This window comes from Capra hircus, chromosome 6 (assembly GCF_001704415.2).
Source record: "Capra hircus breed San Clemente chromosome 6, ASM170441v1, whole genome shotgun sequence".
NCBI classification, from domain to species: Eukaryota; Metazoa; Chordata; class Mammalia; order Artiodactyla; family Bovidae; genus Capra; species Capra hircus.
The window spans coordinates 94336760-94480938 of NC_030813.1; positions in this window are offsets into that span (position 1 = coordinate 94336760).

Below are 144179 nucleotides of genomic sequence, written 5' to 3' on the forward strand. Positions count from 1 at the left end.
GCCATGATCTTAGTTTTCTGAATGTCGAGTTTTAAGCCAACTTTTTCACTCTCCTCTTTCACTTTCATCAAGAGGCTCTTTAGTTCTTTTTCATTTTCTGAAACAAGGGTGGTGTCATCTGCATATCTGAGGTTATTGATATTTCTCCCAGTAATCTTGATTCCAGCTTGCACTTCATCCAGTCCAGCATGTCTCAAAATGTACTTGACAGATAAGTTAAATAAGCAGGGTGACAATATACAGCCTTGATATACTCCTTTCCCGGTTTGAAACCAGTCTATTGCTCCATGTCCAGTTCTAACTGTTGTTTCTTGACCTCATACAGATTTCTCAGGAGGCAGGTCAGGTAATCTGGTATTCCAATCTCTTGAAGAATTTCCCACAGTTTGTTGTGATCCACATAGTCAAAGGCTTTGGCATAGTCAATAAAGCAGAAGTAGATGTTTTTCTGGAACTCTCTTGTTTTTTCAATAATCCACTGGATGTTGACAGTTTGATCTCTGGTTCCCTTGCCTTTTATAAATCCAGCTTGAACATCTGGAAGTTCATGGTTCATGTACCACTGACACACACACAGTTCAAAAGCACCCATTCTTCAGCACTCAGCCTTCTTTATAGTCCAACTCTCACATGACGCCTGGAAAAGCCTTAGCTTTGATTATATGCACCTTTGTTAGCAAAGTAATGTCTCTGCTTTTTAATATGCTGTTTAGGTTTATCAAAGCTTTTCTGGCAAAGAGCAAGCATCTTTTAATTTCATGCCTGCAGTCACTATCTACAGTGATTTCAGGGTCCAAGAAAAGAAAATCTGTCTTTGTTTCCATTTTCTCCCTTCTATTTGCCGTTAAGTGAAGTAAAGTCGTTCAGTCGTGTCCGACTTTTTGCAACCCCATGGACTGTAGCCTACCAGGCTCCTCTGTCCCTGGGATTTTCCAGGCAATAGTACTCAAGTGGATTGCCATTTCCTTCTCCAGGGGATCATCCTGACCCAGGGATTGAACCCAGGTCTCCCGCATTGTAGACAGACGCTTTACCATCTGAGTCACCAGGGAAGTCCTTTGCCATGAAGTTTTTCTTAATGTTGAGTTGCAAGCTGTCTCCTCTTTCACCCTTATCAAGAGGCTCTTTAGGTTCCTCTTCACTTTATGCTATTAAGTTCAGTTCAGTTCAGTTCAGTTCAGTCGCTCAGTCATGTCTGACTCTTTGCAACCCCATGAATCACAGCACGCCAGGCCTCCCTGTCCATCACCAACTCCCAGAGTTCACTCAAACTCATGTCCATTGAGTCAGTGATGCCATCCAGCCATCTCATCCTCTGTTGTCCTCTTCTCCTCCTCCCCCCAATCCCTCCCAGCATCAGAGTCTTTTCCAATGAGTCAACTCTTCGCATGAAGTGGCCAAAGTACTGGAATTTCAGCTTTAGCATCATTCCTTCCAAAGAAATCCCAGGGCTGATCTCCTTCAGAATGGACTGGTTGGATCTCCTTGCAGTCCAAGGGACTCTCAAGAGTCTTCTCCAACACTACAGTTCAAACGCATCACTTCTTTGGTGCTCAGCCTTCTTAACAGTCCAACTCTCACATCCATAACATGACCACTGGAAAAACCATAGCCTTGACTAGACAGACCTTTGTTGGCAAAGTAATGTCTCTGCTTTTGAATATGCTATCTAGGTTGGTCATAACTTTTCTTCCAAGGAGTAAGTGTCTTCTAATTTCATGGCTGCAATCACCATCTGCAGTGATTTTGGAGCCCCCCAAAATAAAGTCTGACACTGTTTCCACTGTTTCCCCATCTATTTCCCATGAAGTGATGGGACCGGGTGCCATGATCTTCGTTTTCTGAATGTTGAGCTTTAAGCCAACTTTTTCACTCTCCTCTTTCACTTTCATCAAGAGGCTTTTTAGTTCCTCTTCACTTTCTGCCATAAGGGTTTTGTCACCTGCATATCTGAGGTTATTGATATTTCTCCCGGCAATCTTGATTCCAGCTTGTGTTTCTTCCAGTCCAGCGTTTCTCATGATGTACTCTGCATATAATTTAAATAAGCAGGGTGACAATATACAGCTTTGATGTACTTCTTTCCTATTTGGAACCAGTCTGTTGTTCCATGTCCAGTTCTAACTGTTGCTTCCCAACCTGCATACAGATTTCTCAAGAGGCAGGTCAGGTGATCTGGTATTCCCATCTCTTTGGGAATTTTCCACAGTTTATTGTGATCCACATTAGAGCAGTATTATCTGCATATCTGAGGTTGTTAATATTTCTCCTGGCAATCTTGATTCCAGTTTGTTCTGTAAAGTAATAGTTAAATAGTACAACATTCGATGAAATCCAAGCTAAGAAGCATTCTTCTGGAGTTGATTGATTTATTCAGTCAATAAATATCTATAATGTTCTTAGTATGTGGCTGGTGTAATACTTGGCACTGGAAATAGTCTCTGCATCTTGATATCTAAATATCTAGATATTTATAATCTAGAATCAAGATTGTAGATAAAATGTGAGCAAGTAGACAAGCAGTAATTATAGTCATCATGTAGTATAGTCTATAAAGGAGGAGACGCTGAGGCATCTAATAAGAATTTGGGAAAAAACAAGGATTACTTTAATGTAAACATGTAGCATCATTATTAGATGAGGTAACATAGATCTTACACTTTTAGTGAAAATTTACTGTCCACTCATGGATTATTTACTTTGTGGCTTATGCATGATCAGTGATTAATCTTAGACTGCCTCTCTTCTGGTTCTGGGATGTGTATTTAGAAATACTTTGCAAATGGAACCTGGAATGTTAGGTCCATATATCAAGGCAAATTGGAAGTGGTCAAACAGGAGATGGCAAGGGTGAATGTCGACATTCTAGGAATCAGCAAACTAAAATGGACTGGGATGGGTGAATTTAACTCAGATGACCATTATATCTACTACTGTGGGCAGGAATCCCTTAGAAGAAATGGAGTAGCTGTTATGGTCAACAAAAGAGTCCATAATGCAGTACTTGGATGCAATCTCAAAAACGACAGAATGATTAATGCTTGTTTCCAAGGCAAACCATTCAATATCACCATAATCCAAGTCTATGCCCCAACCAGTAACACTGAAGAAGCTGATGTTGAATGGTTCTGTGAAGACCTACAAGACCTTTTAGAACCAACACCCCCAAAAGATGTCCTTTTCATTATAGGGGACTGGAATGCAAAAGTAGGAAGTCAAGAAACACCTGGAGTAACAGGCAAATTTGGCCTTGGAATACGGAATGAAGCAGGGCAAAAGCTAATAGAGTTTTGCCAAGAGAACTCACTGGTCATAGCAAATACCCTCTTCCAACAACACAAGAGAAGACTCTACACATGGACATCACCAGATGGTCAACACTGAAATCAGATTGATTATATTCTTTGCAGACAAAGATGGAGAAGCTCTATACAGTCAGCAAAAACAAGATCGGGAGCTGACTTGGCTCAGATCACGAACTCCTTATTGCGAAATTCAGACTTAAATTGAAGAAAGTAGGGAAAACCGCTAGACCATTCAGGTATGATCTAAATCAAATCCCTTATGATTATACAGTGGAAGTGAGAAATAGATTTAAGGGCCTAGATCTGATAGACAGAGTGCATAATGAACTATGGACAGAGGTTTGTGACCTTATACGGGAGACAGGGATCAAGACCATCCCCATGGAAAAGAAATGCAAAAAACCAAAATGGCTGTCTGGGGAGGCCTTACAAATAGCTGTGAAAAGAAGAGAAGTGAAAACAAAGGAGAAAAGGAAAGATATAAGCATCTGAATGCAGAGTTCCAAAGAATAGCAAGGAGAGATAAGAAAGCCTTCTTCAGTGATCAATGCAAAGAAATAGAGGAAAACAACAGAATGAGAAAGACTAGAGATCTCTTCAATAAAATTAGAGATACCAAGGGAACATTTCTTGCAAAGATGGGATCAATAAAGCACAGAAATGGTATGGACCTAACAGAAACAGAAGATATTAAGAAGAGGTTGCAAGAATACACAGAAGAACTGTACAAAAGAGATCTTCATGACCCAGATAATCATGATGGTGTGATCACTCACCTAGAGCCAAACACCCTGGAATGTGAAGTCAAGTGGGCCTTAGGAAGCATCACTATGAACAAAGCTAGTGGAGGTGATGGCATTCCAGTTGAGCTGTTTCAAATCCTGAAAGATGATACTGTGAAAGTGCTGCACTCAATATGCCAGCAAATTTGGAAAACTCAGCAGTGGCCACAGGACTGGAAAAGGTCAGTGTTCATTCCAATCCCAAAGAAAGGCAATGCCAAAGAATGCTCAAAGTACTGCACAATTGCACTCATCTCACACACTAGTAAAGTAATGCTCAAAATTCTCCAAGCCAGGCTTCAGCAATACGTGAACCATGAACTTCCAGGTATTCAAAATGGTTTTAGAAAAGGCAGAAGAACCAGAGATCAAATTGCCAACATCTGCTGGGATCATGGAAAAAGCAAGAGAGTTCCAGAAAAACATCTATTTCTGCTTTATTGACTATGCCAAAGCCTTTGACTGTGTGGATCACAATAATCTGTGGAAAATTCTTCAAGAGATGGGAATACCAGACCACCTGACCTGCCTCTTGAGAAATCTGTATGCAGGTCAGGAAGCAACAGTTAGAAATGGACATGGAACAACAGACTGGTTCCAAATAGGAAAAGGAGTACCTCAAGGCTGTATATTTTCGCCCTGATATTTAACTTCTATGCAGAGTACATCATGAGAAACACTGGGCTGGAAGAAGCACAAGCTGGAATCAAGAATGCCGGGAGAAATATCAATAACCTCAGATATGCAGGTGACAAAACCCTTATGGCAGAAAGTGAAGAGGAACTAAAAAGCCTCTTGATGAAAGTGAAAGAGGACAGTGAAAAAGTTGGCTTGAAACTCTACATTCAGAAAACGAAGATCATGACACCCGGTCCCATCACTTCATGGGAAATAGATGGGGAAACAATGGAAACAGTGTCAGATTTTATTTTGGGGGGCTCCAAAATCACTGCAGATGGTGATTGCAGCCATGAAATTAGAAGACACTTACTCCTTGGAAGGAAAGTTATGACCAACCTAGATAGTATATTCAAAAGCAGAGACATTACTTTGCCAACAAAGGTCTGTCTAGTCAAGGCTATGGTTTTTCCAGTGGTCATGTATGGATGTGAGAGCTGGACTGTGAAGAAAGCTGAGCGCTGAAGAATTGATGGTTTTGAACTGTGGTGTTGGAGAAGACCCTTGGGAGTCCCTTGGACTGCAAGGAGATCTATCCTGTCCATTCTAAAGGAGATTAGTCCTGGGTGTTCTTTGGAAGGACTGATGTTAAGCTGAAACTCTAATACTTTGGCCACCTCATGCAAAGAGTTGACTCATTGGAAAAGACCTTGACGCTGGGAGGGATTGGGGGCAAGAGAAGGGGACAACAGAGCATGAGATGGCTGGATGGCATCACCAACTCGATGCACATGACTTTGGGTGAACTCCGGGAGTTGGTGATGCACAGGGAGACCTGGCATGCTACGATTCATGGGGTTGCAAAGAGTAGGACACAACTGAGCTACTGCATTGAACTGAACTGAATATAAATAACATTTGTTGATCTGTTGTTTGGAGATTCGGTGTGAGGCTAGTAAGAGTCTAGTAAGTATGCATTAATTATTTGTTTCTTTATTTCTGTTTTTCATTTATGGATGTAGAAAGTTGATTAGGTTCAGAAAGTAGGATCCTGGAAGAATGTGAACACTACAAAACCTGTAAAGGAATAATTGTCAGGAAAAGATATGAAATCAGCAGCTTGAGAGTTTTGTCTTGAGTTTTTAATTCCTTCATCTGAGTCATAATCTATGGTTTTATTTGAACATTGGGAAAGTAGTGTTTTTAATGATTTCATAACTGTCCTGTATAATATAAAATGAAGTTAATTAGTGGGACAATGCTATTTCTTAATAATAAAAATTTTTCTTTCACAGGATACCATTTGTCTGACATTGGAACAATTTCACTGAATCACTTTTTTTTAAAATTTGTTTTTTATTGAAGGGTAATTGCTTTATAGAATTTTGTTGTTTTCCGTCAAACCTCAACATGAATCAACCATAGGTATACATATATCCCCTCCCTTTTGAACCTCCCTCCCATCTCGCTCCCCATCCCACCCCTCTAGTTTGATACAGAGCTCCTGTTTGAGTTTCCTGAGCCATACAGCAGGTTCTGTTTTACATATGGTAATATAAGTTTCCACGTTTTTCTTTCCATACATCTCGCCCTCTCCTGCCCTTTCCCCATGTCCATGTGTCTAGTCTCTATGTCTGTTTCTCCAGTGCTGCCCTGCAAATAAGTTCTTCAGTACCATCCTTCTAGATTCTGTATATGTATGTTAGAATACGGTATTTATCTTTCTCTTTCTAACTCACTTCACCCTGTGTAATAGGTTCTAGATTCATCCACCTCATCAGAACTCACTCAAAGGCATTCCTTTTTACTGCTGAATACTATTGCATTGTGTATCTGTACCACGACTTCTTTATCCATTCATCTGTTCTAGCTATTGTAAATAATGCTGCAATGAACAGTGGAATACATGTGTCTTTTTCAATTTTGGTTTCCTCTATATGCCTATGAGTGGGATTGCTGGGTCATATGGTGGTTTTATTCCTAGCTTTTAAAGGAATCTCCATACCGTCTTCCATGGTGGCTTGTATCAGTTTACATTCCCACCAAAAGTGCAAGAGTGTTCCCTTTTCTCCACATTCTCTCCAGCACTTATTGTTTTAGACTTTTTGATGATGGCTGTTCTGACCCGTGTGAGGTGATATCTCATTGTAGTTTTGCCTTGCATTTCTCTAATAATGAGTGATGTTGAACATCTTTTCATGTGTTTGTTAGCCATCTGTATGTCTTCTTTGGAGAAATGTCTGTTTAGGTTTTTTCCAACTTTTTGATTGTTTTTTTTTTTTTTCTGGTATTGAGATGAATTAGCTACTTGTTTATTTTGGAAATTAATCCTTTGTCTGTTGTTTCATTTGCTATTATTTTTTTCTCCCATTCTGAAGGTTGTCTTTTCACCTTGCTTATAGTTTCCTTTGCTGTGCAAAAGCTTTTAAGTTTAATCAGGTCCCACTTGTTTACTTTTGTTTTATTTCCATTCATCTAGGAGGTGGGTCATAGAGGCTCTTGCTTTGATTTATGTCATCAAATGTTCAGCCTATGTTTTCCTCTAAGAGTTTTATAGTTTCTGGTCTTACACTTAGGTCTTTAATCCATTTTGAGTTTATCTTTGTGTGTGGTGTTAGGAAGTATTCTAATTTCATTCTTTTACATGTAGCTGTCCAATTTTCCCAGAACCATTTATTGAAGAGGCTGTCTTTGCCCCATTATATAATCTTGCCTTTGTCAAAAATAAGGTACCCACAGGTGCATGGGTTTATTTCTGGGCTTTCTATCTTGTTCCATTGGTCTATATTTCTGTTTTTGTGCCAGTACCATACTGTCTTGATGACTGTAGATTTGTAGTATAATTTGAAATCAGGAAGGTGAAGTCAGGAGATGAAGTCCAGCTCCATTCTTCTTTCTCAAGACAGCTTTGGCTATTCAGGGTCTTTTGTGTTTCCATATGAATTGTGAAATTTTTTGTTCTAGTTCTGTGAAAAATGACATTGGTAATTTGATAGGGATTGCATTAAATCTGTAGACTGCATTTGGCAGTATAGTGATTTTCACAATATTGATTCTTCCTACCCAGGAACATGGAATATCTCTCCATCTGTTTATGTCATCTTTGATTTCTTTCATCAGTGTCTTATAATTTTCTGTGTACAGTTCTTTTGTCTCCTTAGGTAAGTTTATTCTTGGATATTTAATTCTTTTTGTTGCAGTGGTGAATGTGACTAATTCCTTAATTTATCTTTCTGATTTTTCATTGTTAGTATATAGAAATGCAAGTGATTTCTGTGTATTTATTTTGTATCCTGTGACTTTGCCAAATTCACTGATTAGCTCTAGTAATACTGATACTATCTTTAGGGTTTTCTATATACAGTATCATGTCATCTGCAAACCGTGAGAGCTCTGCTTCTTCTTTTCTGATCTGGATTCCTTTTATTTCTTTTTCTTCTCTGATTGCTGTAGCTAGGACTTCCAAAATTATGTTGAATAATAGTGGTGAAAATGGACACCCTGTCATGTTCCTGATCTTAGGGGGAATGCTTTCAGCTTCTCACCATTGAGAATAATGTTTGCTGTAGGCTTATCATATATGGTCTTTACTATGTTGAGGTAGGTTCCTTCTATGCCCATTTTTTGAAGAGTTTTGATCATAAATGGGTGCTGAATTTTGTCAAAGGCTTTTTCTACATCTTTTGAGATTATCATATGATTTTTATCTTTCAATTTGTTGATATGGTATATCACATTGATTAATTTACATATATTGAAGAATCCTTGCATTCCTGGAATAAACCCAACTTGATCATGGTGTATGAGCTTTTTGATGTGTTGCTGCATTCTGTTTGCTGAAATAGTTTTGAGGATTTTTGCATCTATGTTCATCACTGTTCATCAGTGATATTGGCCTGTAGTTTTCTTTTTTGTGTGTTGTCTTTGTCTGGTTTTGGTATCAGGGTGATGGTGGCCTCGTAGAATGAGTTTGGAAGTGTTCCTTCCTCTGAACTTTTTTGAAAGAGTTTTAGAAGGATAGGCATTAGCTCTTCTCTAAGTGTTTGATAGAATTCTCCTGTGAAGCAGTCTGGTCCTGGGCTTTTGTTTTTTGGGAGGTTTTTGATCACAGCTTCAATTTCAGTGCTTGTAATTAGGTTGGTCATAATTCCTATTTCTTCCTGGTTGAGTCTTGGAAGATTGAACTTTTCTAAGAATCAGTCCATTTCTTACAGGTTATTAATTTTATTGCCATATAGTTGTTCATAATAGTCTCTTATAATCCTTTGTATTTCCACATTGTCTGTTGTAACCTCTCCTTTTTCATTTTTAATTTTGTGGATTCAATTCTTCTCTCTTTTTTTCTTGATGAATCTGTCTAAAGATTTGTCAATTTTGTTTATCTTCTCAAAAAGCCAGCTTTTAGTTTCATTAATCTTTATTATTGTTTCATTTCTTTTTCATTTATTCTGCTCGGATCTTTACAATTTATTTCCCTCTGCTAATTTTGGGGTATTTTTTTGTTCTTCTTTTTCCAGTTGTTTTAGGTGTAAAATTAGGTTGTCTGTTCGATGTTTTTCTTGTTTCTTGAGGTAGGATTGCATTGCTATAAGCTTCCCTCTTAGAACTGCTTTTGCTGCATCCCATAGGTTTTGAGTTGTTTTCAATTGTCATTTGTTTCTAGAAATTTTTTTCCCTTTTGATTTCTTCAGTAACTTGTTGGTTATTTAGAAACATGTCATTTACTCTCCATGTGTTTCTGTTTCTTACAGTTTTTTTTTTTTCCTTGTAATTGATATCTAGTCTTATAGCACTGTGGCTGGAACAGATGTTTGATATGATTTCAATTTTCTTAAATTTACTGAGGCTTGATTTGTGACTCAAGATGTGGTCTATCATGGAGAATGTTCCATGTGCACTTGAGAAGAAGTTGTATTTTTCTGCATTTGGATGGAATGTTCTGAAGATATCAGTGAGATCCATCTCATCTAATGTATCATTTAAGACTTGTGTTTCCTTATTAATTTTCTGTTTTGATGAGCTGTCCATTGGTTTAAGGGTGGTGTTAAAGTCTCCCACTATTGTGTTACTGTCAATTTCTCCTTTTATGTCTGTTAGTGTTTGTCTTATGTATTGAGGTGCTCCTATGTTGGGTGCATAGATATTTACAATTGTTATGTTTTCCTCTTGGATTGATCCCTTGATCATTATATAGTGTCCTTTCTTATCTCTTGTAATATTCTTTATTTTAAGATCTATTTTGTCTGATATGAGGATTGCTACTCCAGCCTTCTTTTGCTTCCATTTGCATGCAATATATTTTTCCATCCTCTCATTTTCAGTCTATATGTATCTTTAGGTCTGAAGTGGGTTTCTTGTAGACTCATTGAATCACTCTTGAAACTACATATATATAAATTAATAAGACCCCTTGTTATGTTGTAAAGCTATATATTAAACTATTTTAGGGAAAAGAGTAGTTTTATCTTAGAATACATTTGGCTGTTTAATTAAATGTTTAAACACTTTCCTACAGAGGCCAAGGGTTTCTCAGGTGGCTAAATGGTAAAGAATCTTCCTACCAATTCAGGAGATGTGGGTTCGATCCCTGAGTCAGGAAGATCCCCTGGAGAAGGAAAGGCAACCCACTCAAGTATACTTGCCTGGGAAGTCCCATGGAGAGAAGAGCCTGGTGGGCTACAGTCCATGGGGTTGTAAGAGAGTCAGATATGACTTAACAATTGAACAACAACAACAGAGGCCAAGGAGCTACTTATGTGGTGGATTTTTCCCCCAAGTGTTAGTTGTCCACACAGATGACAGATGATTTTAACATATGACTAAAACCAACAACATCCAAAGCTTATTTCCAGAATGTTCCCTTGACAAATTCTCATTCATCTATACAAGAGAATCTCATCTCTGATGGGGGACAAATCTTGTCTAATTACCTGTGGCGGCCTTGTCCAGCCATGCATGTCTTTGCCCTACCCTCAACTTAGAAGCACTAGTGAATAATGACCCCTGGCTCTTCCAGCTTCCACCCAAAGACTGTTTATTTAACTTCAGAATGAAAGACTAGAAATGTCTCTAGGTGGCTACTTCTCAGATATTCCTGATTCCACATTCCATTCTTCTTCATCCACAGGACCAAATTTCTTGCTCTGCTAGTTCCCATTAGATGTGCAAGCTATACCAGTATAGAGAATTTAGGTGGATATACTTTTGTGGGTGAAAAGAAGACAATGGCTATCCTATCCATTATCCATTTTGAAGAGAGTTGGCTTTTTTTTCCCACAGTAAGAGGTAGAACAAGGTATTGTATTTTTGGTTGGTGTAATTAAGTGAGCCTAAGGGGTAGATGAGAAGGCAAAGAGAAACAGTTCTAAGAAGAACAGGACAAGAAGTATGAGGAGTACAGACATCATTGGTGTGCTGCAGTGCCTGTCTCCCACACTTCAGTCCACTATGAATTGAACTGCATTCCGTCTGAGCTAATACAAGGGTCATGTGATACTCCTTGGCCAGTCTTACAATTTATAATATCACTGGGAGAATTATAAATGCATGTGAGGTTTATTGGAACTGGGTAAGTTTATCTGGTTTGTTCACAGTTTCATCTCTAAGACCTAGAATGTGTGTGTGCGCGTTTGTGCATACTTAGTCACTCAGTTGTGTCTGACTCTTTGTTTCCCTATGGACTGTAGCCTGACAGGCTCCTCTTGTCTATTGGGTTCTCCAGGCAAACGTACTGGAGTGGATTGCCATTTCCTCCTCCAGGGGATCTTCCTGACCAGGGACCAAACCCGTACCTCCTACGTTTCCTGCATTGGCGTGCAGATTCTTTATCACTGAGCCGACTAGAAACCCCACTACTATATAGTAGATGTTCAGGAAATATTTATCTAATAAATTACTGCATATATGATTCGAGTAGAACTGAAAATTAAGTGTCCAGGAGTTTGGAAAGGGAAGAATCACAGTTGGCTGCAATCATTCAGGAAAACATCACAGAAAATGAGAGCTTGAAGTCATAAGGGGAAGGAGACAACTGAGACTATGTAGGAAAAAGGAAAAGGAATCCAAGTGGAGGAGGGAAGGGAGCAGGGAAAAAGGCAAGATGTAGGCATTAGTAAGACTGCTTTGAGGACAATGAGAAGATAAGCTTAACTTTCTTTATGTTACTTGGAATACAAAGAACTGTGTTATTTATATGATCAAGTGTGGTTTCTGTGATTGATGTCTAGGCTGGCCCTGAAGCTAGAAAGAGTTGTTGAAGTTTAGGAAGTTGGAAATGACAATAATGCCCTTGAGCTACGCTGGAGCTGGTCTCCTAGGGTCACAACACTTACAGGAAATAGAAGGGTAAGGAGACCCAGGATATGCAGGAGGAGAAAGGCTCCCCACCCCCTGATCTGTCTTGCTAACTCCTGGGCACTCTTTACAGATTGAGAGAATCTCTGATGGTTACTATCAATTAGATAGATATGATTTTGAAATAAAATCATCAGGTGTTTTAAAAAGTTGAAATTTTTACAAAGAAAATGAATTGGGGCTATTTCTCTGAGAATGAGACTTTCTGAAACTGTCTATTGCTATCTACTTACACATTCCTTAAATGTAACACACTCCTGATGCTAAGTATTTGTTTCAAAGATGGAAAAGAGTTTTCTAGTGATAGTAATACTTTGGCCACTTAATGCAAAGAGCTGATTCATTGGGAAAGACAGTGATGATGGGAAAGACTGAGGACAGGAGAAGGGGACAACAGAAGGTGAGATGGTTGGATGGCACCATCTACTCAGTGGATATGACTTTGAACAGACTCCCAGGGATAGTGGACGGGGAAGCCTGGCATGCTATAGCCTACGGGGTCACAAAAAGTCAGACACAATTTAGCGACTGAACAATGACAGCAACAACAATGCTATTAATACACTCCCTGGGTCTCTACATCTTTGAGGATCTGTATAAGGATCTTATGTTGTAGATTACTGGGAAGAGTTTAAAGTTTTAGGTAGAAAGTCTGAAGGTTGATCCCTGCTATGATTCCTTTCCTTGCAATATGTCAGCCAATGCTACATAAAGACCAGAGGAAGCAATGGAAATGTTTGTATTTTAAGAGTCCAGACTGCTTTAGGAGCAAAATTACCATGACCGAGTTACAACTGATACATCAGCTCATTTAGCTGTTGCCTCCTTAATTTTGAAACATCAAGTATGACATAAATCAAAATGTACATTAACAAAGACGGTATAAAACATCTGTGGATTCTATAAAAGGGAAAATCACATTAGTCATCATGCTAACAATGTGTGTGTTATAATTTCTATAAAAGCAGAAGGTATCCAGGAACTCAACAGACAAACGAGTTGAAATAAACCTCTTATCCCAATGCAAACAGTATAGAAAAGGAACTTTATGTTGTCTTCCCTCTGCTTTGCCCCAGGATGTAAGGAGTATTTGCTGGAATGGATAGCCATTCTCTGCTCTAGGGGATCTTCCTGACCCAGGGATTGAACCTGGGTCTCCTCCACTGCAGGCAGATTCTTTACCATCTGAGTCACCAGAAAAGCCCATTTAAACAGAATGACTCAATTTCTTTAAATTAAGACAAATAGATTCTTCTTGAAAGAAAGGGAAAATAATTTCTTATTGAAGCATGTAATTGCTGGCAAACAATCTTCCTGGTATTAAGAACTCATGCACTGCTTGTTAGAGTTTGCTGGGACAGTTTGCTGCTTAATTCTGGACACAGATTCTGCCTTTAAAAGTATTAGCTATAATCTGTTTTGGAGAAAGATGAGTCCTGAATACCCTATAACAAAAATACATGCACATACTTATCTCATCATCAATGACTTTTGGCATCAAATAACTTACACACCCAATTACATAGTATTCTCAACTGATGCATTTCTATAGGAGAAAAAAAGAACCAAAGATGGTTGATTGTGCACATCAAGAGGCATTAGGAGAAATTCTCAAGTTATTCTGCTCTTTCCTTTTCCCTTTCTAATGACACCTGACATTAATTAAGGAGACTTAGAAAGCATGGCTGTGGAGCTGTTGGGATAAGAGGCAGGCTTCGTGTGTCCTTACAATCGTAAAACTTCTTATTTCAATGGCCAATGTACCTGAAGTTAGCAGTTTGTTTCGTCTGTAATTTGTGCTGTATAACAATGAGAATGATGTTTTCATTATTCGTGATATATCAGTCTGTTCCTTTCCTTGGCCCCATTAACAATAAAATACCCATGCAGTTTTCAGCCATTATCATTTTTCTCCTGATAAACCATCTGTGACATGGAGACCTTGGAGCTGGGAGTTCTGGCCACAATGCTCAATAGACTGTGCCTGCAGCTTTTTCAGAGGTAACTGCTGTAGAAAATCAGCTCTGCTGTTATTCCTCTCTGTTAGGACTTTTTTTTTTCGTTCCTTTTTATTCTTCAAATGTAATGCGAGTCCACAAGAATTCAGCCAAGGGCATTTTGCCTGACAACAGAAACCACATCTAAAGCTCTTTACTGGGTACCAGAGTTGTCCTTTCACATAATTCCAGCTGCTTTTGCTGTTATATTTAGTTAAGGAGCTAGAAGGAAAATGTTCTCACTGTAGAACTGCTTTGTCCATCCTTTAAGGTGCAGGAGCCCTCTGCCTTTGGATTGTTGTCATTGTTGTTGTTTAGTCACTAAGTTGTGTCCAGCTCTTTGTGACCCTATGGACTGTAGCCTGTCAGGCTCTTCTGTCCATGGGATTTCCTAGGCAAGAATGCTGGAATGGGTTGCCATTTCCTTCTCTAGGGGATCTTCCCAACCCAGAGATTGAACCTAGGTCTCTTGCATTGGCAGGTGGATTCTTTACCCCTGAGCCACCAGGGAAACCCTGCCTTTTGAACAGATTTTCACAAATAAAATGATTTTAACAGAAATGAAAAGGAATTAGATGAAAAAGTCTTGCCTCCCCCAACTGGTTTCATAAATAAACAAGCCCAAGTAGTTCTCCAGAGCCTTCTGGTTTTGACTTCAAATCTTTGTGAAGCTGAAGTGATATTAAATGGTAAAATGGTGGTAATGTCTGAAAATAAGTCATAAAAGTAATTCTAAAATAGATGTTAATGGATCACTTTTTGTGCTGGTGTGTGTATTATGCAGGATTCGCCAGAGAAACAGAACCAACAATATGTGTGCATATAGAGAGATTTCGTTTAAGGAATTAGCACACGAGATTGTGCATGCATGCTCAGTCATGTCAGACTCTTTTGCGACCCCCATGGACTGCAGCCCACCAGGCTCCTCTGTCCATAGATTATTCCAGGCAAGAATACTAGAATGAGTTGCCATTGCCTACTCCAGGGTATCTTCCTGACTCAGGGATCAAACCTGCATCTCCTGAGTCTCCTGCATAGGCAGACAGATTCTCTACCACTGTGCCACCTGGGAAGCCCCGGCACATGTGATGGTAGAACCCCAGATCTGGATAGAGGCTGGAAGGCTGGAGATTCAGGAAAGAGCTGTAGTTTGAGTCCAAAGGCAGTCTGATGGTAGAATTCCTTCTTTCTATGAAGAGGTCCATCTTTCTTCTATTCAGGCCTTCAACTGCTTGGATGAAGCCCACATGCATAACAAGGAGTAATCTACTTGACCCCAAAGTCACCATTTTAAATGTTCATCTCATCCAAAAGCATCTTCACAGAAATATCCAAGTAATGTTTGACCGGTTATCTGGGTACTGTGGCCCAGAGAAGTTGATCCATAACACTGTAGTTGTAGTTGATACATAGCATCGTAGCACTTGTATTAATGTTATATAAACATCATTTCTAATTAGATATCACTTGGAACGTTTACAAAAGCTCAGAAAGTCATCTGAACCAGACAGTTATTTTATTTCCCATAAATATCCCAAGGTCAAGAGTTTACATTTTTATTTTGGTTATAGACTGTTACTATACCTATAAGATCAGGAAGCTTGTACAGTCAGGAAGTTCTCTGCTGAGTTACCCTAGGTTGTGGTACCTAGTATTCTATTGTACTTTGGAGGGAGTCTTCCTCTATTAATGGACATCTGTAAGGCCTATTATATAGTCCATTGAACAGTAATTTTAATCTCTATCTTTGAGTAATAAATTAGGCTGTTGTATCAAAGAGAGAGTTTATTTAAAATTTTTGAATTACAAAATATGAACACTGTATGCATGTGTATGTGCATGAATTTTCATTTTTTAACCAAGTTATTTCATTGAGTGTCTATAATTGGAATAAACTTTGTCCTCAGCTCATAATGCTTTGAGGATGAACCGCATTTTATCTCTTTTTTGTTGTTCAGTTGCTAAGTTGTATCTAACTCTGCGACTCCAGGAACTACAATATGCCAGGTTTCCTCTCTCCTAGAGTTTGCTCAGACTCATATCCATTGAGTCTGTGATGCCCTCCAACCATCTCATTCTCTCTGTCCTCTTCTCCTCCTGCCTTTAATCGTTCCCAGTATCAGGGTCTTTTCCAATGAGTTGGTTCTTTGCATCAGGTGGCCAAAGTATTGGAGCTTCAACTTCAGCATCAGTCCTTCCAATGAATGCTCAGGGTTGATTTCCTTTAGGACTGACAAGTTTGATCTCCTTTCTGTCCAATCTCTTTGGTTGAATTTTATTTTTCCTTTGAGAGTATATGAACCAGTGATGGAACTGGGTCTAGGGAAGGGTCCCTCACTGATTACCTCTTGGGTCTCCCTTTGTTCTCTTCTTAACTGAGCAGCAGAAACCTCTTCTTTTCCTACTTTAAACCAAAGAAGGATGACACAAATGTGGAGAGAAATAATCAAGCTGTTCTTAGAGAATGAACAGCCATGAGCTCATTTGAGGAGTACAGTTAATAATATGAAATTTGAAGTTAACATAATTGTTTCTCTTAAGTGGGTTTGTACCAAGTTTAATTCTGTTTTTTATCCAATAGCATTTTTATATTTTTTAGTAATAATGAGAACAGGTCAGATTGTATTATTGAAAGTTGAGATTTAGGATGTATTTTCTTGAAAGTATTTTCTTCTTTGAAATAAGTTATTTCTTAGAAGTAGCTTAGCTTCTTGGGAAAAATAATTTCCCACAAATGAGATGAGAGCAAAAGTTTATTACTTGTTTTATTCTTCTTGGGACCAGGTTTTATAATATCTGTGCTAATAACCAGATTAAAGCACTACATATGTAGATGCTAATATCATGGGGGAATGATTAATAATGTTTGGAGACATTTCTCATCTAGTCTAATCTGATTATCCTTATAGATGGGAGATGTTATCAGCATCTGAGTTGAGCATGAGAAGTAAAATTGAGCAAAACTAGAGAAAAATGAATCAATAAATCTTTTGAACAATAATATTTAGAAATATTAACAATGTAAAGTTTCCAGTGAATTTTAAATCCCCTTTGCTAGCTGTCATGGCTCAGAAATTTGATTATAGTTAAAGCTTATTTTATTCTTAATTTTGTCCTTATTTAGTGGTTAGGCATTGGTTTCTGGTCTGTGTGTTTGAATCATGGACATTTTCCACTTGCAAACTGGATGATATGAATTGAATTTATGTTTTAGGTATGTGGCAAGTACTATTTATCAATTGTGTGTTTTGGGAAAACTTCATGATAGAGATGTTAAATTTGAGATATTTGACTTCTTCATAGAATATGAGTATTAATAAGTCAGTTATTGTTGTTCGTTCACTCATCCATGTCCATCTCTTTGCGACCCCATGGTCTGGCAGCATACCAGGCTTCCTGTCCTTCACTATCTTCACTATTTTGCTCAAACTAATGTCCATTGAGTCGGTGATGCCATCCAAACATCTCGTCCTCTGTTGCACCCTTCTCTTCTTGTCCTCAATCTTTCCCAGCATAAGGGTCTTTCCTAATGAGATGGCTCTTCACGTCAGGTGGCCAAAGGATTGGAGCTTCAGCTTCAGCATCAGTCCTTCCAATGAATACTCAGGGTTGATTTCCTTTACGATTGACTGGTTTGATCTCCTTACAGTTCAAGGGACTCTCAAGAGTCTTCTCCAATACCACAGTTGGAAAGCATCAGTTCTTCAGCACTCACCCTTCTTTATGGTCCAACTGTCACATCCATACAGGACTACTGGAGAAGCCATAGCTTTGACTATACAGATCTTTGCTGTAAAGTGATGTCTCTGTTTTTAATACACTGTCCAGACTTGTCATAGCTTTTCTTCCAAGGAGAGTCTTCTGTTTTCATTGCTGTAGTCACCATCTGCAGGGCTTCCCTGGTGGCTCAGACAGGAAAGAATCTGCCTGCAATGCAGGAGACATGGGTTTGATCCCTGGGTTGGGAAGATCCTCTGTAGGAGGAAATGGAAACCCACTCCAGTATTCTTGCCTGGGAAATGCCATGGACAGAGGAGCCTGGTGGGCTGCAGTCCATGGTATCACAAAGATTCAGACATGACTGCTTGACTAACACACAGTAACTGTCTGCAGTGATTTTGGAGCCCAAGAAAATAACATATTACTTTTCCCACTTTTGGAGAAGGCAGTGGCACCCCAATCCAGTACTCTTGCCTGGAAAATCTCATTGGCAGAGGAGCCTGGTGGGCTGCAGACCATGGGGTCGCAAAGAGTCGGACACGACTGAACAACTTCACTTCACTTTCCCACTTTTTCCCCATCTATTTGCTGTGATTGGATATTTTCAAATGTTCATTGTATTAATTCAATAAAAGGCTTAGAAGGCAGTTCAAATGATGACCTATATCAAATACTCTGGAGAAATATATTAGGAAAGATAAACATATGTAATGGAGAGCTTCTATTTATCTAACACATATTAATATTTATTGAGTGTTTGCCATGTACTTTACATACTGTGCTAGGTACTGGGCATATTGCTTTATACACAGAAGCATGGTCCTTGCTCCCAGGGCACTTTAAGACAAGTAGGGGCGATGTGCCATAACAATACCCACAAATGCACACATGCATAGACTTTGTAATGAGTACTATGAAAGAAAAGAACCAAGCATTGAGAGAAAGAAAAACTTTTGAGGTAGTTGTGATGATGGAGGTTTGTTTACTTTAGACTGGAAGATCTGGAAAGGTCTTTCTGACTTGACATCTCTGCTGGATTCTGAAGGTTGAAGACACTGCCGTGGGAAGGATAAAAAATCATTCCAGGAAGAGTGTGTGTGAAAGCCCTAAGCAGAAAAGACCTTTGGAAATTCCTAAAAGTGAAAGAAAGACAAAGAGATTAGAGCATAGAGAACTCCATAGAGGGGAAGAGATTGGGCTTGCAGTGTTCAGATTGTTATGACCGTGGCAGGCATTAGGAGCTTACTCTAAACACAAATGGAAACCGCTAGCACGTTCTATACAAAAGTAAGTATGATATGATCATTCAAACAAATTAAAAAACTCATAGTATTTATTTCATGGTTTTAAAAGTATGAGATTTTGATTTTTCCACATATAACATTCCATATTCTTCGGTTTTTGCTTGCGTTTTGCTTTAGTGTCATTTTTGGTAGAGAAATAGCAGTCATCTATAACAATTACTTAGGAGAAGAGAAAAATTCTCCAGCTTGACATTGGGAAGGTTGTTTAGCTACTCCTTTCTATGCCAGAACTCTGAATGTTAAAAATAAAATTTGGTAAAGTAATTTTAAGACTGTGATCCAAGTCTATTTGTCATGAAGTGCATTTAGATTTTGTCCTGTTACTGACTACATTCAGTAATCAATAACACATTCTTTCTAAAGTTATATTACATTCTTTGTAGAACTCTGGTAAGGGGTGTTACTCTTCAAAGGTGGTTCAGAAATATAAACAGTGGTTTCAAACACCATTTTATAAAAACCAAGCCATTGTTTACTAATCTCTGTATAAGCCCATGGTGGTCTAAATCTTTTAGATTCTCTTGAGTAAGGTAGGGGAATGAGAGAAGATACTGAGGTTTTCATAATTCAAAAATGCTTCTCAGGAAGTGGAAAGAAACATTTCTTTTGTTCTGTACCAAGCAGAAACCTAGGGCAAATGCAAACAAACAAACAAAAAACCAACAACAACAACAAAAATACAATTTCCCCATAAAACATGCAGAAATATTTCATGGTGATTTTTGAGTGTGTGTATGTTCTTTAACTTGCTGAAAATGAAAGAATGGAGTTTGTTGCTTCTGGGGAAAGAATAAAAATATAAACTTGACTCTTTAAAAAGAAGTGAGGTGTGCTATATTAATAAAGGAATATAAAATTTGATAAAGGAATAGATATGGACCACATATGTTTCTCTATGTGGATGACAGAGGATGAGATGGTTGGATGGTATCGGCGACTCTATGGACATGAGTTTGAGTCAGCTTCAGGAGTTGGTGATGGACAGGGAAGCCTGGTGTGCTGCAGTCCTTGGGGTTGCAAATACTCGGACACGACTGAGTGACTGAACTGAACTGAACTAATGCTTTATCTAAAGGTGCAACATATAATGAGTTCATAAATTTAAAATTTTTATAACTGAGTTTACCCCATATTAGTGGTGAATGAAATCAGAATTCTTTCCTGCTTCCCTGCAGTGTATTCCTACTTACAATGGAGGATGTGGGCTTCCTTTGTGGCTTAGCTGGTAAAGAATCTGCCTGCAGTACAGGAGACTTGGGTTTGATCCCTGGATTTGGAAGATCCCCTGGAGAAGGGAAAGGCTACCCACTCCAGTATTCTGGCCTGGAGAGTTCCACAGACTATAGTGTCAAATGATGCTGTGAAAGTGCTTCATTCAATATGCCAGCAAATTTGGAAAACTCAGCAGTGGCCACAGGACTGGAAAAGGTCAATTTTCCTTCCAATCACTAAGAAAGGCAATGCCAAAGAATGCTCAAACTACCGCACAATTGCACTCATCTCACATGCTAGTAAAGTAATGCTCAAAATTCTCCAAGACAGGCTTCAGCAATACGTGAACCATAAACTTCCTGATGTTCAAAATGGTTTTAGAAAAGGCAGAGGAACCAGAGATCAAATTGCCAACATCCGCTGGATCATAGAAAAAGCAAGAGAGTTCCAGAAAAACATCTATTTCTGCTTTATTGACTATGCCAAAGCCTTTGACTGTGTGGATCACAATAAACTGTGGAAAATTCTTCAAGAGATGGAAATACCAGACTACCTGACCTGCCTCTTGAGAAACCTATATGCAGGTCAGGAAGCAACAGTTAGAACTGGACATGGAACAGGACTGGTTCCAAATAGGAAAAGGAGTACGTCAAGGTTGTATATTCTCACCCTGCTTATTTAACTTATATGCAGAGTTAAAACACTTAGGATAATAACCAATATTAACACAATAAAATGTAGAGTTGAAGTTGGTATAAGTGACTTGGCCACTTTAAGCTGTGCCTAGTACAGGATTTATTTTCTAAAATGCACTTCTTTTGTTAAGGCTTATTTGCTGATACTCTCACAAGTTTGTCACATATTCCAAAAGCTCTGAATAGAAGTACTTAAACATATCTTAGTGAGGTAATTTCATATATTTTCTGAATTAATCCTTAAAGAAATGCCATAAGCTAGGTAGTATCCCATTTTTAGAGACAAAATCAAGGTTCAGAGGAATTAAAGGATGTATCCAGAGTTACAAGCAATAACTTCTGCGACAGAACTTGTCCTCCGGGTAAAGGAAATTAGCAATCACAGACCTATTGGTTTTCCCTTGCTTCACCAGCATGTTAAATTCATCATTTCTGCAATATTAAATATAAAGATAATGAGGGCATAGTACAATCAGAATAGTAGCATAAATGCTTATTTTAAAGGTATTAAAATATCCGTTGTGTATTCATGGCAACAATTAAGCTCTTGGTAAGGCCAAAGGGTGAAAATGTTTCAATGAGTCTTTTTCTGCCATCCATTATCAACTTGGAAAATCAATACTAATAGGGGAAGAACAAGAGCAAAGACTAAGTTTGTTACACGTGATCAGAAAATGAAACACATCTACCATGTTAGTGTTGCTTTCAATTTATGCTGACATTTACTGAAAATATTCTGCAATATTTGGCAAAGTTAAAAGAGAGATTGCTCCCCAATTAGCCAGAGGATCAAAAAGGGAAGATTAGGGAGGGAAATGTTGTCTATTTTTTTTCAAGAAGCAAAATGTTTGGAAAGGTCAGGCTTTGAGTGAGCTAGCCTCCACCACTTTTAGTATTCGGGTTGACTAATGAGCACTTCACTCATCATTCTAATGGAGGTATTTGTGCTGAGAAAGAATAATAGAGTGCTTTTCAATAACTGATGCCTACTCTACAGACAGAAGCTAAATAATTTCTCTGTTCTCTACTTAACTGCCAAAAAATCTTAGAGCCTAATATAGACTATGATTTTATAGTATAATTTTTATTAAATACTTTCAATTCATTTATTTGATCAGTATCCAGTAAATATTTATTGAGCTTCTACTTTGTGCCAGGCCCTATTCCAGGCTCTCTAGAAACAGTGGTGTACAAACTACTCTATAGACAGAAGCTAAATACTTTCTCTGTTATCTGCTTAACTGCCAAAAATTCTTAGAGCCAAATATAAGCTATGATTTTATAGTATCATATCTTTATGAAATCCTTTGTTCAGTTGTTTGATCAATATTCAACAAATACTTATTGAGCTTCTACTTTGTACCAAGCCCTGTTCTTGACTCTGTAGAAACAGTGGTGTATAAAGTTTTTACTTTCACAGCTTAAAATCCACTCTAGTTAGACAACACTTACTTGTCAGTATCCAAAATACTGGACTTTCACATTCTCTGTATCTTCTGCTTTCCTATTAAGAGCCACAGAGATACCTTTTTTCATTTAAAGACCTGGTGCTTCTTTAACAACCAAAACATATCCAAAGTCTACCATTCCTGGCAAACTAAAGTCGTCTGCAGAACACTTTCAAATAGGCAGTGGAATATGGCAACTTCTTTTGATGAAGTCCATATTGTATTGAGAGAAGTGCTAATTTTCAGGTAGTCCTGTGGTGATTTCCTTAAATAGTTAAGTGAAGATTGAAGAAACAGCCCTTTTTTAATGGCAGAGAGGTTTTTAAAAGATGACTAAAAAGAATTCCTAAAATAAAAGATAATCAGATGAAAAACAAGGAACATCAGATAACAAGACCAGTTTCTGCCTCAAAGAAATTGAAGTTACAGGTAAATCCTTCGGTGAATAATGTGGAAGTTGGGATTTGGTCTGTTCTATTCTTGCCTGGAGAATCCCAGGGATGGAGGAGCCTGGTGGGCTCTGTCCGCACAGAGTCAGAGACGACTGAAGCGACTTAGCAGCAGCAGCAGCATTCACCCATTTATCTGTGGTCCTGAACACTTGAGAATCCCTGGCTTTAATTGCTGGATGCCTGGTAGTGAAAAGAGATTCATTTTGCTTTTTCAGGGTCTTAGTCTATGCATTGGTTGGCTTGCTCAGGTTCCATGAGTCTAGGGGCGCAGAGTGGTCTTCTGGAAGAAGACCAGGTGTTTCCTAGCAAATGCTGAATGTTGTTTTTTGCTAAGAATTTTTCTGCCAGCACCTTTGGCACTGAAAAATGTCTTTTGTGGGAATGAGTACATGTATTTCTAGAAGACAAATAGAAGCTGATATATGTTTACTTCCTGTATATAATGTAGACACTTAGATTTACCTGAAACTAGCAAGTTAATTCTATCAAGTGAAATCAGTTAATTGGTAATAAATGAAAACAACTTCTTTTTATATTATGTAGACCCATATAATGATTTTATTGATTATATCTTTTTAAAAATTTGCTTTGGGACTTCTGAATGGATATTTGTTACACTGAAAAACTGTAGAGAAAATTTCTTTGTAGAGCTTAGTTTTTGGAATTGAATTTTATATGCCTAGGTTTGTTTTTAAATTGAAAGATTAGGGAACATATTCCATTTGACATAGTTTTTCTTTCATTTTGGGTTCTCTCTTTTTATTTTCTTTCTTGCCCAATAGGCAGTATTGTATGCTTTTCATGCTTTTATACATGAGCTACCATGTTAGGCAAAACATCAGTTCTATTTTATTTCCTCATGAAAAGAACCAGCTCAATACTCTAACAGACTTGCAAATCTTTCAAAGAATGCACCATGCCAAGACAGTGGTCTCCTCTACATCTTCTCTTAGCATCTCTCTTCCTATAGCTTACTTGCAGAAGTCTTTCTCTGGGATTTTGAAATTTAATGACTAGGGAAGTCGGGATGCAAAGACTGTATATATTTAGAAGATAGCTGAAGTGGCAAACTGATATTTTTCAGAGAACTGATTGAGAGGAGGCTGAGATGTTTGGGGACTGAGCTTGGAATCAGGAATCTTGTAGATGATCCTCAAACTCTTTGGGGGAGGTTGCTATTTTAATGGATAAATAATTCTTCTCGCTTAAAAAACAGACTTGCTATTTCTTTAAAAAGCCATTTCTACCGTTCCTAATTAAAAATCTCCTATTTTGTAGATGTGGCTTTAATTTGAAGCAATATGGTATTCTCCTCCCCCCCCCCCTCCATTCTAACTAAACAAACTCTGTAAGAATTAGCTTTGAGTTATTCCATCTGTGGACTTTTAATTTTGTCATAAAAACACAGAAGCCTGGCAGGGAACTGTTTCCAACTGGCTACATGTATCATCTTGTCTGAAAGCTGGTTAAGTAAGTATGGCATTTAAAATGAAATAAAAAACTCCATTTATGGAACTAGTTCACTCGAAGTGTTTGCCCACTTCTTTGACCATCTGTTTGTGTTGACAGCCACCGCCCCGCATTGTGCCAAAGTGCCCTTGGCTATTAAAACAGTGTTTTGTGTGTGAGCGGTGTGTGTCCTCACACATGTATGTGTTTCTGGGGTGCCATTTTCTTGAGAAATGTCTTGTTAAAGGTTTCATAGGATCCATGTGAAGATATTTCAGGTCATTGTCTGTTCAGGAAACACTGCGCTGAAAATGCTACAAGCCCACGCATTTTTAAAAAGGCTCTTCCCACCCCGCCCCCACACACCCCCACCCCCGCCACCCCCACCACCCCTTGAAGTAGTGAAATTTCTTTTAAAAGACTATGAAAAGTGGAAGTGTTAGTCACTCAGTCATGTCTGACTCTTTGCAACCCCATGGACTGCCTGCCAGCCTCCTCTGTCCATGGAATTCTTCAGGCAAGAATACTGGAGTGGGTTGCCATTTCCCTTCTCCAGGAGATCTTTCTGACCCAGGGATTTGAACCCAGGTCTCCCGCATTGCAAGCGGATTCTTTACCTTCTGAGCCACCAGGGAGGCCCTGAAAGACTATGAATATACTATGAAAATACCTGTTGAGTATGGCAAGTGTGGTACTGATATTATGTGTTGAAGATGAATGCAATTGGAATCTAAACATTTCTGAAGACAGAACACCTAAAGAATGACTCAGGAATTCTAAACTGTTGGCAAGATTCTTTCTGTTAACAGAAATGTCTGAGTCGATATTTAATTTACCCGATGCAAGGGTAACACTGCTTTTACATTTAGCAGTGAAAATAAAGTCTTTAGGGGCAAGATGGCCTCCTTGTAGAGGAAGAACTGTGGACACTGGGGTTGCCAATCTGGCATCACGTGGTTTTCCATACTTTGAACAACTATTTATTAAAGATTTTAAACAATTCTTTCTTTCTTTTTTTAATATAAATTTATTTATTTTAATTGGAGGTTAATTACTTTACAACATTGTATTGGTTTTGCCATACATCAACATGAATCCCCCGCAGGTATACATATGTTCCCCATCCTGAACCCCCCTCCCTCCTCCCTCCCCATACCATCCCTCTGGGTCATCCCAGTGCACCAGCCCCAAGCCTCCAGTATCATGCATTGAACCTGGACTGGCGATTCATTTCATATATGATATTATACATGTTTCAATGCCAGTCTCCCAAGTCATCCCATCCTCTCCCTCTCCCACAGAGTCCAAAAGACTCTTCTATACATCTGTGTCTCTTTTGCTGTCTCGCATACAGGGTTATCGTTACCATCTCCCTGTTTCTTACAAACCAATCAGTGCACAACACTATTTAAGCACCGAGCCAGAGAAGTGAAGAGTTGCATTGTCATGTGTACCAAAATTGTGATTCCAAGTGGGGAGGGGGAAATACAAATGGTAAGACAATGAAGAGAGAGATATTGTCAAGTGGAGATAAAAACTGTAGAGGAGTTCCAAGGATGGAGAGGTCTTGGTGGGCTACTGCATGCCAGGGACAAGTCAGCTTCTATTCTGTAAGGCTGTGTCTTCTCTTTCCTGTGCTGTGCTGAGTTGCTCAGTCGTGTCCAACTGGATGGTAGACCACCAGGCTCCTCTGTCTATGGGTATTCTCCAGGCAAGAATACTGGAGTGGGTTGCCATGCCATTCTTTAGGGGATCTTCCTAACCCAGGGATGGAACCAAGGTCTTCTGCTTTGCAGGCAGATTCTTTACCATCTGAGTCCCTAAATTATCTGGAATACATGGGAGTATCTGAGAGGCCTCTAATTTTCCCTGAATATAGACATACGTAAAATAATGCCCGAGGAGCATAATGAGAGCAGGGGTATTTACATACTGGAGTAAGTCATGAAGATACAGTACAGGCTTAGAAACAAATGTGTGAATTAGGGACTAGTATAGTAAACTGTCATGGAACTCTTTTAGGTAAAGTTGAATGTCTTTCCTTTGTCTGACTCTGATCTATAATTATTATTTAGTATTACATCTTAATCCTCTAAGAAGTATTGATATTTATTTATTTATGCCATTTGGTTTGTCAGCTTTTCAAGTAGGTTTGCTTTTTCTCAGATCATTTTCTGTGTTTTACCATCAATTGCCGTAGAAGTCTTTCTCAGAGCCTGGGTCGGGCTGAATAACAGATATCATTTCTGACAGTTGTAAAGTGAGGCTAACGAACGTCCCAATGAGGATGTCCTGTGCCAGGCTCATCCATCCGGCTGAATTTGCATTGTGAGTGTCATGGCCCACTGCTGCCCAGGGCTGCAGTCATTTATTTAATAACTCAGTTCATAGGCATTACAGGATAACTGCAGCATTTCATATTATTCAAGACAAATAAAGAATATGAAAATGCTGCATGGAGAAAAGTACCATTTTAGTTCTTCTTCTCACTGACCGTGGCTTGTTGAAATGCTGAGCTCATGCGACAGTTACTCTACTCGAGTTGTAAAATGTTAATCAGAGTCTATTAAGTATGGAAAGTCTGTATTTCCCGCTGTGTCACTGATGGCATGTGGTGTTTGCTTTGTGTTTACTGGCAAGGATTTTTAAGGTGTGTTTATTTTCCGAAACTCCAGTATTTAAAGTGCAGACCATTCATGCAGGAAGCAAATTGAACTTGCTTCTAGGAGTCGATACGAAGAAATAATTGTGAAAAAATGCATTAACCGAAAGAAACGTAGTGTTAAATATAGGTTTATGCCTTCTTTGTAATGAATTTTTCTTCCCTTTCTTTGGATCTGTTGACTTTTTTCCCTTTCATTCATCTAAAATTAGTCTAGGTATTCAGTCTTATTTTGAATGCTACAAAGCTGTCATTGAAACAGCAAGCTAGAACAATGAAAATGAGCTGTCTTTAAGGGGAAACAAAACGAGTGTTAAAATAGCAATATAAAGGCACAAACTTCTAGTTAAAATCAACCACAATTGTTAATGATGAAAATGTTTGCCCTTCAAAGATGTAAAACTGGTGAAAGCAATTTATTATTGTTCCTATGATTAGTCTCTTGGTATAGTTTATTTTGCATAGTAGATCCTCAAATGTTTATCGAATGAAGGTGTAAATGATTTTCCTTGGTAATGAAGTCACACTGATGGAAGAAAACACAGAAAAAAAAAGTCTGGATTCATAAAATGAGCCTTAGAGAGTAACCATAAAAATCATAGTTAAGACAACCCAACAAGTCTTTTTTTTTTTTTTAACCTAAATAAAGATATTTTCTTCCATGGAACTTTTGAGTATTTAAGAGCAAGTCAAAATTGGAAAAAATCCTAGATAGGTACTATTTGGGAGAGTTAAAACTTATTGCCACAAGTCGTCTTTCCCTACTATGAACTCCTATAATTGTGTAGCTGCATCTCATTTATAAAATGTGTAGCTCTGCACCTGGTTTTAAAATTGCCTGTATTTAACCCACTCCAGTATTTTTGCCTAGAGAATCCCATGGACGGAGAGGCTTGGTGGGCTACAGTCCACGGGTCGCAAACAGTCGGACACGACTGAACGACTTCACTTCACTTTCATACTGCTGGGGAGCACGATACGCATCCCAGAATGTGCCGCTTGAGTGTGGGGATTATCTCAAGCTAAAGACAGTCAAGGCCCGGCAACTTCCCTAGTGGTCCTGTGGTTAAAAATCTTCCTTCCAGTGCAAAGGATGTTGGTTTGATCCCTGATCAGGGAACTAAGATCCCACATGCTGTGGGGCAACTGGAGGACTTGTGCTCTGCATCTAGAGAGAAGCCCACGTGCCACAGCGAAGGCCTAACACAGCCCAAAAAGAATAAAAAGAAAGATAGGCAAGGCCCAACAGATTCAGGAAGAGCTGTTTACCTCTCCCTTAATATCTAAAATAATTTAGATGGGGAATCTGTACCGAAAGAGAGCTTTTACCAGAGATAACTTTTTATATCAGAAAGGCTTCTCTGCATGGCACAGCAAACAGTTGTTTACAATGTTTACTCTCTTCATCTTCCCATGAATTGCCTTCCTCCCATCTGAAGCCCCAGACCTCTCCCCTCCTCTTCAGTCAGGATGGTATATAAGCCTCAATTACCAGATTATAAGGGGAGTATCATATTTTTATGGGGCTTCTGTAAGTAGGAAGTTTGGTTTTCTTCTGATCTGTCTCATGTTAAATTATTTCTTAGGCAAGCTAAAGAAACTAACGACTTCCCTGGTAGCTCAGATGGTAAAGCGTCTGTCTACAATGCAGGAGACCCGGGTTTGATCCCTGGGTCAGGAAGATCCCCTGGAGAAGGAAATGGCAATCCACTCCAGTACTATTGCCTGGAAAATCCCATGGACAGAGGAGCTTGGTAGGCTACAGTCCACGGGGTTGCAAAGAGTTGGACACAACTGAGCGACTTCTCTATAAAGAAACTAAAAAGGAAGAAGGGAAAACTTTTCTGCCCCCAAAATACTTTACTTCCAAAATAAAAGCTCTTTGAGACAGGCCTATGTCCTCTTCATCCTTGTAGCTGTGCACTTGTAGTAGCTCAGTTAATTGTTAAAGGAAAGCTTGTTTTCATGGGCTGGTTTACAATATTGAGGTTGGGAGATGTATAACACATAGACCTGGGATAAACAATAACAATGCCATGGGCTTGAGCTGGAGTTTTAAGTGTGGTGGGGACTGATCATAAGTTGATCTAGAGAAGTTTGAAGAAGTAGGGGAAATAAAAGACTATTGCAAACTTGAAAATTTGTGTTAGAGTCCACTTGTAGGAGGAGATAAGAACACAGACAAATGTTCATATAAGAATGCATGGCTTGTTAGAGAGCTGCCGTATACCTTGATGAGAAAGTAGCAAGACATACAACTGGAAAGACAGGCAGAGATAGGTTGGGAAGGGTCTTTCAGATCAGCTTCACTTACACCTGGTGAGTGATGGGAAACATGGAAGCTATTGTGCAGGAGATGATGAAACATTTTAGAAAGATTATTCTGATAGTAGTGAGAACAACCGATGGGAGGGACTCAAGACCAGAATCAAGAAGACCAGTTATTGAGTGCCCTATGAAAAGGGCCACATTGCCATTCCCCTCTCTGTTTCCTGGGATTACCTCCCAAATAAAATACTTGCAGTTGATTCCTTGTTTAAGATTCCAAACCAAGACAAAATTTGTTGAGAAGTAGGAGTTAATGGAAAGGATAAGTTTGAAGGTACAGAAAAGAGGAGAAATAATCAATGGAGCAAGGAATTTATGAATTGAAGAGAGGAGGTGGGGGTGATATGGAAGCCTTGATGAGAGCAATAGCAGTAGCTATAAATGGGAAAATTATAGAAGACTGGCAGAGAACCTTTTTATAAAAAAAAAACCTTTCATAATAAGGTTTCAAGTGAGCTGGATACTGTGATTGACATGGCAAAGCACATCAAACAAAGTACTTAGTAAATATACTCAAACATAAAGTATTTATCGTTTGCCGTGTTGATACTGGTATTTTATAATTTGAGGAAAAACCTAGTTTTAAATATAAAAGACACTTGAAAGTTATTCCTCTCTGAATTGCAAAACTAAAGAACAAAACTGAATTTGTTCATAAGGGTAAAGGTCTTATTCTTTTTGAATTACAAAGATGAGATTTTGCAAAAATATTTCAAAGTAAACATCTTATTCATGTTTTGCCTAATATATTAAATCATTAAAAAAAACACACGCAACAACCTGTATTTGAAGAGATGTTCAAATACAGGAATAAAATTTCAGATAACAAAAGGGATATGGTAATTTAAAACGTTGACCACATTGTGCTTTCTTCATATTTTTACTGTAAAAGCATAGACTAAACTGTTAATAATCTAATCCTAATGACCTGAAGGCAAGAATCAGAACAGTGATGCCTTCATTCATTCAACATTTATTCATAAATTAATCATGCTGCTGCAGTTCTGTACAGACATTGAAAATAAGCCCCAAAGACACCTCTAAAGAAATCATTGCAACATAGTGTGATGAGTGAGTTAAGAAAGTCTTTCTGCATGATGTGACATTGAAGGGGCAGAGTGGGTCTCTAAGGATAAATGGGCAATTTAATAGTGTGATTCTGGAAACTTGGGCAAAAGGAGTGGAGAGAGGGATGAGGAATGAGCTTAGAAAGGAAGTAAAAGGCCAGGTTTTGAAAGGCCTTAGGTGGCGCATGTATTAATTAAGATTATGTTCTGCTCTAAGGATCAGAAAATCATACTCTAGCAGCTTAAGGAAGTATGGAGTTAGTATTTCTCACATACCTGACAATCTGGGATATCTCTTTGATAAATACTTACATGATGCCTGTTTTCTAAGCCTTTTGCAAATAATAACTCATCAGATGCTTATAACAATCCTTTAGTGTGTATTATTTTTATCCTTATTGTACAGATGGAGAAACTAAGACATGGAGTAGTTAAGGACCTTAATAGTGCACAAGTAAGTGATAAAGTCATCTTTGAGTCCAATCGGCTTGTCTCAAGAGGGTCCTGAGTGACTCCATCCTGGACACCACTCTGCTGTCAGTTGAGAGAGAAATAGCAGGGTGAACCTCCCCTCCCCCCACTGCCCCGAAGTGGGAGCAAGATTGGCCCATTGGAGAACTACAAGGAAGGAGAGACAAGGAATAAAAGGACACATCATACCTGAACGTTTCTTTAGTAAAGTGAGAAATTCAATAGGAATAGCACATTCTGATCATTCAAGATCTCAGTGCTTCTGATGAGGAGATGAAGTTAATTAAATTGGCAATTAAATATCCCAGAGCTTTAGATTCTGCTAACTTACTAAATAGCAGGGAATAAACAGGAACCTATAGTATTAGAGGACTTTCCTGATGGCTCAGAGGGTCAAGAATCCACCTGCAAAGCAGGAGACACAGTTTTGATTCCTGGGTTGGGAAAATCCCCTGGAGAAGGAAATGGCAACCCTTCTCGCCTAAAGATCCCACTCCTGTATTCTTGCCTGAAAAATCCCATGGACAGAGGAGCCTGGTGGGCTACAGTACAAAGGCCTGCAAAGAATCGGACACGACTGAGTGACTAAGCACATGCAGCAAGGACACAGTTATAGGATTAGACTCTCAAGAAAGATTTGTCAGTAAGAGCTTGGCAAATACAGCCAGTGGCCACTTTTGAGTGGGGTAGAAAGTTTACTTCTCTAAACCTTATTTATATGGTTAATCTTACTTTGTTTATGTAATCTGTTTTTAAATGGTAAGTTTGAAATGTTTTTATTCTAAACAAATGAGTGTTTTACACATGAAAAACGATAGTAAGCTTAGACACAAAAAAAGTGTTATTCTTTCCCTCTTTTTTTTTTTTTTTTGGATTTTTAGATCTTTAAGAAAATCGTTCTTCCTGCATTATCTTTCTAAAACATACAAAACTTACTATGTTGCTGCTTTGCTGATTTTAAAAAAGTTACTGATATCTTTCCTTTGCCTACTGAAGTCACCGCAATCTGGCCTGACTCTAGACTTCCAGCCTCTTCTCCTGTACATTTATAGCTCTGTCCACATGGAATGTCTCCCCATTCTCCGCATACCCCATGTCTTACACAACTGATGCCCTTTCAATGCCTATGTCCTCCACATTGGTTTCCATGCCCAGATTGCCTTTGTTCTGACACTCCAAGGGCGTATAAGCTCAGATCTCATCTCCTCCATGAAATCCTCTATAGCCACCCAGAAAGTGAAAGTGAAGTCGCTCAGTCATGTCCGACTCTTTGTGACCCCATGGACTGTAGCCTACCAGGCTCCTCCCTCCATGGGATTCTCCATAGCCACCCAGAGAGAATTATTAATGACCCTCCTCTGTGTTCCCATAATGCTGCTAAGCTTTTACCTCTTTTTTTTATGATGATGAATTTGCCTTTAATATCTTCTAACACTCAAGTCTAATTAGATGTACTATAGTCATAGGATCAAGGGAATTTGAGTTGGGAGGAACATAGAGATCAGCTAGGGCAACCTTTTCATTCTGCCAGAAACAACCAAAATTTGAAGGGGCTTGTGCAATTTACTGGACTTCCCAGGTGGCTCAGTGGTAAAGAACCCGCCTGCCAATGCAGGAGATGTGGGAGACGTAGGTTTGATCCCTGGGTCAGGAAGATCCCCTGCAGGGAGAGCATAGAAACCCACTCCAACATTCTTGCGTGGAGAATCCCATGGACAGAGAAGCCTGGGTATGGCCCATAGGGTCATGGAGAGTCTGACACAATTGAAGCAACTCAGCTTGCACACACGTCCAATTTACTATTTCTGTCTAGTCTTAGGACTCAAACTAAAACTATTTCCTGGATCTGCGCTTTTTCTATTATAATATGTTGTGGCCATGTGGTAGATAAAATCATTCTTTTCGTGCCCCCTCCCCCGCCCCCACCTGAAGATGTCCATATTGTCTGCATGGAACTTGTGAATGTGTTGGTTACATATTGTGTGTGCCTGCTCAGTCACTCAGTCATGTCCAACTCTGCGACCCCATGGACTGTAGCCTGTCAAGCTCCTCTGTCCATGGAATTTTCCAGGCAAGAATACTGAAGTGGGTTAGCCTGTTTCTATTCCAGACAATCTTCACGACTCGGGGATCGAACCTAAGTCTCTAGTATCTCCTGCATTGGCAGGTGAATTCTTTATCACTGTACCAGCTGGGAATGGCAAAGGAAAATGAAGGTTGTAGGTTAAATTAAGGTTGCTAATTAGCTGAATTTAAAATTACGAGATTATTCTGGATTTTCTGATTGAGCCCACTGTAATCAAATGGCCTTTGACAATGGAAGAGGAAGGCAGAAAAGCATCTGAGTGATGCAATGTGAGAAAGACTTGATTGACATTTGCTGGCTTTAAAGATGGAAGGGGGCCATGAGCCAAGGAATGTGGGCAGCCTTTAGAAGCTGAAAAAGGCAAGAAAATGAATTCTCTCCCAGAGTCTCTGAAATGAATATATTCTTTCCAACACTTTGATTTTAGCCCAATGAGATCCATTTTATACTTCTGGTCTCATAACTGTGAGATAATATGTATCGTTTTAAGCCTCTATATTTGTGGCAATTATTATAGCAGAAATAGAAAACTAATAAGGCACTGAAGTCCAAATAAGTTTTAATGTATAACTCAAAGCTTAGTGAGGAGGATTTAAACACTTGAATACATATATATTTAAAGGTATATTTTATTTTGACAACTTTGGATTTGTTCTGAATATTTTCAGTTTGTTCATTCATTCAGTTCATCCAGCAAATCACTATTGAGTGTGTGACACTTGCCATACTAGCGTTGTGGCAGATTTAATTATTGGCCTCAGTGTTTTCACTCCCTCCCTGCATCCACATTTTCACCATGGTTTCATAATGCAGGGAGTGGACTCCTCTCTCTTCTGACTTTGGACTTGGCCACATGACTTGCCTTCGCCAAATATATATGGAAAAAGTGAGTTTTGAGCCAAGGTTTAAGAGTCCTCACGTAATTCCACTTGCTCTTTTATGCCTTTGTACTTCCATTACCTTAAGAAGAACTTCCCCTTGTCTTCTCCTACCTACCGTAGACAGCACGTAGAACACGTGAAACAGACCACCCAGCTGACCCATGGGTCTAGGAGTAAAATAAATGCTTATTGTTCTATGCCATTGGTATTTTGGGGTTTGCTCTATTGCTTTGTTAAGGCAGGAGTTGGTTGGCACTGTTGTACAAGCCAATGAGCTAAACACACTTTCGTAAGGACTTTGGTAGAGGAATATGCAGTATAATACAGGCATTTCAGAGTACAAAAGAAAGCTGTGTCAAAGTGCCTAATCTGGGAGAGACGAGGAAGACTTCATGGACGAAGTGACATTTGAACTGAGTCACCAAAGATGAATTTAATTTCTGTAGGCTTATAAAGAGTGTAGGGCATTAAGTAGGAAAGATTATGCAGTGTAATTACAATATCTTTAAGCAAATTTAAAGGGAATTTAGCTTCAGCTGAAGGAACTAGTAAATATGCTGCTGCTTTACTTTATCTTTGCTTTTTAAATAATTTTTCCATAGACCTGCAAAGTATTTCTCAGGCAGTTTGTTAAACAGATGTCATGTCTGCTTTCTGAAATGATAATCACAATCACTTCTTCAAGAGAGTAAGAGAGGAGAGAAATGAGAAATGAAAATGAACTTGCTTTAAGAGGCTCCTCACGGTCAAGGTATAATCTGTGCTCTTTCGTGGGTGGAGGGAGGGAGGATCAGTTTCCTGTCTCTCCTTTTATGTCTCAGAGAAGGCTACCAAAATTATCCTTTTTCTGAGGTGATTTTTAATGCGGAATTATTCTTTCCAGCTGAATTCCTCCTGACTCACTTTAATTATCAAGTGGTCTTAGCTGAACATGGAAGTCAACAACTATTATAGTAAGAAGAATCAATGGATTATGAAAAGATTATGACCATTATTTGTTAACTGTGTTGTGAATGGTGCTAATAATACCAAATCCATTGTTTTATTTCCCCTGTCTCTTGGTTTCTACTGAGCTCTGGGATATCCTACTATAGCCTGACGTTAGTTAGCCATTTCCCAAATGCACACTTTAAGCCACAGGGGGAAGAGAAGAAAGTACTGCATTCTTCTCTTCTAGGAAAAAACAGCATAACTTTCCAAATGATCCTGGGCCAGTAGTATTTTTGTCCAATAAAATATGCATATGTCATAGTCACCATTTCTACAGAGTTTTTAAATTTGTTCAAGAGCACTCTTGGGAATACTTGAAAGCATGTGCATGTTTCGATGTCTGTTGAACTTCCCTCTAACATATCTGAAATTTACAATTTTAATTCATATGTAAAGTATTTTGCTACTTAAAAAAAATCTCATATTCACGTACCCAGATTCTATGCAACCTGCAGGAAAACATGCATATTCTTTCTCTGTGGGAAATGGAATGCAATTCCAGGCATTAGCAGGGTTGAAGATGTTAATGAAGAGGGATCTGCAAGTGTAACTAATATGATCTTATATTTAAACAATTCACAGATAAATACCATGGTTGGATTTAGATACCAGATGTCAAAGCACATAGTAATGTGGATACAGTTGCTTGCCTCCCTGTCACTGGTCGCCAGAAAGAAACAGATGGTTAAAAAGATATGTAGCTGAGGCAAGGCATGGAAATAGGAAACCACAGAGCAGAAATTCTGCCATTTAAGCAACAGTAATTTTCTAGTCTGGAAAACCTGGCTGTTTTATACCTCTACTTATACACTTAAGTAGTTTAAATGTGAAACATAGCAAAAATAGGCCAAGCAAGGTTGGCAACTTGCAAATTTTGCAATGCATAATTGCATCTCAAAAATCTTGAAGGCAGATGCACCACAGTAGAAAGTAAACACTTGTATGCAGTTGAACACAATTATGTGGTGGTTATTACCTAAGCTCATTATAGTTTCAGAAGGGGCTCTGTGAACTTGTGCTCCAACTAGAGGGTCAGGCAAATGCAAATAAGAACCCAAATTTGAAAGCAAGTGACACACAAAAAAAGATACAATTTAGACTGGAATCTATAATTTGGCTTAAAAAAATAATCCTCAGCAAGAATCATCCTCATTACAATAATGGCTTGTTTATTCTGCACAACTTGTTTGCAATTACAGACCCTCTTTCAAAGCTGATTTCAACAGGAAATAAGAGCATGCAAAAAAGGGAGAGCTTTTTGGCTGGTCAGTTGTTATAATTAGAGTGGATGCATATATGTATCATAAAACCATTTACGCCTTTACTCCAAATCTTTTCGTTTCAGATTCCTATCGTTGAAATTGAAAGCCTCAAATAGTCTATTATTCTAAAGAAATCATTATAATTGAATTTCTAATGAGGATGTCTATGGAGCTTTGTTCTTGGTATTTCCATTATAGGATCAGAGTCGTATGCATCTATTATGGTCAGGTGACCATGAAATGATGAGCTACAGCTGTTACCGGACATGTCTCTGCTGGTGCTTAATTCACAGCAAATACACATTTTATTGCTATGTATTCCCTCATTCATTTCTCTAAATATTATTCAAATATTCATGGGGTACCTGTAACAAGGAGGCGTAGGTCATGGTTAAGGATGCCAGGCTGCCTGAACTTGAATCCTGACCCCCTCACTTACTAGCTGTGGATCTTGGGTCTTTGTGCCTCAGTTTCCACCTCTTTGTCTGCTCAAGTTGCTCAGTTGTGTCTGACCCTTTGCAACCCTGTGGACTGTAGCCCACAAGGCTCCTCTGTCCATAGAATTTTCCACGCAAGTATACTGCAGTGGGTTGCCGTTTCCTGCTCCAGGGGGTCTTCCTGACACCCCTGAGTGTCTCACGTCTCCTTTGTCTCCAGCATTGGCAGGCGAATTCTCTACCACTGAACTACCTCTTTTGATGACGATAATTTTATTATTTTCCTCAAAGGATTGTTGTGAAGATAAACTGAGTTAATATACTTAAAATGCTTGTGGATACCTGGCACATGGTATTGAATATTGAATACCCATTCCTTACTGGGCCTTGGGGAAAGAGTGGTGAACAAGATGAAGCTGGTCCCCACACTCATAGAACTTCTGTTCTGGGGAAGAAGGAAGAAGGCATTAAGCACCCAATCATCTACCTAATTGTTTAACTACATTTGTGATAAGGGCAATAAGAAAGTCCAGAAGTGTGATGATAGTGTATAAACAGGGGAATTGGCCTGTTCTGGGCAGAATTTTGGCTTCCAGAAGGAAGTGATTTTAAAGACCTGAAGCATAATTATGGGTTATTTGGGAGAACAGATATTAGGAGAATATTTGGGGAAGTTGTTATCCATATAAGAGCCATGTGTGTGTGCTAAGTGGCTTCAGTTGTGTGAAGCTACGGACTGTAGTCCATCAGGCTCCCGAGTCCATGGGATTCTCCAGGCAAGAATACTGGAGTAGGTTGCCATGCCCTCCTCCAGGGAATCTTTCTACCCAGGGATCCAACCCTCATCTCTTATGTCTCCTGCACTGGTGCTTTACCACTAGTGCCACCTGGGAAGCCCATATAAGAGCCAGCTGCTGCTGCTGCCAAGTCGCTTTAGTTGTGTCTGACTCTGTGCGACCCCATAGATGGCAGCCCACCAGGCTCCCCCGTCCCTGGGATTCTCCAGGCAAGAACACTGGAGTGGGTTGCTATGTCCTTCTCCAATGCATGAAAATGAAAAGTGAAAGTGAAGTCGCTCAGTCTTGTCCGACTCTTGCGACCCCATGGAACTGCAGCCTGTCAGGCTCCTCCATCCATGGGATTTTCCAGCAAGAGTACTGGAGTGGGGTGCCATTGCCTTCTCTGATAAAAGAGCCAGAGAAGAAATCAAATATTAAATATGAAGAAGTGCATAGAACTCATAATTAGAGACCCCATGACTGAGGCAACTCAAACAATTACGAAAATAGCTTGTCCATAAATTGAGTTTTCTTGTCATTGATTCCTCCTGTTCTTCCTGTTAAGAGTCTTGCATCTTTATAAACCTTTTATACATGCAACTCACTGTGAAAGTCTGTTTTTTGTTGGTACAGATGTTTTCTTTTTCTGGCTCATGAAAAAGTTGTTTTCCACTGTACTTTGTTTTTTTCAAGAAGTCTAAGTCCCAACTCAAAAATACCTGTAAATAGATTTGTAATAAGTATATGTGATAAATATATGTATATTTTTATGTATGTGTATACAATTTTGCATTAAATTTGAAACCTGTTTTTCTTTTTTTACAAATTGACTTCAAACCATATGTAGAATTTTATATACCTTCTTTAGGATTTCTTTCACTTTTTGGTACATTTCATAATATTGAAAATAAAGGTTTTAAACATTTTAAGGCCTAGTGCATCACCATTCTTTATTTACCCACTAGACATTTTCACTGTTACCAGATTTTAACCATTATAGGTAATGCTGTAAAAATACCTTACTAGAACAATTTGGACAAAGCTTATAGTAGATTCTTAGGAATAGTATTAATACATCAAGGACAACGGACTTCTTTTAAAGGTTCTTTGTACATGAAATAAAATTGTTTTATAGAAATATCATATGAAATTTATCAGCGGTGATTAAAATTGCTGATTTCAGTTTTTCAACAATATTGAGTGTCGTAAATAAAACACAGAATCTTGTTTTCACCGTTACTTTAATTCTCATTGTTTGCCTGTTCATATTTATTTAACTTTCCCCTTGAATCATCAGATTTTGTCTTTTGCCAGATTTTTTCTGTTAGGATACTAATGTTTTCACACTATTTGTTAGAGCACTTTTTTATATTAAAGTAATAATCCTTTGGTATATATGTGGAAGATTTTTTTTTTAGTTCTCCCCATTATTTCAGATGTTGTTTATATTTTTAGTGTTTGTGTGTCTGTGCGTCTGTCTCTCAGTCGTGTCTGACTCTGCAACCCTTTGGACTCTAGCCCACCAAGCTCCTCTGTCCATGGGATTTCCCAGGCAAGAATACTAGAGTGGGTTGACATTTTCTCCTTCAAGGAATCTTCTGGATCCAGGGATCAAACCTGCATCTCCCGAGTCTCCTGCATTCCAGGTGGAGTCTTTACCACTGAGGCACAAGGGAAGCTGAAATCTATAGATGATATTATTAGTTTTTTTCTTTTGTTTGCTTTTGTGGTTAAAATCCTTCTCACTGCCATCTTCAGCTAATTCATATAAATATTCCACCTAAGACTTTCATTTCTCTAAAACAACTTCTAATTCAGGCTTAAATTTATAGGCATAGAATAAATGATGAATACATAAACCACTGCCAAGTGGTTATTGAATTATTTAGAGGTATTTCTTAATGTCCAATATTGTGAGCCTATTAAAGTAGTAACTTTGGCCTATTGTGCCATTTCTACTATCTTTGTTCTTATTACATTTCAAACAGGTGAATCTTGTAATGTGTAGGTAGTATTTGCCCTTCCTTGAGTTCTATAATATTTTTCTCAACTGGACTTCAGCTTCCTGGTTTTAGGTGAGCATAAAATGGAATTCATCTTCACACTATCTCTTTATTGGCCACATAAATAAAACAAAAATAATCCAGAATTACAATGTGAACTGGTAAATAACTGGACCTGTTTATTAATATGTATGAATGTTTCTAAAGGATTTAGATTACAGAAGTGTGTGTGTAAACTGACGTATAACTGATCACATGGATTGCTGGCTTGTCTAACTCAGTGAAACTATGAGCCATGCTGTGTAGGACTCCCCAAGATGGATGGGTCATGAGAGTTCTGACAAATGTGGTCCACTGAAGAAGGGAATGGCAAACCACTTCAGTATTTTTGCCTTAAGAGCTCCATGAATAGTATGAAAAGGCAAAAAGATATGACACTGAAAGATGAACTCCCCAGGTTGGCAGATGCCCAATATGCTATTGGACAAAAGCAGAGAAATCACTGCAGAAGGAATGAAGAGGCTGAACCAAAGCAGAAGCAACACCCAGTTGTGGATGTGTCTGGTGGTGAAAGTAAAGCCTGATGCTGTAAGAACAATTTTGCATAGGAACCTGCAATGTTTGGTCCATGAATCAAGGTAAATTGGAAGTGATCAAACAGGAGATGGCAAGAGTGAACTGATTTTAAGCTCAGTGAACTAAAATGGACCAGAATGGGCAAATTTAATTCAGATGACCATTATATCTACTACTGTGGGTAAGAATCCCTGAAGACATACGGATGGCTAACAAACACATGAAAAGATGCTCAACATCACTCATTATTAGAGAAATGCAAATCAAAACCACAATGAGGTACCACTTCACACCAGTCAGAAGGAGAAAAGGGAACCCTCCTACACTGTTGGTGGGAATGCAAACTAGTACAACCACTATGGAGAACAGTGTGGAGATTCCTTAAAAAATTGCAAATAGAACTACCTTATGACCCAGCAATCCCACTGCTGGGCATACACACCGAGGAAACCAGAATTGAAAGAGACACATGTACCCCAATGTTCATCGCAGCACTGTTTATAATAGCCAGGACATAGGAAACAACCTAGATGTCCATCAGCCGATGAATGGATAAGAAAGCTGTGGTACATATACACAATGGAGTATTACTCAGCCGTTAAAAAGAATTCATTTGAATCAGTTCTGATGAGATGGATGAAACTGGAGCTGATTATACAGAGTGAAATAAGCCAGAAAGAAAAACACCAATACAGTATTCTAACACATATATATGGAATTTAGAAAGATGGCAATGACGACCCTGTATGCAAGACAGCAAAAAAGACACAGATGTATATAACGGACTTTTGGACTCAGAGGGAGAGGGAGAGGGTGGGATGATTTGGGAGAATGGCATTCTAACATGTATACTATCATGTAAGAATCGAATCGCCAGTCTATGTCTGACGCAGGATACAGCATGCTTGGGGCTGGTGCATGGGGATGACCCAGAGAGATGTTATGGGGAGGGAGGTGGGAGGGGGGTTCATGTTTGGGAACGCATGTAAGAATTAAAAAAAAAAGAGAGAATTCTGGAATGCTTGTATCACCAAAAAAATAAAATAAAAAATTAAAAAAAAAAAAAAGAAATGGAATAGCCCTCATAGTCAACAAAAGAGTCTGAAATGAAGTCCTTGGGTGCAATCTCAAAAACGACAGAATGATCTCAGTTCATTTCCTACGCAAACCATATAATATCACAGTAATCTAAGTCTATGCCCCAGCCATGAAAGCTGAAGTTCAATGGTTCTATGAAGACCTACAAGACCCCCTAGAACTAATACCAAAAAAAAGAAAAAAAAAAAAGTCAAGAGATACTGGAGTAACAGGCAAATTTGACAAAAAAGATCTTCAAGACCCAGATAACCTGATGGTGTGATCACTCACCTAGAGCCAGATATCCTGGAGTGTGAAGTCAAGTGGGCCTTAGGAAGCATCACTACAAACAAAGCTGGTGGAGATGATGGAATTCCAGTTGAGCTATTTTAAAGCCTAAAAGATGATGCTGTGAAAGTGCTGCACTCAATATGTCAGCAAATTTGGAAAACTCAACAGTGGCCACAGGACTGGAAAAGGTCAGTTTTCATTCCAATCCCAAAGAAAGGCAATGCAAAGAATGTTCAAGCTACTGCACAATTGCACTCATCTCACAGGTGAGCAAAGTAATGCTCAAAATTCTCCAAGCCAGACTTCAGCAATACATGAATCGTGAACTTCCAGATGTTCAAGCTGGATTTAGAAAAGGCAGAGAAACCAGAGATCAAATTGCCAACATCCGCTGGATCATGGGAAAAGCACGAGAGTTCCAGAAAAACATTTACTTCTGCTTTATTGACTACACCAAAGCCTTTGACTGTGTGGATAACAACAAACTGGAAAATTCTGAAAGAGATGGCAATACCAGACCACCTTACCTGCCTCCTGAGAAACCTGTATGCAGGTCAAGAAGCAACAATTAAAACTGGCCATGGAACAAGAGACTGGTTCTAAACTGGGAAAGGAGTACGTCAAGGTTGTATATTGTCATCCTGCTTGTTTAACTTATATGCAGAATACTTCATATGAAATGCCAGACTGGATGAAGCTGGAGTCAACATTGCCAGGAGAAATAACCTCAGATACTCAGATGATGTCGCTTTTATGGCAGAAAGTGAAGAACTAAAGAGCCTCTTGATGAAAGTGAAAGAGGAAAGTGAAAAAGTTGGCTTAAAACTCAGCATTCAGAAAACTAAGATCATGGCATCTGGTCCCATCACTTCATGGCAAATAAATGGGGAAACAATGGAAACAGTGACAGACATTATTGTTTTGGGCTCCAAAATCACCATGGATGGTGACTGCAGCCATGAAATTAAAAGTTGCTTGCTCCTTGGAAGAAAAGCTATGACCAACCTAGACATTTTATTAAAAAGTAGAGACATTACTTTGCCGACAAAGGTCCGTCTAGTCAAAGCTAAAGTTTTTCCAATAATCATGTATGGATGTGAGAGTTGGACTATAAAGAAAGCTGAGCACTGAAGAATTGATGCTTTTGAACTGTGTGTTGGAGAAGACTCTTGAGAGTCCCTTGGACTGCAAGGAGATCCAATGAGTCAATCCTAAAGGAAATAAGTCCTGAATATTCATTGTGAGGACTGATACTTTGTCCACCTGATGTGAACAACTGATTCCTTGGAGAAGACCCTGATGCTGGGCAAGATTGAAGGCAGGAAGAGAAGGGGATGATAGAGAATGAGATGGTTGGATGGCATTACCAACTCGATGGATGTGAGTTTGAGCAAGCTCCGGGAGTTGGTGATGGACAGGGAAGCCTGGCATGCTGCAGTCCATGGGGTTGCAAAGAGTCAGACATGACTGATAGACTGAATACTGAACTGAACTGAATACCTAACACATATTTTAAATATATTAGCAGATAAAATTAGCCAAGAAAGTCATATTCATTATGTATACCTATGACTGATTCATGTTGATGTTTGGCAGAAACCAACACAATTTTGTAAAGCAATTATCCTTCAATTAAAAAATAAACAAAGAAATAGAGTCATCATTATTGATCACTGAAAAGAAAGATAGCACTAAGTCATGTCTAACTCTTGTGATCCCATGAGCTGTAGTTTGCCAGGCTCCTCTCTCCATAGGATTCTCCAGGCAAGAATACTGGAGTGGGTTGCCATTTCCTTCTCCAGAGGAAATTTTCCACCCAGGAATAGAACCCAGGTCTCCTGCATTGTGGGCAGAAACTCTACCAGGTGAGCTATGCAGGAAGCCTATTGAGCACTGAGTGTTTTAAATGGCTTTCTTCTTTTTGCATTGGTCTTCTACTTTTTCTACATTGACATAGTATTTCCTAAAAAAATTTTTTTTAAACATAGCTTTCCGTTTAAAAAACAATCAGAAAAAGGATTCTCTTTTGGTGGGGCTGGTGATGTTTTCAACAACTTCTATACAATACAATAATGAATTTTATATGCCTGCTTCTAATAACGATCCTCAGCGTAGGTTGGTGTCAGATGTTAACACCTAATGCCTTTTCAAGTAACAGTACAAAGGTAAAATTGTAGCTTTTAATAACAATATACTGATCAAATTTGAAATCAGAATATATAAAGAAATAAAAGAACTGCATGACCAGTCCTTCAGGAATAATACACTTTGTAAAACCTGGCTTCCAGTAAAAATTGGACAGGAGTGCGAGAATATCAGGGTGATCAAAAGCTTCAGTTTTGGAATTAGAAACCGTGACTTTTATTCCCACTTGGCTTCTTACTGAGCCACTGCTAGAAAGCTATTTAAATACTCTTAAGCCTCAGTTTCCCCACCTGAAAAATAGTATAGTATTAACTGTCTCATAATACAGTTTTAAGAATTAGATGTGGTAATATTTTTTTTTTGACATCCTACTCATTTTTAAAAGATAAAAAGAAACTACTGTAAGGACTTTGGCCTAGATGGTTAAGTCTGCCTGCAATATGGGAGACTGAGGTTCAATTCCCGGGTCGGGAAGATCCCCTGGAGAAGGGAATGGCAACCCACTCAAGTATTCTTACCTGGAGAATTCCATGGACAGAAGAGCCTGATGGGCTATAGTCCATGGGGTCACAACGAGTCAGGCACAACTGAGTGACTAACACTTTCACCATAAGGACTTAACTGTAGCGTTCAGTTCAGTGATGGTTTGATCTCCCTGTAGTCCAAGGTATGGGGTGGAATGTAGTAAATAAATAATACATGTTAGTTTTAAAATAGTATTATTTGAGAGTTCAAGGTTCTATTTTCAGTGAAGGAAATATTCTGTGAGTGACGAAGTACAGCTATTCTGCTTTATATGTCTCTTGTTTTCAGCTTACATATAAAATTAGAGCCTCTAAAACCAGATTTGTTCTTTAGATTTCACTCTGCCTCCCTAGGAAAAAAGAAACAGAGATTAACCCCAGGAAGTAATTCTAGATTGTTTTTTTAAAATTCAGTTTTGTTCTTAAATCAATATAGTTTTATAACAGTGTTTTATAGCTAAAGTAATAAACATATATTCATAGCGTTATATATATTTCACATATTAGAATATTTTGGCTTTACAGGTTATACCTCTTTATAGAAATTATTTCTAAATTGTGAGCTTTCAAAAATGAAGGAATAATAGACAAAACTGGTGATTTGGATTTTATTTAACAACAATAGCAAGCCACCCAAAACTTGAGATATGTAAATTGTCAGTGACCTTAACAAATTATCTATATAACCTCTGCAAAACTGTCCTTTGCTTCTGGAACATAATTTTCAGGCTTGCATAAATTTTTCCTGATAATACTATACTTTATATAATTGCTAGGATTATGTACCAAATAGCTATATGTCTTACTTCCTGAAATTTGTAAATGGACAGGCTGGTGAGAAGTTTGTGGGTTGAACAATTTTTTGAAAATGTTGCCTGAATGTTACCTTTTCCTGAAATAGATTTTACAAGTGTTAATGGTACCAAGTAGCTTAAATGAGTTAGGATCCCTCCCCAAACCGTTAAATTAATATCAGGAAGCAATTTAGACACCAAGGAGAATTGAGCTCAGTATGTTAGCAAGATGAATAATTGAAGTCTTTGAAGTGGGTGATAGATCTTACTAAGTGATTACTTCCTTATAAATTCCTAAACAAGAAGTCTTCACTGAGAAATGGTTGGGGTAGCTGCCATTTGTCACTTGGCCTATGCATGCTTAATCACCAGCATTTTCAGGGTACTGAAGGCATATTCAGTGTATTGTATATTGATACATCCATTGAATATGCAATCTAACTGCCTGGAGAGTGATACAAGAACTAGAGAGGAATTTGGCTTATTGTTGTTTTTCTGAGTCAATAAACCATTATTATATTTTTTAAAGATTTTTTTTTTGATGAGGGATTTTCAAAATCTTACTGAAATTGTTCCAGTATTGCTTCTGTTTTTTATGTTTTGGATTTTTGGCCATGAGGCATGTGGGATCTTAACTCCTCTATAGGGATCAAACCCACACCCTCTGAACTAAAATGTGAAGTTTCAACCACCGGACCACCAGGAAAGTTCCGAGTAAACCATTATTGTCCTGATACATTTTAGTAGAATTTAATATATCATTAGGAAAAACTAGGGATTTTACTATTTCAATACTCGCTCAGTCGTGTCTGACTCTTCGCGACCCCGTGGACTGTAGCCCACCAGGCTCCTCTGTCCATGGGATTCTCCAGGCAAGAATACTGAAGTGGGTTGCCATTTCCTTCTCCAGGGGAATCTTCCCAACCCAGGGATCAAACCCAGGTCTCCCACATTGCAGGCAGACGCTTTAACCTCTGAGCTACCAGGGAAGCCCACTATTTAATGTACACACTTGAAATTATTTTTTAAACTAAGTTAAAATTTTATACCAGACTTATAACTGAATTCCTAACAATCCAGTTTAGATATTGTTGATTGGTCAAACCATGCATCATGTATTTTATCAGTTAACTTTGGCAAAGAAATGATATACAAAAATCTAAAAGGAAGGTTTAACTTCCACTACCCGGACTAGTATCATAAGCTTTCTATTCCCATATGCATAATGTCTGCTTGTGTATATGTGAGATGTTTTCATTTATCCTGGCCAGAGGCAGCCCAAAGTGACAATAAGAAAACAGGCTCTGGAGATAGACAAACTGTGGGCGAATCCTGGACTCTCAGGTCAGGAGAGAGAGCTTAATCTCTCTAAGCTCCACTTTCCTTATTTGTAGAATGGTAAGAGTAATGGGACCAAGGACACAGGGCCAACTGAGGATTAAATGACACAGTAATGTGCCAGGGGCTTCAGTCCCCGTGACTTTCACATAGTCTTCATTCCATACATTTATCTATTATTGAATCCTCTCATCTGTTTACCTGTTCACACTCACCTGTGCTTTCTGCTCATTCCACCACACAAGCCATCATACAAAGCTTTCAGTGTGTATTGTGCTTTTTTAAACCTCTTGACTATGTCAGTTGTCAGTCCAGGACCAGCACTATGACGTTGGCTGAGCAGTGTAAAACCTGAAATTTAGGACAAGGAAGTCTTTTGAGATGCTATATGCAATGCAAGGTAGTTTCTTAAGCTGTGTAAGCATGTTTTAATAAAGGCATCAGTCAGATGAGAATTTATAACAGCTAAGTTCCATATATTCTTGTTTCTGCTGGATGATTTGTCTTCGGTAAGCATGTAATTTTTTTTCACAGTAGTTATTCCCAGCTGCATATGTGTGCTGCAGAACGAAAGAGCATATGGAATATATACTGTGTATATATACATATAGATATTCTGGCACTGGCTGTGTGGATGCACATGCATATACATGCCCACACGCGTGCTCTCAGTCTATAGATGTCTATGTATAGAGAGACAAACGTATGTATAGATGTAGACCCTTCTGCTCTTTTCATTGTGTTACGCATGTCTGCGGCAGCATGAGTTCTGTTCTCCACCCCCCGTGCCCCGCCCCCCACAAGCTGGAGGGCCAGAAGGTGGGGCGGTACCTCAGGATAATGGCAGCAGAAGGCAAAGGGAGCAGACAGCTGGCAAGCTCTGTCCCAATATGCTTCCCTGAAAGAGGCGAGGAAATTTCAGAAGATGCAATGCCTGAATGGCTCACTTTGCAGAGAAAAAAAGAAGCAAGGTAAAAATTCCTTAGAAAGCCGTCCATTTTAATGGGTCTAGAATTGACCATCTTATCACCTCTTATCCCCAAAGAGGTGAGCTTTTAAGTACTTCATCTTAAGGAAAATAGTCTAAAAAGAAACATCAACTTTTTTTTTTTTTTCCAAGAGCTGTTCTCTCACAAGCCTAAATGACTGCCAATGCCAGGTGTCTCCCTGGAATTTTCTAGAACAAAAACGTACAGTGAAATCTTGCTATCTTAAGAGTGGGAGCATAAGAAATTCTCTATGGCAGATCCCCTGTCCTAAGCACTACAACTTAGCTATTGTGAATGAAACCTTTTCAAAGGTAATTTTATGTGCCTCCTTGCCATCTTCAGCAGATTTTTCTCATTTCACACTTTCTTGATGACTCAAGGTCATCATTATGAACATTAATTTTTATTAGTAAAACATGGTACTCTTAAGTGCTGCTCCAATGTGTAGGAATAGCCCCCTGTTATTACAGTTTTTCTTTTTTTGGTCTGGGCCCTTTTTTTCACTAAAGTCTATTTTGTCACTCTTAGATCAATTGTCAGCTTGAATTATGTAGTCTAATTTTTATGCTATTATACAAATAATCCCCAATGAGGGCTCGAGGCTTCCTTCTTGTAAAGGACTTGAAATGTACAATGTGATAAAAGCTTTTGGGGCTGCTTCCTGGGTTCTAAGAGGTAAGGATGATTATTAACTGAATTCTAGGTAAGCAAGCAGTTTCTGTAATTCTTGAATATTATGATTTGTAGAGTGTCTTGTAATGTTTTATTTTGTTTGTAAATCTTAATCTTACCTTCACTGTTAAATTATAAACTTGGAACAGAGACCACTTTGTATACTATTTTCTTCATTGTTTATAACATTGTATACAATACCCTATACAAAAATTAAACATTCCCTTATAGGTAGATTCCAGGATATTTAAAAAGTATTCTGGTTAATTATCATCACAGATAGAGAGGTATTGGGAGGGATTATCAAGCTAACTAATTTTGGCAACAGCCAAAAGCACAGGAGACAACTGGATTTGTGGAACAGACAGGAGTATTAATTAAATAAGAGCTTTGGGGTTCAGTTATTTAGCTCCATGCTGAAAATACTCACAGGGAGGCAATTTCTATGGGCCAAAAATATAGACGGTAGAAGTGTTCAGTATAGACAATTTGTGACAAATTTAGCTTTCTTTAGGATACCAGTGATCAGTGCTGATACCAACTCTAATGATTTGGGACTACAGTGTGGTCTGACTGCTATTTTGAGGTTACAGTTGACCCTTGAACAACGTGAGTTTGAACTGAGTGGTTCCTCTTACACGTGATTTTTTTTTTTTTTTTCAATATATGTGCTTCTTTGGTGGCTCAGATGGTAAGCAATCTGCCGGCAATGCAGGAAATCCAGGTTCAATCCCTGGGTCAGTAAGGTCCCCTGGAGGAGGAAATGACAACCCACTCCATTATTCTTGCCCGGGAAATCCCATGGAGAGAGGAGCCTGGCAGACTACAAGTCCATGCTGTTGCAAAGAGTTGGACATTACTGACAGACTAACACACACAAAGATGAATGGCCCAAAGATGCTATCAAGGGCTCATATTGTCTTGTTTCTCCTTGCCTTCTTCAGCTAGGTCCTGAATATCATTTCCATTTCTGGTTTCAAGATTGTTTGGCTTTAGTCATCAGACAAGTTATTATATTAATGTTTCTCTTTTCAAAGACAATAGGAGTATTAGAAGTATGTTTCTCAAAGTATGGAGTACATATCCATTTGTTTTTAATTGAAGTATAGTTGATTTGGGCTTCCTGGTGGCTCAGACAGTAAAGAATCTGTCTGCAATGCAGGAGACCCTGATTTGATCCGTAGGTTGGGAAGATCCCCTAGAGAAGGGAATGGCTTCCCACTCCAGTATTCCTGCCTGGAGAATCCCACGGACACAGGAGCCTGGTAGGCTATCGTCCATGAGGTCACAAAGGATCAAACATGACTGAGTGCCTAACACACACACGTAGTTGATTTACAGTACTGTGTTAGTTTCAGGTCGACAGCAAAGTGTTTCAGGTATATATATATCTTTTTCCGGTTATTTTCCATCATAAGTTATTAAAAGATATTGAATATAGTTCTCTGTGCTATTCTGTAAATCATTGTTGCTTATAATTTTTACATTATTAATTTGCATCTGTTAATACCATACTCCTAATTTATCCTTCCTTCCCTTCCCCTGTGATAACCATAAGTTTGTTTTCTAGGTCTGTGAGTCTATTTCTGTTTTATATATAAGTTCATTCATATCATGGTTTTTAGAGTTCACATACGAAAAATAACATAGGGTATTTATCTTTGGCTTACTTCACTTAGTATGATAATCTCTATGTCCATCCATGTTGTTGCAAATAGCATTATTTCATTCTTTTTTATGGTTGACTAATACTCCATTTCATATATTCATATATATATATATCACATCTTCTCTATTGACTCATCTATCAATAGACATTTAGGTTGCTTGCATTTCTTGGTTATTGTAAATAGTGCTGCAGTGAACATTAGGGAGCATATATCTTTCCGCATTATGATGTATTCCAGATATATGTCCAAGAGTAGGATTATAAGATCACGGAAGCTATACTGTTAGTTTAAGGAACCTCCACGCTGTTCTCCATAGTGGCTCTGCCAATTTACATTTCCACCCACACTGTAGGAGGGCTCCTTTTTCTCCACATTCTCTCCAGCAGTTTTATTTGTAGACTTCAGTGATGGCCATTCTGACTAGTATGAGGTGATACCTCATTGTAGTTTTGATTTGCATTTCTGTAATAATAAGCAGCAGTTGAACATCTTTTCATCTGTTTCTTAGCATTTGTATGTCGTCTTTGAAGAAATGTCTATTTAGATCTTCTGTCCATTTTTTGATTGGGTTACTTGGTTTTTTGGTCTCTAGCTGTGTGAGCTGTTTGTATGTTTTAGAGATTTACCCCTTGTTGGTTATATTGTTTGCAAATATTTTCTCCCATTCTGTAGGTTGTCTTTTTTATTTTGTTGATGGTTTCCTTTGCTGTGCATAAGCTTTTAATTTTGATTTAGTCCCATTTGTTTATTTTTTGCTTTCATTTCTTTTGCCTTAGGAAAGTGATCTAAGAAAATACTGCTATGATTTATGTCCTAGAATATTTTGCCTATGTTCTCTTCTAGGAGTTTTATGGTGTGATGTTATATTTTTCTATTTAGTCTGCTTAAGCCAGCCTTAATCACATACCCATTTTTTGACTAATAATATCATCACATAAAGGCTGAACTCTCTGTGGCTTAGATGCATCTTAGTGTCCCTTCTAGGGTGGAAAAGATCCGACATAATGCAAAATCAAGTTCTTTAGGAAGAAGAAATGGGGGAGAAAATAGGAGGTGGATATTGGAGGACAATCAATGGTGTCTAACACAACATAATTTTTGATGACATTATTTTAGAAACAGAGCGGTTGATGTTTCTGCTTGTTTATGGAGTGCCCAGCTCTGTAAACATGCAGATAGACCTTTAATCAGCAGTGATGTGTTGGAGCTGACTCCTATTGGTTTTCTTCAGCTGATAATTACATTTTCAGGAATTTTTCAACCTAGTTAATAAATCGTTGATAGCTTTAAACTGACTATGGTGGGATTATTTATATGAGTCCTTATTTCATAAGATTACTGAGTGAAGATTAAATGAGTGAGTATGTATAAATTTAGGACAATACCTGGCAAAGATCAAGTATTATACACATTAACTGTTGGTAACATTTTAAAAATTCACTTTAGGAAGAAAACTATCACTAACTTTGATAAACAATGAGTATTATTCATTCATTCATAGTCATCAAAATGAAATGTTGCTCAATCACTAAGTCATGTCCAACTCTGCAACGCCAGGGACTGCAACATGCCAGGCTGTCTGTTGTTCACTTCCTGCTGGGGTTTGCTCAAATTCATGTTCACTGAGTCAGTGATGCTATCTAACCATCTCATTCTCTGCCACCCCCTTTTCCCTTTGCCTTGAATCTTTCCTGGATCAAGGTCTTTTCCAGTGAGTCAGCTCTTCACATCAGGTGGCCAAAGTATGGGAGCTTCAACTTCAGCATCAAGTCCTTCCAACGAATATTCAGGGTTGATTTCCTTTAGGATTAACTGGTTTGATCTCCTTGCAGTCCAAGGAGCTCTCAAGAGTCTTCTCTAGCACCACAATGCAAAAGCATTGGTTCTTTGGTGCTCAGTCTTCTTTATGGTCCAACTCTCACATCTGTATGTGACTACAGAAAAAAACCATAGATTTGACAAAACAAACCTTTGTCAGCAGAGTGATGTCTCTGCTTTTTAATATGGTGTCTAGATTTATTACAACTTTCCTTCCAAGGAGCAGTTCAGTTCAGTTGCTCAGTCATGTCCAACTCTTTAGGAACCCATGGACTACAGCATGCAAAGTATCCCTGTTCATCACCAACTCCCAAAGCTTGCTCAAACCCATGTCCATTGATACCATCCAAACATCTCATCCTCTGTTGTCCCCTTCTCCTGCCTTCAATCTTTCCCAGCATCAGGGTCTTTTCCAGTGAGTCAACTCTTCGCATGAGGTGGCCAAAGTATTAGAATTTCAGCTTCAGCATCAGTCCTTCCAATGAATATTCAGTACTGATTTCCTTTAGGATTGACTGGTTTGATCTCCTTGCAGTCTAGGGGACTCTCAGGAGTCTTCTCCAACACCACAGTTCAAAAGCATCAATTTTTTGGTGCTCAGCTTTCTTTATAGTCCAACTTGCACATCCATACATGACTACTGGAAAAACCATAGCTTTGACTAGATGAACCTTTGTTGGCCAAGTAATGTTTCTGCTTTTTAATATGCCATCTCGGTTGGTCATAACTTTTCTTCCAAGGAGTAAGCGTCTTTTAATTTCATGGCTGCAGTCACAATCTGTGGTGATTTTGGAGTCCCCTCAAATAAAGTCTCTCACTGTTTTCATTGTTTCCCTATTTGCCATGAAGTGATGGGACCAGATGCCATGATCTTCGTTTTCTGAATATTGAGCTTTAAGCCAACTTTTCCCTCTCCTCTTTCACTGTCATCAAGAGGCTCTTTAGTTCTTACTCACTTTCTGCCATTAGGGTGGTGTCATCTGCATATCTGAGGTTATTGATATTTCTCCTGGCAATCTTGATTCCAGCTTGTGCTTCATCCAGCCTGGCATTTCATATGATGTACTCTGCATAAAAGTTAAATAAGCAGGGTGACCGTATACAGCCTTGATGTACTCTTTTCTCAGTTTGGAACCAGTCTTCTGTTTCATGTTCAGTTCTAACTGTTGTTTGTTGACCTGCATGCAGATTTCTCAAGGGCAGGTAAGGTGGTCTGGTATTACCATCTCTTGAAGAATTTTCCACAGTTTGTTCTGATCCACACAGTCAAAGGCTTTGGTATAGTCAGTAAAGCAGAAATTGATGTTTTTCTGGAACTCTCTTGCTTTTTCAGTGATCCAGTGGATATTGGCAATATGACCTCTGGTTCCTCTGCCTTTTCTAAATCCAGCTTGAACATCTGGAAGTTCTCAGTTCATGTACTGCTGAAGCCTGGCTTGGAGAATTTTGAGCATTACTTTTGCTCACCTGTGAGATGAGTGTAATTGTGTGGTAGTTTGAACATTCTTTGGCATTGCCTTTCTTTGGGATTAGAATGAACATTGACCTTTTCTAGTCCTGTGGCCACTACTGAGTTTTCCAAATTTGCTGTCATATTGAGTGCAGCACTTTCACAGCATCATCTTTCAGGATTTGAAACAGCTCAACTGGAATTCCATCACCTTCACTAGCTTTGTTCGTAGTGATGTTCCTGAGGCCCATTTGACTTTGCATCCCAGGATGTTTGGCTCTAGGTGAGCAATCACACCATCCAAGGAGCAAGTGTCTTTTAATTTCATAGCTACTGTCATCATCTGTAGCAATTTTGGAGCCTAAGAATGTAAAATCTGTCACCGCTTCCACTTTTTTCCCTTCTGTTTTTCATGGAGTGATGGGACTGGATGCCATGATCTTAATGTTTTGAATGCTGAATTTTAAGCCAGCTTTTTCACTGTCCTCTTTCTTTTTCATTAAAAGACTTGTTAGTTCCTCTTCACTTTCTGCCATTTGAGTGGTGTCATCTGCATATCTGAGGTTGCTGATATTTCTTCCAGCAATATTGGTTCCAGCTTGTGAGTCATTCATCCATTTCACATGATATACTCTGCACAGAAGTTAAATAAGCAGGGTAACAATATAAGCCTTGTCATACTCCTTTCCCAATTTTGAACCAGTCCATTGTTCCATGTCTGGTTCTAACGCTTACTTCTTGACTTGCATAAAGGTTTCTCAGGAGACAGGCTAGGTGTTGTGGTATTCCCTTCTACTAATCACATGTTCTTAACCTCTCTGCTTTACTACTTCTTTATATTCAATTATATATACAAAATAGGATACCTGTTAGCTCAATTATTTTTACTATTTAAGCTATGTTCAATCCTTTGCAGAGCAAGGTAAGAGATAAGTGAGTAAATTATTGAACAATACAGAAAAGTTGGAGAAATGAATAAGAATAATAAAGGAAAAAATTCATCCAGAATCCTATTATCTAGAATATTCATTAATACTATTTCAGTTTATTTATTTCTAATATTTTCCCTGAGTTTTTTTATATATTTGAGATCATAGTGTATCTTGTTTATTCATTTAATATCATATTCTAATTGTGTGACCTGGAACATTTCCTACAATATTTTAAGAAGTCGGTCGACTTTGAAAGGTTTTTGGGGAAGGTATCAGTTTATTTTTTAATTAATGCTATCAATTACAAAGCTCTTTTATCTTGGATAATCAATATAAGATTTTCTCGATTTATCCTTTTAAATTATATTACCAATCATTGAAAGCATACTATTATTATATTGGAAGCAAAACAGAAAATAATTTTTACATCTGTTATCATTTGTCTTTTGATAACTTCTGTGTTTCTTACCAGACTTTTTCTTCATACGTTTCATGTTCGCCTAAGGCCTGGTGAATGCTGGTGAAATTGAATATATGTCCATACCAGTACTGATGGAACAAAAATGACTTCAAAACAAAGCTTTTATTAACATGTATTCTGTTTTCCTTACAAATTTGGTTTTTTTTTCCCCTCCAAACATATGCATATCTGAAATTCAAATTGAGTGCTCCTTACCTCATGCTCTCCTCCGTACCTCTAATGAGGTGGAAAAATGTACATTAATGATGGAAAGTTATTTAGTGCTGAACAGAGTTAATTGCTTCTAATCACTGCTTACATCCATCTGGTTTTATGGTAGACAACAAACCTCTTCATTGGGCTTGCACACTGACATATTGTAAATCACAGAGATGCACTGGCATCTTGCGTATTGTGCTTCTATTAGTGAGGCTGCATGTTCGTAGAGCTCCAATGGCAGGCATTGGGATGCAGACCAACGTGTCCATGTTCTGTTAGAACTGCAGGGAGCCCTACTGAACTGGCCTCCCCAGGCTCACTTGGAAGGCGGTGGAAAGCTACTGCCTATCAAACTCTGGATGAAAAGCTGTGGAAGAGAGCCTGAGATTGAATAATAGGGTCCCTTGGCCATAAATTTGGAGCTGAGGTGATAGATAATATTGGTGATTGTCTAATTTTTTTTCCAAAAGCGTAGGATTAAGTCTTTCTTCTGCTACTATCATTTGGCAGAGTAAACAGAGAAAATATTGCGTGAACAAAGAACCAAGGCTTAGAACTAAGCTAGACATATCTTTTTCTGCACAGTCACTCAGTCATGTCCACTCACTCTTTGCAACTCTATGGACTGTAACCTGCCATGCTCCTTATTCATGGGATTTTTCAGGCAAGAATGCTAGTGGGTTGCCGTTTCCTCTTCCAGATGATCTTTCTGACCCAAGGATAGAACCTGCATTTCCTGGATTGGCAGGCAGATTCTTTACCACTGAGCCACCTGAGAAGCCCAGATACAATCTTTTGTCTTCCTTTTTATCTTGTGTCCAACAATAATAGCTTCTTAAGTTCATAGAGTTAAGCAATATTTTATCAGAACTTTAGGATGGTCAAAGGAAGCTCATTAGCATGTGAATTATGATAAGGAATAGCTTTGTTATAACATAATTACACTGGAAGTGAAGTGAAGTGAAGTGGCTCGGTCGTGTCCGACTCTTTGTGACCCCATGGACTGTAGCCTACCAGGCTCCTCTGTCCATGGGATTTTCCAGGCAATAGTACTGCAGTGGGTTGCCATTTCCTTCTCTAGGGGATCTTCCTGACCCAGGGATCGAACCCGGGTCTCCCGCATTGTAGACAGATGCTTTACCGTCTGAGCCACCATTAGGGCATCATTACAATGATGCCATTGGTCAATATCTATTGAAAATAGACTTAGGAAATTAACATGTGCTGAAATGTGACCTGCAAATTCCATAATAATATAGGAAATTTGACAGGATAGTGTAATTACCATAATATCCTACATTGTAGGTGATCTTATTAGTTAAATTAGGCATAGTGCCTAAACCTTAAAAAAGAGAAGCGAGGAGAAGGGAAGAGGAGGTGTGCATAAGACTCTGATACCACTTTTACTTTCTTTGGCCTCTGCCTATCTAATTCCTTCCTCTTAAGAGTGAATGACTTTAGAGGGAGGTAACTAAAAGTCATAAAAGGTACAAAATTTAAAGCTGAATAGTGATTTAGGTATATTTGGTAATATGTGCTATCTTCATTTCATAAATAATAAAACTGCGGCCCAGAAAAAGTCCCTTGGACAAGTGAATTGAGTCAGAGTTACTTACATGGCAGCACCAATGTCAGAAGACAGATCAATGTCATATATCTTCATTTATTTAGAAACTCATTAATTTGCAATCCAGACTTTGTGTTTCTTATTTTCCTATTTCCAATTTTGTATCCTATTTTTATGAAAGGAAAAAAAAACTGCTGAACAAGTTCTTGTCAGTTTTTTTCTTGGAAAAACAACTTGGATGCTGTTGTGATGATAATTCTGAATTTAGCTCAGTCTCTATATGTAAAGCTCTGAAATCCTTCAGACTTTCTGAATCATGAAAGGAGGATTGCATAGTTTGAAGTAATACTGAAGTATAATTTAAATATTAATAAATTTAATATTTATTTGTTGTTGTTGTTCAGTTGCTCAGTGGTGTCCAACTCTTTGCAAACCCATGGACTGCATCATGCCAGGCTTCCCTGTCCTTCACTGCCTCCTAGAGTTTGCTCAAACTCATGTCCATTGAGTTGAAGATGCCATCCCACCATCTCATCCTCTGTCACACCCTTCTCCTCCTGCCTTCAATCTTTCCCAGCATCAGGGTCTTTTCTAATGAGTCGTCTCTTCACATCAGGTGGCCAAAGGATTGGAGTTTCAGCTTCAGCATCAGTCCTTCCAATGAATAGTCAGGATTGATTTCCTTTAGGATTGGCTGGTTTGATCTCCTTGCAGTCCAAGGGACCCTCAAGAGTCTTCTCTAGCACCACAGTTGAAAAACATCAGTTCTTCAACAGTCAGCCTTCTTTATGGTCCAAATCTCACATCTGTATATGACTATTGGAAAAACCATAGCTTTGAATATACAGACCTTTGTCCGCAAAGTGATATTTCTGCTTTTTAATATGCTGTCTGAGTTTGTCATAGCTTTTCTTCTAAGAAGCTAGTGCCTTTTAATTTCATGACTGAAGTCATCATCCACAGTGATTTTGAAGTCCAAGAAAATAAAGTCTGTCCCTATTTCCATTGTTTCCCCGTCTATTGCCATGAATTGATGTGACCAGATGCCATGATCTTAGTTTTTTGAATGTTGAGTTTTAAGCCAGGTTTTCCACTCTCTTCTTTCACCTTTAGCAAGAGGCTCTTTAGTTTCTCTTTGCTTTTTGCTATAAGGGTGGTGTCATCTGCATATCTGAGACACTTTATATTTCTCCCAGCAGTCTTGATTCCAGCTTTTTATTTATCCAGCCTGGCATTTCATATGATGTATTCTGCATATAAGTTAAATAAACAGGGTTACAATATACAGTCTTTACGTACTCCTTTCCCAATTTTGAACCAGTTTGTTGTTCCATGTCTGTTTCTAACTGTTGTTTCTTGACCTGCATACAGATATCTCAGAAAACAGGTAAGGTCTTTAAGAATTTTCCACAGTTTGTTGTGATCCATACAATCAAAGACTTTAGTATAGTCAGTGAAGCAAAAGTCGATGTTTTTCTGTAATTCCCTTTCTTTTTCTATGATCCAGCGGATTTGGCAACTTGATTTCTGCTTCCTCTGCCTTTTCTAAATTCAGCTTGTACATCTGAAGTTCTCACTTCACATACTCTTGAAGCCTACCTTGAAGGACTTTGAGCATTACCTTGCCAGCATGTGGAATGAGTGCAATTGTATGATAGTTTGAACATTCTTTGGCATTGGCCTTCTTTGAGACTGGAATGAAAGTGACCTTTCCCAGTCCTGTGGCCAATGCTGAGTTTTCCAAATATGCTTGCATATAAGATTTATTAAAAATCGCTAATCCGTGTAACTATTGGTCCAAACTCCTCATTACCTACAAGGGTGTATAAATGAAATTTCACCGTAGTTCAATTTTTTGACTAATTATCCTGACCTCACTTGTGCTATTTTTAATATTTTAATTAAAAAAAGCTTGGTCACACCACATGGCATGTGGAATTCCAGTTACCTGACCAAGGATTGAACCTGTACCCCTGCAGTGGAAGCACAGAGACTCAACCACTAGACCACCAGGGAAACCCCCTGTTTCTTGATATTTTAGTGCCGAGACTAAATTGGATTTTTGTGTCTTCCATGCTTCCTTGTTCCTCTTACAACTGAAGTGAAATAATAAAATAAACCTGACTTAAATTTTTTAGAAAATTTGCAACATAGCCACAATTTTGGTCTTAAGTTTTTGCTTAGATTCTTCAAGGCTCAGGGGAGTTATATATGCTCAGTTCAACTCATGTGTCCTTAAAATGCTCTTTTTAAAATTCTAGACTACCTATGAAAATTTTTTGCCCTCTAGGAAAATAGTTACACACTGCCCCTCCTTCTCTTTTATTTTTTTCTGGTTGAGAATTAGGTATATATGCATACATACTTACATACCCATGATGTATAATATATACACATATGTATAGAATTAAATCACTAGGGAATGGATTTCCAAATGAATTGTGCCATTTTTAAAAATAAATACAATGATATATTCCAGTATATTTTATTTGTAACTCATCATCTCACTAGTGATTTGATTTGATTTGATGCCTGAAATGAGATTTTTAAAACTCTTGTTTTGGCAGTATTTTTCCCCTTCTTCCACATCCTTAGCATTCAACGTGAGTGGACGGCCAATATGGGCTTGGTTGATTGGATGAGGGTTAAATGAAGAGTAGCCATTACTTCCATTGCTTTAATTACGCCATCCTCACGCCATGATGAACCTTGCTCCATTTCACTCCGGTAGACCTGACAGACTATAACTGACCTAATTGATACCAGATGACAGCTCAAATAAGGCCTAATAAAGAAGTAATCACACTAATCTAATGAGCAAGCTGTTATGATATTGGCTTATAGGAAGCTGTTTTTTAATCCCTGTATTTTCCCTTTCTTCTCTATAACTACTACCTCCAATCTCTTTTTTTGTTGTTGTTATTGTAGAATCTGAAGAACCTTAGGGGAACGTCAGGTCCATCTCCTGTTCTTTGCTCTATAAGATATGCATTGACATCATTTTTTCCATCTTTTAAATGCAGACATGTCAAACATCCTGAAAAGTGGGAAGACAAGTACAGTGATTGCATATATAACCACTGTTCATGTTCAGTAACTGTAAATATTATTTTTTGCCATATGGGCTTTACCTGTATATTATTATGTATTATATATATATTTTCTAAATCAATTGGAAATTTCCCATGCATTATAACATTGCATTCCTGAGTATTTCATCCTGTGTTTTGAAAATAAGGTATTCTCCTAAATATGCACATCATTAGAAAATTAATGATAATATCCATTCTTTATTCAAATTTTTCTGATTGTTCCAGAGTAAATTTTTTCAAAGTTACATTTTCACAGAAAGAGATTTACAGACTTAAAAAATGAACTTCTGGTTGCCAGGAGGAGAAGACAGTTAGGGAGTTTGGGATGGTCATGTATACACTGCTATATTTAAAATGGAAACCAGCAAGGACGTATTGTACAGCCCATGGAACTCTGCTCAATGATATGTGGCAGGCTGAATGGGAGGAGAGTTTGGGGAAGAATGGATACCTGTATATGTATGGCTGAGTCTCTTCACTGTTCACCTGAAACTATCACAGCATTAATAATTGGCTATACCCCAAAACAAAATTAAAATTAAAAAACAAAAGTTCTGTTTTCAAGCCATATCTAATCAAAGTCTCATTAGTTTTTGAACATTTCCTTGCTCTCTGGCATAATAAAATGTGTTAGGCTCACTTTGTACTTTACTTGTCCTAGATCTGAAATTGACCATTATTCCAAGGAGCCTAAGACAAAGATCTGGGCTATTATGTTCATTGCTTCAGGAATGTTATTACTTCTGTGACTTTTCAGTGGAATAGCTGGGATGTATATGGTATAAGTGCATACACACAGTTGAATTCAGTTTTAATAATAGTGTTTCTTAGCTTTTTAGACTATTATAGATGATATACATATATATATATATTTGCAGTAAGTCTTGTTACCTAATAGCATTCACATATTTAACTGTTTTTTTGTATAATATACTTACAATGGTTTCTAGATTATCTAAATTAAGTTAAATAATTCTTTGTGAGTGCTGTTTTCTTTTTAGACTGCATCCCATTCAGCAGGTATAGTCAGAGTATTACACACAGAAGTTACTTGGAATAATATTCTGCATGATTAGGCTATTCATTTGAGTACATGAACTATATAAGATTTCTTTGCTACTAGTTTAGGGGATTGCTTTTTTATTTAAATTTATGTTTTGATTGTGTAAAAATATTTATGTGGGTCAAAAATCTATATATAAAAATCTATATACATTATATATATATCTGTTTAGTTGCTCAGTCGTGTCCATCTCTTTGCGACCCCATGAACTGCAACACGCCAGGCCTCCCTGTCCATCACCAACTCCCAGAGTCCACCCAAACCCATGTCCATTGAGTCGGTGATGCCATCCAACCATCTCACCCTCTGTTGTCCCCTTCTCCTCCTGCCCTCAATCTTTCCCAGCATCAGGGTTTTTTCAAATGAGTCAGCTCTTCACATCAGGTGGCCAAAGTATTGGAGTTTCAGCTTCAACATCAGTCCTTCTAATGAACACCCAGGACTGATCTCCTTAAGGATGGACTGGTTGGATCTCCTTGCAGTCCAAGGGACTCTCAAGAGCCTTCTCCAACACCACAGTTCAAAAGCATCAATTCTTCAGCACTCAGCTTTCTGTATAGTCCAACTCTCACATCCATACATGACCACTGGAAAAACTATAGCCTTGACTAGATAGACCTTTGTTGACAAAGTAATGTCTCTGCTTTATATTTATATATAAAATATGAATTAAATTAAATGTAAAATTAAATATATATACTACATATGTCTATATAAAAGCCTTACATATAAAAAAGTCTATATATAAGTTTACTTATATATAAAAGTCTATATATAAAATAGTTTTCATAGAATTCTCACTTCTGTCCTTATATGTCTATGTTTCTCCCAATTCCACCCAATTCAGATAACAATTTTAGTTTCTGATTTATTCTTTCAGTATTTTCTTTTGTAAAAAAAAAAGAAAGAAGAAGAAGAAGCAAACCACTGATCATGGGGTGTCAATTCTTTCTGCACTTTGAGGTTGCATATGCATATAGGAGAGGCATGTTCCATATCTGAGAATCTAGAAAAACCACAGGGCAGTAGGCAAGCAATCTCTAGTGCAGGTGTGAAATGAAAGGCAAAGCATATTCAGGAGGCCAGAATGAAAGAATGTGATTCCAGGTTATGTGACGATTAGTGGATGATCCTGCATCCTGCTGTGGACCAGCTAGCATCACTTTGGTCAAAAGGTAGGTCACAAGACTCTGCTACTGCTAAGTCATGTCAGTCGTGTCCAACTCTGTGACCCCATAGACAGCACCCAACAGGCTCTTCTGTCCCTAGGATTCTCCAGGCAAGAACCCTAGAGTGGGTTGCCATTTCCTTCTCCAATGCATGAAAGTGAAAAGTGAAAGTGAAGTCACTCAGTCATGTCTGACTCTTAGTGACCCCATGGACTGCAGCCTATCATACTCCTCCATCCATGGGGTTCTCCAGGCAAGAGTACTGGAGTGGGGTGCCATTGCCTTTTCCAGGTCACAAGACTCAGTCCGCTATAAATCTCAAAGGTCTTCAGTATAGAATTGGGAGAGTAGCATGGAAACATATACATGACCGTATGTGAAATAGATAGCCAGTGGGATTTTGCTGCATGATGCAAGGAAGTCAAACCCAGTGCTCTCTGACAACCTAGAAGGGTGGGCTGGGGCAGAAGATGGGAGGGAGGTTCAAGAAGAAGGGACATATGTATACCTGTGGCTGATTCATGCTGATTGTATGGCAGAAATCAACACAATATTGTAAAGCAATTACCTTCTAATTAAAAATAAATAAAATTTAAAAAATCTTTAGTATAGACAACATAAGCTCTTTTTCTGTTCATTTATTTGGTTTTTCATTCCAATCCCTTTGTTTATTTATGTTTGGCTTTGCTGGGCCTTTGTTACTCCGTGCGATCATTATCTAGTTTTGGCAAGCAGGGGCAACTCTCTAGTTGCACTGTGTGGGCATCTCATTGCCATGGTTTCTCTTGTTGTAGAGTATGGGCTCTAGGGTATAGGGATGGAACCTGTGTCTCCTGCATTGACAGGCAAATTCTTAGCGACTGGATTACCCAGGAAGGCCAAGATCCCTTTATTTCTATTCCAATGGTGCATATGCTGAACATTTGAGCCTCATCATGGACATTATTCTTCTTAGGTTTGTAGATCTCTTACTTCCTAACAAGTACATTTTTTTCAAATCTAGTTATTATCAGTATCATTTGAATCTTTTCCTTGTTTCTTTTCCCTTGAAAGGTTAAATATTTACTCTTAATAAATACCTAACATCAATACTTACTTTTTTATATTTAAACATTTGAGGAAAGAATTCTTATTGCTGATTTACATTTAACACATATGGATTGTCTCCCAGATCCTTTTTAATTCTATTCTAAAAAATCAGATATTTGTGCAATTTTATTTTTTGTGTAAATCACTACCTTTACGATTCCAAATTTTCTTTGTTCTTTCATTTTATCTCCACCTTTAAAAAACTTTTATTATGCAAATATTATATACCACTTGTATATATCTATAAGAAAATTAGAGATACCAAGGGAACATTTCATGCAAAGATGTGCTCAATAAAAGACAGAAATGGTATGGACCTAATAGAAGCAGAAGACATTAAGAAGAGGTGGCAAGAATACACAGAACTGTACAAAAAGACCTTCATGACCCAGATAATCATGACGGTGTGATCACTCACCTAGAGCCAGACATCCTGAAATGTGAAGTCAAGTGGGCCTTAGGAAGCATCACTATGAACAAAGCTAGTGGAGGTGATGGAATTCCAGCTATTTCAAATCCTGGATGATGGTGCTGTGAAAGTACTGCACTCAATATGCCAGCAAATTTGGAAAACTCAGTAGTGGCCACAGGACTGGAAAAGGTCAGTTTTCATTCCAATCCTAAAGAAAGGCAATGCCAAAGAATGCTCAAACTACCACACAATTGCACTCATCTCACATGCTAGTAAAGTAATGCTCAAAATTCTCCAAGCCAGGCTTCAGCAATATGTGAACCATGAACTTCCAGATGTTCAAGGTGGATTTAGAAAAGGCAGAGGAACCAGAGATCAAATTGCCAATATCTGCCAGATCATGGAAAAAGCAAGAGAGTTCCAGAAAAACATCTATTTCTGCTTTATTGACTATGCCAAAGTCTTTGACTGTGTGGATCACAATAAACTGTGGAAAATTCTTCAAGAGAAGGGAATACCAGACTACCTGACTTTCCTCTTGAGAAATCTGTATTAAGGTCAGGAAGCAACAGTTAGAACTGGATATGGAATAAGAGACTGGTTCCAAATAGGAAAAGGAGTATGTCAAGGTTGTATATTGTCACCCTGCTTATTTAACTTATATGCAGAGTACATTGGAGAAGGCAATGGCAGCCCACTCCAGTACTCTTGCCTGGAAAATCCCATGGATGGAGGAGCCTAGTAGGCTGCAGTCCATGGGGTTGCGAAGAGTCGGACACGACTGGGCGACTTCACTTTCACTTTTCACTTTCATGAATTGGAGAAGGAAATGGCAACCCATTCCAGTGTTCTTGCCTGGAGAATCCCAGGGACGGCGGAGTCTGGTGGGCTGTCATCTATGGAGTCGCACAGAGTCAAACATGACTGAAGCGATTTAGCAGTAGCAGCAGAAGCAGCAGAGTACATTATGAGAAAGGCTGGGCTTGATGAAGCACAAGCTGGAATCAAGATTGCTGGGAGAAATATCTATAACCTCAGATATGCAGATGACACCACCCTTATGGCAGAAAGTAAAGAAGAACTAAGGAACCTCTTGATGAAAGTGAAAGAGGAGAGTAAAAAATTGTCTTAAAGCTTACATTCAGAAAACTAAGATCATGGCATCCAGTCCCATCACTTCATGGCAAATAGATGGGGAAACAGTGGAAACAGTGGCTGACTTTATTTTTTGGGGCTCCAAAATCACTGCAGATGGTGACTGCAGCCATGAAATTAAAGACACTTGCTCCTTGGAAGAAAACTTATGACTAACCTAGACAACATATTCAAAAGCAGAGACATTACTTGGCCAACAAAGGTTCATCTAGTCAAGGCTATTGTTTTTCCAGTGGTCATTTATGGATGTGAGAGTTGGACTATAAAGAAAGCTGAGCACTGAAGAATTGGTGCTTTTGAACTATGGTGTTGGAGAAGACTCTTGAGAGGCCCTTGGACTGTAAGGAGATCCAACCATTCCATCCTAAAGGAGATCAGTCCTGAGTGTTCATTGGAAGGACTGATGTTAAGCTGAAACTCCAATACTTTGGCCACCTGATGCAAAGAACTGACTCATTTGAAAAGTCCCTGATGCTGGGAAAGATTGAGGGCAGGAGGAGAAGGGGACAACAGAGGGTGAGATGGTTGGATGGCATCACCAACACAATGGACATGAGTTTGAGTAAACTCTGGGAGTTGGTGATGGACAGGGAGGCCTGGAGTGCTGCAGTTCATGGGGTCTCAAAGAGTTGAACATGATTGAGCAACTGAACTGAACTGAACTGAACTGATACATCTTTAAAAGATATATAAAGAGGGGGAGAATCTCTCCCTTGTAGCCCTGTAATTCTGAGAGATGACATAAACTCTTTGCTATTTATGCTGCCATATTTTTATCTGCTTATAGAAACATGCTGCTGCTGCTGCTGCTAAGTCACTTCAGTCGTTCTGACTCTGTGTGACCCCATAGATGGCAGCCCACCAGGCTCCCCCTTTCCTGGGGTTCTCCAGGCAAGAACACTGGAGTTGGTTGCCATTTCCTTCTCCAATGCATGAAAGGAAAAGTGAAAGTGAAGTCGCTCAGTCGTGTGACTCTTAGCGCCCCCATGGACTGCAGCCCACCAGGCTCCTCCATCCATGGGATTTTCCAGGCAAGAGTACTGGAGTGGGGTGCCATTAAACACACATATATAGTTAAATGTATCTACCATTTTCTAAAATATGGAATCATATTTACACTTACCTTGGTGATTTTTCCCACTTGATAATAACATCTTCCCAGGTCTATAAGTTCAGATATAACTTAACATATTTAAATGGCTATATGACATTCATTATTATGGATGTATATTTTTCAAACATTCTCCTCTTTTTATATATCCATGTTGTTTCCAGGTTTTGTGATTGTAAATAATTTTACAATAAAACTCCTACACATATGCCCTACATTCTCATTTTCTTATTTTTGTACAACAGATTCCTGTGATTGAGAACGCTGGGTCCAAAGATATAGATATTTAGTACCTTAATAAATATTCCCAGATTAACTTTTGTTTTGATATCTAAGATGAACTGGACACATGGATGTTATCTTATTTCCCCTGAAAAGATACCCTGAGATTTAGAATTGTGTGCAAGTAGTTGGCTTGCAATAACTGATGTGAGGGAGACATTCACTCAATCACTTTCAAGTCCAGTATCTCTGGCTTTATATGCTGCCCTCTCCATCAGCTCCAGGCGTGGCTCCTCATGGTCCAGCAGGATGCAGGGTACTTCCACCAGAACTGCATTAAAATTAGTGGGGCTAAGGAATTGTTTTAAAATGTCTTGTTTCATTAATATTTTATTCAACAACTATTTCTTGAGCATCCACTTTGAGCCAAGGACTGCATTAATTGGGCTTCCCTGGTAGCTCAGCTGGTAAAGAATCCACATGCAATGCAGGAGACCCTGGTTCAATTCCTCGGTTGGGAAGTTCCCCTGGAGAAGGGATAGGCTACCCACTCCAGTATTCTTGGGCTTCCCTGGTGGCTCAGATGGTAAAGAATCTGCCTGCAATGCGGAATACCTGAGTTCAGTCCCTGGGTTCAATACCTGAGTTCATGTCCTGAAGGAGGGCATGGCGACCCACTCCAGTATTCTTCCCTGGAGAATTGCCACAGACAGAGGAGCCTGGGGGCTACAGTCCATGAGGTCACAAAGAGTCGGACATGACTGAGTGACTAAGAGCAGCAGAGTACAAAGGAAAGGAACATGATTCTATAAAAGCCTAAGACCAGCCTCCAGATCCTGACCTGGACTTCGAGTCTCTGAGAAGCATTTGCTGAGAAAGTACCTTGAGCAAAGTTCTGAAGTATGAGTGAGTGTTAATTATGTGAAAGCAGAGGGTGATAGTGAGAAATCAGTGTTCCAGACAGGAGGAGTGGTATATTTTAGGGGACCATGGTGAGTTTGAAGAACTTAATAGAAGGTTGGTGTGGCTAGAATTTTGCAAGTGAGATAAAGAATGGAACAAAATAACTCTGGGACCAGTTGATCAAGGTCAACATCAACAGAGACAAGTCATGTTGCTGATATGTACCCTTGATGTTATGTGATGAGTGTGACACTTTACCTTCCTGGTCTTCCTCTCCAAACCTTATAACCCCAAACTAATCATGATAAAAACATCAGATAATCCAAACTGAGAGACATTCTACAAACTACCTGACCAGTACACTTCAGAACTATCAGAGAAACTGTTATAGCCAGGAAGAACATATGGAGACATGATAACTAAATGCATTGTGGTATCCTGGATGGGATCCTGGAACAGAAAAAGGATATTAGGTAAAAATTAAGGAAACCTGAAAAAAAAGTATAGGCTTCAGTTAAAAACACTGTGTTAATATTAGTTCTTCAGTTGTACAAATTTATCATACTACTATTAATAATAGGAGTATATGAACACTCTGCATTTAAAATTTTTCTATATACAGAAAACTGTTCTAAAAATAAGTTTATTAAAAAGTAATTCTGGAGAGGTAGTGGTTAAGGGGTTCGCTGGTGGTTCGATGGTAAAGAATCTGCCTGCTATTGCAGGAGATGCAGGGACAGGGTTTTGATCCCTGGGTTGGGAAGATCCCCTGGAGAAGGAAATGGCAAACCGCTCTACGATTCTTGCCTGGGAAATCCCATAGACAGAGAAGCCTGGCAGGCTACAGTGCCTGGGGTTACAAAGAACTGGACATGGCTGAGTGAGCACACACGCGTGTATACCATGTACTTGCCATGATACCAAGTCTTTAGACACATCCTTTCATCAAAGCCACGCTACACTTTTTGGAGAAGCTCTTATTGCACCTTATCACCAGAAGTGGGATGGAGATACCATGTAATGACCTTAAGGTCACAGAGCTTGAAAGTAGCAGCTGAACTCGGGTCCTCTTATTTGCTTTTAACCATTACATTATTCTGTCAAACTGAAAGTCCAGCTGTGCAACACTTCAGGATTTTATCTACATTTTTTGGTACCTGGTCTATAGTTTTCAAAAGACTGTACAGAAAAATTTCCAACAAAATCCATGTCCATGATTTTTCTGGATCTATGGTACCTATCGCACACAAATGAGTGTAAAAAATGAGGTTGGCCTCTTTGAAAGGAAACTATCAGAGAGACCAGCATGCCATTTTGGAGTTATGATGTCTTGACACTGGCATTGTTTGTAATAAATTTTAAGTGTTAAAAAAAAAACAACTTAGAAGGTTTGGTGGGTTTCTTATGCTATGTTAGATATGACTTGCTCTGAGCCAGAATACTGGGCCATGTGAGATCATAATCTTAATAGAGACTCATTTGGAGTTGGAAAAATTGCATAATACTATCAGTTCTACTGTTCTACTCTCTGTCAGGAATTCTATTCCCCAGAAAAAGCTTACTTCACTCCCAGAATTGCAGCAGAGTTACCCATTGTGTATTATCATAACACTCTCTGCTTTCTTAAAAACACTTGGCACATTTTAATTCTTTATTTAATTTCTGATTTAACATGTATATTCTCTAAAACACTGTATGAAAGGAGGATTGTGCCTTAGTCAGATCCTAGCATAATGCCTATCCTTATCAAATGTTCCAGAAATGCCATTCAACCAAGTGACATACCAACCAGGACCACTATCATAACTGGCTTCTTGTTCACATTTACAAGGAAAACTAAATGTTAGATAGGCCTAATCATTCTAGAAAAAAAGCCTCTCAGTCTGGCATGGTACTAATCTTATAAAGATGTAAAATTAGCAACTTCCCTTTGATGAAATAATGAGGGAGACGATTGGGAACATAGAGGGAATTGCTAATGGAGTAGATACTGGCCTTGAACATCGTTTCCCTCATAATTCTATTCCAGAGAAGCTGCCTGTGCTATTTAGTTCCAATAGGGGCCCTCGGGCTTTTTAACTCTTCATCTCAGATAATGGCAACCAAACCCCATGTTGGTAGACTGTAATCCAGCATAGCTGGTAGTAGGAAGGTAGTCTTTGCCAAAACATGCCTTACTCCTCCTTGAAACTGTGTCAGCTTGTTCCTTTAAAGTTTAAATCCACCCATAAAAGTGATCCCACACTTTCTAGTGATGAGTCATGTTGACAGCATCTAAACCAATTAATCAGTCTTTCAACATTAGGGAAAGAAAGACAATCAGATAACGTGCCTCTTGATGAGATACAGTAAGGAAGTAAAACATATGATTTTCATGATTTATTCTTGAAATAAAATAAATGTAAGCCAAAAATAATTAATCAAGCATTTAGATCCACTACCTTTTTTTTTTTTAGGAAATAAAAAGCCAAAAGGAGTGCATTAAATAACACCATAGGAGTGCATTCAGCAAAATCCTGAATACAGAATATTTTCTAGGACAAATTATACGTATACATGTATGAAATGCATATGTGTGACATCAGGGATATTTGAACAATAAATAGCTGTTCAGGAACATTAAGAATTTATTGTTAACTTTTTCAGATACGATAATATGATTGTGATTTCTTTTCTTCAAAAAAAGGCAAAACAGAGTTATCACATTTTTTTCTGCCATGGTGCACAGATTTTAGGATCTTAGTTTCCTCATCAGGGATTGAACCCGGCCACCACATTGAAGGCACTGTATCCTAATCATTGGACTGCAAGGGAATTTCCAAGAATTATCTTTCAGAGACAGAGTTTGAAGAATTTATGGATGAAATGATATAATATCTGAAATTTGTTTTAACATAATCCAGTGGGGTGGGGCATTGTTAAGCATATAAATAAAACAAAATTGGATGTACATTGATAACTCTTTAATCTAGGACAAGGAACATGTTGTAAACATTGATTGTCAACTTTTATATATGTTTGAAAATGTCCATAATAAAACATTTTTTAAAAAAAATCACTAAGATAGCGATCATACATTTGCAATTTTTCTTTTAGCTCCAAAGCAATCATTCCATTTTTCACAACTCTTTTTTTTAATATGCTACTTTATTTTATTTTATTTTTTTTAAGTTCAAGATTTATTAAGATTTATTTTTTTATTTTTATTTTTTATTTAGTTTTTTATTTTTTAAATTTTAAAATCTTTGATTCTTACATGCCTTCCCAAACATGAACCCCCCTCCCACCTCCCTCCCCATAACATCTCTCTGGGTTATCCCCATGCACCAGCCCCAAGCATGCTGTATCCTGCGTCAGTGTTTTCTATTTCTTTTTCCTCCTGAATTGAAGGATAATTGCTTTACTGTTTTCTATTTTGAAAATTGTCCCATGATGAATTGAAACACATAATGCTTTCCATAAGTACCCTGGTTTCTTTTCTGTGTTAATGTTTACAACTTTCTTCAGAAGCTTATAAAGTTTCATCCACATGTTAAAAAGAGTTGGATTCGCATGTGTGGGGCATGTGCCTGGCAAACTGAGGAAAGGAATCTCAGTCTCCAGTACCTCAGTGTAGTTCTCTATCCACAACTACTACTAAATTATGAGCCAGATGACTCATACAAACACCCAATCCTTCCGGCCTATCACATTAAATGAGAATTTGCTCTTGAGGATAACATCTGTTAGAGAGAATTTTATATCATGTCTGACAGCTCAGGATTCTCTGAGTGCTTGACAACTGCCGTGGGGAAATGACTGAGCGGAGAGGAGCAACCACGACTGGGCTGAGTCACGCTCTGTTGGCCTCACCATGAACTACCTTCCGTTTCTCAAGAAGACAGTGTCACGTGTGTCACTGAGAGGGAGCAGGGGTTCCAAACTAGTTCTGCCACTGAAACTTTTATGGCCAAGGCAAATTCCTTGCCCTCTTTGAGCTTTATTCGTAAAACAATGATAAAAGTACCTGGCCTCACAGTTGATGGTGGGGATTAAATAAGATGAAAATATATAAAATATATAAGATGAAAATATATAAAATATATAAAAGAACAGTGTCTGCTGTGGGTCTCAGTCATCACCTGTTCTTAGCTATTATCAGCAAAGACACTTCTTTACTCGTATTTTTAAACTTGTGTACTTTAATACCACTTTTAATGAGTTGGATTCAAGTGTTTTTCTACAGCCTCCTGTGAAAATAGAAAGTTGGAAATCCTTCCATGTACTTAGGGAATAGTTGTACTATTTCTAATTAAACATATTTTAGAAGATAATTTTTGAAAGTCAAATATATTGCTTAAAATTGTTGTTCAGTCACTAAGTCATGTCTGACTCTGTGACGCTATGGACTGCAACACACCAGGCTTCCCTGTCCTTCACTATCTCCAGAGTTTTCTAAAACTCATATCCATTGAGTTGGTGATGCCATCCCACCATCTCATCTTCTGTCACCCCCTTTTCCTCTTGCCCTCAACTTTTGTTAAGAAGTCTTCCTCTAAAATCTATTAATATGTGATCAGTTCAACTAATGTAATTATGAGGAAATGTCTTTTGTAATCAGTTTATCGTGCAGGTGTAATATTAATTTTTTTCTCTAGCATTTCATCCTTTTTTTTAAAAATTAGAATCCTTTATTTTTTCTTTTGAGAAACACTCCTTCCCATTTTTGGTCTCTGTGAAGGATCAGCAAACTTTTTCTTAAAGGGTCAGATGGTAAATAGTTTGTGCTTTCCAGGTGGCAGAGTGGTAAAGAATCCACTTGCCAATGCAGGAGATGCAGGTTCAATCCCTGGATTAGAAAGATCCTCTGGAGGAGGAAATGGCAACCCACTTCAGTACTCTTGCTTGGAGAATTCCATGGACAGAGGAGCCTGGCGGGTCACAAAGAGTCAGACACGACTGAGCACGCAAGCATAGTGAGTAGTGTAGGCTTTGTAGGCTATATGGTCCCTTTGCAACTTCTCATTTCTACCATTGCAGCAGGAATGAAGACATAGACAACACAGGAGCGAACAGGCAGACGTGGCTGCGTTACAGTGATACTTCCCTCACAAATGTAAGTATCTGACTTGTGGGCCTTAGTTTGCAGACCCCTGGTGTAAGACACCACTGAACTATGGAAAATTCTTCAAGAGATGGGAATACCAGACCACCTGACCTTCCTCCTGAGAAATCTGTATGCGGGTCAAGAAGCAGCAGTTAGAACTGGACATAGAGCAACAGACTAGTTCTAAATTGGGAAAGGAGTACATCAAGGCTGTATATTGTCACCCTGCTTATTTCACTTATGTGAAGGGTACGTCATGCGAAATGCTGGGTTGGATGAAGCACAAGCTGGAATCAAGATTGCCAGGAGAAATATCAATAATCTCAGATATGCAGATGATACCACCCTTATGGCAGAAAGTGAAGAAGAACTAAAGAGGCTCTTGGTGAAAGTGAAAGAGGAGAGTGAAAAAGTTGGCTTGAAACTCAGCATTCAGAAAACTAAGATCATGGCATCCGGTCCCATCACTTCATGGCAAATAGATGGGAAAAAAATGGAAACAGTGAGAGATTTTATTCATGGGGGCTTCAAAATCACTGCAGATGGTGACTGCAATTAAAAGACACTTGGTCCTTGGAAGAAAAGCTATGATCAACCTAGACAGCATATTAAAAAGCAGAGACGTTACTTTGCCAACAAAGGTCCATCTAGTCAAAACTATCGCTTTCCCAGTAGTCCTGTATGGATGTGAGAGTTGGACTATAAATGAAGCTGAGCGCTGAAGAATTGATGCTTTTGAACTGTAGTGTTGGAGAAGACTCTTGAGAATCCCTTGGACTGCAAGGAGATCCAACCAGTCCATTCTAAAGGAAATCAGTTCTGAATATTCACTGAACTGATGTTAAGCTGAAACTCCAATACTTTGGCCAAGTGATGCGAAGAACTGACTCCTTGGAAAAGATCCTGATGCTAGGCAAGACTGAGGGCAGGAGGAGAAGAGGGTGACAGAGGATGAAATGGTTGGATGGCGTCCTTGACTCAGTGGACATGAGCTTGAGCAAACTCAAGGAGATAGTGTAGGACAGGGAAGCCAGGAATACTGTAGTTCATGGGGTCACAGAGCTGGACACGATTTAGCAACTGAACAATATAGACATGTAAGCCAGAAGTGGCTCTTAAGTATATTTTCTCCATCTGGGCACTGTGACAGGTTCATGATGGACATTTGATTTAAGCTGGACCAATCAGAACTAGGGCTTCCTGGTGGCTCACAGGGTAAAGAATCCACCTGCAATGCAGGAGACTAGGGTTCGATCCTTGGGTTGGGAAGATCCTCTGGAGAAGGGAATGGCTACCCACTCCAGTATTCTGGCCTGGAGAATTCCATGGACTGTATAATCCACGGGTCACAAAGGGTCAGACATGATTGAATGAATTCCCTTTAATCAGAATTAGGCCCAAGGCTTTTGCTATTACAATTAAATGAGATGCACTCTCTCTTAATGGGGGTTGCTTGGTTGGTAGAATATATTCCTGGGGTTACTGGTGGGCATCTCATCATCAAAATGGGCTAGTAGATGGTAGTAGATCAAGCACAGAAGAACACAGAGCTGAGAAACAGATAAGTGAATGAAGACCTTTTGTGTCAAGCAGAGTTAGTTGTTTGTTTCAGGAAATCTTTGGCAGGAAAGATAAAATTGTGAAACCAATAAATAAGTTTACTGTTTGTGTCAGATGATGCTTTCTTTAAAATCTTCCCAGGATAACATGATTTCAGGTTTATCTTCTGCTGTGTAAATTTGGAGCTTTGATTTTAAAACTGTATATAAAGCTAGATCTATCTCTGACTACCTGGATTAGACCCAGAATTATGAATTATTTTAGAAAATTTTTGATCCTCTAAAAGTTCATTTCCTTGCCCCATGGCTCATTTCCCAAGAAACTCAGTGACTTTCTATTTAAGCAATATCCTGTTAGTCTTCCCACTTCCAAAAATGCTATCAACCCTAATTACTCCCAGGATGGACAGTTATCAAGGCATATGGGTCTACATTTAATTAGCCAAGGAAAAGGACTACAGTCCAGTCACTTTCCAGGCAGTGTAAATTCAGACTCACTGATACTTCATTTTTGGGTTAGTGCAGACAGTAAAAATTTAGTTCACCTTGTTCTGCTTTTGTTGAACCATACCTCAAAGTTTTGCTATTAGTTTACTGAAGGTCATTATTAGTAATAGCCCCAAGGAACTTTTTGCCATTACTGGATGGATGTCATTAAGGACTTACACGCTACATCAAGCAGTGTATTTTTAATGAGAATCCAAGAGAAAAAAATATTTCAAATCTCAGTGCCAGGATTAAGTCTGATTTTTAAAAATCAATTGGATAGTTTTTTAAAAAAATCTTATGAATAACATTCATCATGAACTTATTCTCTTTGAGCAAACTACTGAGGTACATAGTGTTCAGCCATGGCTCACGTTTTGTTAAAGTATAGGATTTTACGGCATATCTTTTTGAAAAATATCCTTCACTCATCTTTTCATTTTAGATATTATTTTTCTTTTGTCTCGCTTTCCTAACTATTTTTATCAGAGGGCACTATGAGATGGTATGTCAATATCTACCTTATGCTTCCTTATTTATTAGTGAATAGTGAAATGTAGCCATGAAGTTAGAAAGGAATCACAAAAGGGAAATGGAAGATACCAGAGGCTGACTTTTTAAACAGCTTATCTCAGTGTTTTACCTGGATTGCCATGGGTGTCTTTTCTGGTGTAGGAGAAACCATGCTCATATTCAGGTCATCTTGCTTCTCAGCATTTGCAGGCTCTCAAAGAGACTCCATCTCTCTGGGGACTTAAGCCCTGGAGTTGAGAGCACCCACAGGATTCACGCTTCTCTGACTCTGGGGTTCTCTTTAGGGCTTTACCAGATGGAAAACTAGCACCTCAGAGCCAGTGGGGTGGTGAGCTAACAGGCTTTCTCGACAGATGGAGGACCCCAAGTGTGAATGAAAACAGCTTCAGCCTGAAAAGAAAAAAAAAATCTGAATCCAATCTATGTAAGCAAATACCCATATCAAACCAATTATCCAAAGGAATTGGTCCAATGGCTGCCTTAGTGACTCTGCATAAAAGATATTCACCTGTCCAATATTTTGTTAATGCTTTTGAATATGTTATAGCAGGTTGAGAATGAATGATGTTTGCCTCTCTTGAACATGAACCTAAGTAGGGTGAAGAGTTCTGTTTTGTTGCGAGTGGTGACAAGATAGTTACTGACAATTTGGGACAAATAGAACTCCAGGCTAACGATTTCACTATACATCTTTTAGACAGCCTTAGGTATGTGCGTCTACTCATGATTTATCTGATTGTAAAGAAATAAATGTCTGGTCATTGGATCATGCAGATAGATCATAGTTCCTTATTCAGGAATAGAACTGAACTTATGAAATGCTTGTCTCAAGTAAGTCTCTAGGTTGTGCCCTTTACAACAATCCTATTTAAAACTTTCCTATTTCCAGAAATACCAACACTGATGCAAAGAGGATACTTCTATTTCTTGATTTAGTTCTTGTTGTTAAATAATTAATTATTATTAAATATAATTATTAAATTAATGTTAAATTAATTATTATCTTGTTAAATAGGTTGATTTATAACCTATTTGTCATAATTAAACAAATCTTGTAAGAATGCATCTTTCCTTGGTTAACAGTTTATATTTATTCCATCCAATGTAAAGAGGAAGTATTGACAAATTTATTATAGGTATTTTAACTTTTTCTCATAAAGCCTCTATTTGTTTCTTAGCTTAAAAATAAATCCAGATAAATAAATTCTATTCCACTGATCACTATTTTACATGTCTTTGGGCTTTTAAATATTTCTTTTGGGAACTCTAATCCATGAATATAAATATGCTTCAGATAAAAATCATGAATCTCCACCTTAATTCAGAAGGATCTCTAATATCAACTGAAATCACTTACAAAATGCATTTTACGGGGAAAAAATAGATCTTCCCCCTCAGGTTCAGACAATCTAAATTTCATCTTGATACTGATTTTTGAATTCTGAAGAAGTTATACATCAAACAGAAGGGTAATATATATTTGAACATTTTTAATTTGAAGGACATTTTATAATTTAATGAAAATGATTGTATCATTGCTGGTAGTAATACCACTACCAATAGGCCTTTGAGAAGGCAGAATTCTTTCATTAAAGCTGAGTGAAAATATTCAAAGTGGATCTTCCCATTGATGTCTCCCTATACCATTTCCTTCCTGCCATTGGGAACAGAGAATCCATGCAGCAAAGTTGTACAGGGCTGCACAAACAGAACCCTGTCTAAGGTGGCAGAGGAGTTTCTCAGCCTTGGGACCCTTCTGCACGAGTGGTGACACTGTATTGGTCATGATGGTGCGTGGCCCGCCATCTGTCTGATAAAACAGCTCAGCGTGCTAAGTGTTATTGACAGGAAGATGGGCAGACCGCTTCCTCTGGGGGCTTTCTGGCTGACCCTTCCTCAAAGCCTGGCCGATTTTCGAAGGTCTGTTTCTTCCGGGTAAAATACCATCAATCTGCTGCCTCAGTATTTCCCTTTTCTTTGGGTTCATGCAACATTTTTTTCTGAAAGGAATGATATTCCACTGATCAAGAATGGTGAGACTTGTGGTCCCTCAATTCAGCCATGTAAACGTGCCTTTCGTTTAGTGCTAAAATTTACCCAGTACTAGGGGCACATCTGATCTTCAATGGGGGTTAACGGCATGATGGGTCTAGTGATGACTGCCAAGTTAGAAGGATGATGAGGTAAAAGGTAAGCTGAATACTCTCATATCCAGCTGCTCTACCACAGTATTATAGTTAGATTTCTAGAGATAGCCAGCTTTCAGTGGTTAGGGACAGATGTGTAATTTCAGACCTTCAGAGGAGGATGCTCTTTATTGACAATAACCTATGATTTTTTTTCTTTTTTAAAGAATGTAGTCTCAATGAGCTATAATTTATATACCACAAAATCACTCATCTTAAGTATAGAATCCAGTGATTAAAACACTGTCACCTATCACCTTTTACTTAAATAGGCAATCTTTTTCATTTTGACAGTTTGATAATATGGTATAGTTAGGATTGTATTATTCTTTTTTAACTTTTTATTTTATTTTGGAGTGTATTTGATTAACAATATTGTGATCATTTCAGGTGTCCACCAAAATGATTCAGTTACACATACACATGTATCTAACCTTTTTCAAATTCTTTTCCCACTTTGGTTGTTATATAATATTGAGCAGGATTGTGTTATTCTGATATCTGTTTGCATTTTAAACTTATAGCAATTACCTAGGGAAGTTTTATATGATGATTGATGATTAGCAAAAACAGAAACTTAGGTCTAAGCATTGCAGAAAAGCTGGTTCAAGAATACAACCCTCAAACCTTAATTCCTAAACCTCATACATTATCCCATGTTATTTGTCATGACAAAATGTGTGCAGTTTATTTGGTGTCACGATTTGGAATATTATAATCCCTGTTTCCACAGATTACCAAATCAATTCATCACATATGTGTAAGATAGAAGCTATATTGCCAATTTAATGTCTATATGGGTTTTGCTCTTAAAAAACTTCTTTTTAAAGGCTCTGCAGGATCCCAGTTTATGAAGTCTGTATCCTAGGCAACTTCAAAGCTTTCTAAGGAAGATGCCAAGTAGACAGCTGCTGTAGCTACTACCAAAGAGCAAATCTTCTTCACCTTGGCATCTGGGTTTCCCATTTGTTGGCCAAAAGAAGCACAATTTTAGTATTGTCTTTAGCCACCCAATAAATACCAGTGGATGAAGCCATTGGGATTACTGGTGAAGAGCAGTTGTTTGTTAAATGCCATAAAGGCTTGTTATTTTGGCTGTTCAAATCAGTTTTGTGAGTAAAAGGATGTAACAACTCATGTTATTTAACTGAGATTTTCTGTGAACTCCTTCCTCTTCTTCTTTGTTGTTATTCAGTTGCTATGTTGTGTCTGACTCTCTGCAACCCCATGGACTGCAGCACACCAGTCTCCCCTGTTCCTCACTGTCTCCCAGAGTTTGCTCAGATTCATGTCCATTGAGTCAATGATGCTATCTAACCATCTCATCCTCCACCACCCGCTTCTCCTTTTGCCTTCAATCTTTCCCAGCATCAGGGTCTTTTCAGTGAGTTGGCTCTTCGCATAGGTGGCCAAAGAATCAGCGCTTCAGCTTCAGCACTAGTCCTCCCAATGAATATTTAGGATTTATTTCCTTTAGGATTCACTGGTTTCATCTCCTCAGAGTCTAAGGGACTCTCAAGAGTGTTCTCCAGCACAATTCGAAAGCAACAATTCTTTGGTGCTCAGCTTTCTTTATGGTCCAACTCTTACATCCGTCCATACATGACTTCTGCAAAAACCATAGTTTTGACTCTATGGACTGTTGTCAGTAAAGTGATGTCTCTGCTTTTTTAATACACGGTCTAGATTTTTCATAGCTTTCCTTCCAAGGAGCAAACATCCAATTTCTGGCTGCAGTCACTATCTGCAGTGATTTTGGAGCCCAAGAAAATAAAATCGGTCACTGCTTCCTCTTCTTCTTATAGCTCACTAGACCCCTGATGGGAAGGTATGCTGTAATTTAAAAATTATTGTATTAAAGTTTCAGATAAATTGTGGAGAGGAATTCCAAAGTACAACTTGGATGACCATACATTAAAGCATTTATATCGATTCCATATAATAAACAGAGAAAACGGAGATGCTGTATTAAAAACATTACAAAAGGCTCATCTCGATTTCTCTTTTAAAAGAATCCCCTAAAATATTATCATGTGTATTAGCCCAGCTTACCTAGAAAACAAAGTTTGAGACAAAGCTGATGTGTTATTAAGAAGTGCAAGCCCAGGTAATAAGAGTGAAGGAAAAAAGGGAAATGAAATCAGGAGGAAGGAAAGCAAATAAAAATCATTTGTTAACTAGTTGGCTACAGATTCACGAAAAACATGGCCAGCTGTTCAGTCATGAGCGGATTTGTCTCCTGAGATGATGTCTGGAATCCCTGTGCCTTAGAATAATGATCAAAAGGAGAAAAGGAATGGTTTATTTGTCAGCTCCTAGTTGCTCCTGTATCTCTTAGTCAAAATTCACGCCATGGACACTTATGTCATAATGCTTATGGGATGTGTTACCTGGCCATTTGAGCATCTGTTGGAGAAACCCAAGCCACACGTTTCTTAGTGTGGTCTGGTTGAATTGGACAGGAGCAGGCAAACTTGCTGTGCTTTCTCCCAAGACAGGGGTCATTGAAGTGAGCCTAAGTCCAGATCCCAATCTAGGGAAGAGAGAGTGGTATTAAATTAAAGCGACAGTGGCAGCAGCCAGGATTCCATTGTCAAGCACAGAAGACCCTGGAGTCAGTTAGTACAGAATGAATCTAGGGAGTTTCATAGCCAGGGTCACTTAGAATGTTATTCACATTTTAGAAATGCAATTTGTATGCCTCATTAACATTTCATGAACCTTACTATTTTGGTTGTCTGTTATGTCTTGAGTGAGAGATAGCCAGAAGTACTAATACCGATTAATTCATGTGCTTTGCTAATGCTTGGGCCAGGTGATCTGGGACTTGGAAGGCATAGGAAAGGAAGATTGTTAACAAGCAAGTCTGATGAACTTCTTGAAATGGGCACACACTGTGAAGATATTTGTTTTCAATGTTAATATCCACTAAAGGTTAAAGTGTATGCCTGCAATGCGGGAGACCTGGGTTCGATCCCTGGGTGGGGAAGATCCCCTGGAGAAGGAAATGGCAACCCACTCCAGTATTCTTGCCTGGAGAATCCCATGGATGGAGGAGCCTGGTGGGCTACAGTCCATGGGGTCGCAAAGAGTCGGACACGACTGAGTGACTTCACTTTCACTTTAAAGAGTATCCATTGTGGTGGCCAGGTAGACAAGATGACATGTGCTATAGTGGTGGGTCAGCTTCTTTCCCCAGCTCTTCTACTGTTTGTATAATGGGCCCATGAACAAAGTAGCCATGATATCAGAGGTAGAGGCTGTGCAAGGGCTCAGTGTCATGGTGTCCCCTTTCCAAGGCTGACCTGATGAATACAACTGCTGTGAGTACCTGATCTGCTGGTAGTGGAGACCAATACTGAGCTCTTGATTTGGTGGCATTTCTCATGGTTGCCAGCTAGACCCTTGGTGGCAGATTAATTACGCTGGATCTTCCGTCATAAAGGGGGCAGAGATTTGTCTCTTGGAATAGACATCCTTTGGATATAGACTTACTGTTCCTGCCTATAAGGTTTCTTCCAGCACTGGGCTAACATAATGACTTGTCTTCTCCGTGGCATTACATACAGGATTGTGTCTGAGCAAGGGCTCATTTGGAAGCAAAGGGAATGTTAATGATGGGCTCATGGTGATGGGATTAACTGACCTGACCTCTCCCCCCATCGCTCAGAAGTGACTGGCCTAATTAAGTGGTGAAATGGCTTAGTAAGCCAGTCAGTTATGGTGTGAGTTGCGAGATAATACCCTGAAAGAATGGGGTTCTGTTTTACACGAAGCAGCATATGTGCACAGTCAGTCAGAGACCAGTATATGAGACTGTCTTTTCTGCTAATAACTTATTCACAGAAGTTTTGCCTCCTGTTCCTGAAACTTTGAGCTATGCTTCTTTGTAAATCTTAATCACAGAAGAGCTTGAGGAGTGAGGAGTGGGGAATGCTTCCATATGGGGATATAATAATGATTCCCTTGAATTGGAAGATAAGACTACCTCTTGATCATTTGAGCATTCTTAATCTACTGAAAAAAATAGATAAAGGGAAAAATGGATGTTACTTTTCTGGTGACTGATTCTAGTCATCAAGGGGAAATTGGGTTGCTGCTGTACAATGCAGGTAAAGAGGTCAATGTGTAAAATTCAGTTGATATCTGGGGTGCCTTTTAGTACCTTCATGCTCAGTAGTAAAATTCAATGGAAAACTATAGCAGTCACAAAGAGAGAAGATACTTGAGAATTCAGAATCCTTGGGAACAGAAGCTTAGATTACCAGGTAAGGAACTATAACCAGCAGGGGTTCTGGCTAAGGACAAGACAAATAAGAAATGAATAGCGAAAGGAGTCATAGATATCAGTTATAGCTAATGACCAGTTACGGAAACAGGGCCACAGTGTCTTTATATGTTCTCTTTGCCTGTAAAACTTTTACGTACTGACCATCTTCTCTCTCCTTTCCATTTAATTTCATACAACAGTTGGTGGAGATTATAATTTAGTCTTTGAGTAACAGCATATGTAGGAGAATTATGACAGAACTTGTGGAATCATTGATATGGCCAGCAATGGATATGATGACTGTTATGGGTATGCCTCTCCTTGTTTTGGTGTGTGTATAGATGCTCAGTAGTGTCCGACTCTTTGAAACCCTTTGAACTATAGCCCACCAGGCTCCTCTGTCCATAGGATTTTCCAGGCAAGAATACTGGGGTAAGTGCCATCTTCTCCTCCAGGGGATACTCCAAGCCCAGGGACTGAAACCACGTCTCCTGCAATGCAGGCAGATTCTTTACCTGCTGAGCCATCAAGGAAGCCCCTCCTTGTTTTGGGGAAAAGTCATCACTTGGATAGCTGCATCTTGTTAGGTAGAAATATAGAGTTGTATTATTGTTGTATGGACATTCAAATGCATGAGAAGAGTGCAGGTGAAAACTGAGTAACTAGAAGGGTGGTCTGATGGTCTGTGACGATGGTCAGTTTTTGCTTAATTTGAAATCCACCCTTCGTTGCCTGCTTTGTGATAATGGAGATGGGGCCTCTAAGTATTTGTATTTTGCAGCAGATATATATTAAAATTTGTCAGTAGAGGGCACTAGAGGAGCGTAGCAGGAAGAAGGGGCTCCCCTCCCTGGTTCTAATATGCCTTCAGATGCTGCTATTTGCTCCTAATGCTGTTGCCAGTGGCACATTTGGGAGACATCTAGCAGTACTTATTCCCATTGGCTTCAGTGGCAGTCTTGGGATGGCTTCTTGTCAAGTTACATAGGCAGTTCAAGGGTAGACCCCTGTGAGTTTTGTAAACACTCCAGCAGTCATATTTCATACCTGCGGCTCACCTGCACCTTGGAGTGACATTTCCTGCTTGCCAGTTCCAACTATAGTTCCCTGCTTGCCAGTATCAGCTCACCTGCACTCAGGAAAGTTATTTTGGCTTGACAATATCTGACTGCAGTTCCTTGTCTGTCAACTTCAGCTCCCTTGAAACCCAGAGGGGTGTTTCCTGTTCATCTAGCAATCATGCATCAGCCTGGCCTGGGAAAACTCAGTGAACATCTCTGGGGTTCAGTGGTTTCCAACCACACTTTTTTGGACAAAGTCTAAACTCAAATTCAGAGGCTCCTCTTCCAAATGTTTTCCTTCAATGAGTGACCTCCCTTATCAGTTTTTTTTTCTTTCACTTTTTACCCCGTTACAGTTAATTCTGGTTATAATCCTTATGTTAAACTGTCCCTGTTGAAATTACTTTGTGTTTCCTGTCTCATCATTCTGTTGTGACTGATCCACTCCCTTATCTGTTAGATTTGGAAGAACTTTTGTATGTCTAGGAAATTTTATTACAACTATCTTAGTGACTGTCATCCACTTTGGGATTCAATTCTGACTCCTGAATATGAACCATATGTCAGGGATACAGTAGAACTATAGATTAAATGGTATTCATCTTAGAGGAGCCACCAGGCTGGGCAACCACTAATCTGTGAGATGGTTTTCAGGAAGGAGAAAAGGTTAAAATTCACTTTAGCCATTTTATTTATAGATAAGAATTAGGTTTTGGATAGTTTGAGGAATCTTACTGGTTACTAGGAGTTTCCCAGGTGGTGTAGTGGTAAAGAATCCATCTGCCAGGGTAGGAGATGCAAAAAACATAGGTTTGATCACTGGGTTGGGAAGATCCCCTGGAGGAGGAAATGGCAGCCCAGTCTAGTATTCTTGTCTGGAAAATCCCATGGACAGAGGAGCTTGGAGGGCTACAGTCCATGGGGTCACAAAGAGTTGTACACGACTGAGCAATTGAGCATGTTTACTAGACCCAGTTAATGATGGGATTTCCTCTAATCAAGAACCTCAGGGGTCACATGTTTTTTAGGTTATCCACATTGTTTTATGGAATTTGATAGGTTGAAAATCTCTGGGCAGTGGTCTGAGATTGATGCAAGTCTCTTTCTGATGTATCAGTGGTTAAGAGAAAGCCCAGGAGCACAACCCACCACATGAAAGATGTTCACAGGTTCTGAAGACCACAAGATCCCTCCATTGACCTTCATATCATGGTCAAATGAAAAAACCCTTCACCAATATAATTTCTAATCAACCCACTAATACTATACTAATGATCTTCTAACTTCTCAAAAGAGTCTGTATTTAGAAAGTTTTAAAACATCCCATGCCTCTCACAGTTAGGAGGCTGTAAACGATCACATGCGGCCGGACGAGCCTGATCAGGAAGGCCAGAGAACCTTCAGAGTTCGTAAGTTGAAACACTCTTGTCACGCCCAGAAATTTTTATTAACTGGAGCTGCAAGTTAACTCCTCCTCTGAGAGAAATGGTTATGGGGGAGAGCTCCCCGTAAAGTACTCTGGTTTTGGGGGTAGATGCTCAGGAACAGGGGGTTTCCTGAGGCTTGATCACGCCTTTGTGTATGCCAAGCTTCCTTCCTCACGACCTTTGCCATGGGCGGAGTTCCGCACGCTGGCCCCCGGCAAAGGCAGGATACATAATGTTTGCTGAGCTAAGAAAGACTAAGAGATAGAATATGTTTTGGTGGAAAAGACAGTAGTTCTAGTTTGGATGCCTCTTAGACCTTCAAGCAAAGTTATCAAATAGGCAGTAAATATAAAAATATAGAGGCTTCCCCGGTGGCAGTAGTAGTAAAGAACCTGCCTGCCAATGCAGGAGACATAGAGATGTGAGTTCGATTCCTGGGTGGGGAAGATCCCCTGGAGGACGGCAAGACAACCCACTCCAAAATTCTTGCCTGGAGAATTCCTTCAGAGGAGGCTGAACAAAGTATCCATAGTATGGCATAGAGTCGGACATAGCTGAAGTGACTTAGCATGTACGCACGCATGCATAAAAATATGGAGTTTGGAGAGGTGCAGGATGAAGTTACTAAACTGAAGAATCTGTTGTATGTTAATAGTATTTAAAACCATTGTAGAATCTGTTGCAAATTAATAGTATTTAAAGCCCTTGTATGTTAATAGTATTTTATCTGTTGTATGTTAATAGAGTTTAAAACCAGAGGAAGAGATCACCTAGGGAGTAAGTAGAAGAGAGTAAGTAGAGAAGAGAAGAGGCTGAAGACTGAGTTCTAGAGCACATCAGTGTCTAGCCGTGGAAAAAGAAGGAAAACAAGCAAAGGAGATTTAGAAGTGGTCAGTGAAGTAGGAGGAAGACCGGTTAGTTTTCTAGAAGTGACGTGAAAGTGTTTAAGAGAGAGATGAAGAACTGAAGTTTGGTTCTTGGGCATGGCAAGGAATATGTTGTTGATGACCTTAAGTTAACATAAGTCATTTCAACGGAGGAATGAAAGTCTGACTAGACAAAACTCAAGAAGAATTGGGAAGTAAAGAAATACTTTAAAAAGTAGGAATGGTAGCTATCGGAGATGTCAACTCTAGTAAGTGGGTTTTTTTTAATGAGATATATGAGAAAATGTGCTGACAGGAGTGATCTGTCATGGGTAGGCCTTTGAGTTTGAGAGGAGGATACATTGTCAGACTTTTATTTGTCAAAACAGATGAGCTTTGTGTCAGAAAAGGAGGTAGTTTTCTGTTGACATCTTCATTAGAATCAATAGCATTAGATATGAATAGCTCTAGACTTCCTCTTTTAAGGCAAACATAAATAACTTCCCAGGGCTTTCTCTGCCTTCCACAGATTCCCAGGCATCTAGGCATGTGGCAGACCTGCCAAGCAGTATGTCTGGTCCTGTGTGATGGATTAGTGGGCTTTGATAAATAGCCCATACCAGGCAGCACCATTAGAGCTGACTGACTCCGGCAAGATTAATTGTTTTAGATTGTACAGACATCTTTCAAGAGGGAAGTATTTCTGTTTATCTGTCTTCTGTCTATCACGAAAGGGTCCTTTGTAGCTCGTCATAATCCATAAAAAGGAGCAAAACATTTTCATATACATCAAGGATACTTTCAACTATTTCCTCAGTTCCTTTTACATCCTCAGCGTCAATACAAATATACCGATTTTCATTTGTAGTTGTTAAACTTTCATTCTAAGTTATCCTTAGCACTACAGAAGAATGAAAATTAAAGCTAAAAATTAAAACTAAAAAAGTCTAAAGAGCAAAGTACGCCATGAATCAATTTAGCTTGTTATCATGTAGCAAGAATCTAATTTGCTTTCACACAGTAATTATCATATTGTAAATACTTATCTGTATGTGTTAGCTCACTAGAGAGATACCATAGGGCCTGAAATGCATTAAGTATTCAATAAATGTTTATTAGATTAATTTATGAGTGAGATACATAACACTATTTTAAGATTAATAGAACTTTAGAAGCATGTTAAGAAGACTGACATTGTTCTTAAAAGGAACAAATTGATAAAATATATTTCCAAGTGATACATATACTTGTTTAGTTGCTCAGCCGTGTCTGACTGTTTTCCAGTTCCGTGGACTGCAACCTGCCAGGCTCCTCTGTCCATGGGGTTTTCCAGGCAAGAATACGGAAGTGGGCTGCCATATCTTTGTCCAAGGGATCTTCCCAACCCAGGGATCAGACTCACATCTCTTGCATTGTAGGTAGATTCTTTACCACTGAGCTACCAGAGAAGCCTGGTATAGATACACTTATTTAGTTGTTAGTAAAACTTTTATATGACAGGCCCAGTACTAACTGCTTTACAACTATTAATTCATTTAATTTCTTAAGTTGGTATTGTTACCATTTTACACATGTGGAAACTGAGGTATGGAGAAATTAAGGAAGGTTAATAGCTAACAAAGTACAGAGCTGAGATTTAAACACAAGCATTTTGACTTCAGAACGATAAATTCAACCATATGGTTTTGCCAAATCATAATATTTGGCAGTTTCTTTAGTATAAAATATTTTCCAGAATCATTACTCTTCATTTGTATTTTAGACTCTACGTATGAGATCATATTGTATTTGCCTTTCTGTGTCTGACATTTCACTTAACCTCGGTCAACCCATCTTGCTGATCTTGGAGATCCTCTTGGAGAGGCAGAAGCCAGGTAGGAATCCCCTTGGGAATGGACATTCTAGTGGCTCGGATTGTTGGGAGGTTGTTATATTGCAGTAACCCTGGCACTTTGAAATGCCATTCTGGAATCCTCTTTCTAGCCTATTAGCACTGGGGATCCAATCCTGCCTATTAATGGGCTGGCACCACCCCAAATCCCTGTCAGCCATGAAGCCTTCTTGCAAGAAGCCTACTTTGATCTGCAGTGGGTCAAGCATCCACCATACAAGGCAAGGCCTCTTAGCCAACCAAAATGGGGGTGAGCCCTGCCTACCAGCACACCCACTGTAGTCAGCCCCACCACACCAGAAGAGCATACACAGCCCGCATAGGGGGACCACCAGCTCTGGTGATCAGAGGAAAGCATGATACTGGGCCCCAAGGGATTTTTCCTACACAAGGCCACTTCTCTAAGATCAGGAAACATAATCAACCTTCCTATCAAATAGAAATAAACTCTGAGGACTGGGTGAAATGAGGAGACAGAAGAATAAGTTCCAGATGAAGGAACAAGAGGTAACCTCTGAAAAAGAGCTGAATAAAGTGATCCGTACAGTCTACCCAATAAGAAGTTTAAGGTGATAATTATGAAGATGTTTACCAAACTCGGGAGCAGGAATGGCTGGATACAGTCAGAAGTTCAACAAAGTTAGAAAATACAAAGGACCAAACAGCCAAACATAAGAATACAATAAAATTTTAAAAACAAACAAACAAAACACCAGAAGCAGTCAAGAGCAGATTAGATAATGAAGCTCAGCAAAGTGGAAGACAGAAAACCACCCAAGCATAGATTAAGAGAACTTTGGTACAACATCAAGCATATTAACCCTTTCATTATAGGGTTCCCAAGATGACCATGTTTGCCATCTTTCTAGAATATAGTGCTATTTAAAATCAGCCTCTTGAATATCCGAATTCCAACAAGGAACCCTTGATTGACACCTGACTAGGCCATCCCTGTAGCATAAGGTAGGATGGATTTGAACATTAGATATAATATACATAAGGTTTCTGCTTTGACTGTGTGAATATATACTATTAATCCTCTGGACTACAAGGCCATATTCAAGATTATAGCCAGCTGATTTTCATCTCTGCTGAACACTGATTGAGACTAAGGAAGAGAGGTCATTTGAACACAGGAGGCCTGAAGATAACCCCTAAGGAGAGGGTAGGAAAACCCAACTCCATCCAGAACTCTTGAGCTGAGATCCTGATGATGCACATATTAACCTGTTTAAATTTGGGGAAATTGTATATACTCATTGAGCTTTAGTCTTTTCACCTCTAAAATACTTTTTTACTTGACTAGGAATATTGGGAGAAAAAAATACAAAAAATGCAGTGTTTTGGAGAGTTCCTTTACAACTAGAAAATCACTTATTTAAATTATTTTTATTAAGTCTTTTCTAAATGTTACTTCTGTGGGGCTATGAAAACCAGCGGTGGATCCTCTTTGACCTTAGGGTTATATGCCGCTGTTTAAAACTTTATCAGTAGGCCTTGAAGTGAAGACAAAAGGGAGAGGTCAGAAATACATTAGCAAGCACATTGTTGTATGATTTGAATAAATATATTTTTAAATTGCTAAAATAAAATGACAAGACACCTGAGGGTTCTCTGACAAAGGAATACAACAAAGATTTCTCTAACAAAGGCAAAATAAATAGCCTAGTTATTATTTCTTTTAATGCAGCCTTTTGTTGATGACACTGGTACATTTTGGCTTCGACATTTGAGTTGGCTTGACACCCTTGGGCCAGACAGCCATCTGTCTTGGATGCTTCAGGTGTCATTTTGGCTGAATGGGAGACCAAATGACCTCTGAAACACCTTCTGTGACTCCACTATTTTGTTGGGAAATAGTCTATCTTTAGGAAGTTGTATTATACTATTATATATTCACTATACTTTCCAAATAACTATATACATAACAGAATCTAAGAGTCAGTGGAATGGAAAAGCTCAGGTGGTCAAGACTTTCATACAAAAGTATATCACTGATGTAGAAGAGACAGTGATAGAATAGGATATAAGGGGGTACAAGGTGCTGATATTCTCGACAAGAGCTAAAGCCTTGTATATGGATCAACTGGGAAATAGATAACCACTCAAGAATTCACCTTTGGAGTAGATAAGCTTTGGGGGAAAACTTGGGGCAAAGGGGTTGAAGCTCGGTAGTATAATTGTGTTCTACACCATTTTCACTCATCTAAGGTCCTTAGTCCTTGGATCTTGAATAGAAATAGGCATCCAGGTGTATAAAAATATCCAGGGCAGCATTCTGAAAGGTTCTCCTTTAAATATTGATTTTACAAAGAGCCCTCTGAAAACATAAATCATGCTAAGTGTTAGTAACAACAAATAAATCATGTTAAATATGTTAAAAACACTACATGCTATACTATCCCTCTTGGAGGGTTGGTGGGATGACTCTCGGCGACCCCATGGACTACGGCCCACCAGGCTCCTCCATCCATGGGATTTTCCAGGCAGGAGTACTGGAGTGGGGTGCCATTGCCTTCTCCTTAGTACAAAAAAGTGCTGATAAATACACAAAGCTTAGAAACCTACTTATTCATCCATAACCTGGTGTTTCTAGGTGACACTCAACCTTATCCTTTTGTTTGCAAAAAGCTAACAATATGTTAGAGATAAGTGGATATCTGAGGTGAACCCAAAATCTTTGAATCTAATGGTATGGGCTGAAAGTTGATGCATCTGGAGGTGTCATGGATTCATGTCCAGGTTTTAAGCAATTCTAGTAATATGTGAGTGCCTGAAACTGGATAAAGAAGTGACCAGAAGTACAATTTCCAATTATGTTAATGAATACAAGGTAGAACTAGAACCCTTGTTTAAAATCCTGGAAGGATAAACTTACTAAACATGAAGAGACAGAAAAACTAAAAATAGAATTACCATATGATCCAGCAATCCCACTCCTGGGCATATACCCAGACAAAATTATAATTTAAAAAGATACATGCACTAATCATGTGTTATAGCAGCACTATTCATAATAGCCAAAACAGAGAGACAACTTAAATGTCCATTGACAGATACATAGATAAAGAACATGTGTCGAAAGTGTTAGTTACTCGGTTGTGTCTGACTCTTTGAGACCCCATGGACTGTAGCCCGCCGGGCTTCTCTGTCCATGGGATTTTCCAGGCAAGAATTACTGGAGTGCTTGCCATTTCCTTCTCCAGTAAAGAACACATACATACAGAGGAATACTACTGAGTCATAAAAGAGAACAAAATAACACCATTTGGCAGCAACATGGATGCAACTAGAGATTCTGAAGTAAGTCAGAAAGAGAAAGGCAGATACCACATGATATAATTTGTGCATGGACTCTCAAATATGACATAAATGAAACTATCTATAAAACAGAAATTGACTCATAGACATAGAGACCAGACTTGTGGTTGCCAAGAGGGAAGGGGCTAGGAAGAGGTGTGGACTGGGAGTTTGGAGTTGGTAGAGGCAAACTGTTAACTTTAGAATGCAGAAACAAGGTCCTGTGGTAGAGCAGAGGGAGCTATATCCAGTCTCCTAGGATAAACATGATGCAAAAGAATATTTTAAAGAGAATGTATATTTGTATATAACTGAGTCACTTTGTTGTACAGCCAATATTGGCAGAACATTGTAAATCAACTATGCTTCAATTAAAAAATTAAATAAAACAGGAGCAAAGGAGTTTCATGTATGAAATATATCATTGTGTGATGTTTTAGAGTGAAGATCTGCGCAAAGAATGAAACAAGGGGCTTCCCTGGAGGCTCAGTGGTAAAGAGGCCACCTGCCAATGAAGGAGATATGGGTTTGATACCTAATCTGGGAGGATCCCACATGTCGTGGAGCAACTAAGTCTGTGTGCCACAGCTACCAAGCCTGTGTGTTAAAGCCCAGGAGCCTTAACTAAAGCCAGGGCACCCTAGGGCCTATGCTCTGAAAGAAAAGAAGCCGCTGCAATGAGAAGTCTGCACACTGCAATTAGACAGTAGCCCTTGCTTGCTGCACCTAGAGAAAAGCCCAGGCAGTGATGAAGACTCAGAACAGCCAAAAAAACCACAAAAGTGAATGAGTTTGCGTGGAAGAAATGAGCTCGACAAATGTTATAAACAAGCACATATTTAGTTAATGCAATTATTCTTAATTCCCTGTGCTACCTCTTACTATGGAGGCTGAAGAAATCAGAGTCACTTTTCTAGTTTCAATTGTGTCTTTGGAGTTGATGTGACAAAATAATGGCTAGGGAAATGTAGGGGGTGGAGTTGGGAAACATGAGAAATACTTCGCTGCTGTTCAGCAGTAGGGAGAATTCTTTGTCTCTTGCAAATATTCTCTAGTTGTGCAACTTCTCTTTAAATGAGGTGTGCTACCAAGAAGTGAGACAACCAAGGACAAAATGATGAGGGAGTCTCTGTTCTTGGGTAGCTGAATCAGTTACAAGTACTGCCTAAATATGATCTTTTATTAAAAAAAAAACCTTTAAGTCATTGTTAGTTTAGTTTCTGTTAATTGAAGCCAAATACATCCTAATTGGTAAAGCAAGCATATTCTAAAGGGCATAGGTATTAGACATTCTGTGAACACTACAGTTTTTTGGGTTTGTTTGTTTGTTGTTTTTTTTTAATTTTATTTATTTATTTTTTTAAATTTTTTATTTTTTTTAAATTTTAAAATCTTTAATTCTTACATGCGTTCCCAAACATGAACCCCCCTCCCACCTCCCTCCCCACAACATCTCTCTGGGTCATCCCCATGCACCAGCCCCAAGCAAGCTGCACCCTACGTCAGATATGGACTGGCGATTCAATTCTTACATGACAGTATACATGTTAGAATTCCCATTCTCCCCAGTGGTGTCTGACTATTGCGACCCCATGGACTGTATAATTCATGGAATTCTCCAGGTCAGAATACTGGAGTGGGTAGCTGTTCCCTTCTCTCTAGAGGATCTTCCCAACCCAGGAAACAAACCCAGGTCTCCACATTGTAGGCAGATTCTTTACCAGCTGAGACACAAGGGATGCCCATGGGCAGAGGAGCCTGGCAGGCTACAGTCCATGGGGTTGCAAAGAGTCAGACATGACTGAGCAACTAACACTTTCACTTTGTTTATACATTCTGTATCCAGCACCATTCTAAAGATATAAAAGAAACATACGACTGTCTCTAGTCTTTAGAAACTTACACAGTAGCAGAGATGGCAAGACTTAAATAAATAGCTGGAGAATACCTAAGGTATGAGGGGACGTGTGCATGTGTACAGAGTCGCTAAGTTGTGTCAGAGTCTTTGCGACCCAGTGGACTCTAGCTCACCAGGCTCCTCTGTCTATGGGAGTCTCCAGGCAAGAATAGTGGGTTGCCATGCTCTTCTCCAGGGGATCTTCCCCACCCAGGGATTGAATCAATGTCTCCTGCATTGGCAGGCAAGTGCTTTACCACTGAATCACCAGGGAAGCCCATATTTATAGTAGTTGTAATTTAAAACCCATATCCATGTTGCTGCTGCTGCTAAGTTGCTTCAGTCGTGTCCGACTCTGTGCGACCACCAGGCTCCCCCATCCCTGGGATTCTCCAGGCAAGAATACTGGAGTAGGTTGCCATTTCCTTCTCCAATGCTTGAAAGAGAAAAGTGGAAGTGAAGTCACTCAGTCATGTCTGACCCTTAGCGACCCATGGACTGCAGCCCACCAGGCTCCTCCATCCATGGGATTTTCCAGGCAAGAGTACTGGAGTAGGGTGCCATTACCTTCTCTGATATCCATGCTATAAACTATCAATTCTATAAACTTTCAGAAATGAGGGAAAACAATTTGTCTGGATCAAAAAGAGAGCAAAGAAACTCAAGATCTTTTTATCCCTTATTCTTCTACAGAGCAGTGACTGATGCTTAGTAGCCATTCAACATAAGTTTATTAAATTGAAAAATGATTTCTGTAATCTTGAAGGAAGTGTGGAATATGGATGACACACAGAACAAAAAAATCATTCCTCTGGGGTCATATAAAAGTCTCTCTAGTCAAAGCTATGGTTTCTGTAGTAGTCATGTATGGATGAGAGAGTTGGACTATAAAGAAAGCTGAGCACCAAAGAATTGATGCTTTTGAAATGTGGTGTTGGATAAAACACTTGAGAGTCCCTTGGACTACAAGGAGACCTAACCAGTCCATCCTAAAGGAAATCAGTCCTGAATATTCATTGGAAGGACTGATGCTGAAGCTGAAACTCTAATACTTTGGCCACCTGATGCGAAGAACTGACTCATTTGAAAAGACCCTGATGCTGGGAAAGATTGAAGGTGAGAGGAGAAGGGGACAACAGAGGATGAGATGGTTGGATGGCATCACTGACTCGATGGACATGAGTTTGAGTAAGCTCTGGGAGTTGGTGATGGACAGGGAGGTGTGGCGTGCTGCAGTCCGTGGAGTCGCAAAGAGTCGGACATGACTGAGCGACTGAACTGAACTGAACTGAACATCGACTGGGTGCTGGAGAAGACTCTTGAGAGTCCCTTTGACAGCAAGGAGATCCAACCAATCAATCCTAAAGGAAATCAGTCCTGAGTATTCATTGGAAGGACTGATGTCAAGCTGAAACTCTACTACTTTGCCCACCTGATGTGAAGAACTGACTCATTGGAAAAGATCCTGATGTTGGGAAAGATAGAACATGGGAGGAGAAGGGGATGACAGAGGGTGAGATAGTTGGATGGCATCACTGACTCAATGGAGATGAGTTTGAGTAAACTCTGGGAGTTGGTGAGGGACAGGGAGGCCTGGCATGCTGCAGTTCATGGGATCACAAAGAGTTGGACACGACTGAGTGACTGAAATGACTGATTCTTGTTTCTTTTGCTTCACTGGCCATTTCACTTCAGTCTCCTGCAATGGACCATTCTCACCTTTCTCTAGATGAGAGGACTCAAGATTTGTTTCACGGCTCAATCTTGAAACTTTTTGTAACCTACCCCTACTTTCTAGATGATCCCATCCAGCTCCATGACTTTTCTGACCATCTCTAGTCTGATAAGACCCAAGCCCCAGCTTCTATCTTATTGCTGGATCCCACTGATAGAGCCTCTCTGAATTCCAAATTTCCTATTCGTATATCTAGTTGCCTATTCAGCTTCTGTTTGAACATCCAATTAACATTTCAAACTTAAAATATCTGAAGTAGGCTTCTTTTCTCCTCTAAATCTTTTCCTCTTCCAGCCTTCCTCATCTCAATAAATAGTAATCCCACCTGTCTAGTTGCTTGGGTTAAAATCTCTGTAGTCATCTTCATTCCTCTCCTTTTTAAAAACCATTGTTTTTGTTGCTCAGTTGCTAAGTCATGTCAACTCCCTGCTGAAGGAGTCCTTGGGCCTAGAAAAGAAAATAATGGTCTCAAAGGCCCTTGCTGAATCATCTAACTTCGGGAAAAACAAAACCGAACTTTAAGTCCTGCCCTGATACTCTGGGCTGATTGCATCACCTCCTGCCCAGAAACCTCCCACCACTTACATCTGCCCAGGACTTATCACCCCCTGCCCAGGGGACTTATCAATCCCCACCCAAAACCTCCCACCCCCTCTTCAACTACAAATGCCATCTCAACTAAAGGTCACCCGAAATGTCAGGCCTGACTAACGTTTCCCTTATCACTTTCACAAACCTCCCTTTAAATATCAAGCCTCCCTAATCCCTCTCATGCTCAGCCTGGTCCTTAGGCCAACAGTTGTCCCTCCTTGCCTGAACAAAGGTAACCTTTCTCCATTGAGGTCGTCTCACCTTCTTTTCTGCCTTGGCCCAAACTATACCTTACGCTTGTGACCTCATGGACTGCAGCTCACCAGGCTTCCCTGTCCTTCATCATCTCGCAGAGTTTGTTCTAACTCAAGATCACTGAGTTGGTGATTCCATCCAACAGTCTCATCCTCTGCTTCCCTTTTCTTCTCTTGACCTTGGTCTTTCCCATCATCAGGGTCTTTTCCAGTGAGTTTGCTCTTCATATCAGATGGCCAAAATATTGGAGCTTCTGCATCAGTCCTTCCCTACATCCAATTTATCAGCAAATCCTGTTGGCTTTACCTTCAATTTATATTTCAAGTTGACCACTGTCCTCTACTTCTGCCAGTCTAACACCATCACCTTTCTTCTGGATTTATTTGATAACCTCCAAACTAGTATTCTTGCTTCCGTTTTTGCTTCCTTACAATCCTTTCACCGGACAGAAGCAGAACGGTTTCTTTTAAAACTTAAGCCAGCCAAGTCAGCCCTCAGTGCAAAACCCTCCACTGACACCCCTCTCACTCAGAAAAATACTTCAAGCTGGACCATGGACTCCACTGATCTGACCCTGCTCCTGCCAAGACTCACTCCATCTTTCTCCCGCTAGCTTATTTTGTTCCATTGACAGGGCTTTCTTGCTATTTCTACACACACAAAGCCCTTTCCTGATTGAGAGCCTTTACATGAAGACCTCAGGTCCTTTGCATATGCTGTCACTTCTGACTAAAATGCTTTTTCCAGATATATGCAGGGCTTGCTCCCTTACCTCATCAGATCTCAGCTCATGTCAGTTTATCAAGGGATATTTCCTGACCAGGATGTACAAAACAATACTAATCCCCCTACATCACTCTCTATCTCCTAACCCTGCTCTTTCTTTCTTTAGAGCACTTTTCACCTACCTACTAAAACATCGTGTGTTTGTTTGTTAATTGTTTCTCCCTTCTAGATTTTTGATTGTTATGATTAAAATCCATGTAAAAATTATCTTTCTTCCTTTAAATTAGTTGGGTCCATGCTTGTCCTTTTGCCTGTTGGGCTCACATTCCTCTCCTCCCCTTCTCGAGTGTTGTCTGTGCCTTGCAGACATGACTCTCTCCCACCCACCTGCCCTCATCTCCACTTCTCCTGAGCATCCATTACACGGGCATTCAGTTTTATAATAGAGTGTGGGACTTGCAGGGCCTCTGCCAAAACCCTGCTCATCCAGAGTCATTTAGTGAAGGAGTCCATTATGCTCAGCACTTGCAGAGAGAAATCCCCCGCGATGGAGGCAGCTCGCAGCAGCAACCGTTCTCCACATAATGGCATTCTGCTCTGCCTGGCACATGTCCTGATGGGGATGCTGCCCCCCTGGAAAAGTGCCAAATCATATCGAAACGTCCAGTAATGACAACAACTGCTGCAATAAAAACTGAATGTTCACAGGATGGCCTAAAGAGAGACAAAACACACTGAGGTTCTCAGTGGCCGTGGTGGTTTGGGTTTTTGCCCCCAGCATGGACCCCACTGCTGGGTCAGACCCTTCAGGTCCTATGTGCTTTTGCAGTTGAGTGTGCTGGTTGCTCCAGACACCAAGTTCATATAGAAACTGACAGTTTTACACACCCAACACTCAAGAATCCTTTTGTGTGGGGAAAAGAGAAATGTAAAAATACTTTCTTTCAGTTGAAGGCATCTGGGAAATTTTTCCAACAACCAGAGCAAGTAGTTTTCATTTCTAGGCTGTAGGATGGCCACAGAGGACCCCTCCCTTCCCATTCTCTGTTAGCTCTGTCAAGTCATCACTTCATTTTGGAGCAGAAAGCAGGGACCAAGAGGAAGGGAAGTGTACATTTCCTAAGAGTAAAATTAGGACTTCAGTCTTTCAATGAAGAATTATTCTATTGAACCAGTAAAGTGTTTTTGGAATAACATATTCCAACAGATGATGAATTTCAAACTGCTTGAATAAAAAGCATATGGAAAGACAAAAGCATCTTTTGTTAAATTATATAGTAGAATAGCTAGAGTGGGAATAACTCAGTCACATAGGAAGAAGCTTATATATTTAAGTAAATAAGAATCCTTTGCATGCATGTTCAGTCATGTCCAACTCTTTGTGACCCCTTAGACTGTAGCCCACCAAGCTCCTCTGTCTGTGGAATTTTCCAGACAGGAATACTGGAGCAGGTTGCAATCTCCTACTCCAAAGGGTCTTCCTGACTCAGGAATAAAACCCATGTCCCTTGAGTCTCCTGCATTGGCAGGCAGATTCTTTACCAAGGCACCACCTAGGAATCCTCTGAGTAGGTATAAATAATCAAAAACATAGACCTATATCCCAAACTTCTTCCTGAAGAACTACTATTTATGTATCTTGACTTGAGGAAAGCTGTGAAAAAATTTAAAATAGACTTTTAAGAAGATGCAAAGTTATTACATATTAAGTGTGCTTTTATGCCACAGAGAACAGAATGAAGAAAATGAATGCCAGTAGTGGAGATATGATCTTCCCTTGTAGCTCAGTTGGTAAAGAATCTGCCTGCAATGCAGGAGACCCAGGTTTGATTCTTGGGTTGGGAAGATCCCCTGGAGAAGGAAATGGCAACCTACTCCAGTATTCTTACCTAGAAAATCCCATGGACAGAGGAGCCTGGCAGGCTATAGTCCGTGGGGTCGCAAGAGTAGGCCACAACTTAGTGACTAAACCACCACCAGTGGAGATTTAGGTAAAAGCTGGGTGAATTTTCGGAGAGTTACGATTAATACTCTTCAGGAGAGACTAATAATAAAAGATAAACTGCTTTCTCAGTGGAATTCTAGAAATGCTGAAAGCCTTAAGCATTCATTCAGACTCAACATTTGGACAAGTCATAGAATGTTTCTGGGTTTTTTAAACTGTAAAATAGAGGTAGATTCTTGTGCATGCATGTGCTAAGCCGCTTCAGTTGTATCTGACTCTGCGATCCTGTGGACTGTAACCCATCAGGCTCCTCTGTCCATGGGATTCTCCAGGCAAGGATCCCAGAATGGGTTGCCATGCCCTCCTCCAGGGGATCTTCCCCACCCAAGGATTCAACCCGCTTCTCCTGCAATTCTTGCATTGCAGGTGGATTTTTTACTGCTAAGCCACTGGGGAAGCCCACAGGTAGATCCTCATAGATCCTATTATATCTAAGCATATACTTGCTTGGTGGCAAATGGCTAGACTCTTTGAATGGCTGAGGTTTTCCCGGGTAGAAACTTCTTTATGAGAAATACCATAATGAGCTGGACCCTGACACAGCAGCTAGAGGGATAACTTCCGGTTTTGCATCCTTCTCTTCTGAGTGAAACAGACTTTAAGCGCCTCTGGTTCCTGGCATGACACCACATGAAGGGTTTATTTCCCCATCCCAGTGACTGGGAAGTGGCATGTGCATTATGCCCTCAACAGCACTGAGGAGTTTTGGGGTGTGTGTCTTCAATACTGTGGGAGCTGACGTTTCCGTTGCTGTTTCCTAGGAGGAAACAGCAGCTTCTGCCTGCCATATGTTCATATAACACTGCATGCCAACTTGCATGCCATATCATGCCAGCCTGGAAACAAGTATGTTCACCAGTACTATATTAGCATCATTCTACTTGCAATCTAATTAATAATTAGCTGTCTTCCTGCAGCCCTTGAAGACAAATGTGAGAGCAACTTTGTCATGTTTATTAAGAATATACTTATCTTATGGTCTTTTCATATGGACAGTGGGAAAGGAAAATTTCAGAATCTGTGGAACATTGGTAAATCTGAGTGGAAGGTTCAAGGGACTCTTTGTATTGTTTTTGAAACTCCTAGGGAGTTTAAAATCATTTCAAGATAATTTTTTTTAAAAAAATCTGTGATACCAAGTCAAAGCTGGCTTCATGTATCAACAGAGTAATCAATAACATTTATAGTATCATTTCAGGCATTCACAAGTCCATGTTAGAAATGAAAACTCTGATTCCATTAGATCCTTACAGATCACTTTAATGTGAATGAGAGACTGAGGGAAAAGTTATGAGAAAGTGAATGATGCAGGTCAAGAATGCTGACCTTTCTCTACTTTATAATCCTGTCCAAGGTTATCTTTAAAGAATTTTTCATTGTACTCAAGATTGCTCTGGGCTCTGTGTTTTATTCCAATATGAATATTATATTGGACCATTTTGCCACTCTAAGAGAAAAACTAAAATGATTGTTGGAGAAGGACATGGCAACCCACTCCAGTATTCTTGCTTGGCGAACCCTGTGGACAGAGGAGCCTGGTGGGCTGCGGTCTATGGGGTCGCATAATCGGACATGACTGAAGCGACTTAGCAGCAGCAGCAGCAGCCGCAAAGTAACTATACATCTTAGATATCTTTGAAGGTCTCTCAATGTAGCATTAAATAATTATGTAGACAATCTTTTATTCCTCTAAATGGAGCTATATTCATGAATAATTAAGGACTGGATTTTTCTCTTTAAAGAGAAAAAATGTTTCCTTCTCCACCCAAATGGTGTAATTTCTTGATAATTTAAGAAAACTTAGGCTATTGCTAAATAATTGAATTTCATTAGGGGAAATATTCCTTTTTAACTTCAAGAGTGAGTTAATATTAGTACTTTAACATATAAAGTTATTATTAAGAGGGAAGTAGCTGGCTGTTTCCTAATTTAGCTACAAAATTAGACTAAAAAAAGAAAAAATATTATTTTAGTAATATTTGGATGTTAAATTTCTTACCAAGCATGCTGTGAAATAGGATTTAGGCCATATAAGTCCATTTGGTTAATGTGTAAGCAATAAGGAAGGTAAGAAAATATAGGAAGACTATATAGGAAAATAAATTTTAGAAATGAAAGCAAACTCAAAATGTCATGCCAGTCTTTTGAGAATTAGGTAGCGGATGGGGTCAGGAGGCTGGAAAATCCAGATTATCTATGTTCTAATGCAGTGAGTTTTTTATGACTGTTAAGCAGATATAAAGTGACCTGAAGAACGTGATCCATTTTTTAATATATATTATACTATTCCTCACCAAGCTTATATATATATATTTGTGTATATACATGACATGACCAATGCAACTTAGCAGCAGCAGCAGCAGTGTATATACACACAAATATATAATTTATGCTATATATACACATCTCTATTGTAAAAGCAACATCTCTGTAAGCAGTACAAGCACTTCCTAAGGCTTCAAAACTAGTGCTTTTCCTAATAGCTGCTGCTGCTAAGTCACTTTAGTCATATCCGATTCTGTGCGACCCCATAGATGGCAGCCCACCAGGCTACTCTGTCCCTGGGATTCTCCAGACAAGAATACAAGAGTGGGTTGCCATTTCCCTCTCCAATGCATGCATGCTAAGTTGCTTTAGTCGTGCCCAACTAAAGTGTGTGACGCTATGGACAGCAGCCCTCCAGGCTCCCCTGTCCACGGGATTCTCTAGGCAAGAACACGGGAGTGGGTTGCCATTTCCTTCTTCATTTCCTAATAGCAACTACAGATTTGTAACTGATGTCGTCAAAAGAGAATCTGTACAGTTTCCAAAATTTGTTGGAGTTTTATTAAAGAACCAAATTTCCTGGAAAGGAGTGATGATTTTATTCTAATTCAATCCAGCCTGTTGGATATATATTTAGATTGGAAAGTGAAGTGCAGTAATTTGAATTGATAACCCATGCAGTGGCAGAAACCTAAAATACATAACTGCTTATTTTATGGGCAAAATAGTAGAATCAAGCCCTCACTAATAGTGGAGTGAGACATGGATTTGATGAAAAAAGGAGTATGGTGCATTTTGAGCACTTCAGTTCAGTTAAGTTCAGTCCAGTTCAGTTGCTCAGTCGTGTCCAATTCTTTGCAACCCCATGAATCGCAGCACGCCAGGCCTTCCTGTCCATCACCAACTCCCGGAGTTTATTCATACTCACGTCCATCGAGTCCGTGATGCCATCCAGCCATCTCATCCTCTGTCGTCCCCTTCTCCTCCTGCCCCCAATCCCTCACAGCATCAGAGTCTTTTCCAATGAGTCAACTCTTCGCATGAGGTGGCCAAAGTACTGGAGTTTAGCTTTAACATTATTCCTTCCAAAGAAATCCCAGGGCTGATTTCCTTCAGAATGGATTGGTTGGATCTCCTTGCAGTCCAAGGGACTCTCAAGAGTCTTCTCCAACACCACAGTTCAAAGGCATCAATTCTTCGGCGCTCAGCCTTCTTCACAGTCCAACTCTCACATCCACACATGACCACAGGAAAAACCATAGCCTTGACTAGATGGACCTTAGTCGGCAAAGTAATGTCTCTGCTTTTGAATAGGCTATCTAGGTTGGTCATAACTTTTCTTCCAAGGAGTAAGCATCTTTTAATTTGAGCACTTACCTTTCTTCTTTTTGTTTCTTTTGATTAGAAACTACAATGATGTTTATTATATGAGCTATGATTTCAGAAAATGACTTCTCTCTTATAGGTTGTGTCATCTGTGTTGTGGAATGATGTTGAAGTATCAGAGATTCATGGAAAGTGGAGTGGGATGTGTTCCACTCTAGTTGCCAGCTGCTATGTAACATTTTTAAAATTTTGTTTATTTTTAATTGAAGGATAACTGCTTTACAATTTTGTGTTGGTTTCTGCCATACATCAGTATGAATCAGCCATAGATATACATATGTCCCCTTCCTCTTGAACCTCCTTCCCACCCCTCTAGGCTATCACAGAGCACCAGCCTGAGTTCCCTGAGTCATACAGCAAATTCCCACTGGCTATCTATTTTACATATGGTAATGTATGGCCGTTGTTGTTCAGTCGCTCAGTTGTGTATGACTTTTTGTGACCCCCATGGACTGCAGCGTACCAGGCCTCCCTCTCCTTCACCATCTCCCAGAGTTTGCTCAAACTCATGTCCATCGAGTTGATGATGCCATCCAACCGTCTCATCCTCTGTCACACCCTTTTCCTCATGACCCTAATCAGCTATTATGTGGTAAAATGGTAAAAAATTATTATGCTTATAATTCTGTAGGTCAGTAATTCAAGGACAGTCTGTCTCTACTCCATTGTATTTAGAGCCTTAACCAGGATGGCTTGAACAGCCAGAACTGGTTGGAATGGCTGATATCCTGGCATGTCCCAGTTGTGCATTTGCTCATGTGTCTGGCACCTGGACTGGGGTGTCTGGAACAGCCTAGAAGAAGCTGTTAGCATCTTCTCTCCTTACAACCCCTCCACATAGCTACCCTAGGCTTCCTTCCAGCATGGGAGTCTCGGGATCATAAGCGTTCTTCCATGGTACTTCCCTCAGAGCAAGAGTTTCAAGATAAGGGGAGCAGAAACTTCCAGTTCTCTTAAGAATGAGGCCCAGAACTGGCCAAGTATCACTTCTGGCATATTCTGTTGGTCAAATCAATTGGAAATCATCCCACTTTCAAAGGACTCCAGAGATTTCACCTTGTGATGGGACTGCTGCTGCTGCTAAGTTGCTTCAGTTGTGTCCAACTCTGTGCAACCCCATAGACGGCAGCCTACCAGGCTCCCCTGTCCCTGGGATTCTCTGGGCAAGAACACTGGAGTGGGTTGCCATTTCCTTCTCCAATGCATGAAAGTGAAAAGTGAAAGTGAAGTTGCTCAGTCATGTCCGACTCTTCGTGACCCGATGGACTGCAGCCCACCAGGCTCCTCTGCCCATGAGATTTTCCAGGCAAGAGTACTGGAGTGGGGTGCCAAGGAAGGGAGGAATTAATAGCTCTAGAGAAAAAATATCACAGCCAAAAGGAAAATTTCAGTTTAAATAGTTTTGTAGATAATCTGTTGTAGCTTAGTTGCCCAATCATGTCTGACTCTTTGTGACCCCATGGACTTTAACCCATTAGGCTTCTCTGTCCATGGGATTTCTCAGGTAAGAATACTAGGGTGGATTGCCACTTCCTTCTCCAGGGGGTCTTTCCCAACCCAGGAATCAAACCTGCATCTCCTGCTTAGCGGGAAGATTCTTTACCACTGAGCCACCTGGGTCTCATGTAGCTTTAAATATTGGGTTGACTTAAAAGTTGGTTGAATTTTTCCATAACATCTTATGGAAAGACGCAAATGAACTTTTTGGCCAACTCAATAGCTGATACTCTTATTTTCGTAGGTTGAAAAACCCATGGGTTAAAAAAATATGTATTTGAATGTATGGAAAGACAATTTTAGACATAAATTCAGAGGTAGCTGGAAACAAAGTTGCATTGAGACACTGATAGAGTCTCCATGGGAAAGAAAAAATAGTAGAGACCAATTGCCTGAGTCACTTTAAACTAGGCTGGAAAAGGAAATAAAAAACAACAACAATAAAACCCCATGTAGTATGATCAATGTTGCATTGGCAAGGAGGTACTATTGGTGTTTTTAACTCCAAATATCTATGATGTGTTGTAATATTTGTATTCTTTTGTGCCCAATAAAACTGTGTAATAAAGTTCACTGAACTGTTAACACTGTCTGTCCATTTGGGGGTATTATTTCCAAGCACGTGACCAGGTCCCTGGAATGCTATTGAATGCATAATCTGTCACCCAATGCAATGTGTTGGTGCATTAAAGGAAGTTAAGTACATTGCAGCTGAGAAACTCCTCTAAGCAGAACACTTCCTCCTCTTCTGTGAAAAAAAAAAAAAAAAAGTGCAAAAATTCTTTCAGCAGGCTGTTTGCAAGTCCCGTGCTCCTCCGTGTCAGCTGCCCTTGGCTGCAAGATAACCATAAAACATTTACTGCAAAGCCATGAAGAATCCATATGTCCATTTGATGTGTCAGGCCACCAAGAAGCCAGAGCTTGTGGGGTAGCATAAGGATATCTGAAGGTGACACATGCTGTCAGTTGATGAACAGAGATGCAGAAGGGGTTTCTGGCAGCCTCTATCTTGGCCTTGACAACTTGTGATGGTGACCAGGTGGGGTGTGTTATCTTAATAGTCTGGAGCTCTTGTGAATTATTTGCTGATAGATGTAAACAGCTGTTATTCTTGGTAATGGAAAGCAATTAGAAACATCTGTACTCTTGGCTATGAGTAATGCCTCCTATCCTCACTGCTCCCAAGTGCCAATTGGAAATAACTACATCATCGGGATGGTGTTGGCAATTCTACACTGCATTATGGCTGATGATTAGTACTGAGCTGTGAAGAACAAGAGGTGAAGTGTGGGAGAAAGAGCTTTTACCTGGGGTTTACAAAGCAAGAGAGGAAACTTATTGCTTGATTTGTGCAATAGAAGGTAAGCACCACAACTTTGGAAAAAGTATATTTGCATCAATCTCAGAACTATATCAACATAAACAGTCCCCAGTTCCTGAAGGAAACAATGTTGATTTGTTTATGTGCTAAGTTTAACGTAGTGAGGAAATATGGGGGACAGGCTTGCATCCCAGCTCTGCTACCTATGTGACTTTGGGCAAGTTACTTAACTTCTCTTACCCTCAGTTTCCTCATCTGTAAAATGGATACAATACCTACTATATAGCATGGTTGTGAGAATCAAATGAATTAGTGCTTAGAACAGTGCACAGAAAATAATAAGTACCCAACCATCTTAGCTATGAATGTTACTGGATATCTACTATATGTTTGGCACTACTCGGCTCTGGATACAGCCTTGAGCAACACATTTGAGACGACTGTTCTCTTAGTGGTCACAGCTTTATGTAATATTAATAAAAGTATTTAATCTGCAGCCCAGTACATAGAAGAAACTTAACATAATTTATTTCCCTTTTATTTCACTTTCTAGGAAAAAGCTATATGTTAATTTCCTAAAAACTGAAAACTAGGACCTATGATGGATCCTTGATACTACTGCAGGGCCTAATTGTTGATGGTTTGAAAGAAATAGAATCTGTAAGTAGCTACCTTAAGGGTAGATAATAGTTACTTAGAAGTATTTTGTTGCTAGATTTAAGTAATTATATTCTAATACTCATCCTCTGCTGCCCTTTTCTTCCTTTGCTGTCAATCTTTCCCAACACCAGAGTCTTTTCCAATGAGGTGGTTAGATAGCATCACTGACTAAATGGACATGAATTTGAGCAAACTCCAGGAGATAGTGAAGGACAGGGGAGCCTAGTGTGCTGTAGTTCATGGGGTCACAAAGTGCTGGACATGACTTAGCAACTGAACAACAGCAACATTCTAATATTCTCTTCTCACGGAGATTTCTGTAGATTTCTTCTTTCCAGTGCTCATTTGTTGTACAGTACACACACATTGGCAAGTTGATATATAGTCTCATCTGTATCCCTCATCATTTGGAAAAGATAGAGACCAAGTTCCATCCCTGCATACAATTGTCACAGTATATAGTTACATGGTGGAGATTTCTGAGGAAGATAAATGTTTGTCATAGGGAGAGAAGATGAAGAATTTGAATGAGAATGAATTCTATCATAAGAAATGGAAGCAATATTCTTCTACAATTTGAGTATCATTTTAGGAACGATAGTCTACCAGACAGAAACTTTTGTCTTCTCCTGCTGCTGCTGCTATTAAGTCGCTTCAGTCGTGTCTGACTCTGTGCGACCCCATAGACGGCAGCCCACCAGGCTCCCCCATCCCTGGGATTCTCCAGGCAAGAACACTGGAGTGGGTTGCCACTTCCTTCTCCAATGCATGAAAGTGAAAAGTGAAAGTGAAGTCGCTCAGTCATGTCCGACTCTTAGCGACCCCATGGACTACAGCCTACCAGGCTCCTCCGTCCATGGGATTTTCCAGGCAAGAGTACTGGAGTGGATTGCCATTGCCTTCTCTGTGGTAAGATAATATTTAACTCCTTCATTTAATGAAAATATAATCAGCTTCTCTTTTGTCATGTATACCATAAAATGAATAAGATATAGACTTTGCAAAGTTACATTGATTTTTATACATGTTTTACTGATTTAGAATTTGTATTTGATGTTTGTATAAAGATAGCAAATTCTCCTGAAATCTAAGTGTGCAATCACAATCTCAAATTGTCAAAATATACTAGGGTTCCAGTTTACTATGGACAAGGATTATAAAATTGAGATGTTTGAAAACTAATGGAAAGGAGAAGTGAAAGGATTTCAGTAAAAGTGAGGAGATCCTCAAAGCTAGGTGATTTAGGATTTAAGAGGATATGCTGTAGTAATATGTTATGTTTAAGTCTGGCATTCTGTTTGATACTAGCAAATGCTTGTTAACTCAATTATGTTTAAGAACCTTCCAGTATAGGGAGAGAAGACCCTAAATCAATGCTTAATCACCTTGACAATACCTTTGATAGGTTTAAAAAGGACTAGAATATTTTATCACTTTTTTTGTCTTTTGCTAAAATTCCTTCAATGTCTTGCTCAATTGTTTGTAGAAAGGGAAGGCATTGATTTTTCTATTCCCATTTATCAGCTATAGAAACTGAGAGTTAGGGCATCTAATCCATTTTATAATAATTAATTAAAACGTTGCCTTCTAATTTTCTTGCTTCTGCTGGGAAATCTTGCTCCTTTGATTTTGTTCTTTCTTGTAAGCAGAATATATTTAAAGTGCAAAATACACAATGGAGTATTACTCAGCCATTAAAAAGAGTACATTTGAATCAATTCTAATGAGGTGGATGAAACTGGAGCCGATTATACAGAGTGAAGTAAGCCAGAAAGAAAAACACCAATACAGTATACTAATACATATATGTGGAATTTAGAAAGATGGTAATGATAACCCTATATGCGAGACAGCATCTGTGTCTCTTTTGGAACAGTCTTTTGGACTCTGGGAGAGGGAGAGGGTGGGAAGATTTGGGAGAATGGCATTGAAACATGTATGATATCATATAAGAAACGAATCGCCAGTCTAGGTTCGATGCAGGATACAGGATACTTGGGGCTGGTACATTGGGATGACTCAGAGAGATGGCATGGGGAGGGTGGTGGGAGGGGGGTTCAGGGTTGGAAACACGTGTACACCCGTGGCTGATTCATGTTGATGTATGGCAAAACCGATACTGTATTGTAAAGTAAAATAAAGTAAAATTAAAAAAAATAAAATGGAAATTAATTTTAAAAAAGTGCAAAAGTTGACTAAAAAGACAGTAAGAATCAATGGAGGCTGGTAAGTTCTCAGAAACATATCCACAACCATCATGAAGAAAGAGACAGGCATACGACACCGTGAGAGCAGCTAAAAGTGAACGCTTGTCTCACCAGATATCTTGGACTGATTTATCTGCAAGCTTTTCTAGAGAGAAATTTGGCCGGCAGAAGCTTCCCTTTCTTTTGTTTCCATTTCTTGGATACCCCATGGCTATCTCCCCTGCCAGCTTCAACCTGAACCCTACCCAGTTAACCAGTTCTAGGGATTTTTCTTTGACATCTCCCAGTCCACTGCCTTATTTTGTCCCTTATTGTCTCCCACTTGGACTTTTGCAATAACACTCCAACTGAAATCCCTGTTCCTATTCTTGTACTCTTCAAATTCATCTTAAACTCAGTTGCCAGGGATCTAGCCAATGGACATCTGATCACACTGTATTATTTCTTAAACACACCCTATTCATTCCCATTGCCAAAAGAAGAAGGTTCAAATTTCCTGACATACAAGGCCCTGAATTACTCCATTTCTATTTCTTCAAGCTCATCTCTCAAAAACTGCTTCTAATCACCCTGTGTGTATCTCTTTGTTCATTCCATTCTCTGATGATAATACCTGTTTGTATTTCTTTGCCTGCAAAACTCCTAGATAATCCTATGGGATGTGTCTCCAGTTATTTCTGCTAGGAAGCCTTCTGGACCTCTCAGGGCATAATAGTGTGTTTTCTCTGTGTTGATTTTTGGTCTTATCACTACTACTTATATCTCATTGTTTTTAATGTATCTGCTCGAGACCTAGACTGTCAGATACTTGAAAGCTGGAAATTGCATCCGCTTGATATTTATATCCTTAGTATTCCCTGATAGCTCAGTTGGTAAAGAATCTGCCTGCAATTCAGGAGATCCCAATTTGATTCCTGGGTTGGAAAGATCTGCTGGGGAAGGGATAGGCTACCCACTCCAGGATTCTTGGGTTTCACTTGTGGCTCAGCTGGTAAAGAATCCACTTACAATGCAGAAGACCTGGGTTTGATCCCTGGGTTGGGAAGATCCCTTGGAGAAGGGAAAGGCTACCCACTCCAGTATTCTGGCCTGGAGAATTCCATAGACTGTATAGTCCATGGGGTTGCAAAGAGTAGGACACAACTGAGAAACTTTCACTTTTTTCACGTCCTTTATAGTATTGATAGGTTCTCAATAAATATTTGAAATACCAGTGATAATGACAATAGTATTGCATATTATTTCCATACTATGTGCTAGCCACTGAGCCAAATACTTTGTATAAATTTTCTTATTGAATTTTCCCAACAGATCTAGGAGATAGGTACTACCATTACTCTCATGTGACAATTGAGAAATTGAGGCTTAGAGTATATGTATGACTGGCATTGGGTCATATAGTGAGTGAGTGGTGGAACCAGAGTTATAACACACGTGTAACTGGCTCTCTTCAATGTTTGTCTGAATTGAACTGAATTTTGCCTGAATCCTGGGTTGTTGATTTGTAACCTGGGTTGATAATTTGCTTGCTGTGTAACCTGGAAAGTATGACCCCTTCGTTTCCCCATCTAGAAAGGAGAACAATGATGTCTTCTTTGTTTATGCAGAACAGTTGCTACTGGAGACTTCCCTGGTGGTCTAGGGGTTGACTTTGCCTTCCAGTGAGGGAGGTGTGGGTTCGATCCCTGATTGGGGAGCTACGATCCCACATGCCTCATGACCGAAAAACCAGAACAGAAGCAGCAGAAGCAATACTGTAACAAATTCAGTAGACTTTAAAAATGGTCCACATTAAAAAAAAAATTTACAAAAAATGCTATTGATTATGTCAGTTAGCTCAATGTCCCTTATCCTTGTCCATGATGAACAAGACCAGAGGCCCTAAAAACTGCGCCATGCCTCTTGGTTCCAAGATCTCACATAACCACTCCTGGCCTCACCTCTTCGTTGTCTTCTCCATATGGGCTTGATGCTATAGACCATCCTTGTAGTTGCTGAGTCTACTGAACTTTAGGATGTTCTTTTGGATTTCTCATCCATTCACTCTTTCAACAAATATGTGTTGAACACCTGCTTTGTACCAGATGCTGTTACAGAGACTTGAGCTACACATCAGGGAACAAGCTATAAAAACCTCTGATCTTGAGGAGTCTATGTTCTATTTGGAGTGACAGACAATTAAGCACAAACATAACAACTAAGTTAATTACATAGTAGATTAGAAGGTGACACTGTCTCTGTCTCAACTCCAGGCCATCACTTTGCGATGAGTCTTGGCTCTGAGAACCCAGTGCTGGCCAGAGCTTCTGAGCCTCTCTGTGTGCCTAAGAGAGTATCGTGGATAAATTACATGATCTAATGAGTTAATGAATGCCAAAATGTGTGGTAAATCTGTTTTATATCTGCTTATCTCAGAACGACATTACTTTCCAGGGTGTTGGCCAGCAAGATCTTAGAGGAGATAACCCAGGACTTTTCAGGTAACAGGAAATACTCCTGGCCTTCCTGCCTAAACCAAATCTCAGGTGCTGTCAGGTGGGAGATAAGGGTTCGGTGGAAGAGGAGAAAAGACATAAAATATATGTTCCTTCAGATACGTTTGTTTCCTCTCAGACAGCGAGTACCAGTGAATATGCGTAGACCTTTTTCAACTTGGGATACACTGAGAAGTTCTCAAGGTGCAATACAGGCTACAGCTGAGTCATTTTATTCGCAATTTAGATCATTTACATAAAAATACACAGATTACAATGCAAGAAGACAATGCTAAGTCAGGTACAAATGACTTCTGTAGATTTTCCTAGAAAGAAGTGAGGATAGAAATTTAGGGCAACCTGAAAAAGCTCCAGGGAGACAGTAAGGCTTGAACTGTACCTAAAAAGAGGTTCAGTTCAGTTCAGTTGCTCAGTCGTGTCCGACTCTTTGCGACCCCTTAAATCGCAGCACGCCAGGCCTCCCTGTCCATCACCAACTCCCGGAGTTCACTCAGACTCACGTCCATCGAGTCCGTGATGCCATCCAACCATCTCATCCTCGGTCGTCCCCTTCTCCTCCTGCCCTCAATCCCTCCCAGCATCAAAGTCTTTTCCAATGAGTCAACTCTTCGCATGAGGTGGCCAAAGTATTGGAGTTTCAGCTTTAGCATTATTCCTTCCAAAGAAATCCCAGGGTTGATCTCCTTCAGAATGGACTGGTTGGATCTCCTTGCAGTCCAAGGGACTCTCAAGAGTCTTCCCCAACACCACAGTTCAAACGCATCAATTCTTTGGCACTCAGCCTTCTTCACAGTCCAACTCTCACATCCATACATGACTACTGGAAAAACCATAGCCTTGACTAGATGGACCTTAGTCACCAAGTAACGTCTCTGCTTTTGAATAAGCTATCTAGGTTCGTCATAACTTTCCTTCCAAGGAATAAGCGTCTTTTAATTTCATGGCTACAATCACCACCTGCAGTGATTTTGGAGCCCAAAAAAATAAAGTCTGACACTGTTTCTACTGTTTCCCCATCTATTTCCCATGAAGTGATGGGACCAGATGCCATGATCTTGGTTTTCTGAATGTTGAGCTTTAAGCCAACATTTTCACTCTCCTCTTTCACTTTCATCAAGAGGCTCTTCAGCTCTTCTTCACTTTCTGCAATAAGGGTGGTGTCATCTGCATATCTGAGGTTATTGATATTTCTCCCAGAAATCTTGATTCCAGCTTGTGCTACTTCCAGCCCAGCATTTCTCATGATGTACTCTACATATAAGTTAAATAAGCAGGGTGACAATATACAGCCTTGACATACTCCTTTTCCTATTTGGAACCAGTCTGTTGTTCCATGTCTCATTCTAACTGTTGCTTCCTGACCTGCATACAGGTTTCTCAAGAGGCAGGTCAGGTGGTCTGGTATTTCCATCTCTTTCAGAATTTTCCACAGTTTATTGTGATCCACACAGTCAAAGGCTTTGGCATAGTCAATAAAGCAGAAGTAGATGTTTTTCTGGAACTCTTTTGCTTTTTCGATGATCCAGCAGATGTTGGCAGTTTGATCTCTGGTTCTCCTGCCTTTTCTAAAACCAGCTTGAACATCTGGAAGTTCATGGTTCATGTATTGCTGAAGCCTGGCTTGGAGAATTTTGAACATTACTTTACTAACTATGAGGGACTTCCCTGGTGGTTCAGACAGTAAAGTGCCTGTGTATAATGCGGGAGACCTGGGTTCAATCCCTGGGTTGGGAAGATTCCCTGGAGAAGGAAATGGCAACCAACTCCAGTACTATTGCCTGGAAAATCCCATGGACAGAGGAGCCTGGTAGGCTACAGTCCGTGGGGTTGCAAAGAGTCAGACACAACTGAGTGACTTCACTTTCACTTCACTTTACTAGCTATGAGATGAGTGCAATTGTGCGGTAGTTTGAGCATTCTTTGGCATTGCCTTTCTTTGGGATTGAAATGAAAACTGACCTTCCCCAGTCCTGTGGCCACTGCTGAGTTTTCCAAATTCGCTGGCATTTTGTCTTCTAAGAATACCCCAAATATGTTTTAGGAGTTGTTTTTCCTTCTCTGAATACCAGCTTTCCCTAGCTAAGGAAGGGGTGAGCATGCATGCCAAGCTAGTTTCATGATTTGTCATTTCCCTGGGATTTGACTCTTGAAAAGCAGAGTGACTCAAGGATGAAAAGTTGTGGATGTTGACTCTTCCTGCTATTAGGACCCTGAAGATACTATCTTTTAGTTCTTATGACTTGGGACCCACCTTGGCTCTTATTCTGAGTCTGGTGTTTTGTTTCAATTGTTTTTTTCTTTCGAGCTTTTCCCTGGATTCTGTAAGGTGCTCCATATCCTTTCAATAAGATTATTTGTTTCTATCAAGTTTTGCAGGCTCAGCTTCTATTTCTAGTAACTGAAGAACACTGATATAGTGGCTTTAGGAAAGTGAAGAATTTGAAGGTGTAGGTGGTATCTTTCATTTTTGTATGTGTCCAGAGATAACCCAAAATCACTGCAGATGGTAATTGTAGCCATGAAATTAAAAGATGCTTACTCCTTGGAAGAAAAGTTATGACCAACCTAGATAGTATATTCAAAAGCAGAGACATTACTTTGCCAACTAATGTCTGTCTAGTCAAGGCTATGGTTTTTCCTGTGGTCATGTATGGATGTGAGAGTTGGACTGTGAAGAAGGCTGAGTGCCAAAGGATTGATGTGTTTGAACTGTGGTGTTGGAGAAGACTCTTGAGAGTCCCTTGGACTGCAAGAAGATCCAACCAGTCCATTCTGAAGGAGATTAGCCCTGGGATTTCTTTGGAAGGAATAATGCTAAAGCTGAAACTCCAGTACTTTGGCCACCTCATGCGAAGAGTTGACTCATTGGAAAAGACTCTGATGCTGGGAGGGATTGAGGGCAGGAGGAGAAGGGGATGACAGAGGATGAGATGGCTGGATGGCATCACAGACTCAATGGACGTAAGTCTGAGTGAACTCCGGGAGTTGGTGATGGACCGGGAGGCCTGGCGTGCTGCGATTCATGGGGTCACAAAGAGTCAGACACGACTGAGTGACTGAACGGAACTGAACTGAGAGATAATACTGGCTCCAGTAACATTTACTGACAACATTAGCAAATTTTAGCTGAAATAAAATGTATGTATAGTCTGAACTGCGTGGGAGTGTCCATACGATAGAGTGAAGGAAAGCAACATAAAGAAAACTCTCTGGACCACACTGAGAAAGGCCTCGAAGGACAAACCACATTCCTAAGTATTCAAGAAGCTTTGAAATAGTTTTAAAACTTGTTTTTCTTTTAAAAAATTTTTATTTTTTATTCTAATATAGTTGATTAACAATGTTGCGTTTCCGTCATACAGCAAAGTGATTCAGTTATATATATTCATGTATCTATTCTTTTTCAAATTCCTTTCCCATTTAGATTGTTAAGGAATACTGAGTAGAGTTCCCTGTGCTATACAGTAGGTCCTTATTGATTATCTATTTTAAATACAGCAGTATGTACATATCAATTTCCAAATCCCTAACTATCCCTCCCCGTAACCATTTCACCCAGTAACCACAAGTTCATCCTCTAAGTCTATAAGTATCTTTCTGTTCTGTAAATAAGGTCATTTGGATCATTTTTTTAGATTCCATATATGAGTGATAGATATTTGTTTTTCTCTGTCTAACTTACCTCACTTAGTATGGTAATCTCCAGGTCCATCCATGTTGCTATAAGTGGCATTATTCCATTCTCTTTAATGGCTGGCTAATATTCACATATATATACACACACATACACCACATTTTCTTTATCCATTCCTCTGTTGATGGACATTTTGGTTGCTTTGATGTCTTGGCTATCGTAAAGGGTGGAGTGCTGCAATGAACATTGAGGTGCATGTATCTTTTTGAATTATTGTCCTCGCCAGAAATATGCCCAGGAGTGGGATTATGGATCATATGGTATAGCTAATTTTTAGTTTTTTAAGAAATCTCCATACAGATCTCCATAGTATACCAGTTTACTCTCCCACCAACAGAGTAAGTAGGAGAGTTCCTTTTTCTTCACACCCTCTCCAGCATTTATTGTTTGTAGATTTTTTTGATGATGGCCATTTCAACTGGTTTAAGGTGATATCTCATTGTAGTTTAAATGTGCATTTCTCTAATAATAAGTGATATTGAACATCCTTTGAAGTGAAGAGGCCTTGAAATCTTCTTATCCAGAGTTTCAGCATGTGATGGGTAAGGGAGTGATATAAGAAGAATGATATTTTAGAAACATTAATTGGACAGACAGAGAAGAAACTAACACTCATCAGTGCTTTCCCGGCTCCAATGCTTCCCATGGATTGCCATGGAAAATTCACTGATACCTCCCAATGGTCTATGAGATGGTCACCATCATTGTAGCTATTTTACAGATGAGGAAACAGAGACACAGATTGGCCAAATAGCTTATCCAATATCAAACGACTAGTGCGTGGTAGTGTTGCAATTGAAACCTAGGCAGTCTGACTGAAGAACTTGTGTAGCCATTACCCTATTCTACCTCCAAAGTACAGATGTACTGATGGGAAGAGGCAATAAAGATTCTAAGTGATAAGGATCTGGATTAGAGTGGTAGGAATGAGGAGAAATAGGTAAATAAAGAGACAGCATTAAGTAAGAGTTGTCAGGGTTTGGCCTAACTGAATGTGAGCTGATGCACAGGAAAAATCAAGGCTTGTTAATTAAACAATGAGTACTTTATTCATTAATTCCAAGAACACATTGAACCTCTGAAAGTGAACGAAAGCGAAAGTGTTAGTTGCTCAGTCGTGTCCAACTCTTTGCGACCCTATGGATTCTAGTCTGCCAGACTCTTCTGTTCATGGGATTCTCCAGGCAAGAATACCCAGGGATGGAACCCGGGTCTCCTGCATTGTGGGCAGTTTCTTTACTGCCTGAGCCACCAGAATGGCTATAGAGCATCTCCCTTGTGTTCTGTTTCCCAGGGATGCCATGGTGAACAAGGCAGATAAATTCTTTGTTTTCATGGAGTACACATTCCACTGAGAGGGACTGACCATTAGCAAAAAAAAAAAAAAAGGACAATATCAGGTAGCAATAAATGCTATGGTGAAAATAAAAGAGTCAAGTGATAGAGAAGAATTAAGGTCTGTCTATGTAGATGGAATATTCCAGAAAGACTTCGCGGATAAAATCTTGATTTTCTCTGCCCATAGAAGCCAAATAAAAAATACAGGGGCAGAGTTTGGAGGAAAAACAAAGGTGGCTTTCATCCTCAGCTGGCAGAGGGGAGACATAGCAGGCTCCTCCTCAAGAACAGTGCCCCACCTTCCATGAGGAATCTGGAGGATTATATAGATGAGGGCTTGCAGTCAGGGGTTGGTTAGGAGGAACCAAAGTGTAAAGGTCTTGCATTTTTCTTCCTCTTGCATTCTTTCAAAAACAGTCATAGGCTGGTGTCAGGTAGCCCTGTAATTTGTTTCCTGCAGTCAAGGAGCCCAGTAGTTGGGTCCATTGTCTTTTGTGTATTGTACTGTGACCTTCTTTCTGTAATGCAAAAAGAGAAAAACTACAAGGGATAGTAGGCAGAGAGAGTGCTGTAAAGGTAAACACCAGGTACAGGATGTAATTAGCATAGAGTCAACAGATAATAGGTGTAAAATGCTGCTCAAGTGGGAGTTAGGGGGCAGAAAAGCAAATTTAGTTACAGATTACAGATTAGGAACAAAGTGAAAACTAGGAGTAATCAGACGTGCTCCCTGTTATCTTCTTTGTTCTCAGGAAAGAAAAGAAAAACTCATTCCTCTTTTTTCCTTTTACTGCAACAAGACCTCTCTGAGGAATTGACACATATACAAAGATCTGGATGATGAGAAGGAACAAACCATCTAAAGATCTTGGAGGCAAGTGTCCCAGCAAAGGGACCAGCAAGTATAAAAACTTCAAGAAAAGAATGAGCTGGGCATGCTTAAAGAACCCAAGAAGGCAAGGAGTGGGCAAAGAGATGAGGACAGAGCTGTACACAGAGCCAGGGTTGTTGTTCAATTGCTCAGTGGTGTCTGACTCTCTGCAATCCCATAGATTGCGGCACGCCAGGCCTCCCTGTCCTTCACCATCTCCCGGTTAGGAGGGGTTAATTTGGAAGATTTAAATAGAGTAGTTGCATGATATCAATTCTGTTTTAGAGGAATTGTTGTATGTCAAGAATAGAAGCCACACTATATGTTAAAGAGACAATAGTAGCTATAGAGATGGGGTTCATGGATTCAGGAGATATTTTAGAGGTAGAATGACAAAACTCGCTGATTAATTAGAAGTAGCAAATAGAGAAAAGGAAGAGTGAAGTCGCTCAGTCATGTCCAACTCTTTGCAACCCCATGAACGATAGCCTACCAGGCTCCTCTGTCCATGGGATTTTCTAGGCAAGAGTACTGGAGTGGGTTGCCATTTCATTCTCCAGGAGATCTTCCTGACCCAGGGATTGAACTTGGGTCTCCTGCACTTTAGACAGATGCTTTACCATCTGAGCCACCAGGAAAGTCAAAGGATTTCTAAACATTTGCTTGAGTAACTAGGTAGATTATCATTCTAGGTATTGACGTGTCTACAAGACATGAGCTATATGGCAGCTCTTGGAAGTTTTGTTTGGGATATTGTCTACTAAAAAATATCATCACCATCTGAAAGTAAATATTTTATTTGCTGGGAATGTTTAGGACTCTGAGCCCGGGAGATAGCATCTCAGTAGCTCAGAGAAAACTGCTCCAAAGAGGCACGAGGGAGTGTCAGGCTATATACAAGTTTGCAACAAGGAAGCAGGTAGTCTGAACATCAAAGATCAGGTGTCAAGTTAAGGTATTTAGCATTCTGTGTATGGGAAGGTGCAAGTCTCTGGCCTCACTGAATTTATTCCTTTCATATGCATCTCAGCTATCTGAGCCAATCCTGTTTGCCTGTTCACCTTGCTTCTTGCATTCCCCCAGCTCCTCAGCAGTTACCATGGGGCTGACAGCATCCATTAGATCACAGTTTTGGGAGGCCAGAAATCGCTGATGGCTGTGACATTTCCTGCTTATTCATATGGCAGGAGATATTTTCATTTCACAGTATGTTAATGACAAGCATATTAGAAATACAAATGGAACTATCAAGAGGTCAAGTAGATCTAAAAGTCAGTTATAGGTAAAGTTCAAGGCCAGAGATATAAACCTCAGAGTCAATAGAAATATAGGTAACTCCTCAGAGCCATGGAACTGGATGAAATCACTGAATGAGAGGGTGTAGATAAAGAAGAGAAGGGGCCTCAAATTCAAATTCTGAGGTTTTCCAATATTTAGTTCTATCTGAGAATAAGGATCATCAAAAAAGCAAAAGAGTTCCAGAAAAACATGCATTTCTGCTTTATTGACTATGCCAAAGCCTTTGACTGTGTAGATCACAATCAACTGTGGAAAATTCTGAAAGAGATGGAAATACCAGATCACCTAACCTGCCTCTTGAGAAACCTGTATGCAGGTCAGGAAGCAACAGTTAGAACTGGACATGGAACAACAGACTGGTTCCAAATAGGAAAAGAAATATGTGAAGGCTGTATATTGTCACCCTGCTTATTTAACTTATAAGCAGAATACATCATGAGAAACGCTGGGCTGGAAGTAGTACAAGGTGGAATCAAGATTGCCAGGAGAAACATCAATAACCTCAGATATTCAGATGACACCACCCTTATGGCAGAAAGTGAAGAGGAACTAAAAAGCCTTGTGATGAAAGTGAAAGAGGAGAGTGAAAAAGTTGGCTTAAACTCAACATTTAGAAAAGTAAGATCATAGCAAAGTCCCATCACTTCATGACAAATAGAAGGGGAAACAGTGGAAACAGGGTCAGACTTTGTTTTGGGGGCTCCAAAATCACTGCAGATAGTGACTGCAGCCATGGAATTAAAAGACGCTTACTCCTTGAACGGAAAGTTATAACCAACCTAGATAGCATATTCAAAAGTAGAGACATTACTTTGCCAACAAAGGTCCTCTAGTCAAGGCTATGGTTTTTCCAGTGGTCATGTGTGGATGTGAGAGTTGGACTATGAAGAAAGCTGAGCACTGAAGAATTGATGCTTTTGAACTGTGGTGTTGGAGAAGACTCTTGAGAGTCCCTTGGACTGCAAGGAGATCCAACCAGTCCATTCTAAGTGAGATCAGCCCTGGGATTTCTTTGGAAGGAATGATGCTAAAGCTGAAATTCCAGTACTTTGGCCACCTCATGCGAAGAGTTGACTCATTGGAAAAGCCTCTGATGCTGTGAGGGATTGGGGGCAGGAGGAGAAGGGGACGACAGAGGATGAGATGGCTGGATGGCATCACTGACTCGATGGACGTGAGTCTGAGTGAACTCTGGGAATTGGTGATGGACAGGGAGGCCTGGTGTACTGCAATTCATGGGGTCGCAAAGAGTCGGACACGACTGAGCAACTGAACTGAACTGAACTGAACTGAGAATAAGGGGACAGCAAAGGAGTGGCCAGGAATGACAGGGGGAAAATTGAGCAGAGTGAAATATCTTAGATTCAAAAACAGAGAGGCTTTCCAGGACAGAATGGTCTGAAGCTCCTGAGTGGGCTATAAAGATGAGAACAGAAATGTTACTGCTGGATGAGAAAGCATGTAAGTGATTGTTGATCTCAATGTGCAAGCTCAGTGGATGATGGCAGAAAGCCTGCTGGAACAGTATGAAGAAGCAAATGGGAGGTGAGGAAATAGAGGCAGAGAATATAGACATATTTTTAAAGAAAGTTTGCTGTGAAGGGGGTAGAATACTGGAGTAGCAGAGAGCAGAGTGTTCAGATTTTTATAATACACAAGACTAACGGTTCTTTGTATGCTAATGAGAATGATCCCAGGGAGATGGGATAACTGATACTGCAATCTAAAGAGAGTTCTAATTGCAGGAGGAAATTTTTTGAGAATCTTAGGGCTGAGATATGAAGGGTTCAGTAGAGACCTGGCTTTTGATCAGAGGGACCTATCTTCCACTGAAACTGGCAAGAAGACAAGAATCAACAGAGGTTCTGGTAAACTGGCATCACTGACTCAACGGACACTGAGCAAACTCCAGGAGACAGTGAAAGACAGGAAGCCTGGTGTGCTGCAGTTCATGGGGTCACAAAGAGTCACACACAACTGACTGAGCGACTGAACAACTGTTAAACTGGTAGATTTAGTGTTGGAAAGATGGGATTTGTCTCACTGCTTCTATTTTAATCAAAAAAGCTGAGGCATGATTTCAAATCTGGATACTGGGAACACTCAAGAAAGTAGAAAATCACCATGGGTATATGCAAACTTCGCAAGATCTATGGAGAAAAACAGAGGGCTCAGAATAGACTTGTGGTCATTTAATCTGTCTGTGATCAAAAGTGACCTCACTAGCTATGCATATCTTCCAAATGGTGGGACTTGGGGGTGAGGACACATAATTTTGTAAAATCTAAAAAGATTGTTTTTAATATGAGTACTAGATAACTGGTTACAGTGGCATATTTGTATTTTTTGTAGAACCAGGGAACATATAAATAAATATATACTTAAGTCTCAATGTTAGATACTTAAGTATCTATGTTCATTGGAATCATGGTTTTTACTTACCAGTGCAGCCTCATTAACTGCCGTAAAGCTTCGGGGCCTTTCACCAATATTTGTTGAATGAATGAGTGATGTGATTTGAAGGACTTGGAAAGCAACAAATAAACTTTTCCCAGGATAGGTGGGATAGTACTTGAAAAGACAAAGCTTTCACAAATGTAATCTCATGTTCCCGAACTTAAAATCAGAAAAGCTCCATTGAGAAGGAACAGCGATAAAAGAAGCTCTTAGGATATTTAACTCTCTGGAAATCACCAGAGTAACTTAAAAGGTTTCAGGAAAGGTTGTAACCCTAGATTCCAATTTCATATCCTTTTCCTGGCAGTAGTATCCTCCAAAGTAATGAAAGGCAATATGAATTAGTATAAAGCGGTCTCATTCAAGAAGTATCTTTCTAGTTAGTTCTAAATAGAATCCTGACTGACATCAAGTATGTTTGTCTATGGCAGGGCATACACCAAGGCTGAATCAGCAGTACCAGGTTCATTATGTGAAAAAAAAATCTGTACTTAATCACTATCAGTTCAGTTCAGTTCAGTTGCTCAATTGTGTCCGACTCTTTGTGATCCCATGAATTGCAGCACGCCAGGCCTCGTCCATCACCAACTCCCGGAGTAATAACATATAACAACAGATTCTAGTTATTTTCTTGAGGAATGGTGAATGCCTTTAAGAATGTGGAAATTAAGTAACAAATTATTGATTAGAAAGTAGGAGTCCAATTCAGTAAATTCTTTGCAAGAGTGTAGATTTTTCAGTCGGGCACATTTAGAATCAGTTGCATACGACACTGAGAGCTTTTGCAGCATTGGGCAGAGCCAGTAGATGGTGGTCTTAAGTTGCAAGTTGCTTTCACAGTCACACCTGTCAACATGGGAAAGAACGACCGCTCTCCACTAAATGCCAAAATTCACTTTCCACTCATCAGATACTGTAAATTGGAAGATGGCACAAGAGACCTTTTTGAGGTGATATGTTAAATGTTGTTTATTTTTCAAAAAGCATGCTTTTCTTTAAAAAGAAAACTCTTGACAGTACTTTAAAATTATGCAATGTTTTTGTCAGAATATGATATAAAGAGCTTTATCCATTGTTTACTTCTTCTCAAGAATGAAAGGGATTTTTAATTTCTTAATTAGAATGCTGTCTGTTGGGGTGCTGAAGAAGCAAGACCAACTCTAAGCTGCAGTATCTAAATAAGATATCCACTTAACACTCTCTATTGTTCAAAGCACTTTAGAGATTCAATTGCAAGTGTATTATAATACCTTGTAATTATGCAGACTGACTAGAATTAAAGACTTTGGAAATTAATTTTGAGTTGAAATATTAAATTAAGTAGAATGTTTTATCATAATGGCATAATTTAAAACTAACTAAAAATAGCATTAATAATAATCATGATCACCCTCCTTTCATTAAAAGAAGAGATTTAGCACTAAATTATTAAATGATCAAATTTATGGCGCCCAAGTTAGTAAAGATTTTGTAGTAGTGTAAATCATGCTACATGATTTCTGTCCAGTGACTATGGCAAATTAGTCACTATAGTAAATTTCAGAGGGTATTAATAATACAAACACTTCAGTGTTGAAAGCTTTGGTTGAATGATACTGCCTGCATCTTTGGGCATTCAAATCCAAACTCCATTTTTTCCCTTGCCGTAGTGTATTATATAACTGCCATGGGTAGTAGCACGGATGGACAATTATACCTTGAACAAAAGAAAAGGGTTAGCCTTTTATTTTTATAAGGCAACAATTTATGAGAAGTGATTTCTGCTTCCCAGTGTTAACCTTTGGCTTCTTTCTATTCATTAGTCTTCTGATTTTACTCTGAAATTATACTGTCTGTGTTCTAAGCAGAACATACGTTGCTCATTTTCTTTAATAATTCTCGGATCAACTCAATTTAACTCTACAAACTAAAAAAGGCAAGAAATGATTTGCTTTTAAACTTACTTAAAATCACCTTTATATATATGTGTGTGTGTACATATATATATTCATGCAGATTTTTTAATAATTAAATTAGCTGTACCAACATACCAGTTGCAAAATGAGTTCAGTTCAGTTCAGTCGCTCAGTCGTGTCCGACTGTCCGCGACCCCATGAATCGTAGCACAACAGGCCTCCCTGTCCGTCACCAACTCCCGGAGTTCACCCAAACTCATGCGCATCGAGTCAGTGGTGTCATCCAGCCATCTCATCCTCTGTTGTCCCCTTCTCCTCCTGCCCCCAATCCCTCCCAGCATCAGGGTCTTTTCCAGTGAGTCAACTCTTGGCATGAGGTGGCCAAAGTATTGGAGTTTCTGCCTCAGCATCAGTCCTTCCAATGAACACCCAGGACTGGTCTCCTTTAGGATGGACTGGTTGGATCTCCCTGCAGTCCAAGGGACTCTCAAGAGTCTTCTCCAACACCACAGTTCAAAAGCATCAATTCTTCAGCGCTCAGCTTTCTTCACAGTCCAACTCTCACATCCATACATGACCACAGGAAAAACCATAGCCTTGACTAGACGGACCTTTGTTGGAAGAGTAATATCTCTGATTTTTAATATGCTATCTAGGTTGGTCATAACTTTCCTTCCAAGAGCCAGACATCCTGGAATCTGAAGTCAAGTGGGCCTTAGAAAGCATCACTACGAACAAAGCTAGTGGAGGTGATGGAATTCCAGTGGAGCTATTTCAAATCCTGAAAGATGATGCTGTGAAAGTGCCGCACTCAATATGCCAGCAAATTTGGAAAACTCAGCAGTGGCCACAGGACTGGAAAAGGTCAGTTTTCATTCCAATCCCAAAGAAAGGCAATGCCAAAGAATGCTCAAACTACCGCACAATTGCACTCATCTCACACAATAGTAAATTAATGCTCAAAATTCTCCAAGCCAGGCTTCAGCAATACGTGAACCATGAATTCTAGATGTTCAAGCTGGTTTTCGAAAAGGCAGAGGAACCAGAGATCAAATTGCCAACATCTGCTGAATCATCAAAAAAGCAAGAGAGTTCCAGAAAAACATCTATTTCTGCTTTATTGACTATGCCAAAGCAAAATGAGTAAGCAACCTAAGATAGAAAGCAAATACATATTAACCTCTTGAGTGATGAGGGTGGAGTTAGTGATAAGGTAAAGAGGGGTTGGCTTTGTTTATTTTATCTGTTTCTTAAGGAAAGTTTTTGTAGATTTTCCAAAGTATTTGCTAGATTTGTCTGTATTTAATATCTTTGAATGTTTCTTTCCTCTTTAGCCACAGATATGGTTTTTAGTGGGCTTTCCAGGTAGCGCTAGTGGTAAAGAACCCTCCTGCTAATGCAGGAGACGTAAGAGACGCAGGTTTGATCCCTGGGTTAGGAAGATCCCGTGGAGGGGGGCATGGTAACCCGCTGTAGTACTCTTGCCTGGAGAATCCCCAAGGACAGAGAAGCCTGGTGTGCTATGGTCCAAAGGGTTGCAAAGAGTTGGACATGACTAAAGCGACTTAGCATACACACATGCATCATTTTTAGTATCTGACCCATATTCTAGAAAGTTACCAGATATAGAAGTCATGTGATATTGCGACTGATTGTTACACGTGTAAATGTGACTTATCCAAATCATTCTTGAGGGCTATGTTTCTTTCCTAGTCTAAATATCAACCTCTATGGGTGTTTTGTACTATAAATACTGTGTATTACATACCTGTTAATACACAATTAGAAAACCGTGGGGAAATAAGTCACCTCACTAAATATACCATTATGGATTCATTTTTGAGAATATTAGCAGTATTTTGGGCCAAGAATGTTAATTCATCGTAAACCAACCACTTGCTACTTTTCTTTTACATAGTGACATTTTGGCTATGAGTTTAGCCCATGTCTCAGCATCACCCAGATTATTTTGGCAAAAGGGGACACACAGTGCAGCGGCAGATTCTCCTTGAAAACGTGGATTGAAAATGGTGAAAATCCCAGATAATGCATTCTCCTTTGCAGAGCTGTGGGGTGTTGTTCACAAGAGTTATTGAGGTAGCCTGTTCATTTGGTCCTTTTAGCATGCTGATAGCATTGTAAAGTAACAGGTAAATGAAATCATCACAACTGGTATATCTATAGTCTCGATGTCACTGTAGCTTAAGATAATTGTGCATATGTATCTTTTTTAACATGTTCATTCAAGAGCTGGGATATTCAGTAGAGAACTAAATACATCGTCCTAAGACATTTAACTAGACTCGGGAGTCAGACACATCTGAAAACATCTATCGACTCATTAGTATTGTTTTAGTAACTGCTTTGGCTTTTATATAACTCAGGAAATAGGATATCATAACATCGTAAATAGTATTAACCTGAACCTATCTATGTAGCCAGGGCAATTTTAAGCCAATCATTTCTCATTAAGCTAATGCTAGTAAAGTTTCTTATTCAGATAAGTTTTTTTTAATTCTTTTTTCTTCTTTTGGCTATTCAGTGGCCAATGAGGTGTAATAAGTTTTAGCAAATTGGGGCTGAGGTCTCTTAGGTTAGTTTTATTCTTCGCTGTAAATTACAGCAATTTTATAACTGCTTAACACAGCTCTTGAATCAAGAAATGTCACACCTGAATTTTTTTGTTCAGGCTGAATGACTGACATTAAGGAGAGAGAGGGAGAGAATGCACAAGCTCTTAGAATTCAGGATTAAAATTGCTCCTTTCAGACTGTCAAACTGATTTATATTTTAACCGTTGAGCAGCTGAAATGGCAACTAAACAGAACTTGAATACACTAGCTTCTTCTCATATTTTTCTCTTTGCAGATGATAACTTGGCAAGGTATCAAATTTTTGAATTGCACTCTGTGTACCTTCTTTTGTTAGCATTGAGTAAGACTTTGCATTTTAGATTTTATTGTGGAATCCAGGCTCCAAACAATGATATGACTTAGATTACTTGTTTCTGAGACCTCACATCTGTTATTTTAAGCACAAGAAAGCCAGTCATGGCTTATGAGAAGGGTCTTCCTTAGAAAGCAGCAGGCTTACTTAAGAAGGTGCTGGGACAACAGAAGAGTTTAGAAGCACCTCTTCTCTGAGGGGCTTTCAATAGGTCAGCAAATGTGACTCCTTTGCTGTTTTTCTGTTTTCCTCATTGACAGTTCATTATAAAATGAAGTAGGTGATTTTTTTTTTTGACTGGATGTAGCAAAAACAGAAAAGTAATTAATACGTAAAGTACCAAATATGAAATATTACTCTGCACAGAGACATTTCACACTTCATTGATTTCATGAGTAGGCCAGAGGTGCCAGAACAATAATTAATATGTTGTAAGGGAAAAATTATTATGCAAGGTCAGCAGCATTTCAAGACTTTACAAAGAGGAGACATGAAAAGATATTCTGAAACTGTTTCTCAAATTGAGTTTAAAACTGGTGGTTTTAAGGGAATATTTGAAGAAATACACAATTTTTCTATGAAAAGTCAGTAGGACTTTTTCATTTATCACTACAAGTATATTTCTTTATGTAAATATATTGTATATCAATATACTGGCATTTGGGGGAAAATATGAATAAAGAATGTATGGGTAGGTATGTGTGGACTTATGCTTATTATTTACATTTCCAAATTTTCAATGAAATAGAAAAACTTAGAAGGCAAGCAAATTCATTTATATTTTTTAAAATTTCTAACCATTTCATATTCTGCAAAAAAAAATCATAATTTAAATCTCAGAAAAGCAAAAGATAAACATCAAAATCAAATAAACCATTTGTGCTTCTATAAAGATATTAATCTTTTGGCATGTATCCTTTTAATACTTTTTCTTTAGGAAATATATATATTAACATATTAATATATATATGAAGGAGATACTGAAATGTTGTTTTACTTTGTTGTTGTTCAGTTGCTGAGCCGGTCTCTTTGAGAACGCATGGACTGTAGCACGCCAAGCTTCTTTGTCCTTCACCATCTCCCGGAGCTTTTTCTACAATATTTTTAATGGCTACATAATGCTTCACTGTCTATATTATAAAATATATATTTAAGCTATCTTCTCAGGATGCATACACATGCTTTCCAATTTTTAAAAAATTTAATTTTTTATTGGAGTGTACTTGCTTTACAATGTTGTGTTAGTTTCTGTTGTGAATCAGTGAAGTGAATCAGCTACACATATACATATATTCTCTCTTTTAGATTTCCTTCTTATTTAGGCCACCTCAGAGCATTAAGTAAAGTTCCCTGTGCTATATATCAGGTTTTCATTAGTTATCAGTTTTATAGATGTTAATGTATATATGTCAATTCCAAGCTTTCTAACTTTTAGCAAATTGCAGTATCATTAGAGCCATATCTTGATCATGCCGTTTGGACTCATCTCTAGAAATGGAATTCTGATTGCTTTACAAGTATTACCAAATCATCCTCCAGAAAGGTCATCTCAGTTTACTCTCAACACAGTCTGTTTCAAATTCACTCTCAACTGTGATTTTTTAAAGCTCTTTTCTACTCTGATGTCATGTAGTAAGTAATGGATTTTCCAGGATTAATTGAAGATTATTGAGAGAAAATCTCCTGAAAGAATTTCAAAAGCAAAATATTTCCAGCGATTAAGAGCAAAATAAGCGAGATCACTTAATATCATATTTTTATTCCAAATAGAAAACTACTAATAGCTATCATTTACTTAGAGCTTACCATCTATTAGTAATAACTTTGCAACAATTCTGTGTACTTTAATCAATCATCTCATGTTTCATTTTACAGTTATTCTGTGAAATATTTATGCTCCTTTTAGAAAAAGATGGAGCCCAAGCTCAGACAAATTATAGGTTGTCTAAAGTCACAGACCTAGTTGGTGGGTAGCCGAGATGTGAATCCAGAGCGCTATAAGTCACAAGATTATATTTCATCTACTATAGAAATCAGCAAAGATATTAAACTTATGATTCTGAAAATATTGTAGCCCATTTGTAGATTTACAACAACTACCTTTTATCTCCTTTTATTGTCATTTTGGTATTATGATTGAAGGTGTCTACTTGGATAAACTATAGATTTTTACCACCTGGACCTGTGGAAGGAAACAGTGGGTCTCATTTCTGAAACCTGAGGTGCCAGGAAGGCTGGTGCCAGGTTGGCAAAGGAGGTTTTCACCCTTTCTTAGTGCATATGGCTCTCTAGTTCAGGAAGCCACCACTAGCCCTCTCCTTTTCTCTCCTCTGCTCACAAACTGGAGTCCATGTGATAGTATGACAAACCTCCTTTCTGTGGGTGAGTTTGAAGTGATGTAAAGAAGGAAAAAGGCAGAACACAGAGAGCAGGGCAATTTTGAGTCTTCCTTGGGAAACTTTCCTTGGCACCAAAACGTTGTTCCAAAATTGAACCAGCAGGGAGCAGCCTCTCTGATAGGATGTCTGTCCGTTAACACAGTTCTGGCAGGGATAAGATGGGAAGAAGATATATTCAAGACAACATCCAACCCCAAATGTAGTGGGAGTTTGTAAAGAGAAAGGACAAAGGTGTTTTCTGTTCTGGATATGAAGCTCCACCAAGTAACATAATTCGGGCCGGCAACCGTCCTGCTGTGGCCTTCCAAATGTATCCTGAGCCTCTGTCCTGCTCATTATGAATCTTTATCCTTTCCTCTCCCCCTGCTCCCTCGCTCATCAGCAGGCTAAAGAGAGGATACAATTCTAGCTTAAGCTTGGGGCTTTTTGGCACGAAGCTTGATTGTCTCGGTTTTCTCTTGGCAGATTTAAATTGTTAGAGAAATGAAACTCGTTTGAAAACAGTAGGTCCTGGCAGGCACTCTCCCAGGCATTGCCCAGGACTCCAGGAGCAGTTGTCAACTTGCTGCATGGCATTTGTCTAGGTTGGGTTTGATCTTATTCTCAGATCCCATATGGTAAGAAATAATTCAGTTTTAAAGTTTCATGGGTTTTATGATTAGGGATTGAGGTCAGAAGAAAAAGAGAGGTTGCTGCATATGGAGTTTGCAAGTATTTTTTATACTGAGACTAAGATTTAATGAAGATGGGAGATTAAGGAAAATTGTTATCTTGTGTGCATGATCATAGAGACAAAACCAAACAAGATATTTTTTTGTTTTCTTTGAATATAAATCTCTATTTGATTATGGTACCCTTGATGTTAAGGTATTTCCATCATTATGGAAGGATAAGAGTGTTTACAACTAATAGACGTATATAGTGGGTTGGGGATGAGAAGCACATCACACACAATATTTGGCTTGGAAATGATTTTAGTATATAAACGGAGAAACAAAAGCAAATGGTACCGTTTCTAGTAGTATTAGTTCTCATATGATCCAAGTGTTCCATTTACTTTGCAAGAGCATATACAGCACTATACAAAGAATCTACTGGTAGATAATAATATGATAGTTGTACTGATGAAACACTTTCCAGCATATTTATAAGTTTTTCTTTAGACTTCCAATAGAACAGAGTAATAATAAATGGGGCAAAAGCAGCCCTCAACATACTTGGGATAAGTTTACAGATATGCATATTTTTATAATCAAATCCTAGTGACACCAATACTAATAATTATGTAACTATGAATTTCATCTTCTTTCCTCTATCTTCATACAACCACATGGGAAAAGAAATGAACACTTAACAGCTGGAGCTGTGAGCACAGAATGGATTTCAGAGCAACTAAATGTGTCTGCTGCTCCAAAGAACATTTTAGGCATCATAAATAGCCAGTGTTTTAACCACTAAATCTCCTGTCTGCTACCTCTGTTTACATTGGCCACTCCACCACCATCAGTCCTTTGACACACAGTTTCTTCCTATCATTTCAGCATCTCACTGTGCCAAACACGAGGCACATTTCACAGACTCATTCAGATAGACTATTATACATGAAGATATGGGCTTCCCTGGTGACTCGAATGGTAAAAAATTTGCCTGAAATGCAAATTTCAGTTCAGTTCAGTTCAGTTGCTCCACTGTGTCCAACTCTTTGTGACCCCATGGACTGCAGTGTGCCAGGCTTCCCTGTCCATCACCAACTCCCAGAGTCTACCCAAACCCATGTCCATTGAGTCGGTGATGCCATCCAACCATCTCATCCTCTGTCATCCCCTTCTCCTGCCTTCTATATTTCCCCGCATCAGGGTCTTTTCAAATGAGTCAGTTCTTCACATCAGGTGGCCAAAATATTGGAGTTTCAGCTTCAGTATCAGTCTTTCCAATGAATACTCAGGACTGATTTCCTTCAGGATGGACTGGTTGGATCTCCTTACAGTCCAGGGGACTCTCAAGAGTCTTCTCCAACACCACAGTTCAAAAGCATCAATTCTTCTGCACTCAGCTTTCTATATAGTCCAACTCTCACATCCATATATGACTACTGAAAAACCATAGCTTTGATTAGAAAGACCTTTGTTGGCAAAGTAATGTCTCTGCTTTTTAATATGCTGTCTAGGATGGTCATAACTTTTCTTCCAAGGAGAAAGTATCTTTTAATTTCATGGCTGCAGTCACCATCTGCAGTGATTTTGGAGCCCCTAAAATTAAAGTCTGACACTGTTTCCATTGTTTCCCCATCTATTTCCCATGAAGTGATGGGACCAGATGCCATGATCTTAGTTTTCTGAATGTTGAGCTTTAAGCCAACTTTTTCACCCTCCTCCTTCACCTTCATCAAGAGGCCCTTTAGTTCTTCTTCACTTTCTGCCATAAGTAAGTGTGGTTTCATCTGCATATCTGAGGTTATTGATATTTCTCCTGGCAATCTTGATTCCAGCTTGTGAGTCATCCAGTCCAGAATTTCTCATGATGTATTCTGCATATGAATTTAATAAGCAGGGTGACAATATACATTCTTGATGTACTCCTTTCCTGATTTGGAACCAGTCTGTTATTCCATGTCCAGTTCTAACTGTTGCTTCTTGACCTGCATACAGATTTCTCAGGAGGCAGGTCAGGTGGTCTGGTATTCCCATCTTTTTAAGAATTTTCCACAGTATGTTGTGATCCACATAGTCAAAGGCTTTGGCATAGTCAATAAAGCAGACATAGATGTTTTTCTGGAACTCTCTTGCTTTTAGACCTGGGTTCAGTCCATGGGTCAGAAAGGTCCCCTAGGGGATGGAATGACAACCCACTCCAGTATTCCTGCCTGGAGAATTCCATGGACAGAGCCTGAGTTCGCAAACTGTCAGACATGATGGAGCAACTAACACCTTCACTTTCACATGATGGTACACACAAAACTATAAATGAAAACTTTGTCTTTAGTGGTTCATGGAGTTGAAATAGTTTATCACTTGACACTTCAATCCTGAGTTTTGACCTAGATTTATTCCTTACATATCTGACCATGTACTTTAGTTAACCCAAGCTAGTAGAAGCTAAAACGGGATAGACTAGACCAGGGTAGAGGACCAATCTGATTAAATCTAACAATTTGTACATCTGTGTCTGACTGTCATCACTTCTTATGATTGTATATAAAGTACCTGCTGTTGAATGGGGGATTAAGCCCATTCCAATTACTGATGCTTTTTAACATTACAGATGTCAAAGGCATTCCTTCAAACCTGTTCATTTGCAGAGCAAGGCTTTTCCAGATGGGAATTAGAAAGCAAGATTTGACAAAATCTGCTTCTCTATTACTCAATACAAAGGAATATTACAGTAACGCTCCTGTTTCTGCTAATCCATTCATTTCAGGTTTGATTTACCTTTTTTGCCTTGATCTAAAAGCTCTGTGGCTTTATAGAATTATATATTGCTATATTCAGGTTTTGAATGAATCATAGAGTATGCATTTTAATATGATTTCTCAGATTCCAAAGCCAGGATTAACCTGTTGTTTTGATTAAAAAGATTTTATGTTTATATTTTAGAGGAAGAGTGTTAAGTTTCTCTAGTTATTCACTGATTCCCTTATTCATAAATAGAAGAAATTATATCTGTTGGTTATATTGATGAGAGGGGAAAATTATAATTTTATAAAGAGTTTAAAATATGAATACTTAACATAAACTGTTACATAAATGAGTGTAAGTTTTCTCAGCACTGAGTTTTCTATTCCCCATGTTGATATCTTGCAAAGTTGAGACTACTGAAGTAGAATTAATTTGAACTATAGTAAAGAAAAATGTTGGTAGCTGGTTGGGTCATAGAAATTGGATGTAAAAAATTGGTTACTTTGGCACTTTAAAATATAAAAATGTGCTGACTTTTTTGTTCATTTCTGTAGAAATGGTCATGGAAAGTAGGAAAATGCAGTGGGGGTTCCTGATGTTATTTTCAGCAACAACAGTATAGTAATAGCAAAGTCTCAGAGATCCTTAGAATGTGACAGGCAGTGTTCTATTGAAAATTCTTTACGTATATCAATTCAGTTAATCTTCACAGTAGCGTCAACACCATTATTTTCATTAAATAGACAAGGAAACTAAGATGAGAGGTGGAGAGGTGAGGAGAATTGTTGAAGCTTAGATGACTGCAGTCCATGGGGTCGCTAAGAGTCGGACACGACTGAACGACTTCACTTTCACTTTTTGCTTTCATGCACTGGAGAAGGAAATGGCAGCCCACTCCAGTGTTCTTGCCTGGAGAGTCCCAGGGACGGGGGAGCCTGGTGGGCTGCCGTCTCTGGGGTCGCACAGAGTTGGACACGACTGAAGCGACCGAGCAGCAGCAGCAGAGACTGGAAAATGGCAGAACCCTGGTCCGAACCCGGGAAGTCTAGATCTGGTGCATGTTCCTGAGCTCTATACCAACTGTGTTGACATGGTCATGTGTCTAGTTTCTGGCCCTCCCAGAAATCATGTAAAACAAACTGAAGTCAATCTACCGAGAACATGGTAAAGACCAAATGAGAAATTGAGAAAGCAACTGTTACATTTCTCTCTCCTGTACAGACTTCCTTTTTTACCGTAGAAATTCCAGATATAAGCTCTACATCCCTAGATTTTAAGCACAGTCCATGTGCCATGTTGCTAAGGTTTTAGCCCATGATCCATAAGCCATTTTGGACTCATTACTGTGTAGTTTCCCTTTGATCTTTCCTTATACTTGGAGAATAGACATATAGAGGGAAGAAGAATTTAGTTGTTAAAACAATACCCAAACCATCGGTCAATGTTTGTGGAGGACAGACACCAATTTTCCTACATCTGGGACTGGGGAAGGTTTGAAGTTTATGTATACTCAGACACTCAGTCATGTCTCAGTTGTGTGATCCCATGGACTAGCCCACCAGGCTCCTCTGTCCATGGGGTTTGCCAGGCAAGAATACTGGAGTGGGTTGCCATTTCCTTCTCCAGGGGATCTTGCCCACCCAGAAATCAAACTTGGGTCTCCTGCATTACAGGCAGATTCTTTAAAAACTGAGCCACCAGGGAGGCCTTGAAGTTTATATACACATTGCTAAATAAAGGTAGAGACAGTATACTCCCAAATTGAATTTTGGCAAGCAGAAAAAGGGAATATTTATTGTACAAACATGTCTAAATGCAAACCAGCAAGTAATTATTCTTTATTTTTAAAAAATGAACTTCATTTCATCTTAGCAATTTCTATTTGCAGAAAGACCCCTTTCTTTTGCTTATATTTGGTGGCTTCATTCAAATCACTTTCTAAGATTCTTTTTACCCAGTTTTTTCTCATTAAAAAATCAGATATTAATCTCTATTCTTAATAAAAGAGGATTTAAAGTTTAAATGTAAGCATTTCAATGTATCTGCAAAGTAAAAATGAAGCTGAAGTGAAAGATTACATGTCATAGATTTCTAGGGATACACAGTTCTTGTACTTCTGTTTGTGTTTTCAGCTAGATTCCGAACTCCTCAAAGAAAATGCTTCTTATTGACTACTTTTGTAAAATCCATCCCTCACTCTCTTTTCCCCATCCCCTCACCCCATTCTGTGTCAATTTCAGTGATGTGCATATAGTAGGTACTTAATATTTGCTGTGTGAATAAGTTACTTTCCATCACTGAAGCTATTTTTAGGTTTGTTTCTCAAACAATAAAAAGGCTTATAAAAAATACAGGAGACAAGGTTTGAAACAGGATTTGAATGTAAATCAAGCATCTGTCTCCAGGTCTCTGATTTTCACTTACTCCTGTTTGACTGTAAAGCAAATAGGCATGTCAGTGCTTCTTCTGTTGAAGGGGCTCAATAGGTGTCATGAGAAAGAAGAGGTGAGGTTGGAGCTTGCTTTCTGGCTGCAAGCTTTGCCTTTCAAGCACTAACTGAGCTGCAGCATAAGGTGTGAAATTAGGACAAATGTTCCAAGTCCTAGAAAACAAATTATTTTGTTTAACTCCATCCTGCTTAGAAAATTTGTTTCAGGATTACAGGCTTTCAGGAGACACTGGTGACTATGGAATATTCATTTGAAATGGAAAATCTTTGACAATGAAAGCTAAAATAAATGCTAACACTAATAGGCAGCTTTGATAATGATTTTTGTGTTTAGTTTCAGACACATAAGAAAGGACACAAACTCCTAGGAGTTATTTTATTGCCTAAAATTGAAAGGTTGTTGCTGAACCACAAAAAGACTCTGGGATTCTTGGCCTCTGGAGGAGAAGAATTCAATCCAGGGCCAGCGATGAGGCTTGATTGGTCAGAGCTTTTGTGTAATACAGTTTTATTACAGTATAAAGGAGATAGAGAAAGCTTCTGACATAGGCATCAGAAGGGGGCAGAAAGAGTACCGCCTTGCTAGTGTTAGCAATGGAATTATATACTCTCCAATTAGTTATTACAGTGAATCAAAAGAATGTGTGGAAGTTGTAAAGACCTCACTAGACCTACTCCCATAATTTACATTTTAAGATAATAGGATTAGCCAGAAGGTTTTTTCCAGAGACCATCTTCAAGCAGGATACATTATTGTTATATAATCCTATGGAATGTAAAGGGAAAACACATTTGTCCTTTCTTCTTCCTTGAAAATTCCAGACCCCTCTCTCCTTGGAGACTCCTGGACTTCTTATCAACCTGCCTAGAAAATGACTCTCTCAAAATCATAATATCCCCAGTGTTAAACACTGGAAATCTGTTACTCCAAGTTTCCAGGTTCTGTGGGTAAATTCAAGGTTTTCAGGATTGAGAAAGAGGCAACTCAGGTAGTATAGAGGGGGGGCGATATGAGAGAAAAAGTACTTGAAATGTTAGATATTCTATGAATAGTATATATAATCTTCAGTCATAAAAGATCTTTCTTGTTTAATCAAAAAGGATAAGTTAGAAAAACTAGATAGTTGAGGATTAAATATTATGCTTTACATCGTATTTTCTATCTCTGTCACTGATAAAGCAATGCAGAACAGATTGAATTATTACCACCATGAACTCTTGTTATTGATTTAATATAAAATACATAATTTGTTCTTCTGAGAGTTCTATTTCCCTGAAAGATAACATGTCTTTAAATTATTGCATTAGATGAAAGATTTAGTTGCTTGTACTCAGTCTTAAGCTGAGCTAATATTTCCAGATGGATTCTTAAAAGCCACTTTTAAGAGACTCCTTTTTCTTCTTGCTATTTGATTTTTTTTACTTTAATCAAAATTCCTCCTTCTAAAATTAATTCATTTTGTGTAATTTTAGGTGGAAGTATAAATAGCTACATATTGAATCTTTTGTTATATGGCAGGCAATGTTTGGCCACCTAATGTGAAGAGCCAACTCATTGGAAAAGACCCTGATGCTGGGAAAGATTGAGGGCAAGAGAAGGGAGCAACAGAGGATGAGATGGTTGGATGACATCATCGACTCCATGGACATGAGTTTGAGCAAACTCTGGAAGATAGTGAAGGACAGGGAAGCCTGGTGTGCTGCAGTCCATGGGGTCAAAAAGAGTTGGACACAACTGAGCAACTGAAAAACAAATGAACTCATTTAAGCTTCATGGCAATGCCGTGAGGAATGTTACTAACTATCCTGATTTCACAGATAAGGAAACTGCCACATGGGGATTTTTAAAATTAACTTTTATTGGAGTATAATTGCTTTGCAATTGTGTTATGTTAGTTTCTACTGTACAGCAAAGTGAATCAGCTATATGTATACATATATCCCTTCTTCTTTGGATTTCCTTCCCATCTAGGTCACCACAGAGCACTGAATAGTTCCCTGAGCTATACAGTAGGTTCTTGCTAGTTATCTGTTTTATACATAGTGTCAATAATACATACAAGTCTGTCCCAGTCTCCCAATTCACCCCACCCCCCTGGCACAGGGATATTAAGCAATTTTCCCAGGGCCATACACTTTCTAAGTGTGAAGGCGGGCTTCAACTTCTGGTGGCCCTCCTTTTAATCAATAAACTACATGCCATTCCTTGAGAGGACAGTGCATTGTTCATCTTTGTATTCCTACACCTTGGTATTCAGTGCTTAGTGTATAGCAGACACTTACAAAATCTGTGTAAAAGTGAATACTTCTGAGCTCTAAAATGTCCCTCTCATCATTTCCTTTCCTTTCATTTCACTTCACTTCAGTTCTCATCTCTGCAGCCAGAGCCATATCTTGTCCCTTTGTGTCTGGGTAAGAGTGCCTCATGAATTTCCCCTATTCAGCCTTCAATTGATATCAAGTTAACACACATTTTTACACTTTTCATTTCATTTTCTTGCTCAAAACTCTACCAAGGATCCTCGTTAGTTCTGAACTCCTGTGTCTGGCACTCAAGGCTCTCTATTCTTTGTCCTAGCCTGCCTTCATTCTCACCTCCCCCAGCCCTGCCCATACACTCACTATGTCAAATTGTGCTACTCAGCATTGTCATAGGGGACCCTGAGATTTCACATTGATCCCCACCTACAGACTAGTGAATATTCCTCCTTCGCTAGTGTGTGCCCCTGAGATTTTCACCCTCATCTAATTCTTCATCTATGATTGTGGCTATTGATACTTTAAGGCTCAAATCATGTTAATACTTTAGTAACATGTTATATTCATTGATTTCCCTTGACTGTATTTCTTCCCTCTCTTGAACTCTCATAGTACTTTATTACATTCTGCTTTATATGAAATATTTTTATCTTTTCCTCCTTAAACATATATTTCTTTCTTGCTTGCTAGCTTATAAACATTTGGAGATGAAAAATTACTGCTCATCTTTATTAGGGAGAAGGCATCGGCACCCCACTCCAGTACTCTTGTCTGGACAATCCCTTGGATGGAGGAGCCTGGTGGGCTGCAGTCCATGGGGTCGCTGAGAGTTGGACATGACTGAGCTACTTCCCTTTCACTTTTCACTTTCATGCATTGGAGAAGGAAATGGCAACCCACTCCAGTATTCTTGCCTGGAGAATCCCAGGGACAGGGGAGCTTGGTGGGCTGCCATCTAAGGAGTGGGGTCGCACAGAGTCAGGCACGACTGAAGCGACTTAGCAGCAGCAGCAGCAGCGTCTTTATTAAGAACTGAGGGTGAAACAAACAAGAAAATCTGTGGATATAACTGTCATACTGTCGCCAATTATTTATCATTTTTCTTTCTTGAGGTCTATCTCAAGCAATTTGCTATCACAGAATCATTAAATTTTATACACTTGCAATGATTTCTTTACTTGACTTATTTTACCAATAAGAAGACTGATCTGTGGAGAAGTTGAATGCCACACCTAACCCTCATGATGACTTTAGCTCAATCTTGAGCCCTATGTATTCAGTCGCTCAGTTGTGTCTGACTCTTTGTGACCCTGTGAACTGTAGCCTGCCAGGCTCCTCTGTCCATGGAATTTCCCAGGCAAGGATACTGGAGTGGGTTGTCATTTCCTTCTCCAGGGTATTTTTCTGACCCAGGGATTGAACCTGTGTCTCTTGCATCTCCTGCATTAGCAGGTAAACTCTTTACCACTGAGCCACTTGGGAAGGCCTATCCTCTATATAATGTTGCCTTACTAGATTTTTGAAAGGTGAACAGTTTTATAACAAAAGGATAAAGGACTTTGGAAGTGCCCAGATGACCCCAGCTTATCTTCTCATAGACCCTTCAATGATCTGTCAGCAGAAAAAAATTGCAAAGGGTGGTAAGCATACTAAGGCCCTGATGTAACTATGGTTAGAATTTTTAATCTAACTCTGACTTACAGTTTTTATAGAGATTAGTTATAAAAGTTTTCTTATGTTGAATCTTGGTTTATACTTTAACTTTTTATTTATCATTTTCTTTCTTTGTTTTGAACTTTTTATTTTGTATTGAGGTATAGCCAGTTAACTATGCTATAATAGTTTCAGGTAAACTACAAAGGGACTCAGCTATGCATATACATGTATCCATTCTCCCCCAAACATCCCCTCCCACCCAGACTGCCACATAACAATGAGCAGAGTCCCATGTACTATACCGTAGGTCTTTGTTGGTTATCCATTTCAAATATAGCAATATGTACATGCCCATCCTAACTACCCCATCCCCTCATTCTTCTCCCCCAGCAACTGTAAGTTTGTTCTCTAAGTCTGTGAGTATCAGTTCAATTCAGTTCAGTCGCTCAGTCGTGTCCAACTCTTTGCAACCGCATGGACTGGAGCATGCCAGGCCTCCCTGTCCATCACCAACTCCTGGAGTTTATCCAAACTCATGTCCATTGAGTTGGCGATGCCATTCAACCATCTCATTCTCTGTCATTCCCTTCTCCTCCCACCTTCAATCTTCCCCAGCATCAGGGTCTTTTCAAATGAATCAGCTCTTTGCATCAGGTAGCCAAAATATTGGAATTTCAGCTTCAACATCAGTCCTTCCAATGAATACCCAGGGCTGATCTCCTTAAGGATGGACTGGTTGGATCTCCTTGTAGTCCAAGGGTCTCTCAAGAGTCATCAACACCAAAGTTCAAATGCATCAATTCTTTGGTGCTCAGCTTTCTTTATAGTCCAACTCTCACATCCATACATGACTACTGGAAAAACCATAGCCTTGACTAGATGGACCTTTGTTGACAAAGTAATATCTCTGGTTTTTAATATGCTGTCTAGGTTTGTCATAACTTTCCTTCCAAGGAGTAAGTGTGTTTTAATTTTATGGCTGCAATCACCATCTGCAGTGATTTTGGAGCCCCCAAAAATAAAGTCTGCCACAGTTTCCACTGATTCCCCCCTGTGAGTATACTTTAACTTTCTTGATATGCTTTATATCACTTGACACTCTCTTCCTTCAAAAAAAACAAAGCAAAAACTGTCAGATGTCTTGTATAAGCATGGTTTACCATTTGGTGAGTAAAGAAACTCAAAGGGAACAACTCTGTCAATATTAGGATTGTGACCTTAGCCAGGACGCTAGCCAGGAAGGATGCTGCTCTGACTGTGGACACCAGAGCATGCTTCTTCCTCATACCATGCTAAGCTGCTTCACACGTGTCTGACTCTGTTTGACACTATGGACTGTAGCCTTCCAGGCTCCCCTGTCCATGGGATTCTCTAGGCAAGAATAGTGGCGTGGGTTGCCATTTCCTCCTCCAGGGCTTCTTCCTCAAGAGAGGGTAACTTGAACCTCTGGATGTGACTCTGTGATATCTCAGAGTGTATCCTATTGATACAATTTTATTAGCAATAGAAACTGTAGGTGACTGGTACTCATAAGTCTGAATCCACACTACAGAACAAGCCACCGCTACCAATGAGCCGTGATGAGGTTGAGCTTGGTTTCCCCATGCACTTTCAGGTGATGGAGACGTCATGCTTTAACATGCCTAGTTATGCTACAAATGGCAATCTGTTGTACCTTCTTAAATGAGGCATTGATGCCCAGAGGAGCAAGCACTCCCAGAAACAGAGAGAGTAGAACTATTTTGGGAAGTTGTGATAATGACGTGGAATGACACTGAAAACTACTTCCCCTGAAAGATGTAGGCGGATGATTTTCCTGAGGTTGTGTGCAAACTATGTGCCTGTGATAGTGTGTGGAAAGAAAATTTGCTATATAGGGAGCAGTACAATAAAGTCGGGTTTCATAGCTTGCTATATACTTCAACATGTGTTTCAGCACAAAGCATTTTGAGTTACAATCCAGACTTCTCAAGCTGCTGTCCAAGATGCTCCCGCAATTTTGCCTACCCACCTCGCCACTTTGTCACTTGTTCCCTTCACACTCCAGCAATTCAAGTAAACACAACTTTGGTTCAATGTTTACTATATGCTTGAAATTTTACTAGAAGCTAAAGAAGAAAGGAGGAGAAGTCATTGCTCTGTCCTTAAGTATTTGGAAATCTAGTGAGAAAGATAAGCAAATACATAAATGAAGCTGATATAGAATTAGCAATAGGGAAGGCAAAGTATGGAAAAGTAAATTGAGGTTATATGAAGACTTTAAAGAATTTGTTTAAGAAACAGATTCACAGACTTAGAGAATGAGATTACAGTTACTAGGGGGAAGGATGAGAGGGAGAGAGAGTTAGGGAGTTTGGGATTGATATGTACATACTGCTATATTAAAAACGGACAATCAACCAGAACCGACTGTATAGCACAGGGGACTCTGCTCAATGTTATGTGACAGCCTGGATAGGAATGAGTTTAGGGGAGAATGGGTACATGTATATGTATGGCTGAGTCCCTTTTTGCTGTCCACCTGAAACTATTGCAACAATGTTAATTGGCTATACTCTAACACAAAATTAAAAGGTTAAAAAACAAAGAGTTTGTGTGAGTGTGTCTGTTTAAAACAGTGGGAGTCCCTGAAAGATTATCAACTGGGACTGAATGATTAGAACATGGATGGGTGTTATAAAGATTCAAATGGAGAGACAGATATTAAAATCAGGGAAACCACATGTTAAGTTGTAATAGCTGTTCATGTGCGTTGTGATAAAGACCTGAAATGTGATCACCAGCAGCAGAAGTGAGATGGAAGCGGTGGATTCCAAAAACATTGCAAGAAGAATGCCACTATATTACAGTGGTTAAACATGGAAGACATGGTTTGCATCTTGTCCTGGCTATATGTTAGCTTTGTCCCATTAAATGAATCAGTAACTGATGATTCAGTACCATCAGTAAATGAATCAGTAACATCATTATCCTTATCAATAAAGTGATCTAAGCATCTGAATGAGAAGAGTGTTTTGAGTTCAATGAAATAATCCTTGAAAATTCCTGGCACAGAATAAGCACTCAATAAATGTTAGTGATAGTATTATTGTGGATGAATTTTAGGGAAGATGGCTGAAGAATCTGACCAGAATATTCTCCTAAAACAGTTTTAACTTTAAAGTATTTCTGTCTACTTTCCTCTGTGCTTTGATGGAATCTGCTGAGCTCCATGGCATTTCCACCATGAGTTCCTTAAATAGTCCTGTGCCTAGGGATCCTTCCTGTGTCTGAGTTCCTAAAACATTGATTATCTATGCTAGTCATCATTTACCTACCATACACCCCATTATGCTATTAAATATTTTGCTTCCTTCCTGATTTCAGTTAATTAATAAATTCCTTAGAGTTGGTGCTGGTTCTTATATTTGTATCCTTCATTGCACCCACATCAGCTTACACTTTGACCATTATTAAAATTTGCTTATTGATTAATATTGACTAATATGTCAATTCCTGCCTGTCAGAATTCAAATAAATTATAATGTAGATTAACCAGAGAAAGCAGTTTCACCTCAGGTCCATTTCTTGGTTCTAGAACTCACCTCTAGATCCTCCACTCTAGGTCTTTAAAAGGATAGTAAAAGAAATATACTTCTGCACAGAGTGATGATAAAGACTGGGTAGCAATGGAAAAGCAGAAGGGCTCTAACTTGGAGTCTTGCAGGCATGAAGGCTTGAGCCAGCTGATGGACAAGCAGGAAGCAGTTGTCTGAGGTCTGTTCTATAATAACCCACAATGAATATGTAAATTTGATTCTACTTTGTAGGACAAAGATACCCTTTCAGTAGCAGTTAATTTTCATCCCATAACTTACTGTATTCTAACAGGCTTAAAATTAATTTGTCTAGAATGGGAGACAGTCTCACTTTAAGGAGTCTCTAATTTCTTTGAAAAGTGGCAGATGCTAAGATGCTATACGTAGCAGACCTAGGGAAAAATTAAAGATTGGCTGAACTAATTTCCTCTCAATCTATTGAGCTGGTTTATTTGGCCTTATACTAGTAGAACCACATATGTAATTTTACAAAACAACATATGGAATATGTTGAGAGCAGAAATGTGTATGTGGGCTACAAGGGTATCAGAGGAATTTTGCTTTGAAATATGTACTTTAATATAGATTGACAGCATGGAGTAGCATATCTTGAAATTACATTGCAGATGTCTGCTTTTAATAACCTGATGAAATTGTCACAAAAGATCTAAGCATCATGCTTAACAAGTTATCTATGATGTTTTGTTGTTGTTTAATGTACTATCTTTCTTCTATCTCATTTAGCATCTGTATTTTAAAACTCATTTGTAATTGAATAAGGAAGGATAGCACAGAAAAGGAATTCCATGTAAAATTGAACTTGCATGGCTCCTGAGGTCATACTGAAATATCTTTCCATCTATCTATCCAGTCTTCTGTCAGGCTCCCAATGTACTAATTTCCTATCCTGTGAGAAGTGCTTTTAGTACTCTGATGCAACAAGATCCAAAGAAAATATGACTGACTTATTCCTGTTAAATTTGGGTGGCAAACGCCAAAAATCTAAAAAACGATCAGAACAGTGGTAGGCCAAAATGAGAAGGGAAAAGCAGTTGATGACCAATGTCAGATTTAACAAACTTTAAGTATATTTCTATAAAAACACTCAAATGCTTCGTTACACCATACTACAGTCTCATTTAGTAGTGTCATTGCATCATCTGGGATTATATAAATATATGTATATATAGCATATATATCATTATATGTTTAGGGTATTTGTATTGCATATGTGCATATATATGTGTGTATATATACGTGTGTGTATATATACACACATATATTTCATATGCCATATATCTCATATGTCATATCTATGGCATCGACTATCTCATAATAAGTGTTATGTGCAACTTCCAAATAACATGATTAAAGGAAGAAATTGCTTCCCTGCCACTTAATCTCTTTCTCTCTTCTTATAAGCTAGAACTTGGACTAGATCCAGCCCTATCCAGTGCAGAGAAGAATATTCTAGGAAGTAAAAGAGTAACTGTAAAGAAACAACTTCCCCACTAGCTTGGAAATGGACACTGGGCCTTTAACTAAGAAATAAATAAAATTCCATTTTGTTTGAGCCATTGAAATATAGGGTCTTAATATATATATATAGCTACTTAAAATATACCCAAAGTAACATGTTTGCCATCTTGACTTTTATATTTGCACACATTCTTCTCTTTTCAGTCCTGTTTTCTCAACCCTTTTTTCATATGCACCTCTCATCATTTTTTCTAAAACATGCAAAATCATCCCTACTTGGTAAGGAGACAAGAGAGGTAAATTTATAGGTTAGTTACTACTGCTGACATAGATTGCTGAAAAACCATTGCAAAGTGACTCGGTTTTCTCAAACTTTATCTTCAGATTTAAATCTGGTCATTTCTTCTTAACCTTAATTAATCAATGATGATGCTAAACATAATATAGTAGGGAGCTTGTTGAAGTAGGACCTAATTTAAGGGAGAGGAAAGGGAGAAGATGGCTATTTAAATGTAGCTAGCCATTCTGTCTCTACAACTGAATTCAGGAAGGCTTCTTGTAGGATGTAGACTTTGCTCTGAGAAAAACCATTTGAATGACATTTTAGAATTAAGTCAGTAATGCTTCCTCAACTGTTTGGGGGTAAAATATAATTAATGTTTTTTGACTTGGATAGTGAATGATACCTCTCTTTCATATTCCTTGCTTGGTTTAAAACTTGCTGCGGATAAGTTGGAAGATTTGCATAGAAACCAAGTAGCCTTCTAGGAATAAGAGTATGATAATGATTCAAATGTCTCTAATGAACCTAGATTGCCCAGGCTGGAGGGAAATCTTCATATCTTCCCTGAGCTCTTTTATCTTCACATTATGGTTTTGTTTTTAAGATGTGCTCATTTATTTTTTCAAATTTGTATTGACATATATGGTCATAATTTTCTTCTCTCCAAGGCATATTAGGGCTTCCCAGGTGGTGCTACTGGTAAAGAAGTCTCCTGCCAAAGCAGGAGACATAAGAGATACAGGTTCAATCCCTGGGTAGGGAAGATCCCCTGGAGAAGGGCCTGGCAACCCACTCTAGTATTCTTGCATGCATCTTTTCTAATTCAAGTTTTCGTCTTTTCCAGATATATCATGGCATATTTTTCTTTTCATCTATCATTCTATTTTTCCCATTCTTATTTCCCTTTTGTCTTTCAGTTGTTAAAATACTCGGACTGTGATATTTATGTTTCTTGTTGTTGTTTGGTTGTTAAGTCATGTTTGACTCTTTTGTGACCCCATGGACTGTAGTCTACCAGTCTCCCCTGTCCATGGGATTTCCCAGGAAAAAATGGAGTGGGTTGCCATTTCGTTCTCCAGGGAATATTTATATATTTTAATGCAATTAAAATTGAGGTTTTCTTCTATTTATCAAAATTTCCTCTGATCTTATTAAGTGTCTCAGTACCTATAGATAGTATTTTCCTGACTAAAAATATTATAGTCTGTAGAGGAGTCAGTTGAAAGATTGTTCACATCTTCCAGAAAAGCCAGCATGGAGCAAGCAAATGGAGCCTTCTTTCTAGGATGTACATCTGATTAGGTTGCTGGCTTATCTTTGTTTCTTGTGAGTGATGTTCTGGTTTCTGAAGACTTTATTTCACTTCCTGTTCTCAAATACTAGGAAGCAGTGAAATGGGGAAGCTTTTCATACAACCATAGAAACAAGGAGATGTGATATTATCATTTATTTATTCATTATAAGGACATTTAGGATGATAGAATGTTTGATGTAAAAAAAAATTGTCATCTTTCTTATGAGGATCTCAAATTAGGTCCTTTCATTATTTTTTAGGTAGTAGTAAAAGACCCCACTCCAGTACTCTTGCCTGGAAAATCCCATGGACGGAGGAGCCTGGTGGGCTGCAGTCCATGGGGTCCCTAAGAGTCAAACACGACAGAGCGACTTCACTTTCACTTTTCACTTTCATGCATTGGAGAAGGAAATGGCAGCCCACTCCAGTGTTCTTGCCTGGAGAATCCCAGGGACAGGGGAGCCTGGTGGGCTGCCTCTATGGGGTCACACAGAGTCAGACGCAACTAAAGAGACTTAGCAGCAGCAGCAGCAGTAAAAGAATAAGAGGATTTCAAGGTGGCTCAGTGATAAAGAATCTGCCTGCTAATGCAGGGGACACAGGAGACATGGGTTCTATCCCTGGGTTGGGAAGATCCCCTGAGTAGGGAATGTCAGCCCACTCTGGTATTCTTGCCTGGAAAATCCCATGGACAGAGGAGCCTGGTGGGCTACAGTCCAGGGGGTTGCCAAGAGTCAGACACAACTGAGCAACTGAGTACTTTAAAAGAATCTGACATGTCACAACCCTGTAATCCTTGAAAAGCTTTTTTCCATCGTTTTTTCCCTAGTAAGTTACACTTATCTCTTCTTTACACCTACTTTGAAATCAATTAGCATATACTACTTATATGTCTATTTCTTCCGTTAACTCACTGGTAACACTTTTTTTTTATGGGGAATATGATTTCTTGCTTTCTGTATGCTGCTGCTCTGGCAAGCCCCTTTCCAACCAGTGACAACACTTCACTCTTCTTAGTAGTGAGCGTGTGATGGCAGAATATTCACAGCCAAAGTTTAAGCAACTAAGGGAACATTGATTTCCATACGTAGCCACAGAAAAACGATGTTTACACCAAGTGTCAGAATTTTGTCTGAACAAGGTAAAGGGAACTTCCCTTGGGCCTTTCTACCTTCATTTCTTTATTTACTTTTAAAAGAGAGCAGTGTGTTTGCTAGGCCTGCCACAGACTGGGTACCACAGGCCGGGTAGCTTCAACAAGGGAAATTTATTTGCTCACAGTTCTCAGACCAGAAGTGTGAAATCAAGGTGTCCTCAAGGTTGGTTTCTTCTAAGGTCTCTCTTCAAGGCTTGCAAATGGCCATCCTCTCCCCATGTAAGTCACCTAGCCTTCTCTCTATTGTGTCTGTGTCCTAATCTCCTCTTCTTATAAGGATTAGGGCTCAGTCATATCAATTAGGGACAATTCTAATGACCTCATTTTAACTTAATTGCCTCTTTAAAGACTCTGTGTATAAATAGATTCTTATTCTGAGGTACAATCATTTAGAATTTCAATATATGAATTGGAGGAGGGGGTGCACAATTCAGCCCTTAAGAGGAACCATGCCTATTGGCTTTTATAGTTCAATAACAGTACTTTAAAAAAATGACATTGTTTCTCCTTCTTGCGCTTTAAAAGTAATGGAACATGTCTAAGATCGTAGGACATCTACATAGGCAAGTATAAATCTTGTTGGCATTTTAATTTTCTCACTGAAAATCTTGTTTCCATGTGCAAGTACTAAAGGTTCTGGGAGATTTTTTTCATTATTGCTCTCCTTATGAAAGCAGCTGTTCAATGAACACGGCATATTTTGTTACCTCATCAAGAAGCAGAGGCAGATTATGCTATGATCAGGCTTTGTATGGCTATCGTCAATGCTGTTCTGATTGTCTGAACCCCAGTGATTGATTTAATAGGTCTACTCCAGGGCAGTTACTCATCTTTGATATTTGTCCGACTCAAAGCTCCACGTTATTTATGTAAACGATGCTTTATATGCCTTCCATGAAGATAAATCCAAGTTGCCAGAACTGTTTAAGAGATGAGTGTGCCTCCCAATTGGGATTACAGTCGCAGAATTTATCTTTATCAACTTTCCTGTTACTTCACTGGCAAATTGGGAGCTTTGGAGGATAAGAGGATAAGATATGACTAGGAGAATCTATTTTCTGCTCTGAAGGTAGTATTTTGACATTTCAGTAGACTGTGCGTCTAGGAAGACTTCAGAATACAAATAAAGAAAAACAGGCTTAGGAATGGATGATTTATCTTTGAAAAGTGAAAACCCCTCTAAACCATAGGAGAAATCTGAAACCAGAGTCATTTAGAAGCTCAGCACTTGGAAAATATTCATATGTGTTATATGCATTTTTAGCTTTGGCTAGGGATTTTTTTTCTTTTACATGCTAGAATATGAGCCTTAAGTGTTCTTTATATACGTAGTTGTTGGAAGATTAAAAGGGTATATGTGATTTCTGGTTTGAAAATGATGGAGTGAGGTCTGTGAATTCTTTTATAAGAATGTGGTTAGCAGTGCTGTAGTTTGCCAGCCAAGAAGATGGGCACGGGCAACTCTGTCATTAGCAGAATTGCTGGGAACCTGCAACACAGCCTGCTCCACTCTGCCACCCAAACCTTCCTCAAATGGCTGATGGGGAGGTTGCTCATTTGAAAGAGGAGGGATCCTAATAGGAACAAGTAGAGGATTCAAACAAAGCTGTTACAGAGGGGGAAACAAAAGAGGTAAAGAAACAAGAAAGGCTAATAGCAAATGATGAAATTTCACCAAGGAAAATATTCCATGGAGGAGATAAAAATTATAGCCACACATGTCATCAAGAAATATTACAAAAAAAACCTTAATGAGATGATTATAACTGGAAAAGACAGGGGCACAGTACAGCAGAAGAGCTCAGGAAAGATCCCCCTCCGGATCCACTCCTTACTCTTCTCTACCCTGATCTATCGCAGGAGGCTGGCCTCTGAACCATTCAGTTCAAAAGGGTCTGTTTTCTGGCTTCTAGTTGGGCTTTGCCGCTTGAGGGTACCAGCAGAAGAATGGAGAGGGAGAAGAGGGATCAAGTTATTCTTTTTCTT